The sequence below is a fragment of the Aptenodytes patagonicus genome, chromosome 7, assembly GCF_965638725.1.
Source record: "Aptenodytes patagonicus chromosome 7, bAptPat1.pri.cur, whole genome shotgun sequence".
Lineage (NCBI taxonomy): Eukaryota > Metazoa > Chordata > Aves > Sphenisciformes > Spheniscidae > Aptenodytes > Aptenodytes patagonicus.
The window spans coordinates 68,743,187-68,887,365 of NC_134955.1; the positions used below are offsets into that span (position 1 = coordinate 68,743,187).

General features: G+C 45.1%; 1 protein-coding gene across 2 annotated transcripts; it reads right to left on the reverse strand.

Annotated features, from left to right (window-relative positions):
• Positions 1-45,051: 45,051 nt before the first annotated feature.
• On the reverse strand, positions 45,052-120,829 carry PELI2 (pellino E3 ubiquitin protein ligase family member 2). 2 transcript variants are annotated; one of them, XM_076345694.1, is made up of 6 exons: positions 120,698-120,829; positions 93,578-93,707; positions 57,151-57,252; positions 50,196-50,393; positions 49,335-49,523; positions 45,052-46,347 (listed from the first exon to the last, which is right to left on the reverse strand). In XM_076345694.1, the coding sequence occupies exons 1-6, from the start codon at positions 120,748-120,750 to the stop codon at positions 45,781-45,783; spliced, it is 1,239 nt and encodes a 412-aa protein (XP_076201809.1). In that variant the 5' UTR covers positions 120,751-120,829; the 3' UTR covers positions 45,052-45,780. The 2 variants fall into 2 exon arrangements, with proteins under 2 accessions (XP_076201809.1, XP_076201808.1); XM_076345693.1 differs by having other exon boundaries at positions 120,674-120,829.
• Positions 120,830-144,179: the final 23,350 nt, after the last annotated feature.

A 144,179-nucleotide genomic window follows, 5' to 3' on the forward strand; every position in this document is an offset into this window, starting at 1 on the left:
TATTCCAAGACTGATTTTAAGGCAGATAAAGATGAGGGCTAAAGCATTTCAAATCCAATCCAACAAAGTCCTTAAGCGCATGCTTTAAGGCAAGCAGAGGACTAATGCTATCAACTTGAAGGGGTTGTTTATCTGGTTATATTTATGAGGGCGCTTCAGTGCTTTGCTTGATCACTGTGTCAGGTGTGAGCAGCGAAACACCTTGCTCGCCCGCCTGTAATGATTTCGGCACACACGACCACGCTGGTGTGAACTGCTCACAACCTTCACAGGGAGACGCACCCAAAGGAAGGTACGGCTGTGACAGAGTTAATTATAAGGACAGCAAAGCCTGAATAGATGGCTGGGGGAGGTGGTGAGGTCTCATAGGAGGTCTTTATGAGCCAGTTAGACAAACATCTGTCTGGTTTAGAGATCGTTGATCCCCACCTGAGGGCCAGGCATGGATTAGGTGGCCTTTAGAGATCCCTGCTAGCCTTGGTTTTGGTTTCTGTGCAAGGGGAAGGGTTGGATTCCCAGGAGGTGGTCATGCCCTGCTTCTATGCTGCGCTGACCATGGATAGACATGAGAATGGGTACGGATATGAGCATGAGCATGGGCATGGGCATGGATATAGGCGTGGGCATGGATATAAGCATGGGATGGACAAGGGCATGGGCATGGGCATGGGGATGGGGATGAACATGGACACGAGCAATGAAGTTAGGTCTGAATCACCATAAGGGCCCTCTGGGACCCAGCTGATAGCAGGTGCCTGGTGGCAGTGGGAGCCCGTGCTGGGACTGGGAACGTCCCAGCCCACGCAGTGAAGAAGTGACAATTATTCACCAGAGCAGTTCCCTTCCTCAGGGCTTCCCAAGGACCTCATCTCCAGTGAGTTCAGCCAACGCAGCACGTCCCTTCTCCTCTTGCAGCCCTGCACCTGGACTCCAGATGAACCGAGGCTGAGCCCCTCTCCCAGGACCAGGGTGACAATCCCAGAAGAGGATGAGCCTTAGAGGATCCCTCTGTGCTTAGGAGATGGTGTCGGACAGTGCCTACTTCTTCTGCAACTCTTCATTTGTCCTTTACAAGGTTCTGTGATTTAAGAGCGTGTGTTAAATCTTCTGCAACAATCAATTCAAATATACAAGTTTGGCTATTCAAATTACTTTTCCAAAAGTACTTTAAAATGCATTAAGTTATTAATTGCCTGCTGGCACTTTAATCAAATGGGAAAATTGACATAGCCAGAGGCATGTATTTTTCTGGAAAGGAAATTTATTTAAGAAGAAACAGCGGCTCTTACTGCTTAATTTAAACTGAGAAAACTGTGGAAAATCAACTGCTATGGAAAATTAATAAAACATTTCCAGCTGCAAACAGTGACTAATTGTACAAGATGAAGACTGCCTGGAATTAATAACTTGCAATCTTCTGTGTGAAGAACCCCCTACCAGTTCAATTTACTGGGAGATTAAATTACTTCTAAGTTTGCCATATTAAAACAGAACATGAATAAAATGTTAGTGAAAGCACATCTATTATTTACTGTCTGTGATATGGATATAATTATTTCCAAACAACCACAATGTGACGTGACTGGCAATATTTAAATTATTTGCTAGCGAATGTAGTTATACCACCTCGGTTCCTATAAAAGCAGCCCAAATGGGTTTCTACAGATGGCGTATTCCTGCTACGGGGAATTTTCTCCCCACCCTCTGCCCTGTGGTGCCCAGCATCCCTGTTTTTACCGCTTTTTTAGGACTACCACCACCACCACCGTGCTTCCCCCACTGCCCCATGTCACATGAATTCCAAGCCTCCTTTGCTTTGCTCGATTTTTATATTTTTTCCCCCTTCTTAAAGTAAGTTGACGGCACTGAATACCTGGTGCAAACAAGAGCTTCGGTGGTGGTAGAGCATAACCAGGCAAATGTTTTTCCTGCGTGCAAGGGCTCCTTGCTGAACCCGGTGCAGAAAGCTCACCTGCGGAGCCGGCAAACTCATGCTTATCTTTTTCAAAGTGTGCCAAGTTCGCGGGGCGCATAAGCCCGTTTCAAGGGAGCAGAAAATAAGAAGGCGAAAAAGAAACAAATCAAGGTGAGAGGGTATCTGCTAAAACCCAAACAAAACCCAGTGGGATTTCGAAGCAACCCGAGAAGGAAGCAGGAGGTGGGAGAGCCGCAGAGGATGGAGGAGTTGCCAGCCCTTGGGGACACCCGCTGGCATGCCGTGCTGTGGCCCCGGTGTGTCGATGGGTGCTGAGAGAAAGCAAAGAAAGAGGTTGTGCAATGTGTTTTAGGTGGAGGAGATTTTTGAAGCACCAAGCGAGCTGAGAAGGAGGAGAGACCACCTGGAACACGTTTGGGGCTGATGCCCACTGCCCTGCCATGAGATGCAAAACACTTCCAGGACCTTAGCATAAAATTGAGACCCCTAAAAAGACCCCAAAATATACAGCGTTGCAGAGAGAGGGCACGGGAGGATTTTAATGGGCTGTACATTGTCAGTCCTTGCCCGTCTGCTTGGAGAAGACAGGGAGAAGGACTGTGTGGCAGCATCCCTGCTTTAGAGAGGGGAAACTGAGGCACAGAGCGACCTGGAACAGCCCATCTCTGAACGTCAGGCTGGGTCATTGTGTTGGGCATCTTGCAGTCACAGCCCTGGCAGAGAGACCCACTCCATGTCCCTCTCTATCCAGCCGGCCACTGAAGGATGCCCAAGCTGACACCCCTAGGTGCGCGTCAAAGTGCTCTCAGGAAGCGATAAAAAGGGATGAGAGCGACGGAGCTGGACGAACCGCAGCAGGAATCACTCAACAACTCATTCAAATAGAAATAAATTATTTACTACTAAATAGGACCGTCTTTAAAGCTTTGCACAGACAATTTCTTTACTGAAAGAGTGGTTAAACATTGGAACAGGCTGCCCAGGGAAGTGGTGGAGTCCCCATCCCTGGAGGTATTTAAAAGACGTGTAGATGAGGCGCTGAGGGACATGGTTTAGTGGGCATGGTGGTGTTGGGTCAACGGTTGGACTCGATGATCTTAGAGGTCTTTTCCAACCTCAATGATTCTATGATTCTATGATTCTATGATTATTAACTACAAGTGCAATAAGCCAAAGCTGCCCAGGCAGCGGTGTCGAAGAAGGACAGGACCAGACACGCCGTGCTGCCCCAAAGCCCACCTCACCTCGTGGCCCCTCTCCAGCGCTGGCAGTCGCTGCTGCCTGGGTCAGAAGAAGTTAAGCATGGAACGGTACCTTCACATCTTTTCCTCACCTCCACTGGTCTGCCACACAACTGCTTCCAGCCAGGGGTGGTCCTATGGACCTGCATGGGTTCCTGCGGTGAAGAGGTCCACAGCTTCATCATGTGTCCTGTGAGGAAAGGCTTCCTTTGGCTACTTGGAAATGATGCTCTAACCTGTCTGAGGACCCTGCTAGTCTTGGCTTTATGAGACAAAATGAAACACTGTACCCTCCTCTGCCATCCCCACTGCTCGAGGCTCTGCAGACCTCTGCCACCTCCTTCTTCTACTGACGGTTTTCCGATGGGGTTCTTGCTGGGACGGGATCTCGACAGGAACCATTTACGCTTGTGTTTAAAGGGATTTGGACATGCTCTGTGAAAATGACTGTACTGCAAAAAAGGGAAAGATGCTCTGTGGTAACTGTGGGCATCCTTATTTGCCGTTTATTAGTCCTAATCGGTCCTCTAACATCCTTCCCAGCTAGAGGTGAGATGGTCCCTCCCGCTCTCTGCCCAGGAAGGTCTCATCAGGAGGATGCTGAGCCCAAGCAGAAGGCCCTGCAGAGGCAAGTCAGCTCGCTCCCAGCTCCTCAGCTTGACACTTGGTGAAAAGCAGCTCATGCTCAGAGACAGCCTTATGCGATGTGCTTCCAAGGCCTGTCTACAATAATGAGCCTAATTATGGGTATCGGGCACTGAAAGATAAGAAGTCCTTCTTCTCTGCCCACAAATAAGTGAGTTGTAGCTCAGATCTGTAGGTTAATAGAGAGAACGTGCACGGATGGAGATGGAGTTTCCCAAAGACGCTTTCACATTTCAATAATCGAGTGCGTCACATTTAATTGCCGTAGACCTGTCACTGTGCAAACCTGGGGACCTCTCCTCTTGATGTCAGCTTAGACCCGATTGCCTAATTGCATTACCTGGGTAATTAGATAGAAATATAGTAGCCCTGTGCTGCACGATGGCGAGGATCCATCTCCTAACAGAATTAGCCTGGCTTTAATGTGGAAAACTTATACACACACACACACACACACACACGGGCACACAGAGACATAAAACTTAAACCAGCGGTAATCACACAGATTAGACCCAGGGACTTGTTCCCTTAAATAAATAGTTAAAAATTATACAAGTTTGGTTCCAAAGAGCCGCCTTTGTGCTGTAGTTTGGATCCCAGCAACTAGAGGTATCAGAGACCATGGGAGCCACCACGCTCCCACCATGCAGCACCTTTGCAGGATCGCCCAGGAGCTCAGTCCAGGCCAGCCTGAGATGCTCCAGACCTGGATGCACCAGCCACAAAGGTGCATTTTAGGCTTTCTGGAAGCACGGTGCTGGGAGAAGTTTGGGGTGTTATGGGCTTCCTCAGCGAGTCACACGGGTGTTTGGTGCCAGAGTCACAGCAGGTCCTCTGTGCAGGACCTGGAGAAGATGGAGGGAGCGGTGTTGTAGGCAGCAGGGCTCACTGCCACCACGCCTTGTTGCCACCATGCCCTGCTGCCACCATGCCTACTGCCACTGTGCCTTTTTCTCAGCCAGGGAGGAGAATTAGCTTTGCTCTGGAGTGGGTTCAAGAACAAGAAGAAACCAATAATCCCCCCACGGCAGGGTGCGAGTCTCATAAAAGCAAGCGGCTGTAACGCTCACCTGGAGACCTGGCAAGATTTGTTTGCCTGAAGGTCCCCTTTCCTCCCTGTAGGCGCAGAATTGGGGACGTGCCAGCCCACAGCTGCGTTTCCACTGGCCGGGGACGATCTGCACCAGCGTTGGCCATGGTGTGACCGGTGAGGAGCAGGAGGAAAAAGGCATCTCCGTGCGGACGGTGGCTGGTATTTAAGGCAGGGTTGGCCCCTTTTTGCAGCCCTCACACCGCCGTTCAGCCCTGGCTGAGACAATCTGGTCTTTCTTTGCTATGAAGGGCCCATTCCACATCCCATCTCATCTCTGCCTCCACTTGTCCCACCCGTTCCTACCACCCTCAACCATCACGTTTCCCTCTGACGTGCCACCAACCCTCCCTTTCCCCCCGCCTTTTGTTGCTTCCCCCCCCCCTTTCTTTTTTCTTCTTTTTTTCCCCTTAAAGAGTGAACAAAACAAAACAAGAAAAAGCAGTGCCAAGCCGATCCTCTTAACCCAACATTCTTAGCCCGGGGAGGGCTCCAGCAGCACCGAAGCGGGCGGCGAAAACCCCCACGCGTTTTGTCCTGTTTCTTCATAGTAACTCGAGCAAATTGAAAGCCGCGGAGGGGTGTGCCCCCAGGCACTTGGTAAATCCACTTCTTTTGTCATAACAAGAACAAATCCCACCTTTGAAGTTTTTCCTTCTTGTTACAAGGGGAATGTCTTTTGTTTAATCCATTTTAGCCTTTAATGCCTGACCTGGATCAATCCTGTTGGGTAGATTACACACTACTCACGCCGACTTTAAACTACCCTACAGGGATTTTTGTGCCCCCCCCCCACCCCCTCTCCCTGCCACATTGGTGTGAGAATCTCAGCAATAATCGGCATTACGACTTTAGACCATCACTCACTTTGAAGGAGGAGACTGTCCTTTAACAAAGGGGAAGGAGGAGGAGGAAACCCTCAAATATCAAACAGATTTAATCAGCTTTGAGGTCTTTCAATCTCATATTCATACTGGATCTTTATTAGTTATGAAAATCAGTGCAGAACTTGGCTGGGCTCTGTGTCTCCATGTCCTCCTCCTCCGTTTCATGCTCCATTTGGGACTGAACTTGCTCGCCCTCGCAGCTTTCCCAGTGCCAATCGGGGGGAAAGCCTGGGAAATATTAGTCCAGGACTGCTGCAAACAAATTGTCAGGGTGTCCGGCACCCACACCACTGCACTGTCCTCCTCCATCCCATTGCTCATGCAAGTGGAAGACACTGAAAACTGCTACCAGGAGGACCCAGGTGCCCTCCTTGATGACCCAGACATGCGCGATGCCACACGGAGGATAAATCTATACATGAACTCATAACGTCCATCTCATTAAACCTTACATTAGGACTTGCTGTAAAAAGAGGTGACCTCAGCTCTTGCCAGCCCCTTATTTTGCAAAAGAACCTGTAGCATGGGCTTCCTTTGCTCTCTAATAACTACTTATAGCAGATATGTCCTGTCCTGAAGCCTTCTCCTGCCTGCAGCATCTCTCTTCTTGATAGCATTGAAGCATCGGCTGTGCTGTAGGTCTCGTTGGCAGATTAATGCTGGCTTCCTTGCTCTTTCTTGTGGTTTAAGGCTAATCACCAGCTTTGTTCTTGAAGGGATACAAAGCAACAGGGCTCAGGCACATGCAAGGCTGCAGGGAACCTCCAGAGGTGATGGCAAGCATCACTTCCCAGTCCTCCCCAGCTCTGGCACCAGGATGGAGCTAATAACACTCCCATCAGCCTTGCTTTGCTCCTGGTGGCCACAAAGTTGGTGCTGGGGAAGGTCTAAATGACCCAGTCCCTCCCCAGGAGCTCCCTGTCCTGGAAAGCTCCAAGATGGAGGCTCCACATGGTCCCTTCATCATGTCATTGCTCTTCCAACTCAAACCAGTTTAGCCTCAAGTGCAGTGGCTGCTGCTTTGACCTTTCACCAAGGAACAGGAGGGCCAACTCCTGCCCCAAGAGGCTCAGAGCCCATCTCCCCTTACCAGCCATGGCCCAGGATCACTTCTGTTCCTCCCCTCTGGGCTCTTTCCAAGTTGCCTGCAATGTTTTGAAGCCCCAGTCTGGACATGGTGCTGCCCCTCATGCCTGGTAGGAGCACACAAGGCAGGACAGCTCCCTACCAGGGCTCACATGTGACTCTACAATAAATCCCCAAATTAAGTTTTTCTTTAGTGCCACATTGGCCTTAGGCTGCGATTTTCTCTGCTTTCACAACCCGGCCCCCAATGCCGCTGCTTCCCCATCCCTTCTCCATTTTACACTTGTGTGTCTAATTTTTCCCTCCTAAGTGTACGCAGAAGCCCAGGGCCGTGAGGACTTGTATCTGCTCATTTCTGACCTCGGTTCATCAGGGTCATTTTGGATTCCTGTACAAAAGCTCTGATCTCCCCCCACCTCCAAGCTCCACAGCAGGCATGCATACCAGCTCGGTGGCTCAGCCGACCAAGCACGAGAAGGCAAATGGAAGAGATTAAATGATCCGAATATGCCGTGGACGTCTTGTATTGCAGCCCTTAAAAACCCCCAAACCTCTTGAACTGACGATCCTTCCCCATGGGTGGATGCCCTATTGCCCCAGGGCATGGCTGAGACGAGGCCAAGACAGAATTTGGGACTTCCCCATGACTGGGGATAAAAGGGAGACTTGTCTACCTCCTGGGATCCCAGCTAAGTAATGAGTTGTAACCAGTCTCTGTGTCACTAAGCAGACCCTTTTTAGGAGCTGGCAAGACTGCGAACATGAGGACATCGAGGATGTGGGACTCCCATCACAGACCAATGAATGCCAAGACAAGATTTGGGTGACTCAGGGACATCTTCCACTCTCACTCCTCCAGCAGCTCACGACCAGCAACCAGCCAAGGTCACCCCAAGCACCCATCCCCCAAGAGGTGGGAACCATCTGCTCATGCCACCGCCGGTGGCCTCATTTGGGGACTTGCCAACAGGAGCCACAAAACGCCCACCAGGACCCTGCTGCATCACCCTAGGGGAAAAAGCAAAGAGTAGCACCATTTTACAGCAAAAATACCCCCCCCCGGGTTAGAGTGGCCATGGGTTAGAGCGGCCATGGGTTAGAGCACAAGGCTTTCCATCCACAGTCCTGACAGCATCAGCCTGGGGGATAAAGTGGTTTTTCCTTGGCTTTTGTAGGGCCAGCCCCAGCGATGGAAGTGGCAGAACATTTCAGCATGTGGAGCCAACGGCCGGCTCGGGAAGGGGCCGGTTAGCCCCCAGACATCCCTCAGGACAGTCGAGTAAGGAATCATCTTCTTTCACTTTTTATGAGATTGATAGGCTTTGAAATTAGTAACCCTCCATTAGCTCTCCAAATAGCTCTGAATCATTAGGGTCAGTACGTCTGCATTCCTCAAAATGGGCTTTTACCTGAATTAGCATCTCAAAGAGGCAGGACTCCCTTCCCCGGTTTTAATTCCGGCATCTCGCTGCACATCAGGATGGTTTTGGTGGCCAATCCAAGCCCTGCATCCCAAATACATTCAGGGGAACCTGCTGGCTTGTTTAAAATGTTCTTTTTCCTTCCCATTCTTTACTAAACGGCTATTATATTAATGTTTAAAATCCATTTAAGTTCATCATGGGTGGCTTTGTGAAAAGACACCGGCTCCATGATTGTAATTAGATGATTTATTGCCCTCTCGTGGTGATACATGCTAACTAGAGAAGCTGTGATTTAAATTGGATGATCCTTCCAAGAGTGTTTGAGTGAGAAATAAAGGGAGAATTATTAATACTATTAGCAGTGGCGTATACGTGCAAGGGATACACTGTGCTGGGAGAGGGATTAGCCAAAACTTGCTGTTTTGCAGCTGAGCTCTGCTTTCACGGGTGTCCGGCCTGACATGGGACCAACATCTCTTGTCAGCTGGAGCTGTGAGCGGGGCAAGGTGCTGGCACAGCGACGGGCATGGCATAAAAACCAACACGTTAGCCAAAATCACTGGGTTTAGAGTGGGAAACCGTGGGGAAACCGCCACCCTGGGATTTACTGCTCCAGCCCAGCCAAGTGTCCTGGCTCTGCGCCTCGAATGGGGCCATCTCTGCCCTCCCTCCTTTTCGGAGGCTGCTGACCACAGGAAGAAGTGCAGGGGGGTAATTTTTTTTTTTAATTTAAATTTTGGTTCCTCTCTTCTCCCCACTGATTAAAATACATTAAGCACTACCTGGGTTACAAACCTTCTTCCTTTCGAGCATGCAAACCCTCCTCGTCCCTCCTCTTGGGAAAGCTAGATGACTTCCAAAGTTAACCCACTGTAAGATAATTTCTTATCAGTGTAAAAGTGAATCCACATTGACATTTTTTTCTCTGATTTAATTAAAAAAACAGGCAGGCCTGAACTGCAATAATTTGGTACAAAACCCAAGTATAGACCTAGCCTGGAGCTGTTATTCAAATGCCTGGGCTAATACAGTGTAAAACCATGAGCACATCCTCTTACGATGGGGCTTAAATCTTTTAAGAGTGGCTTATATCAATCTAGTTTAAGTCAATTCCTCACCGAGTTAAGCTAAATTGAAAGAAGCACTCAGACCCCAAACACAGAGCCGGTATTACCTAATCTCTTCGCACATAGCAATGCCTTCGGCCAAGCACCTGCCAGCACGGTGGGAGAGGACAGGGTACCAGGGAGCCTTGGCCAGACCCCATCGAGCACCAGGGCAGAAAGTTTCCCGATTTGATTCCTACTGCTCTTTGCAAACACAGCTGCCCCCTCTCAAAGGTCCCCTTTGCTGGAGACCACGGCGTGACCGTGTCCCTGCAGAGGACAGGGGTCTCCAGTTGACCGTGCCTTTGCAATGAGCCTTCATCCCCAAATCATAAGCATCTGCTCGTCAAACTTTGGAGAAAATCTCTAATGCTGGGCTGATCCAAAGCAGAAGGCAAGGCTAAAAACCAGCAGGAAATGGTTTCCTTGCAGGAGGTAACTGCTGCAAAAGAAGTGCCAGAGACAGTGGACGGATGCCCTGTGCCCACCAAACGTGTGCGCGCAGATGGGGACTTTCCAGTGGTAAAGGAAAAATAAAGGAATAAAGCTTTTCTCCTACCTGACACAAAGCCTGGAGGCCACACACTGGTTCCATGCCCAATTGCATGAGCTTCGCCATCAAACTGGGGATCGCACTGGCTGGCAGGAGGCCCAGGAGCTCCCGTCAGGAGCATCGTGACCTGCACAGAGGTATTCTTTGTGTTAACTAAATAAAATCCAGCCCTGATTTTTGGCGTAGTCATTATGAAGCTCCTTGGTTGGGTCCTGTGAGCACATGGGCCGTCAGCCTTGGATGCACCGGCACCCTTCATCTCTGCCCTCCTCACCCCCCAGGATCCCCACCCCGGCGCTGAGCAGCACCTTTCCAAAAGACAGAGGCAACCCCAAATGTTGTGACCTCCAAACACTGCCTTTACTTGTGTTCAGCCATGTAGACCTCCTGCCCTCTGCATCCCTTACCAACAACGGGAAGGAAACATAAAGTCACCACTGGTGAAATCATCAAAATCCCTAGGAAGATCCTCAGGAGATTAAATAGACACCACTTTGAGGGTCTCGCCATTCCTCCTGTTCCCGGAACTGGAGTTACTCTTTGGGCAGGACAAAAGCCAGTTTTTAATCCATGTCACGTGCACTCACACGCATTTGGGCGAGCAGTAATGGTGAATATAAAGCCATACGGAAAAAAAAATAACCCTCTGCAGAGTGATGCAGAGTAAGAAACCTGCTGCTGAGGACTTTGAAGACTATTAAATAAATAAAAAGTCATTACAGACAGCAGCACCACTTAAATACAGAGACTCATGAACCCACGAGATCTGACTTGAAGAAACTCCCCCGTCCTTCCGCAGACCTCCCGGCCGGCCCGTCATCCCGGCTACCCAAGAAACCAGCTCCTTTACCTCCGTGGCAGAGAAAGGCCGAGGGGGAGCAGTTTCGGAAGGACCGGAGTCCTGGCCGCGGTGAGCTGGAGGGTGGTTTTCCTGCAAGTTTTGGGGTGTCCTCAGCTAAAAGGACCAACCTGTAACTAAAAAGCATCCCGGGCTACCCTGCAGCCCTGCTCGGATGCTCCCGCTACTCGCAGTTATCCCTAAGGTTCTTCGGGCTGACGCTTGGGGAAGGAGCATCATTTACCTGCAGAAAAAAAATACCCCGTAAAGAAAGAGGGTGATTCTTTTTCTCTCTTACCTCCCAAAAGATCTCTTGTGAGGGGTTTTTTTTCCCGGGTGATGCTGTCTCTCCCGGGCGGCGGGGTCTGGCCGCATCCCGAGCCTCCCTGCGCCGTCCGGGCTTGGGCATTAGATGGCGGCAGCGCTCAGGGATGGAGGGGCCCGGGCAAACCGCAGCGCAGCCCCCGCCGCCCCTTCCCCTGCGCCAGCCGAGGACCCGAGGACCGGCTTTAGGTCGTTTCTGCAGACCGGAGGGTTTTGCTCGTATTGTGCGTTACAGGGCGGCGGCGAATATCGGACACCGGCAGCGAATATGAAGGTATTTTGGCAAGAAGCTTTAGGTTGTCAGCGTTACCCCGGCTGCATCGCTGACCGTGGCCTCCAGAGCATCTCTGGGATTGATCCCAAAAGCAGCTCTACCCCCGTCCCAGGCTGAGGCTGGAAGAGAAGGGGCTACCCAGGAGCACCGGATGGTGCTGAGCATGCGGGTGGTGGGGGCAGAGAGCTGGGCACGGCTCCCGCCGGTAGCGGCTCCACCGATCCGTGAAGAGATGCAAGGTCATCTCTTTGCTCCACCCAGGGAAGTCATCTGCTGGGGAAAAACACAGGGAAAATGTTGCTTTTTATAGTACGGATTAGGGCCAACATTCAATTTAGGGTGGTGGGGTGCAATGTGGGAACATTGGGATATCCCGCTGCAAGCCCGACTTTTGGAAGCAATTTGCAGGAGGAAAAGTGATGCTCCACCTCCAGACATGATTTTGGGCTAACCGGTCTGGATCTCACAGCGTTCTAGTGTCACCGGAACCGACACCCCACAAGTACCCTCATCCCCAGAGACGCGATGGCAGCAAAACGGGTAATTCCCTTAAACCAACTGCCCAAAGAGGGATGCTCTGCAAAGTCTCAGGCGTGAGTTAAGAAATCCCCACAGCTTTTTGGCTTCATGGATGGTGTTCAGGAGACGCTGGGGCTCCTTTTCCCCAGGGCCGGGTGCGCAGTGCAGCCTGCGGCAGAGGGGAGGTGGCCGCCAGCCCGGGGCGGCACCGGGGTGATGTGCAGCCGCTGCTCCGTCCGAAGCACCGGAGCATGGCCCGGCTGTAAACTGCAATGCAGTCCTCTACCAACGAGCGCCTTCAGCCCCAGGCCCGACCCCGCTGGACAGGAGCCGGAGAGCAGCCCTTTAATGGTTATTTTCATAAACCACGATGTTTTCAGCCCCAGCTCTCTGATTTTGTTCCCATCAGGAACAGACCATTACTTTGTAAAAATATTGGAGAAGGGAAAAAGGCTTCTTTGCCGTTGCTGCAGCAAATTCATGGACGCACGAGGGGACTTGTAAGGCACAGTATTTATTTTTTTATCTGACATATCCACTCGCTCAGTCTCACATTGTCTTATCTACCATCCCGATAAGAGCCCCAGGGAAAAACCCAGCAGAGAAACTGGCAACCAAGAGCTATTTTATCAGGTCTGCGTGACAAACACAGGGACAGAGAGCAGCGTGTCCTTTGGCCCCTCGGAGTTAGGGGTGCCTGGAAACCAAAGGGCTGTTTTACAAAACGGGTCAGAAAGATGACATGGCTTTGGGTTTGGGTTTGTTTTTTTTTTCCTGGTACCACTTCTGCAAACGCCCGGCGCACCCACACCCACACCCTGCGGGGAACGGCAGGTTCAAGCCCTGGTAACCGGAGGGTGCTTGACCATGGAGTGAGTCTAGAAAGTCTTTGCTTCAGCTCAAAAAGGGGTTTTTTTGGGTGGGTTTTTTTTTTTTTTTTTGGCTGAACCCTCAGCCGGTTTTGCTCCAGAGCCCAAGGAAAGATGCTGATCCCCAACTGCCTGCCCTATTACCGGCATGGCAGCACGTGGAGCGACCCAGATGCCCCCTGCAAGCAGCATCCCCGCAAATCTTTTCTCTGCAAATGCAAAGCCCTCATAGCAAAAAAACCCCACAACAGACTGGAGATACTTCAGAGAAAACCACAAGCGAGCTGACCACGGTCTCCAAACCTGGGCAACAGCCTTTTCCCGGGCCAGGTCGGGGTCTGGCACCATGTGCCCCCCACCCAAATATTCCTGCCGCAGCCACGCTGCGCTTTGCAAAGTGAAAAACCAGCAAGCTGCAGATAAGCAAGTTAACCAGATCAATATTATCCAAATTTATATTAAAAAAAAAAAAAGAAAAAAAAAAGAAAAAGATTGCCTGTAACCTTCGGCTGTAACCTTTCTCCGTCTCGCTGATGAGATTCAGCAGCCTGCCTGCCAAGAAGGAGTCGCAGGACTTGCCAAGCGCTATCGAGCAGCATGCCCTCATGACTCAGGGGGATTTGGGGCCTTATCACATGAGCACTGCAGTGATTTCCACCATCGGGGGGAAGCAGGAGGTCACATTCACAAATGTCGTGAAAAAATCCTTAATTACTCCCCCAAGGGCTGTTTCGGAGCTACTGTAGGGCCAAAAGCGAGATTGAAAAGGTTCATTAAGGAAGCTGGCAGACAGATGTGCCTGAATCACGGAGTCACAATATGGTCCCTGACCTTAAACCAGGGAGTTGGGAACCTGACCACCACGTAATGAAAGCGGAGGACGGAAGAGCTTTAAACCAGCCCTTCTCATCAAGCGTTGCGAGGGAGGCAGATGGAGCGGGGAAGATGCTATGGAGGGATTTTTCTGGCTGGCGATTTTGCTCTGTGCAACACGTAGCAACGCCAAGAGAGGGCAGCCCAAGCCGCCACATCACCGCCTGGCCTTTCCCAAATCTGTACACCAAGCTATTAGGATGCTGTGAGCAAGCGGGGGGGGGGGGGAAGAAAAAGAAAAAGAGAAAGAAAAAGAGAAAGAAAAAGAGAAAGAAAAAGAGAAAGAAAAAGAAAAAGAAAAAGAAAAAGAAAAAGAGAAAGAGAAAGAGAAAGAGAAAGAGAAAGAGAAAGAGAAAGAGAAAGAGAAAGAGAAAAAGAAAAAGAAAAAGAAAAAGAAAAAGAAAAAGAAAAAGAAAAAGAAAAAGAAAAAGAAGTGGGGGGTGGGAAGGCATTTCTAACCCAAATCCCAGATGCAAAAACGCTGGGAGAGAAAATACAGGGGGAAGCCAGGAGGAGCCCCCAACTTTGGAGGGACAGAGAGGCTGAAGCCATGAGGTTGGAAACTGCTTGTGGGCAAGAAAATTTAAAAAGACGTGAGGTTAATCCGTACCCCACTAATAAGGGACAATGAGGGGGGGGGACATGCGCTGAAGCGAGGTGCCCCGCTGCAACAGCTGCGTTTCACCCCACGCGAGGGAAGATGAGCCGAGGGCCCATGGGGTCGAGGCACTTGAGTGCTTTGTTTTCAAAATGTTTTAGGAAAAAAAGAAGCTGGGCAAGTTTCCTACCAAGGGCATAAATCAGGTTCCTGTGCCCACGGGAGCAGGTCTCGGCTACCTCGCCCCTCGGAGCGGGGAGCGGTGATTTTTCATGCGGGTTGCTGGGGTTTCGGTCTCCCCCGAGCCCATAAAAGCCTTTTCCTTGCAGAAAGAGGCAGCTTTGCACATTTCCAGAGTCTTTAATAAATAGTGACAATAAAACCGGCGGAGATAGGGGTAATGGACTGTGTCAGTGTGCAAACATGTCTTGGGGGCATTTCCAAGCAAGTGGCTTTAGCTCAGCGGCCCTAATTGCGGGGGAGAAGCAGGTGGGGTGCATCGCACTCCCCAGGCCATTCAAAATGTGTATTGTCCCCAGCCCCAACCAAACACTGAGCTCCTTTCTTCCATTTCAATGCAGATTCGGGCAGTCTTAAAAAGCCGGGCATGTGTGGCTCAGGGCAAGAGAATAGCACCTCCCAAGCTATTGCTCCCAGAGGGTTTGGGGAAGGGTTTTAACCCTGTTTGTGGCACTGGATGTTTTCCTTTCTGAAAGAGAACAAAACCACGAGATCACTTTTTTCCTCTCGCGGTGCCCAGCTGAAGCTGGGCTACATCCGAGCGCGCGTTCGGAGTTGGCGTTGGTGAAAATCAAGGCCCTGCCCCCGCAGTCTCTGAATTTTACACGGACAAAGTAAATTAATCAGGAAGAAAAAGAATTACCCAGCAAACTCCCTCGACGTGTTGTACCAATTTAAAGCAATGTTAATGTTGATTTATTGATTTGGAAAGGTACTTACATTCATAAAAGCAGCAAGGGCTTGTCTATAGTGCCAATAATGTAACACAGACCTGCTGCCTCTGATCCTGCAAGGCCCTTATCAGCGTGTAAAATGCATCACGCGAGAAGGATGCAAAGGGGAAAAAAAACAAACCAGGAAACTATTTTTCCTGAAAAAAAAAAAAAAAAGGAGGCTAAGTCACGTCTCCAGTAAAGGCCAAGATACCGTGTAACGAGCCAACTGTCCTGCAAAGAGCCAAGGAGTTAACTAGGCTGGAAATCAAAGCAGTGATCGGATGGAGCGGCGAGATCACTGGCGCATCTGAGGCTGAGGGATCAGTTACTTGAACACCACCGTAAATCCCTCAAATGGCCCCAAAAGCAAAAGACGGTTCCCCCAGGGATTCAGCCGAGCGGCTGGAAACAGGCGGTGTTTCCCAGGCGTTCCCGGCAGGAAAGGTGGGAGCAAGGAGCAATTTATAGGGGCATCTCGGTATCGTACGAGGGATGACGCTTTAGGGCTGGCTGAATAAAAGCACAGAGGATCTGTGAATAAACTTGGAACGACCTTCCCCAAATCCGGGAGTTTTCTGTGTGTATTTAACGGCAGAATTTGGTTTCTGAAAAGCCCCGAAGGCGTTAGGTCAGAGTTGCTCAGCAAAACGACACTTTTCAGTAAGAAGGGCTTTTTGGATCCAGGTTTATACTCTGGGCGGCTTGGCAAAGCGCGATGCCAAGTGAGAAGAGGTTTCGGGCAGAAAAAGGCTGAGAGATGCTGGCTGCCAAGAGCCTGGCAGTGGCCGTGGACAGACATCCCTGGGGACACCACGGGACAGGGCTGGCCGTAGGTTTTTTTTCCCAGGTCACCACAGCTCCCTCTGCTTGGTGGCTTGTCCAGAAGAGATTCATCAGTGGGGCAGAGGCAGAAGCAAAATCCCCTTACACGGCAAAGGCAAACCAATAACCTGCTCCAGGCTTGCTGTTAGGAGAGGTGTGGGAATAAAGACATTTTTCAGAATAGAAGGCAGAAAATAAATAATTTCTCATGGATCCGGCACAGCCCAGGTCAAATAGAACTTGCTTGACCAAGAAAATCCATATAAGCTCCCCACAGTTTGATCAAACTCCTTACCAGCTTTTCAAAGTAAGGGGGAAATTGAGCTGCTTGCACAAATTCTGCCCCTGGGATTATTCCAGGCTGGACCAACCCGGAGAGGATAGAAAAGCAAGAAAACCAGTCAATTTTCTCAGCCTGGACATCCCCCCTCTGCATCCCGTGGAGCTCCTGGATGGAGCGCCCGTGTGCCCCCGTGCCCAAATACATCCCTGGAGGATGGGGTACCCTATCTACGGTGGAAAAGAGGGAGGCTGCGCTCTCAGCAGACGAACGATCTGCAAATTGTACAAGCCACAGAGGTTGTTTCAGTTCCTAAATGATTAAAGCATCTCATCTCTGGAGCGATGAGGATGAATATGGTTTGAAAAACGGGATACTTGGGGAGGGGAGAGGGCTCCTCCAGCATTTCTCTGGGGGCTGGGCCGTAGGAGCCCTCCAAAAGAGCCCCAGATAAGTAAGACATCATTAATAAATCAATGACAAAGAAATGAAAATGGAAGTAGATGATTCAGTGAGCTGATCGGGTCACAGATGAAAAATAGCACATCTACTGCTGCTTTCAGTGCGTTAACAAATAGGGCCACTGGCTCAGACACGCTAATGCTTGGAATAATGAAGCTTCAAGACCGATTAGAGCATAAATCACTTTTTTAAAACGCGGCCGGTCCCTCCCCGACCATCGGGAGACATATTTGCTGTATCCCATGCGTTCCCGGCAGCTGCCGGCTGGTGCAGCGGGCAACGCCGCTGCCCCGTTCTGCTCCCGGTTTCTATAGGGTTGACTCCCACCAGCTGAACGCACCGAGCCACGGCTAATCCGTACATTAAATCCACGCCAGTGGATGCCTGCGACCTCCACACTGACCTGCTCGCTGGCTGGATGGGACCCAAGTGCCTTCCCCTCTTCCTTTCCCACTTGCATCGATCTGGGGTTTTATTTGGATCAAAGAGGGCAGCGACCACAGGCTGCAAAATAATCTGCTCCGTGTTATCGGCTTGTGTTTTGGGACGGGAGATGAAGCGACTTTTCCCTGGTTACATAAAAAAGCAGAGAGCTGGGAGCAGCCCCAGCGTTAACCCACAGGGTTTCCCTGGGGAGCTCGGGTTTGGGTGCGGGGACACGAGGGCGAAAGCGTTGCAGGTGGACCCGCGCCACGTATTGCACATCGTGAGCTGACACTGAACAGCCACAGCTCACGAACTCCTGCATTTTTCATCCTTCTCCCTATTCATATTTTCCCGTCTCCTCGCTATCGATCGTGGTGACACAGCCCGGCACGGCACCCCAAAGGCTCCCGCTCATCCATCAGCTCCGTGCCAGCCGCCCTACCGAAAACCAGCCTCCGAGGGCGTTTTGGGGACACAAACCCAGAGACGCCAGCACCGTCCGGACACCCACACCACGACCCACGGATGCGGCCAGGGGGTCTCCCCTCCCGGCTGCTCCCCAATTTCTCCCTGAGCATCCCCACCTCCTCTGTCTCCTTCCCCGGACACCGCGGTCACTCGCACGTAAACGAGGAGATCTATAAACTAATCAAGCTACTTTCCCTCCGGGCTTAATAGAGAGACAGATCGTTATTGGTGTTTCTATTTTAAAATACATGAGAAGTGACTGGATATTATAGCAACCGGGTCATCTGTGTCCCCGGCTTCACTGAGTCGTGACCCCCGTTACCAATGACCGGGGTGTGTAAAGAGAGGCACAGCCTGTACATGGAAATTCGGCATCCAAAATATCGATGGGAAGAGGCAGTTCTTCAGCCCCCGAGGACAACTGGCCTGGACAACTGCTCAGGCTGTAAAAATAAAAAGGGGGGGGGGGAAGAGAAAAAGAGAAGCCCCAGGCTCCTGGCATGGGGACTACGGCATGGACCACCAAGCTGCATCGCCCTCCATCCCGTCCGGGGACACGCTGGGGCTGACCCTGGGGCTCATCCTGACACCCAGCTCCTCCGCTCAGCCCCGGAGCAACGTTCCCCAAAATCATTATTATTCCGCAGCACCTGCCTGTAAAAACCAGAGCAATCAGAGCTTGCTCTTCCAGCCTCGTTAAATCCCATTTAAACGAGGGCAGCGCTCTGCTCGGGGGTCGGGGGGAGCCGCACTCCGCAGCCGCGCGCGGGATTATTGTACAACAAGATTACAGAGCCATTACGATTTTGTACGCCGCCGCTATCCAATTACTTAAGTACCAATGCCTCTCCCGCATGCCGAGCGAGCCAGCCCGCTCGCTCCCGCGCTCAGTTGCTACCCCTGCTCCTACCAGCAAATACGATTCTCCAGGCTGATTGCTGCGTGTTGAAAGCACACTGGAATTATCAATTTGCAGGGAAGGCAGGAAGGGCCAATATCGCTGCCGCATGTCGGCGGCGATGGGAGGACGCTGGGCTGGGGGTTTGCAAGGGGATGGTTTAAGATGAGGCGGCAGCGAAGAGCTGCTGGGGAATATCAGGGAGTTTCTGATCCTGAATGAAGAGGTCTGCTCTCCCTGCGGGATGCTCTATTCATTCCGGCGGCAGCTGCCTCCGTTTGTATTCATACTAAAAGGCAAAGGACCAGCCAGCTACATTCATTCATTAGGAAAAGCGTCGCGAAGGAGCCTGCTCGGGCTGCGATTACCTGTTTGCAAGCGATATTAATCACTGAAGCAAAAACTAATTATGTGGTTCACTAGTTTTCCCTTTCCCTTCGACAGCTCTGCCGTGAAACCCCGGACCTGACAGGCGGGGAGACGCGCTCCGCCATCGCGATGGCACAAAATGCCTCCTCCTTCCAAAAAGGAAAGGTCCAAGTGATTTAAGACGAGCCTGGAAGAGCTGCGGGAGCATCACGGGGTTTGTACATCAAACCCAAACCTCAGCTGTGATCGACCGGGAGGTTTGCACCCGGAGCCGAACGGGGTTTGCACATCACAAGCCTCCCAGGTGAAGCCCCGCGTCGGTGTGAGACATCGGGGCTGTGCAAAGGGGGTTGGGGGGGGGAAGCCCCGGCTGACCCCTGCGCCCCTTCCCCACCGCTGGCTCCCCTTAGGGGGAACCCCTGAAACATCCTCCATGCATCCTCTGCACAAATCCAAGGGGATGCAGCTCGCATGTACCCCAAGGCAACAGCCCTGGCAGCCCCGCGGCAGCCGGGCGCACGCTTACATTTTTGGAGGAGAAAAAGTAAGATTCGTATCTTTTTTAAAGGTCATTACAGACACCCATCCCAGGGCGACGTGACCGCGCTTCTGAATTTTTTTAAAGGCGCGCTTTCATGTTGGGAAGTGTTTAAAAATGCAAATTTTGACCTAAAAAGAGCACCTTGGGTGTGCTTTCGAAAAATGTCCATTCTTCGAGTCCAAAAGGCCCCTCTGCTTGCCCGGTGTGGCAGGGCAGGGTGCTTACAGCGGAGCTGGGGGCTGCTAAAGCGGGGCCCCAGCGAAGCAAGGGAAAGGGAAAAAAGGGAAAGGGAAAAAAAGGGGAGGGAAAAAAAGGGAAAGGGGATAAAGGGAAAGGGAATAAAGGGAAAGGGAATAAAGGGAAAGGGAAGGGTAAAAAGGAAAAGGAAAAAGGGAAAGGGAAAAAAGGAAAAGGGAAAAAGGAAAAGGAAAACAGGAAAAGGGAAAGGGAAAGGGGTAAAAAGGAAAAGGAGAAAAGGAAAACGGGAAAAGGTAAAGGAGAAAAGGAAAAGGAAAAGGTCCAAACATTTTGCAATCCTGGAAACAAGGCAAGGATGGGAACAGTAACAGGGACCTCCGGGGCCAAGCAGGAGCAGCGCACCTCAAGTCACCTCCGAGCACTCGCCGAGGAGCAAACCAAGAGCGCCGCTGATTAAGTGGGTTAATTCCCACCCCTAAATGATTATTTTATCGCAGCAGCGCTCCTCGGCGAGGCACCGGCCCTGCCTCCACCGCCTGCTCCCCAACCCGCCTGTGCCAGCGACAGCCTTCCCCCGAAGAGCTCCCAATCTAGGTCAGAGCCGCCTTTTAAACTTCTTTCAATATTAAACAAAACTAAGGCGCTGCGAATGACACATCTTGGGGGGAGGGGGAGGTTCTGCTCTCGTCCATCAGCTTTGTGGGAAAGGCAGCCTCGAAAAAACACAGATGAAAGGCTCTAGTGCTACCGGGGTCTCAAATCTGGCAGAGCCCGCAGCGGTAACAATCTGCCCTGCTAATATTTGAAGGCACTCGCAAGATACGTTGCTCAACCTCGTGCCGTATGACGGTGGGTTTGTGTCAATGCTGCAAAAACCCAAGAGTTTGCCTTCTGCTTGAGCTCCGTGGGTTGAACGAGGGGTCTGTGCTTTCCCCGGCGAGGGAGGATGCAGTCTCATCTCCCCGTGTGAAGCTTTACGCTGCTGCTTTCCCATTAACACAAGCGCGATGGGTCCAGCGCTGCCAAACCTCCAGGCATCGCAGGCAGGATGAACCCCCCTGTCTCCAGGGAGCACACGGGATTTTGGGAGCGTTGGCCACGGGGAAGAGCAGCGGTGCCCTGTATCCACAAGCAATTGCTCTGAAATTGCCGTGGAGGGGCTGCTGGCGAGCGCGGTCGGGGTCTCCGAGGTTGGGGTTTGTGAAGGAGACGGCGCTTGGTTCGGCTGCCGCCCGGCTTCACCGCTCCGTGCCCACTCTCTTCCATTCCAGCTGCGAAAGCGCCTGTCGAAAGGGGTTTCAGACCCGATAAATCCAACCTCAATTCAGTGCCTGTTACACTCTGCAGGGAGAAGGACGCCCCTGTCCAGAAAAACGCACTCGCTGATTTTCATCCTTTTGATTTATAGAGCTCCTAGTTTAAGAGATGTTCCTCTCCTCTCCAAACGAAGCAGATGCTGACAGCTCCATCCATCACGCGGGCTGTCAGAGGCCCAGTGCTTTAAATAAGCTATTAAAGTGAGATCTAGCTGGTTAACAGTCATAACAGACCAGAAATCAGAGAGTTTACTTACTTCAGTGCCCGGTGAAATGAATTTCCTTTTAATGACCGGGGACCGGAGGGAGAGATCGCTCCCATCTGGGAGATGCAAAGATATTTGTGACCCCGGAGGTGGCCGGAGCATCGGCTATAAGCATCTGCCTGTGCTTGCTCTGGAGGGTGAATCTGTCTTCGTTACTGATGGCAAAGCCTAATTAACGGTCTCAAACACCCACGGAGCTTGGCCGGGTGAAGGAGGCGGCAGCACTCTCCCTGGCAGCCCTTGGGGACCCCTCCGTGACCCGCCGGGGATGCGCCGGGGTGACAAACAGGTATAAATTGAAACGAGACGTGTACGACTTAACAGCTTTAAATAACTTTTGTTATCTATTAACATTACCTATTCTGCTTTTTGTTTCCCTAAAGTAGGTGTTCGTTACTTATAAAATGAGTGTTGCAACAGATTTTAAAGATGAAAGTTTTCTTGTATAATTAACCCTTGAACTTGTTTTGGTAAGCTTTAAAATTACAGTGTTAAAATAATCAGTGCTGTTATCCAAAGTTTATTGCATATGTATTTACTTCTTACATGCAATGTAAAGAAAGAAACATGATCTAAGTGTGATTATCTAAGGAAAAGTCCTACAGAAGATTGAAATTGAATGTAGTAACTGTAATTATCTAAAAGGATGTCTATTGCTGTATGATAAAACTGTCAAAATAATGATGGGGGCTTCTACAAGTCATGCAGAAGATCAGTAAAGCTAATGCTACGTCATAGCTTGAGAATTCAGAAACTGTATTTTGACCTTAATTCACGATGGAGCCATTCAAAACGTATTTAATAAATGGGTTATAGTACTTCTTCTTAATTAAAAATTGAAACTATTCCTGGGCTGGGAATAGTCGGACCGGGACCATGGTGGGGACAGGTCCCACAGTGCTCTGCCCAGCAAAGCCCATCGCATCCCAAAAGCAACCAACGTTGGCGGCAACGTAGCACGTTCCTCAGAGTTTTGTTTTTCTCCCAACTCCCTGCAGGAAAATCCCAGCACTTTGTCTTTTTTAGTGAGCCCGGCGTCCTTGTCATCTTTTCCCTTTCGATTTCCACCAGCCCATTTCATCCCTTCCCGCCCCACCATCTGTCTTGTCCACCTTCGCTCCTTAATCCAATCTCCCTGCTCATATCACCTTGCCTCCGCGCCGCGGCTGATTTATTTCGGAGCAGCCGCTTTCTGTGCCGGGTGCGTCGGGACACCTGGAAATTGGCTCGGATTTAATTTCCAGACCCAGGAGGGGAGCCAGGCGGGAGATGTCCGGCAGGAATAGCTCCACGGGCCCCACCGAGACACACTACGAGGGGGAAATCCCATGCTGTCCCCATGCTTTTGCCCCTGAATAATTAACAGCCACCGATGCCTTGGGGGAAAACCTGCTCTAAACCTCCCGCTTGGCTTTAAGCCGGCCACCAAAACAAACTGCTTTGCCTTTACAGCATTTTTTACCCCAGGCTGGCCGGTAAGCATTGGTTCCCAGCCATTAAAACATTGCTTTTCAGCAGCAGAGACAGCTCGCTGGCTGCTCAGTGAATATTTAATTCCTCCAGAGCAGCAAAGCCCCATCTGAGCTCGTCCCGTTGGCCACAGCTACGTTGGTGTGTTGGGGCAGGGATGCCATCACCCCACAGCTAAATGCACGAGTAGTGCCGAGTCCCCAGCCCAAACCCCCCCGAGGCTTGGTTTCATGGGCACAGACCCACAAAAGCTCTTGTCTTTACATCCACAGGTGAAGATTATGCTCGGCAGCCTCTGTTCCCAGCCCAGCAGAAGGTGGAGGGCATGGCGCTGTGGGATGCTGCCTCCTCCTTCGACTAAGCATGGGTTAAAGCCCTCGCGTCCCCTCCCCGGGGACCCGCTGTGCTGCCGCAGGGATGGGGGAGCGCGCCGGGCTGTGGAGGCGATGCTAATACAAATTTATTAAGCTCAGAAGAGGCTATTTTTGGCAACCAGCGAGGGCTGCGTTATCTCCCAGTTGCTCGCTTGCATTGCCATCAGGGCACAGCCACCCTCCTGCCACTCCCCACGCTCGCGGGGACAAGGCCACGGTGACCACGGGTGGGGGCTGGTGGCTGAGCCCCCCTTTGGGGGGGATTTCTGCCTTCAGATGAACTTATGAAGCATCACCGCAATGAGCAGAGACCCTGGAGAAGGACAGGCCAAGGGACCACTTCTGCACACCGACCCCATGGGACAAAGTACGGCCGTGCCGCAGCCAGGGACCACCTCTCGCCCTCAGAGCAGCCTCCACCTCCATGAAACCAACTGCACCCAAAGGCATCTGGGGTTTATGCCATCGATTGCACCAAAAGCAGAGCCTGCCCGGAGCCGCTCGCCTCCAAGAGCCGTCTCTCCGTGGAGCAGCAGCCGCTTCATCATCAATTGGTGTTAAATACATAAATCATTCCTTGGGATTCTCCCTCTCGCGCAGGCAGGAGCGGTCCAGGCTGCTGCAATGCCACCTGCTTGGGCAAAGCTAAACACCATGATCCCTGCGAAAGGGAGCGGCGAAACCGAGCGCCGGGAAGAATTTGCCAGGAAATTGCCAGGTCCGCAGCGGTAAATTCACCGTCCCTTTGCCCCACGTTGGGAAACGTTTGTTAATGTGTGAATTGGCTCCCCCTCGGCATTAATTACATCGTTATCTATTGCGCGCTTCCTCGGCGGCTGGTTTTGCAGCGAGCGAGGGAAGTCGCGTCCTTGCCAAAATTAAACGAGACCCGGGGCCCTCGCCCGCCCTGAAATGAGTTTGTAAACAGGGATTTTGCTGGCATTTGCTCTCATCCCGGTAATGCTTCTGGGCAAAGAGTCGAGCCCAGACCTGCTGTCTCACGCCAGCGTCCCAGTCCCTTCAATACCCAAAAAAGCGGTTTTCCTCCCTCCGCTCCCACCGCCGCTTCTTCCCCTCTCGTACGTGACCGATGCCATCCTGCAGACGCATGCAGCCAGATCAGGGAGCTTGTCAGGGTTAAAACCAGCCTGCAAAGAAAAGAGAAGAAGGTTGCTTTAATTCGGATCGCTTCCCGGATCAGGTTTACGGTGCGGCCCGGGGAAGGTTTGCACCGGCACGAGGAGGCTGGTGCTGGGCAGCGGCGCAGGGCATGGACAGCTCTGCTAGGCTTAGTTCAAAGCAATCGCAAAAATACAGCTTGATTTAACCTAGCGCTAAAGCTCGCCCAAGACTAGGGAAGAAATAAGACGCGTGGATAATCCAAACCTACCAATGTGCCTCATTATAACTATGGAAATCTGGCGACGGGCGAGCAGGAGTATCGCGGGCGCCTGGGCCACATCCTGCCCTTTTCCATCTCCGTGAGACCTTCTGCCGGGGGGAGATGCGGAGTGAGCTGTTCTCAGGGGCTCCTTCTTGCTCTGCTGTTTGCTCCATCAAAAAAAAAAGAAAAAGAAAATAATAATAATAAAAAATAATCAAGGTCACGGCATGAGGGCAAACGGCTCCTTTTGGACAAGGAGACAGGGCGAAAGCGTGGGGTCATACGTGGCGAGGGGGAGCACGCCCGGCACCGAGGGAAGCTCAGCCAGACAGTGATGAATGGGCAGGACGATGAAAAGATACAGCCATATTTATTACCGCTGGTCATTTCTGACAGCAGAATGTTAATAAGAATACTAATAGTCAATATTTCTTCGGGAGAGGCTTCATCCATTTTTAGCAGCTGGCTGGAGCACAGTAGATGAGTTTCTTATGGACTGTTTCTTGCGGCTGCCGACATGATGTGATGAAATCTGAGCTCCTCGAGCTACGGTACAGTGCAGTGGCACAACTTTATTGGGCTTTCAGAAATCCAATTTTACTGTGTCCAATATTGTGAGTTGATTAAACCTGATTTGAATCGACAAACGTCTGGGAGGGTGGGTGGTAGCTTACTGTGAAAGAAGGGAGAGAGTTTAATAAACAGGCTTGGGAGATAAAAATCTACTTATATTCCAATAAAACTCCCGTGTCAGAAAGCTGATGGTAGCGTGAAGGGTAAGAGAGAGAGAGAGAGAAAAAATAAGATGTCTCCAAGCCAATGAAGTCTTGAAGGTACCGAGAGTACAAGAGATTAAAGTGGAAAAGCAGACACGAAGGCGTATCTGGGCGCAGGACTCATGGGCAGAGTTGGGGACGAGGCGCAGAGCAGGGGGTGCTGCAGGAAAGTCCCCACCAGCACTAACCAAAGCAGCATGCCAGCATTTCAGCGTGGTCGGGGAAGGCTCGGTCCTGGGAGGGAAGAGCCTCTGCTGAGCCCAGGGCAAGCTCAGCCTTTCCTTCCACCTGCAAAAATTCAGCTGGGCTCGAAAATGGGCTGCTTTTTTGGTTTAAGGTAACGGACCATGGCACTCAGGGTGTGGAAGAGCCTGGGAGGGCAAAAGGGAAATGCAAGCGCCCTCCGCTCCTGTCCTGCACCTTCATCCAGCCTTGTTCAGGGTCGGGATGCAGCTCTCGGGGTGCTGGGCGTCAAATCCCACCCCCAAAACCCAGCTCATCTCTCGCCTCCTTCCCGGTGCAGCTGTCTGGCATCAGAAAATCGTTCATCGCCCCCGGACACGCACTCCCCGGTCCCCAGGAGAGGACGGGGTGCCCAGCCATCCCTCACGGCAATCCCCACACCCCCGCATAAGCCCTAAAAGCCTTCGGTCCTGCAGGTTAAACCGCCTGAGCTGGGAAGATCCCCAGCCGGCTCCTGCCTTACATTTGTACTCCCCTTCTGATAAACCCAGAAATCCTTCACCGCTCGGAGCCTCGCCTGCATATTAACCGGCAGCAGTCGGTGTGCTGTAAATTCCCCACCTCCCTCTCCGGTAGAGCCATTGGGCGCTGTCAGAGCCGTATATAAAACCTTCCCCCATGATTTAGATGAGGGGGGGGAGAGATTAAACACAAATGGAGCGCTCTGCAATAGAATCTCTTTCAACAGCTGCCCGAAAACTGCGGGGTCCAGGCAAGCCCCTGCTCTGCACACCTCGAAAACCACTGTGAGGATGGGATATCGGGAATGTGCCGTAGAGAATCACCGTGCGGGGCTGAAACCACAAAATGCCATGCGAGGAGGCAGCGGATCAGAGCCCAGCTCAGAGCCGGCATCGATCAGGTTTTACTGCCCTGCAAAAATATATTGTCCTGTCCTCTGCAACCGCAGGAGTCATTATTCAGCCTGCATCCATGCCGATGGCTCTCTCCCAGGCAGCTAAAGATCACAGCCAGGGCTGCTCGAGACTGTCACTGTGACTTTTTTTGCAAGGAGAATGCTGTCAAAACCTACGGGCTTTTTGCAAAAGGTTTAAAAGAATTTTGCAGCCAGGGAGTGAAGATACAAGCTGTTATTCTCGGTCATCCTAGAGAGACGATGGGCAGAGACTGAGTTAGTGTCCGAGATGATGCTCATGGCTGTTTGAACAAAAGCAGAGTGCAAACTTCAACCAGTGTCTCCCATTGGGCCAGGAAACATTTGGCTTTCCCCAAATTTCTCTGCCTCGACATCTGGTTTGAACAAAGAGGAGGCATTTGGCTGGCTCCCCCCCCCCCGATCTCCAGGATTCGGGCATCCTACACAAGTCCCCCCAGTGCGTTTGCTAAGGAAGCATTTCGTGGGTGCGTGGGGGTGTGTGGGCATCTGGCAGACGGGTGCATCTGCCCCCACCCAGCACATCCCAGCCCGGCTGCTTGCGATCCCACCTCTGCCCAAATTTTAATTAAATGGAACTTCAAGTACTTTGCGTCAACCACAAAAATCCTGGTTATGTTGGAGTTTGGTCGCTTTTGAAAAAGATTGCAGCTTTAGCACAAGCAGATAGGGCAAAGCTCAGTATTTGCTGTAAAACTTGCTTTCTGAGCAGCAGCCAGCCCTTGCCATGCAGCTCCCCGCCGTCGCTGGCTCCCCTCCAGCCCGGCGGCTGCGTCTGGGCAGCTACCGAGGAACCCAGGGTAGCATCGTGCTGCACCTTCTCGTTTGATAAATGTTACATTATCACACGCCCTCTGCATAAGACACCCAAACGCCCATCTGGACAGTGGGTGACACCCATCACCTTTCCTTTACCCACCTCCGGCCGATGAACTCGCACGTCGGGCGAGGACAGGGATGCCGAGGCACAGGGACAGCTTTGCTCAGCATCTCTGGTCCCTCTGTTGTCTGAGGTTTGGGGGTGGTTTTTTTGCCCTTGAGAGCTGAAGCAAAATAGCAACGTTATTCTGGGAGCTGGGGGTCATTTATGCAGCCGTGACCGAGTTTGGAGAGATACGATCAGCGGAGGCACTTTTCATCGCCCCCTCCCCACCTTTCCCCTTGGCTGGATGGGAGCCGGGCCACACACCCAAACGGGTGGTCCAACCCCTGGTGAAAGAGGTTACGGACGCGGGCTCCATCCCAACCTCACGTTTGTTTTATTGCCCTCGTGGCTATCATAACCTAAACATGCAAAAGGATCAGCCTGTCCCTCCTTTTCCATCCTCCCCCACCCATTTCCCTCAACATCATATTTTCCCTCCATCGCTTCCGGCTCTCTCCTCTTCTCCCATGAAACCAGGACCATTTCCAAAGCCATCAGCCTGGGAGGTCAACCCCGATGGGCTTCGACGTGCATGGTATCGATGCGTATCTCATCGCAACACGCGCATCCCCTGCGAGTGCAAATCTACCCGCGTCCGGGCTTCAGGGCACTCACGCCAACGCGAAGCAGGAGCAGTTATTGCCAGGGCCTAAAAACCGCAGCCCTGGCAGGGTTACCTGTACATGCGCAAACCTTCCCCGTCCCGTTGGCGCTGTGGGTCTCCAAGTTACAGGAATAGGGATAACGCGGATGCACCGCACAAAAATCCCACTTGGGCTTACGCTTTGCTAAAGCATCTCTGAATACGCGCAGGCAGCAGCAGGCAGGGCCCGCAGGCAGCTCTGGGCCGTCCCAAGCCGCTGGCCGAGGGAAATCGCTCCCCAAAAACCAGCGCAGGTGTTTAACAGCCCCAGATCCGTGTGTGGTTTTTAAGCACTTTCAAACTAAAACCGTTTTATGCCAGGATGACTCAGAGCAACGACCCGCCTCCAGGGGAAGCGGTCGGCAAAAGACACTTTCAACCCAGCTTTTCAAAGTAACCAGGCTTTCCTCGGTGGCTCGTAGCTGAGGGGTGGAAATCTCAAAACTGGACCCTCCCATTTTCTACAAGATGAGGGTTGAGCAAAACCTTTAATTTCTCAGGGATAAAGTTACACATTGGTATCATTTTGCTGCTTTTAAGTGTCACATTTTGGAGGGTCCATACTCAAATCCCTGGCAGGGAAGGGAAAATTAAATGAATCCCCCAAAATTTTGACCACAGATGCGCCAGGGCCCAGGTTTTTCACCTCATCTGACGACCAGCCCCCATCCAAACACATCAGGTTCTCCCGGAAAAAAGCTGCATCTTTCCAGGCACTGGCGAGGCAGTGGCCCCCGGTCCTTCGCAGCAACCCCAAATCCCCGCAGCAAGCAGAGATTTTGCTCTGCCGGGGAGAATAAAGAGGGAAATGACACAATTAACAACTCTTCTGGTGAGAAGGAGCTGTTTTCCTGCTTATTTAAGGAACCGAAAAGCATCCCTGACTCCAGCATGGGATCGTGCCATACCAGACACTGCTCATCTGTGGCCAAAATCCCTGCCCTGATAAGCAGCATCTCCTTGCCCCCCAGCATCCCCTCTCCCCCCTCACATCCCCCCCTTTGCCGAGTCCCACCCACCCAGGAAGTCACTCGGTTCATTTTTTGTTTATTCCCTTATTTTATTTTCCTGTCCCCAAATCCCTCAGCATTTTTAAGCCAAATCAAAGCCCTGTTTAGGGGTTGGTTTTTTTTTAATTACTCATAATTAAGTGATTCTTGGCAGGGAAGACCATGGAAACAGCGTTATCCCACAGAGAGGAATTCAGCCAGGAATTTCCTTTTAGCCTCCTAGCCCTAAATACATCTGGAAAAAGGCATAATCACTTTATTTATTACAGCAAGTATTTCCTTGCAAATACAGCCCTCTCGCAGCACCCCGGGACCTTTATCGCAACAGCCTCCAGCAAGACCTTGAGCTGCACCTTCGTTTCATTATTTGTTGAGCTCCATTTTTCCTCCTGCCAAAGTCACCGGGAAAAACCCTCTGGATTTTTTTTTTTTGGGGGGGTGTGGGGGGGGGGGTGTCTATTTTTCAGTGCGTTGACTGGTGCTGGACAGGGAGAGCATCGCCTGCGCCCACGCAGGGCTATATACTGCAGGAGCTGAACGTCTGCTGAAAGCTCAGGGGTTTTGGCCACCGTCTCCGTGGCGCTGATGCTCTCCTGTGAGTTACAGCGCAGCGGTGACAAAGCCCTCGCAGCCCTCGCTGTAAAAGCAAAGTGGCTTTGGCGAGGGGAGGAAAGCAGTACGTCTCTGATGAAAATCTCTAGGTGCATCTCTTCTTCTGCCCGGGCTGACGGGGACCTGCAGGGCTGGAGCTGGGGATGCTCGGATGCTGCTTCCGAGCTTTGCTTTTGAGCGACGGCGCGGCTCCGGCCGAGCAATGCCCTTCTGATGGTCTTGCAGCATCTCGCATGCCGTGGTGCAGGGTCTGGGGCTGCCTCGGAGCCCGGTTTCTCTCTAGGTGGGTGCAATGACATTTGGTAACGGCGTTACGGCAGGGCGTGTTGGAGGGCACCCACTAGCACGGGCTCTCAAGGGTGCGCAGCAGGTACACGTAAGGGCTGGTCCCCCCCCCCCCGTGACTCGACAGCGCTGTGTGTCCCTGTAGCTCACCGAGCTGCTCAAAGATGCCCCAGTATGAGCTTTGCAAACCCCCCGAGAGGCGAGAAGCACAAAATCACTGGGCATCACTCGTGCACAAGCCAACGAGTCCCCATGGACTCAAACAGCCACAAGCCCTCCCGCACCTTTACAGCCACCCGTGGCCCCAACATTCGGTCTCTGCACACACTACGTGTTCATACACTCAAGTTAGAGGTTCAGCCTTAATAAAGAATAATTTTAAAAGCTCACCAGCGATGCCTTTAGCTGTGTTCCTACCAGCAGCTTAATCCTGGTGGAGTTTACATGACAAACATCATACACACGGATGATACCCACAACTGCATCCCACGCCGGCCCCAGGACGCGTGCTGGACCCAAAAACTGGAGATATACAGGGAACCAGGGAAATCCAGCCTGTTCATCAGCAATCTCCTCCAGCCCTTCCTTTGTTGTTAAGACCTGCCTACAGTCTTGGGTCTCCAAAGCACCAAACCCTTCGAAAGCAGCAGCATCCTTCCCCCATGCTCCAAAGGGGAAATAAACCCCAAGATTGCTCTTTTCTCACATCTCACAGCATTTTAGGAAGACCACATGGGTCTCCCGGGGCAGGTAAAGATGCAGCCGAGGCTAAAATAGCCCCAACGTCCCCTTTCCAAGCTCAGGACTATTACCCAGAAATGCTCAAAGGACCAATGGAGCGGGTTTAATAGGGTGGGCTGCTTCCCAAAACCCCAGCGCATCTCGGGGAAACATCACCCTCCTGCTTAAACCCACAAAACTAAAGAAATGGTGTTCACGTAACTCCAACATGCCCCGCCGGGCCAGGTTGCTTTGAGCTCATCCCACTCTCAGCTTTGCACTTGAGTTTAGCTCCACTTTTCCAAATAAGCTCAAGGAAAAGCCTGTATGCAGGACTGTCAGCTCTAAATATTCATAAGTCACGAGACTGGCTTCAAAGTCAGCAGATTTTTTAGAAACTCCCTCATACATTGCTATTATTCAAAATTGTCTTAATTTGTTGGTTTGGTTGGGTTTTTTAATGTTCTATATTTGGCTTTCTTTTGATGTATCTTCTCTTCGGGTTTGTGTTTCTCCCTGCAACCATATGGGCTTTAAAAACAAAAAAGAAGGAAAGATAGCTGCAATTCTGATACATTCACACAGCTCCAGATGTTAATCCTTAAAACAAAGCAGATGGGGGAGGGGGGAAGTAAATCAGGATGAAGCCACAATAGCTGGTGGGAAGCTCCAGGAATCTGTCTCCGCACCCGAAATCCCATCTGGTACCCGGGGCGCCTCGAAGGTCCCCCTTCTATGCTCAAGAGCAGTGGCAGGGACAGAGATGGGGTATGTGTCAGGTACCTTATTGCTCTGCTGGATTTGCATTTGGGTTTGCTATAAAAGCAGCAGATGGCCATAAACCTGCAGGTAAAATCCTAGAAAAAAAAAGCACTTTTAGGCAATAGCGATGTCTGTTGAATGAGTCAGCGCTGCTCCCACGAGCCGGATGGGGAGACAGGGTGAATCCCCATTTCCCATGGCCACATCCTGCGCCCAGGCCTGGGCAGAAGGAAAATAAACTCTCTGGTTCCTGCTCCTGCTGAGGAAATCGGAGGAAAACCCCATGCAGCGACCCAGTGGGCATCCTCGGAGAGTGTCCCAGTGCTCCCCTGCAGCACCCAGCCCTGCCCATAAGCTTCTCCATCCCCAACCAGCGCTTTGCAGCGCTCCCCAAATCTGAGCGACAATGGAGATGATCCCAGCCACCGTGCCGGGTGTCTGCTTCACCCTGCCATTGCAAAGCAAAATGCTTTGCATAATCCCATTAAATAAAATTGATGTGTGGCTCGGCACGGGGCCAGTGGGAGCACCCAGCTAATCACCGGGGAATAAAAGCTACCAGGACTTTGATCGCTGCTGTAGTATTCTCCAAGGAGCAGCTCTACCTTGTAAATCCTGGAGTACATAGTTCGATGTTGTTGCTAGGGAAAAAACAACAAAAAACCACAACACAGAAAAGAGAAAAATAGGGAAGTAAAAAGCAAACGCCTGGGTGCAGAATGCTTGTGCGATAACAGACTGGGTGAAGGGCATTTCTTAGTGGTGCCAGTGGAAGCAGCAGTCAGTCATCCCTGCACACCACGGCTCCGCTCCTGTAAAGACCAGAGGCGAGAAACCTCCCGGAGCCAAGCGGCAGCCAACACAGTGCAGCTAATAATATCTAACTAATTGTGGATAGCAAGGAAATTCTAGAAAAATAGAAAGATGGTTTAGCTTGGATCCAGGATCAAATAATGCAAGGGGGGTAACCACCAGATGTCTGTCCCAGGTGGAGAACCGCATGCATTTGTGCAGGATTGAACTCAAAGAATAAAGAAATGCAAACCCAACTGGTTCCACTGGGTGGTTGTGTAGGCAATGAGCGTCAAACACACGTGCTCTCATTCTTAGTGAGGTAATGCTCAGGTTTACTAACAGCCCAGCATGCTGTAGGGAGCGCAGAGAGACTTCCAGGAGACTCTTGACTTCAAACACCCTGACATTTGGAAGCAGGACTGCAAAATATCAATAAGCACAGGCTAAGTTACTTACAGCATGGTCAATACCGGACTCTGGCTTGGGGGAGTTCCCCGGGTGTCCTGGTTTCGGCTGGGATAGAGTTAATTTCCTTCCTAGTAGCTGGTACAGTGCTGTGTTTTGGATTTAGGGTGAGAATAATGTTGATAACACACCGATGTTTTAGTTGTTGCTGAGCAGTGCTTACACTAGTCAAGGACTTTTCAGCTTCCCATGCCCTGCCAGCGAGAAGCTGGGAGGGGGCACAGCCGGGACAGCTGACCCGGACTGGCCAAAGGGCTATTCCATACCATGGGACATCATGCTCGGTATATAAACTGGGGGGAGTTGGCCAGGGGGCGGTGACCGCTGCTTCGGGGACTGGCTGGGCATCGGTCGGTGGGTGGTGAGCGATTGCATTGTGCGTCACTTGCTTTGTATATTCTTTTATCACTATTATTATTTTCCCTTCCTTCTCTGTCCTATTAAATTTGTGGGTTGAGATAAAGACCGTTTTACTTTCCCCCCTCCCCGATTCTCTCCCCCATCCCACTGCGGGTGGGAGGAGTGAGCGAAGGGCCATGGGGTGTTGAGCTGCCTGCCGGGTTACACCACAACACCGGGGCACAGCGGGGATTGGCGCTGAGCCACCACCTGGGGACCTTGCTATTAATGAGCTGGAAATCCACCTGAACATCGCTGCTGATTGCACACAGAGTGTCAATTAACAAGGAAGGCAGGATAGTTATTGGAGCAAACGGGCTTGTTTGGCAGGCTGAGCACAGCCCCGGGAACGGGGCTGATGGCAAGGGGGAGCTTTCAGGTGGGGGGAGACTGCCAGCCCCACGGGGTGGGGGTCTGCAGCCAGGGGAGCCCCAGTCCCACCTGGTTCAGCTCAGCAAAACCAGTAACTCCCATTACTTACCAGCTGCCCGGAGCCTCGCGGGTACGAACAGGGCAGTTGCAAGGGTGGGATATGATCTTACATCTCTGTATCCTACTGAGGAGCTCAGCGGGAAAGTGCATGCACAGATCTAGTAGAGAAACTTGAAAAAGCACAGAAAAGCACAAAAATGGTTTTAAAGCCAAAGAAAATACCATGTAGAAAGGCTCATAAGGATCTCATCCCGCTTAAGCTTACAGGAAAGAAGATTGACAGTGGCTTGACCGTGTCCATGCACCTGAACAAGAAGAAAAACAGGCTTGTAGCCTGTTTCGAAAGAGGATGGTTGAAAAGGAAGGCCAGACTCGACAAAATAAGGAGGTACACATCATTCATGGAGAGGGTGAATAATGGCAGGACAGCCTCCAAAGGAAGTTCAGGGATATTCCTCTCCCAAAGGCTCAAAAATGAAGAGGAGACATGATCTTGGGAGAGATGCGTTGGTTGGACGCAAGCTCAAACCAGGCTGGCATCCAGCAGCCTAGGCTGGGGTTTTGATCCTTCCCATCTCGGACCTGTGGATCAAAGGTCTGAGCCCTCCCGGGCTGAGCTCCCAAGCGGTACCCTGAGAAGGGAGGTTTGGGGAGCACCATTGCAGCAGGAGCGGGCACCATCATAGGTGGCACAGGCTTTCAGCAGCCATCTCCTCATCCATCTGCTTTTGGACACACAAGCAAGGCGTTGCCTAAGTGTGTTCTGCCCCACAAGCTTCTAGAGCCACCAAAACCCCAGCAAAAACCTGACGATGGTGGCTCATCCCGCCTGGGTTCCCATCCACCCTCATTACCTCCACCCGCAGCATCCTGCTGTGCCCAGCCACCGGTGCTGGGACAGTTACTGCCCTTTAATTTCCATACGGCCCTTCAACACAGCCCGCAGGTTGTTTTTTTGGGAAAGCAGTAGAACACACCAGAAGCTTACAGAGCAATTGCTTGAGGGTGATGGTGCTTTGGGTTTTTACCCTGGAGGGGCTCAGGACAGCTCGCAAGGAAAGCAGGAGGCAACTCAACGTTGGTGCATAATCCTACAGCGTCAACAGGAACAAAAACACTGCTGAAACTGCTGATTCTATTAAAACCCCCCACACTTAAACCTCAGCCTTTGAGACACACGAGCCACCCCCGTTACGCTCACGGTACAGCTTCACCCGCAGGTGAAGATGTGAGAGTTCAACCTTCATCACATCCCTCTTGAAAGAAGAGTTTATACAAGCCCCGGGGCTAGAAGCTATTAGTTAGTGCTGCTTGATGCTCTGCAGATCAGGGTCCTGAAGGAAACCTGTGCATCCCGAAGGAAACCTGTGCATCAGGCAGGGCTGCCGGAGCAAACCCTGGGCTACGGCATCCATCAGCTACTCTGGTTTCCCATTGCGAATTTATTCTTTGCTTCAAAACCAAGATACTTGGTTTTTTTCAGAGAAATCCATCAGTGTGAGCGTGTCTTCAGTTCAGAAGGGCAGGACCAAGCTGCTCTTGCTCCTTGCTTGTAGAGCACAGGAGATCCAGACACAGACAGGGCTGCCATACGCGTAGTGACATTAATGGTGCTTTATCCTCCCAGGCTAAACACAGCCATGCTTCGGAGAACTCCTGCCAAACGCCACCAGATCTGTTTCCAAAAACTTCCCTTCAAAAAAAAAAGCCAGATCCAGAGCAGCGTAGCGCAGTAGTTTCACCAGCCTCTGCAGAAGGGCATTGATCTACATTTGCTGAGATGAGAGGCCAGGGCCCCGTTTCCTAGCAGGCTCTGCGTTTATTAATTGCAGACCTCGAATACAAAATATGCCAAGTCCTTCAAATCTGCAAACAACGTCTGGGTTCTCTTCCCAGCATTGTGAATCATCTGAAAAGACTTCAGGCTTTCGAGGAAATTTCTGGTGTATTTGAGGGCACATGTGATGTTTCCAGTAACCAGAACCACTGTGGAGTCATTGCCTCGAACCTCTGAATCTTTCTGGAAATGTCATCTTAAAGATGTTTTCAGTATTTTAATCGATTTGGTTGTTCAAGATAAAGTTTAAAATGCTGAGAGTTTCTACAGAACAAACCATTCCCAACACTTCTGTTTGGAAACATTGGTGGAGGAGTGATGATGCTCATTTGCAGTCTACTCAGACCAAAACTGGTTGAAGTTTTCTGAGTGGGGAAAACTTGATCCAAATCAGATGTTTTTCTATTTAACGCAATCTACAGCAGTGGAGCATTGCATTTGTGGGCAAAGACCAACAGAAAATTACCTTCCCTGGAAACTGGATGAGACAACGCTTAGGATGAAGACAAGCAAATTGCTCCTTTGCCTTAAATACAACACCCTTCCACTGAGGCTATAGGTACTGTCTCTTGACTGTAGGGCTATGAGTTATTTAAATTTGAATATAAATCTCCTCTTCCTCCGCCTGCAAACTCCATCCAAGTGAAAAAAAGAGGTTTGGATATATTTGTGGGCTTCCATGTGCTGGAAGTGCCGTGCAGATAGCTGCTTGGCGTGCGCTTCCTGACCTGATGGCTTGCAGCGAGTCTGCCCTACCCAGGACACAGCAGGCTTACTGCTGCCGAGCTGAACCACGTGTGGACAGACCAAACCTGAAGTTTCTCAGATTCCCTGCACGTTCCTTGTCCGTCCTGACACATCCAAGTCCTTTCTGCATTCACTGCACACATGCATGTTCCCTGCCTGGGGAACCTCACCTTGGGTAGGAGAGCAGGAGCCCACCTTTGCTGCTTGCTGTCCACGCGGCTCGGGAGCCTGCAGATCACCGCAGCGATGGCAAGGCAGAACATCTGGCCCACACGTGTGTTGGGGAGGAAAGATTTCTGCTTGTACGTCAGGGAACGCCTGTAAAACTCGCTGTTCTCTCCGCTGTAGGCTCCTGGCTGTCTAGACATGTTCGGTTACATGCACTCAAATCCCCGGCCGCTCCTGATCTGGCTTGAAGTGACCCTCCTGGCTCTCCTCCCAAGGAGGGGCCGACTCTCCCCGCCAGCAAGACTCTCCCCAGCCAAGGGAAAGGCAGAAGGATCTTGATATGAAGGGCCCGGCCAGCAGACTGCAGTGGTTTATCCTGATGGGAAGGGAGGGAGAAAACAAATCTTACTGAAGGGACAGCACTCCTGGAAGCCCATGGAGGGTGAAGGAAGAAGAGACACATGAAGGAAGACACAGGTTTCTGCGGGGGACGTTCCCATTGAAAAAAAGGGGAAACATTTATTTTCTGCTTGCAGGGAGGGGGGGATAAAACCCTAGTCAAAAGCCAGATTTCTTTCCCAAACCCCTCAAATCGTTGTTTCAATCCTCCAAGCAGGGCTGGGTAGCCCTATAGTTCCTATTCTTCAGATAGGAAAGGGGAAATGAGAGATGTCCAACCCAAGGGTGCAGCAGGGGGAAGCCAGAAGTCAGACCTGCCCTCCCTGTCGACTTGTTGCCTTCCCCTGGGCTCCTTTAATTTTTTGGCTTTAGGTGCCCATACAGCCCCCACAGCATAGCATGGCTATGGCAGCACTCTACATGCCTTTCTGCGTGGACCGGAAGATTTCAGCGGCCGTCAAGGTTTCCAAACAAGCCAAGAAAATACATGTGTACATGGGAGAGGAAAAGCAAAGCAGTTTGCCCAGGACTACGAAGCAGGACAGAGGTGAGCCCAGGGCTGGGGAACACACCAGCCTCCTGGTACACACACAGGCAGGGTTTGCTGAGTCACATCTAAGGCGAGAAGAGACTCCACTTTGTGCAGACACCGCTTGGACAAAGCTCAGCCCAGTCCTCGTCTGGGCCCTCTCATCAGGAGAATTACTCTGGCCCCGTTCTCCCTTCCTCCACCCCCTCCCTGGCTCCCCGCTTCTATTTATTCAGAGAGAAATAAAGAGGGGAGGGGATGCGCCACAGACCTGAGATTAGCCAGATGTTACTCATTGCTCTCCCCAGCCTGCTGGGCTGGATTTGTGGTCTTAGCTCAACAGGCAATTTGGCCCAAATCCCACATCACCCTTGAGGCCGAGGCCAAGCCCCGGCTCCTCTTGTTGCTAACACACCTGGCTGCACAGCTGCTCCGCAGAGCCACAGCTGGATTTTGGCAGCCTGGGAGCTGCCTGTGGCACACCTCCCTCGCCTTCACAAGGGGATGCATGGGAGGAGGACCACAGAGAAACCACCCGCGATGAAACCCCCCCAGCATCGGCAGCAGCATCCCTTTCCTGGTCTGTGGGCTCAGCCTTGCCCCGCGGCCAGCGCGGCTCCATCCACACTCCGCAATTTAACCCCAGACTGACGAGGGGAGTCCGGGTCGCTGCTCTGGAAAGGGCAGCAACGGTCCCTAACACCTCACCGTAGAGCAAGGGAGTCTGAGGTTAGTTTTAGACTTAAGCACAGCCTTCTTCCCTCTGCCGCTGTTGGCAGAGGACAATTTCTACCAGAAGTAGCAAAGTCCCGCTCGGTTCAAAGGCCAGGGCCCCTGCCTCTGCAGTCTGCTTTAGCTAGAGTTTTAAGAATACAGCATTTAAGGCAAATACTCCACAAAAATATATTTCTTCACATACATAATTATATACATGCACGTATATAATTTTAAGCACTGATGTAATTGGGGTTCTACTGAATTCCTTTCTGCTTGTATTTCCTCATCTTGAGCCCATCTTCAGACGTGAGTTTTCAGCGAGTTAAAAGAAATATCGGGCTCAGACTCCTATGTCAAACTTCTGTCTGCCTCAGTTTTACATGAAAGAGCTTTCTTAAGTTCCTCCTAAAAATATGCATCCGTACAGCAATACCTGGAAAGCGAAAGAAAAGCAGTAATCACACGTGCTCTGGAAACCTCTAGCAAAGATCATTTCCCAGCAGCACAAGCTGCAGTAACTAAGAAGTGAAGTTTTACAGCCAGGTAACACAGAGGAGGAATACACGCTCTCTTCGGCAGGGAGTGAAAAAAGACCACAGCATCTTTAATCAGCTAGTTGGAAGAATGAGGAGAAAAGCAGCAAGGGAATGGGATCATCAGGATGACGTTTGGTCCTGTTGTCTTGCATAAAATGAACCTAGAGCAGACTGAAAGCTGGAGGTTTAAATTAAAGAAAACCAAACTTGTGGAGTTGCCTGACAGAACTAACACAAAATCCACAAAATTTGCATGAAAAGCCCACAAAAGGTTACCGCCGAGGAGTACTATAGGGTTGCTTTAGGATCTGAGCGGTGACACTTCCCTTCCCACGCCTTCAGGGGACACCACCAACCACCTCAGCTCTGAACACTCCCCGCTCCTCCCTCTCAAGCCCTTGTTCCTGCCTTGATGCTCATCTCCTCCTCTAAGGATTAGCAGATACCTCTCCCCCACCAACGTCCCCAGCAGAACTACTTCTCTTGGGTTGCCTCTGACTGTTTTAAACAAAATAGAATCATAGAATCATTAAGGTTGGAAGAGACCTCTAAGATCATCGAGTCCAACCGTCGACCCAACACCCCCATGCCCACTAAACCATGTCCCTAAGCGCCGCATCTACACGTCTTTTAAATACCTCCAGGGATGGGGACTCCACCACTTCCCTGGGCAGCCTTTTCCAATGTTTAACCACTCTTCCAGTAAAGAAATTTTTCCTCACGTCTAATCTAAACCTCCCCTGGCGCAACTTGAGGCCGTTTCCTCTCGTCCTATCGCTTGTTACTTGGGAGAAGAGAAAAAAATAGGATCATCCCTCTCTCGGTCAGGTACGAACGGCTGTTCTTCACCCGGGCGCTGCTTTCCTTCAAGCACAGAATCCCCATTCAGAAACCCACCGTGTCAGAGACCGGTCTGAGCACATTGACACAGTGCCTGTCCAGCGCCACTCTGAGCACATTCAAGATGTCCCGAAATGAAGCCGGTCCCTATAGAGACAACGATGGTCCCAGAGGAAAGAGGGTTTACTCTTCTATTGGTAGGTGGGCACAGTTACACACAAATAATCCAAAGCTTCTCCCGTTACGCCTGGGAGCATCTTCCCTGGAAAGTATTTAACTCTCTTCAATTACAAGGAAGCCCGATAGCCAGCTGGCAGACGACCACATCCAGAGAAAGCTGCAGATATCCTTATTTCCCTTTCCTATGCTCACGCCAACATTTTTTTTCTACTTACCAAAAAAGGCTGACAATTCATTTTCGCTCATTTTAAAAAATGAAGCTTATGTACTCACAGGGACTGCATACAAAAAGGGACGAATACACAGATGCAAACAAAACACTGAATTACCATTATGGAAATTAATTTTAAGAGTCACAAAGCATATTATTCCTGGAAATTGCTTTTATTTAGCAATTATGTTAACAGCACAAGAAGGCAGTTGGCATTGAAAACAAACAGTTCAATTTAAAAATCAGGGAAGTGATTTAACTGAAATTTCAGGGCACTCACACCTGAATGCACTCCACTACCTTGAATACTTAAGAATCCTCAAAGGCTTAGGTCTTTGTTGAGGAGTAGAAGAAAGGGGATCAAAGAGTAAGAGAAACTGTTTATTTTTGAAGTTATTTATATGTTTTTGCAAATCAAAGTTAAACCCTGACAACCAACCAGCAGGGAAAAAAACCTGAAGGAGTCAGTGACAATACAGAGATATTTTAATTTTTTTAAGTTATTTTTTCCTGTAAAATGGCTTGTACTTCCACAGGTACAACAAAAATTATTTCAGTCCATTTCACGTGGTGTATAAAAGACCAATTTTACAAATATACCCAGAAGTTTTAAACAGCTGCTAACACTGTTTAAAAGGTAAACGTCACTTCGCCATTGTACGGGGCTCGCTGTGTGAATGCGACTTTTCCTACGGTTGCGCCACAAGGAGCAGCCTTCCAGGGGCTCTCCAGCACGTATTCCATCCAAGAGGAAAGCGACACCCACCCCTAAGCACCATGACACAAACAGAAGGGACTTCCAGGTGACTCGAAGGCCGGCTTGCCCGCCAGGAAAGTATAAATCATAGAATCATTGAGGTTGGAAAAGACCTCTAAGATCATCGAGTCCAACCGTCGACCCAACACCACCATGCCCACTAAACCATGTCCCTAAGTGCCTCATCTACTCGTCTTTTAAATACCTCCAGGGATGGAGACTCCACCACTGCCCTGGGCAGCCTGTTCCAATGTTTAACCACTCTTTCTGTAAAGAAATTTTTCCTCACATCCAATCTAAACGTCCCCTGGCGCAACTTGAGGCCATTTCCTCTTGTCCTATACGCCCCATTAAAAGGGAATCTTGACAGCCACCAGTTTCACCCGCAGTTTGGTTGTCCAAGCAACTCGTATTTTTGTTCCGCTGCCAATAAATGAAAACTCTGATCAACACGGGAAGTAAAGCTCTATCTTTACTACCTGCCGAGGCTGACTCTACTGCCCTTTCAAGACCGAAGCGTCTGCTGCAGTCAACGGGACACGGTTTGCACAGGGCCTGCAGAACTACTGCGGCTTCATCCTAGGAACTACCCCCTCTCCACCCCCCCAAAAAACCAGCCTTGCCTTCTGAGTTTTTCCTTTTAATTCACAACACCAAATGTGAAACTCATGAAGAGTGCTCATAAAAATCAGAATAATGAGAAAATCTGCAAAAGGCATTTGCAACTCCAATTTATATTTTCCTTGAAAAGATAAGCAAGCCTGAAGGTATCTTTTTAATTCTCTTCCTTGTTTCTTTCCAAGCTATGTTTACTTGCAACTACATGGATAAATAGAAAATGAGAGGAGCCAAGAACTCACAAGAGGCTGAAAACTCAGCCAACGAGGAAGAGGAGGAACCCTTGGCCAGAATACTGCAGAATAGCTGGGCTGCCCGCACCTATTGGGCTCAGGCGCCTAACAGACTTCTGTTCCCACCTGTTCCGATCAACAGCTCTACCTGTCGATTCCACTTCCCATCCAATGCGGCATGTTAACAACAGTCTCAGGGAAAAGAAGGCTTAACCGCCCGTGACAGAGCGTTCCTTTATGAAGAACGGACAAGCACAGCTCGTTTCAAAAGCGTATCTGCAGCTCAACTTTAAGCAAAAGCAGGAGTCAAGCCAGGTCAGTTTTCCTACCACACTAAAAAATGCATTTAAATGCCTCTATCGGTTCTCGTGATGTCCAGATCACTACCAACAGTTCTCTGACCCCAGAAAAGCGTCAAGACTATGAGCTGGATGAACAGAAACATTGACGGTCTTGGAAAAGCTTCCTTCCACTTCCAGAAGAATGAAAAAATGGTGAGCAAAGGGATCAGCTACTGCAACAGCACCGAAGAGAAAGTTACCACAGTTGAAACCAACAGTTTCTTTTGGGTGGGGTGTGGAGTTAAAAAATAAGTACGTTCTAGTCAGAGACTATTGCAGTTTCTCACTATGATACACTCAGTACCTCTGCTCCCCAGTCAGGCTCTGAAGCACAACCCTCAAATTCCAGGAACTGCCATTAAAACACCGAAAGTGTTTTGTTGGAAAGATCACAGCCTTTCCATTTCATCCTGGAGCTTCCTAACGAACTGAGGGAATCCTTTATAGAGCATGAACCAGGTCTGACAGCGGGAACAGCTACAATTACGTTTCTGATCAGTTCCTGACATGCCTTTGCTTCAAGGTGGGTCTGTCCCTACTGGAACCAGCCCGACAACGGCTTTCGTCTCTTCTGAGCCCCATTCCCACCCTCACAAACAAAAAAAAAATCCTTAATTACTCTGCCGGTACAGTACTATTACTGTACCCTGAGGCACAAAGTGACCACACTTGAAAAAAAATTGTGATTAAAATGCAGTATCACGCTAACTCTTTTGTACAACTTGGACCACGATTCAGAATAAGAGCAACGCTTACCACTCAGTCATCTATTTAGATGTCAGCACTCTATCAAGCAGCTGCCAGGAAAAAGGAAAGTGTTAACAGCTCCAGCGCGCATGGATATGACAAACTTTAAGATCAGACTAGAAAAATACTTTTAGCTCTAAGTTATGCAGTCAAAGCTGGTTTTGAAGCATTCAAATAGAATCAACAGTAACAGGTGAAAAAAATCCTTACAGAAAACATTGCCAGCATTTGAAATGGTACGCAAGAAATATCATAACACTGAAATCACAAAATAAACTTTCAAAACAAAGTTTGGGGGTGGTTCTTAAGTTTACTCACTCCGAACAGAACCCGTCCTATTTATCCAGAAACAACTTTCTCCTGCTGAGTTACCAGACCAGTGAAGGTGTGTGTTTACTGAGACGAGGGAAGGAGAAAAGGGCTAAGCAGGCAAATGGTCCATTATTTGATCAGAGCAGCATGTGTGGCAGTAGTGCTTGAGAAAACTAATGCTATGAACTCTTCTGCCTTCCCAGTAAATCCAGCTCTGCGGGACTCACCCTAGATTTGAATACTGGTTAATGGCAAAGTACCTGGATTCATGCAAAGGAACCGCGGAAGTTTGTTTCCCAGGTAAGAGGAGAGTTTTCCTTCCTGCAGTATTTCTTGTGTTACACAGAATTGCTGACAGTGAAAGAATTGCTGACAGTGAAAGAAACAAAAATCTCGCTCAAAACAGTCTTTTCAAACCGACGCTTCCCTGGGATACAAACCATTGGCCAGTCTTCCACCTTCATGCAAGCCAAACAGACCACAACCAGATGGTGCGCTAGTGTTTCCAGTGAGGATTCCTCTAACACTGTACATTCACTTTGCACAGGGTATAGCTATGCGAAGCCCTGAAGCAGCAATTAGACTGCAACAGCGAAGGAAGAAAGCAAAGCAGCTCGATAATGGAGATGCCTGGGAACCTGCGCGTTTACAATCCGTTTCTGCTCAGAGGGAGACTACGCATGCAAGTCCTGATCAGCTCAGCAATACAGTTGCCACCCCAGACCGGTGAGGCTGTTGTACACAGAGCTCGAGACCTCTGGCCACCAGCCTTAACACACGGCTCATGGCCTCAATTCAACCAGGAGCGGTTCCTGAAAGCGTGTTTTCATGAAAGCGTGTTTTCATAGCATCTCCTGTGAGAAACAGAGCCCAGTAAGAACGAGGTGGAGGTGAGACTGCCTCTCACAGATGAGGTATATGCTAAATAGAAATAATGCTGCAGTATGCATATGGGACCTGAGGAACTTGTACTGAATATAAACAAGGAAGAGGCACCTTCACGTTTATGACAGAAACCACAACAAGGAATTGAAGGCCAAAGGCGTTTCTTCCCAATCTGGTTGGGCTGTCACTCTTGATGAAGATTAGCCACAAGGTTGTCTTGTGGGAGTAAGGACTTGGAATATGGAATCACAAGAGGATCTCATTGAAAAGGCACTAGGAAGAAGCATACAGTTTTAGGTTAACAAGATTCATCCTATTTCCAATCACCGAGTGGGACAAAAACTGTACAATTTGGGATTTTTAGAGAAAATGCTGCAGAATTTTTTTTTTTAACAGCAAAAGCATAAAAAGAAAAGTAAAGCTATTTTCAAATTATTAAAATGCTGAACATTTATACAGCAAAATTATATTAAAAACAGCAGCAGACAAAGTACGCCCCACCACCATTGGCAAGGGACATGTAAAATGTTTATAAGGTTAACTATAAAACAATTTTACAACCAAAAAATGAACAGGCCAATTCAAGTATACATATACAGAATATATTAAAATCATAAATTATATATTTATACAAAGGGCACAAATATAGCGAAAAGCTATAGTTGATTAAACAGAACTGAGCTTGAATGATCAATTTCATCTAGAGATGTTGTAATTTTCTCCCAAATTATTTTTTTTTAAACCTGGATAGATTGATACCTCAGATACCAAGAGTACAGAAAGCAAAAGGAAAAAAAAACCCACAAGTCAAAGAGTTATCATTCTGCATGAAATGAAACTAACAGCGGGCGGGGTACATCTCATATGAAATTCTGATTTAATTATTTCCATAGTAAACATTTATCAGCTCTCTTAAAAAGTCAGGAATTTCAAGTGATCCACTTCAGATGTACCACCCTGGTGCATATATTTGATTACATTTGAATGTTGTTTGATTTGCAAACATTTGGAAAAAAAATGGATACAAACACATCTCAATCTGCAAAAAAAGTGACAGATGGCAGCAAGTTGAAAACTGAACAAAAATACTCAGCTGAACTAGAAATGATGCTCTCCTTACAGCACTTTGGCTAGTAAGTGAGCTTAAAAAAATAATTTATTTTTAATTGCTTTTTTATTTCAAAACATAACAGCGTATAACCACAATCCATTGAAGCACTTGAGAATCTAAAGAGTCCCATCCGTGGGCTTATATTTAAAAACAAACTAAGTGCTTTCCTGAACTCAGGTCTATGTAAATAAGTTCTGTATAAGTTGTACCTAAACCTTCTGTCTTGCTGCAGCACTACCCCTTCATTAACGCAGTTCGTAAAGGCTCGCTACATCTCAATCAACCCAATGGTCCTGGGCATGCAAGGAGCTGTTAGGGCAAGCTAAGTTAAGCAGAAATAAAAAGGCCAGACTACACATATACGGAACACTGGCTTAAAAACAGAACTAAGTATGTAAAAAAGTAAAGCAGTTTCACCAGATGCAGGTTAAATGGGGGGGGGGGGGAGAAAGAAAAAAAATCAGCCATATACCATACGTAATGAACAGTGGATATCTATTACACTGAAAGGAAATCGATGCAAACAGGATTTCCTCAGTTTCAAGTAATCCTTGATGCCTTTTTGGCCAGCTGTGTTATACCATAATAGATATTTTCATAGCTTTTATACTCTACAATTTAGGCAGCTAATTTTTCTCTTACATATCCAATTATCTCTAGTGAACAGTCACCTATGGTTGTCCACACATTCTGTATTAGCTCCTTGAGAAACTATTCAAGTTAAATTATATTGCAAATTAAAGACAGTTACATTCTGTATGTTCCTTCTAGATTTGAAAAATAGGTTTTCAAGGCTTGTCAAAGTTTAGAAGAAAAAACCTTCCCATTAAAAAAATCTTAGCTTAAAAAAATCATTAAGACACCTTTTTCTGATCCAGGGTACTAATAAAAAGATTACAAATATACTACAATTTGACCAAGAAGACTTCATGAATATGCTGCTTTTGAGCATGCAACACCACTGATATCTGCCAAGTTCCAGGTATCAATGTATCCCAATTCCACCACAGTCCCTCACAATTGCCTTGTCAGTTCCCCATCCCCACCCTACCACCCTATTAATAACATTATAAAAAAAGGTAAAATCTAGAGTTAGTGGCAAAATCTTCACAGTAAATTGTTAAAGAAAATGTTATTGTGGTCATTGCAAAGTGATATCAGTCAATTGGACCCTGAAAAATCAGCTTGATGCAGTTGTGTTCCCCAGACAGTTGTGTTGCACAAAAAGGGCAGGCAGCATGAAATGCATGAGTACCATGAGGCAGTGGGATTTGAGACCAGTATTTTGCAGATTTCTCAGAGCACACATGTCCACAAGGGGTGAAAGCATGAGTTGGAGGACCAGCATCCACATAAAAGCCTGCTTCACAACCAAGCCAGAGAGGCACATAGGGGCCAATGGTTCTGCACATAGGACATTCCCGCTCATTGGCTTCTGTGTCACTGCGATGTCCCCAGTTGTGATAGCCATGAACATGACCACAGCTGAGGTATGCCCAAGGCTGCTTCTCTTCTACCACATCTTTACGGTTGATGCTGGGAAATGCTAAAGTGTTTAACCCAACAGGACACTGTGGTCTGGCAGCATTTATCTCCTGTCGCAGAGCTTCAATGTGTTTCTGAGTCGGAGTGTGAAACAGTCCATCTGCCGTTCTCCACAGAAGGGTGGCTCCACACAGGTCAATGAGAGAGCCATCTTGTAAGACGTTGGTCTCATTTTCTACCTAGTGGTAGAACACAAGGATAAGTAGTTAAGCCTGAGAGCTTCTACAGACAACTTAGTTCTGTAAACGTGTCGTCTTTCTCACCAAGTCACTACCCTCCCTAGCATGCTACCTAATTTTGTCTTATTGTTTCCTTGTGGCCCCCCATTTGTCTGAATCCACCTCTCGTCTCTTATCCTATATTTAAGATTATAATGAGCACTGGTCTCTTATTCTGTACTTGTACAAGAGGTCCTAAATTTGCAACTGTTACACGCTATGGCAATACTAATTATTATACACAGTCTTCCTGCCTGTAATTCTTTGGGAAAGGTATTACGTTAGTGATCACTAACCTCTTCACAAATACCCCCTACCTCTGAGCATGCTACTTTTTCTCTCTAATATTGATTCTCTATATGCCTTTGTCATGTTTAAGGTAAGTCACAATAGACTGAAGAGGAAACTTGCCATTCCCTAAGGGCTGTATTAGCAGATTGCTCCCCTGGAATTCTTTGCCCACGTAGACTGGCAGAGGCTGCTCATGCAGCAAAAGATCCTTTTTGGACTAAAAACTGCTACCCAGGACAGACCAGCTGTCCTGCCATTCAGATACCATTTTTTTTTTGGCTTGTGGCAAGTGTAAAGCATTTTGCAGAAGCATGAACTCCCACAGCGTACCTCATCAACAATGAAACTCTTCCACAGATACCTTAGGGATAAGTGACAAACGCAAAACTAGCTACATGCACAGGTACTTGCAGAGATCATTACAGCAGAGTGAATTACCAGTTGAATTTCTCAAGTGACAAGTTCTGCAACTGAAGCCACAGAGGCTCAGCTTCTGAACAATTAACCACCCCGACTAGTTAGGCCCTTTATTTAATGAGGTATTCCATGCAAATACAGCCCCAATGTGCATTGCCTAAAGGTTTCTCTCATCTGACTAAAAGCAGGTACTTAAAACATTTTCAAGGGATTATGCCAAACACACGTTGTACTTTGCTGAAATATTTATTTTAATGTCACAAACATATAAGCCACTTGTGCTATTGCTACCAGTTCAGAAATGACAAATATATATTAAAAAAGTTCTTTATGAAATTAAAGAGGAAAACAGACCTACTGCCTGGCTTTATACATAGAAAGTAGGTAGAAAATACCACTAAGGCAAAACAAATACCCAAATACTAACAAATGCATTAAGTAGGTCGCCTTAAATGCATTAAGTAATCATGTCTGCCTAAGAATACTATGAATGACAACCAATTTGGCATTTACATTTTAATCCAGTTTAAATTCACAGATTAACTGTGGATCATCCTTGCACAAAACACCTAGATGGTACAATACAGACTACAGATAAGAGGTCACCAGTGTAAAGTACTTCCAGCAGAAAAATTTGGCGGTTCAAGTAGAGATGAGAGAAGCCTTGATTTGATGCACTTTTCAGATAATTCCTTCACAAAGAGCAAAGCAAAAAGCTTTCTCATATGCAATGTGTTCAATTCATTATACAGAGTGCATTTGGTCTTACGAACCCAATCAACGAGTACTGATCACATCAATACCAGTGTGCCATGTAATTTTATTTAAACGAGAATTCAAGTCATTTTGGATGCAGGGAAGGGAATTTATTTGTTTTAGTATGCCTTTCTTTAGCAGCACTAAAAAGGTGTTTTGCTAGCCACATACAAAGGGCGCAATTGCAACATCATCTGTCCCAGTCCCCAAGGCGATGTTTGCCTGCCACCATTAAAGTGACAAAGCAGTTTATGTACTGCAGGCTGTCTACTGAAAGCAGAACAAAATATTCAAACTCCATTCTCCTAGCTCCTTTAAGCAGTCAGTATTCTGCAGAGTCAATGGCAAAACTGGAAAGCCAGTTCAGTGCGAGTATGTGGGATACCTCTGTAACACCATCAAGCTAATGGGAACTCAAGGTAGCAGCAGCAAAGCAACTTTGGTATGAAGAGAAGGATATCCCCCCCCCCGCCACGCACCCTTTCTCAGTCTTTAAACTCTAGCAGCTGGGTGATAAAAGTTACAAAAGAGACGGGGCATCTTCAGTTACAGTGAAGGTGGCCCTTGAACATCCTCTCACTTCCTGAATCCTAACAGAGAGCAGGAGGAGCGAACCATGAAGGCTCTTCCATGTCCGCAGGCAGCACAGCATTCTAACCTACCCAGAGACAAAGACGACTTCTAGAAAAGCTCATCTGCCCGAGTGGGAACATGGCTCTCTGTGTACTTTGCTGGGCTACTTCTATGTGGTGGTGTTTGACTTTTTTTGCTTTTTTTCTTTGAGGGCTAGGGGGGGAAGAAGGAAGAGTGCTGATAGCATTCTCCCTTCTAGGCTCCACAAACCTTGGGAAGGGGAAAGAAGAGAGAGCTATGGGAATTCCCTTCCATCTTCTATGGAGAAGCGGACACATTCTTTCATGGAAACCTCTCCTGGTTATGTATGCCACAGGTCTCTGCGGCAGCAGAAATCTCTCACTTTTGGTAAAGGCAAAGCCCATCCTGCTTCACAGGAGAAAACAGGAATATACGTAGCAGGGCTTCTCTTACCCTCCTAGTGGCAGGTAAATCAAACAGAAGCTGCGTTATCCAAACTTGTTTTGCATGCAAGTGGACGCTTCCTTTTAAGATAGTACTGCAAAAGGCAGCTCCCCATGCAGTAACTTCCAGATGTCCCCACATCCCAGAACAACATTTCAGAGATGGAGATTCAAGAGCAAAGTTTATTTAGCTTTTACACTCTATGCTATTTCAGTTGGAAAAGTGACATTAGCAGAAAACTTGAAGAGTGTTCTCCTGTATAAGCAGAAGCAGAACAGCAGTACAGAATCTACTGTAACACACACCTACTTAGACGATTTCAGTGCCCACTACCCAGGAACAACGCTATTACTCTGCAGTCGCCCTATGACTGCCTCCACTCAATGCCAGGAAAACAAGTATCCCTTGTTTTTTTTTTTTTTAATTACCAGTTACTTTCAACTTACGAGTTTCCCCCTTTGTTGAGCAGATCTGGTTTCCCGGAGAGTGTACACGTCACCACAGACTGAGATTTCCCGCCAAACTCCAGGTTTAGACTCCTCAGTGAACCCTCCTTTTGGATGCATGACCAGCACCCCATTAGTTGTCAATCCATCCATGTGACCATCAGGATTTTTCCACTTTGCTGCTTTTTCCTGCATGTGACAACCACCCCAGGAAAGAAAGAGTTTGTCTAAAAGTTTATGGACTAAAGTTTTACTAGCACTGTCTAAAACATTTCCTCACCAGCCGGCAGTGCTTAGACATAGATTTACAAAAAAAAGCATTTTTAAGAACACCTGGTGCCAAAGCAGTAACATCTTTTGATTATGCATCTTCAATTACTATTCTATCTTAAATATTATTATTTTTAACTTGTGCCTCTGACTGCAGGTCAGGTAAGAGTTAAGGCCTCAAAGGTCAGTAGCATACTCCTAACTACGGTAATGGAATACCACTGCAATGGGCACATCCTTTTCCATAACACAGCTGATGCGCTCCTTGGTCTTCAGCACTCAGAACTGCCACAGCGGCTTATTCACAATGACTATTAAGAATATATCAAACAAACCTAAAGAAAATCCACTAACCGTTACTAAAGTAGAGCTTCATTGTTAAAGACAATTATGACCATGAGTCCATGCTGGTAATAAGTCTGGCACATAAAACTGCAGTTTCTACTTAACGCTGCAGCTGGTACACTGCTGTAATGAAAGTCTAACGACAGTATAAGTTATCAACTAGTACAAGGGAATTCGGGGGCTTGAAAATAATAGAGAATAAAAAACGGAGTTTGCTCGTACATAACAATTATTAGTAGTACTTACACCAAGAAATATATTTTTAGAAGAGTCAAATCCAGCTGCAAAAATCCTTGCTGTGTACGGTGGGCTCCTGTCACAAACAATCCTGCATGCGAAACGGGATATGGTGCTTTGCGTAATCTGGGTTTCATCATTATTTTGACTTCCAGAAATAGTATCTGTTACTACGAAGTCTATGGGGCTTTCTGTTGACCTCCCAACCTGCAAAAAAATTAAAGATAATGGTATAATTAGGAAGAGCCATGAAAATATCAAGCATCGAGGACACAATTCTGCCAAGTCAATGTTGGTGACATCAGTAAGCTACTGTCTACTGAATTTTTGGATGGCAAGATCCAACCAGAGACTAATCTATATCTTCACATTTGTCCTAGGCACAAATACATCACTGACATGGCAGGACAAACTTTCACTTACTACAACTGATGTACATGCTTGCCCAACACAGCTGCAATGAATTGTTTGCTAGAGTATTGTCAACAGCATGAAAGTATTATCACCTTGGTATTTCATAATCCAACCACAGCAAATTACTTAACCACTATATTCTGTTAATTAAGAAAACGCTAGCTTGAAATGACAAGTTTTATTCACATTTCTAGTTCCAAGTTAATTTTCCATGAAAATAAAGGATTTTTTTTTAGACCCAGAACTTGGTTATTTTGATACATCATAACAAAAAGCTACCCACCTTCATGTTTTCAGAACTTGTAGTTCCAGAATAGAAGAGTTTTCAGGTAAAACCCAAAATATGATTAAATTTATTCCTAATTATGTGTGTGCATGACTAAAGAAATTAAAAAAAAAAACTTTCTTCAGCAAAAATAAAACACAGCTGATCAGTAGAATATTTTTCTATCTTGACATCTATAAGTTTTAATTCTAAAACTGGAAAAAGCTGGGCATCTGGAACAGAAAACTTCATTACAAGATGGACAGAGGGATCTGACCGCCAATCAAACATACAGTGAGACTTTATCAATACTTCTCCAGGCAAATTAGTGTTACAGCAACTTTGAGCATAACTGGGAAAGTGGAGCTGAGGAACAAGGAGTGGAACAGAGCATTAGTTTTAGACACCTTGTGATCAAACAAGAAAATTAAGAATATTCTTCACATGAAGCTACCTTCAGTATCAGGAATCTACATTTATATAAAATAACCTCCTCACTAAACATCATCTCGCTGTTCCCCAAGAAGTTACATTCTGCTTAGCTTCTTGCTCTTCAAAGCCAGCTATGTGAAGACACGTACGGTTCCATCATTAACAAACATCTCTGCAAACTAAATTAGCTGTAAAGAAACATTATTCAAGAGTCAAGGAAAGTGATATTAAGATTTAACCCTCATCACAACTGAACTGATAGCAACAGTACAGGGATCTCTCCCGTACTTCTCTTCTGCTTTCAGTTCTACTTTGCAGCGTTAAACTCAAACATACGTCGGAAGAAATGTCTTAAGTGACACTTTCTCCCTATCTCGGGTCTCAACCTGAGTATAAAATGTGATGAGCTTACTGCAGAAGCGCCAAGGAAATACTAAAAAAGGCCTAATCAAAAGTATGTGCTTCAATTTTTCACTGAAAGTAAAGTGACTGCTAGCATACCCAAGACAGTTTAGAAACTGTTTAATATGGGACATTTCTGATTTATATAACTGGACATGTTGAAGCTAAAACTTAGAGCTATATTCTTCTTCCATTCACAGTATTATTTCTAACAGGCTTCTATTTCCCATCCAATGCAATTCCGGCTAAGACTCAGTACCAACCAGCAGCAGGAAGCTTATTCATAACTTTTGACTATTCTCTATCTGTATGTGAAGTCTCTTAAAGGATAATCAATAATGAACATGAAATAAATTTGTTCATAACAAGGTTTTGTCTGTTGCAGTCTCTCAAACAGATCACTCTCTCAAAGCTTTTAGATGCAATTAGAGAAAAAACCTGCCTTAAAGGATGACAAAACAGACAAGTGCTTGCTCTCAGTCTTCCTCACATCATACCAGTCAGTCAACATATCCAAACATATTTGGATTTCATAAGCATTAAAATCTATATACAAAGCTTTTGTGTTTTTAAAATCTCTGAAATGACATGTAATATTTTAAGCAAAGTAATTACTTTATTTACAGATCTCATTTGTGTCACAAGTATGTCTATGCAACGTCAAATATTTTAAGTATTTGGTTTTCTTTTGTTTTCTTTCTTTTTCCTCTTGAAAAAGCCTTCTAGAGGACCAGTCCCATGTATTATGCTACATTTCAACACTAGAAATTATTTTAAGTGCCCTTCAAAACACAGCAATTTCCCCATGCTCCGTATCAATTCAAAATCTTGTGTTTGAGATCATCAGAAAAGAAAGCCCCTCGGGAACAAATGAAGAACTTGATGCTACCAACATTTACCCACCAAAAATTTTAACTTACCTGATGTTGCAGTCAGACTACAGTCACTACAGACCTAGTTCCATTATTCAAAGCTACTCTTTACAGACTTTATTACTCATTTTTCTTCCATTTTCCTCTATACCACAGAAGACTTTATTCTTTTTAGTAATTTTAGGCTATATTTTGGGACTCTTCTTGCTAACTGTGTCATATTCTATATGATTTCACTAAGTTACTTCCAATAACAAACCATAAATCTTCCAACTGATGCACAAGACAGCTTCTGTTGTCTACACTACAGGTTATTGTTAAAAGCTGTGTAAAAGTCAGGCAGTCAATCAATTTGCTAACGTCTGTCATCAGTCAAAGAAGTGCTATTAAAAATGCTCACTCCTGAGGACGCAAAACCAGACAACCTGCCAGCAGATAATTTAACAGCTGCAGATTCTTGGACTTCAACAGAATTTCACTTTGATGATAGGAAGAATTGGGCCACGCCTCTTCTGAAGGCCTGTTCTTCAGGAAAAAAAAAATCAATTCTTCATATTGAACGTACCTGGTTCTTATATAAACCTGTAGTTACTGGCTACACATTTTGGTTCCTTCAGTGGTATGAACAGGTATAATCAACCCATTCTCATCCAATCAGACCATGAAGGAACAGGTTCTACTCCAACTGATGCGTCATCAACAGAATGGTTACTAAACTCTGAAGAAAATCTTCATTTTTAGCAGCATATAGACGCTGCAGAATACAGACTTTGGGAGATACCAGATGGAACACGTTAGTACATTCTTTTTATTACATGAAGAAATCTGATCTGTACGTCACTAAGACAAAGCTGTATAGTAGCATTTGTACACAAATTTCACTACAGAATTACATTAAGGAAAAAAATGAAAATGCACACACAACACAGCAGAACAACAAGTACGGGGTGGGGGAGAGAGAAAAGAGTTTATTCCCAAAACCAAGTACAGGACATAAGAACAGAATCTCATGAGATGTTCAGGACAACCTTCCAAAAGCAGCTAACACCTGCAAGTTTCAAATCGCTGCAGCAGGAGGTTGTGAAGCCATTTTGTTAAAGTGATCCAGCAGGAGATCTGTGGAGATCTGCGGTCACCTCTCAGGTGACTGAGCAGGATACAAGTAAGCAAGGATGACAAGAGCACCCATTTCTGCATTGTTTCCAGCTTTCAAGAAACAAGAACATTCCCGGTTAGCACTTTAAGTAGTATTTTCAAACACTCTTTAAGAGTGTGCTTACTTGTAAATAACTCTTCATGTTATCTTCAGAAAAGAGCTAGTAGAAGAACGGGGTAGGACTACTACATGAAACTTCATCATGCATCCATTGAATATGCATACAACCTGCATGGTTAACAAATCATATGTGTCTGCATGGTGGGGGGGGACAGGTAGAGTATGTGCATGGTGACTTAAACCCCTTATTAACTGCTAAGTTATAGTCATAAAAATATGGTCATTTTCATTTTATCATGGGAAGTGTCAAGAAAATTGGTATTTAGACAGCCTGAACACTGCTCTTCAATGCCTTCTGAATTTCTTTACTGCCTCTTGTATAGTCTCCCCACATTTTCCATATGTGCCTCACTTCTGATAAGCATCTACTCGTGCTTCTGCTTGGTTATAAGCTTGGAAAGCATAAAACAAGAAGCTATTCTGGGTTTGCAATCTTCAAAATTTTCTAGTTTGTTTCTGGAAAAACTGCAGAATACAAGTCACCAACACAACATTTCTCACATTTTTCTTCAAAGAGAAGGACTGACAACAGACTCTCAAAGTGGAAGAAGGAAAAAGGTGGCAGCAGACTCTCAAAGTGGAAGAAGGAAAAAGGTGGCAGCTTTTTTGCAAACTGTGAATCTCCCCGATTTCCACAGGAAATCAGCTCGAACCCAATGGATTCAGTCCTCACAGGTTATAAATGGTACCCTGACCAAGAAAACAAAGACCTCTACCACCCCTTTTCCCTATTTCAGGTCCCACTAAGGTGTTATTAACAACCGCCGTTCGAAGCTTCTCGCATTCCTTACTATGGCTACCTTAGTGAAGTCATGCAGTGCTACTATCCCATTTTACAGAGGGGAAGATTAAGATTTAAAAAAAAAGCTAAGTGATTTGCCCAAGCTAATACATGTTATCAGCAGCCAAGGAGGATCCTCAAGCCTCAAGATAATCCTGTGGTCCAGGCATTATCCTTCCCTTTTCAGCTTCTACATCCTTGCCAGTGTTTTACAGAAGCCAGGAAAATACATTTGAAAAGAAAACAGCAAACTCCAAGGACTGTCTATTCAAGCAATGCTTGATCAACAGTAAGGTTTTACTCTGTGGATCAATAAAGACAATGTGGAATTTGCCATCACGTACCACAGGACAGCATGAAACAGCACTCAAGTAACTCTTCTCCGACTGAGTGGAAACATGAACCAGGACACAGTGCTTGAGGTAAAGTTGAGATCAAGTCACAGCATGACAGCCTACACATCTCAAGACAGAAGAAACAGACTGCACTGAAAAGAGGAATTTTAACAATACGGAAGCCATTTGAGAGGGCACCAGAAGGACTGAGACACTCTACCAACAAAAGATTCAGCTCAAAAAGTTTTATTAAGATGGGATAGTTTGACCTGTTACAAGCCTGACCTGTTACAAGCCAGACCTGTCACGTAACTACAAATGTATGGCAGATAATTGCCTGAACCATAGGCAGCCTCCCACAGGTGAATTAGAACATGGGCCAAAATTAGGGCTTTTGTGACATTTCACCAGGCACCTGAGAGCTGCTGGAAGGAGAAAGCATGATCTGTGCTTGTAAAGTGGCAGTAAGAGATGCGCACTCCAGTGCCAGCCATGGAAGTGCAGCAGGTCTCTGGGTCAGGCAGCGCAGTCCAAGCTGTCTCAGTGTACCACCCTGTGCAAATTCCTCCTCTACTGAGCATCAATGGATTCTGAAGGGGAGCAGGGGAAGATACGTTGTTAGCTGGGCTATGCTATGCTTAACAGCCCATTCCTCACTGAGCCAAACCCTTGCTTCAGATCCAAAGCATCCTTAATCAGCTCCCTTAACCTACTGCCTTAGACAAGGGTCACTTGAACTGCGCTCTGTGGAGCACTGCTTTGCCTATGCTGTACCTCCTCACCTCAGGCTGCTAGATTTCATTAGAGTGACAGCTAAGCACCTCAGCCTACCTAATTCTTTATCAATATGCCCCCCAAGTAGAAGCTGTAACTACCACTAGGATATTATGCAATCAAGAAAAGCGCTGTCTATACAACACGACCAGAAAAGCAGCTGCTCTGCAACTCCTCTTTATTCATTTTTTAGTGTACACAAGCGGAAAAATTCCAGCTTTCAAAAATGGTTTTTCAAAATTTACATAAAGAAAAAGTTTCACTGGAGCTACTCAAAGCACAAAAGCATCTTGCAGAGATAAACAAGTATCACACAGTAACCCAGAAGGATGGGTTACATTTTCCTTTTACTAGTTAACATAGAAAAACCTCTTTCAGGTCACTCTGGCTGCGTGATCCTTTTCTAACTACCTGTTCATGCAGCACCACATGAACAAGACTGGTTTTTATCAATCCCTATTTGGACCTAATCATTCCAAAGTCACACTAGGAAAAGTTTTATATAGAGCAAAACACAGAAGCCACATGAAGCAAAAACACGTTCATCTTGACAGAGCCATTTCCTCTTCTGTCAACAACACTCAGCTGCTGACCCTTCCAAATACAAAAGACTGAATGAGGAGGGACAACAATTCATGATAACATGTTCTAATTACAGAGGTCACTGACAAGACAGACCCGATTAGTTCAGATCAGAAAAGGTTGTGCGTGTTTGTTTTCCTCTGAGCTTGAGGTTTAAGTTTGTACAGAATTTCTGCTCTCTTATTATATATAAAAATAAGCATTGCACAAGAAAATAACTTAGGTTACCAGAATGTTAGATGATGCAGAAACACAAAAATGTATACATGGGAGAGTGAAAACATGTTGGATAGAAAGTAGCTTAGAGAAACTCAGCAGTCCCCTACGCCATTTGATATATTTGCACACCCTTCAGGAACAGTTTTCTTTATCATTCTATCACCAGTTTGTCTCCTTTAGTGCACAGCCCCCACATTCCCCTCCCTACTTTTGCTTTTACCTTCCTCCTTCCCCATCCCATGTCCTACTCCTATCCACTTCCTTTTTATTCCAGCTGCTTGATTAACTGGAGAGTGGGGGGTGTATTTTTGTCTTGTGCGTATTCATGAATCCAAACAGAGCACACATTTCTTTCTATTTGTACAGTTGCTACGCTGTCCTTGCAGAAAAAGCAGAGCACAGTGAAAGCGGTAAGGCGGTAAGGATATTAACAGATGCTGGCGCTGGTTTGAGAAGAGCAGACAATGCAAAATTTCAAATGCTCCTATATTAATGCAACTGGGTTCAACCATCAAGATTCCACAGACCACAGAATACCCAGAAGAATATAATGCAGAACCGTAGTTCCATATGTTGCTTTTAAAAAACAATGCATAAATTGCATAGTCTTACCTGAAACATGTCTGTATCTTTATCGTGAGTATACTCCACTACAACAGTCTGGTTTCTGGACAATGTGTAAGAGATACTGTGCTGACCTTTACAGCTGATCGCCTGTTGAATAAAGAAAATATGTCTATTATACACAGCTTCCACATAAATATTATAATCAAATTCGTTTCACTATATAAACACCTTTACTATGATCAGGAAAAGCAGTGTGTCATAACATTTTATTACAAGGCTGGGTAAACACATACAATAGGATTTTTTTGTTTTGTTTTTAAAAGAAACCCCCAAGCTGTACTTGTTTGTTTCTAGTTTGGAAGTACCCAATACCTACCATTTTCATAGTTTAAGACTCCAAACATATGGTTTTCTCTCTGAAATTATACGAAGTTCCGTACCCTCATAGGAACTTGTACCCCAGCAAAGACCTGGGGTTTAGGGTTCTTTGGTTTATTTGTTTTTTTAAAGCAAATAAGCAATACAATTGATTACCAGTTAAAAGTGCTAGGATTTCAGAGGTAGGGATATCATTACAGCAGATTTCTAGTCATATCAAATAGAGCCTAGCAGTTTTATATCAATTATGATGAAGAGCAAGCACTTTCAACCTGTTTTTCCTCATTAAAGGGTACTTCTTACTACCTGCCAAAGGAAACTGATTCTTTGTAGATATGCATATAGCATCAAGGACTAAAGCATCTCAGTATTTAAACCAAGACTAGAAGAGGACAACTCCTGTTATTCTGCTGTATCTGACTAGGACTGAATTCTTTACTAGTTAAGACTTTCCAGGTTTACATCTCTAGGTTGTCTTTTTCAAGAAGGTTTTACTAGCCCAGCAACTACTTCACAGAACAGGAGACATCACCCCAACGCAGGAGTAGTCCCAACTTGGAAAGAAACAGTGAGAAACAGTTTTCCTTGACAAACACAGGGCGTAGTTGCCGTAGCAGAGAGCTGTAAGAAGGGGCAGGGCCCAGTGATCCTTTCAAAACCTGAGACTCAACATACACATTTTTTGTGGTTCCGATGATCATTTCCTCAAGCTTAAAGACTAACGCTCACTTCAAATGACTAAGCAGTATCAAAGTGTAAATGCACCAGTAAAAGCTTCGGGACAGAAGGAAACAAGCTGAGAAACTAAATCTACTGGCTAACAGGGAAATATATGTAAATATAAGGTCCATGTAACTGCACACAATTATGAAAGGTAATGACTGTTACTGCTCAGAAAACACTTTGCAGACACTTAAGTCCTGAATGAATAGGTTAAAGCTTTCTCCAGTTTTCTACTAAGGGGGGGGGGGGGGTGTAATTCTCCAGAATAGGTTCCCTCACTAACTCCATTCCTTCACCTACAAAATTCACAGATAGGGATGATTAAACTAAGCAACTAAATATATTCTACTCATCTGTCTGTCATCTCTCAAAAAAAGTCTAAGTGATCCCAAAGCTACAGATCAATTATTAAACAAATCATTAAACGTCTTACTGAATGTTGGAGGTACTAAAGACACCTACGTGCATACTGAAAGCCTACTAAGGGTTAGCAAAAGTATCTGACACAGAATTGTTGAAAAAACATAACGGAGGAATTCTTTGTTTGTAAACGGTGTGCATTTACAGCAACAGATTAGAGACTACTTTTACAACATGCCTCTTGCTGAAAGCTCTTAGCAGCTCCAACACCTGCTAAAGATTTTAGGCTTAGGAGATAATACTTAGAGGCAAAGGATCAGGCAAGATGACCTTTCCCAGTCCCTTCTAGTACTTTTTTTCTGCAATGAAGCTTTTAACAAGACTTCAAGCCACAAAGTCTAGTTTCCTTGACTTTGTTCCAACAGTTGTTAACAACAGCTGAAAAGCGAGGTAAACGTATTTGGTAATCAGCGGGACGCAGATTCTGAATTTCCCAGCTTAAATTTACAGTGTTTTGTAATAACCATTACGCTGGCACACAGTATGTTGCAAGAACAAACAGCATCTCAAGATGCAATTCAAATGAAGTCACTAACACTTTGTGACCCGTTAGGACACTGAACTGTAGGTCTGAAGTGTGTATCAAGAGCTTTTCCTCTATGCACGTTTGACAACTAACAAGGGGATCTCGAGTCCTGAGCAGGTCTCAGGTGTTCCTAGAATATAAATGAAATAAAGTGATGAACAGGAGACCCTTACACCTTGCATTTTAAGCATATGGCAATAATCAATTTATATTCGTATCATCTGATATCATCATTGCAGACATCAGAAAGTAATAGCTTTCACACACAAAATTTTCATTCATTTCCACAAAACTGTATTGCAGCTGCCGATACAATGGAGGACAGGCCCATCGGCAACTGTTTAACATGATGGTCCCGGCTTCAGCTCCAGCCAGTCTGTGCAGCACTGACACCAGCAACTGGGTAAAATTCCCAGGCACGGATGTGTGCCCTAAGCTTATGCTCTTGTCAGACAAGATACCGGATCAAACGGAAACTTTGGTGAGACCCAAAACTGAAAGTTTTAAGGTCTGATGGAGAAGCCAAGGAGGGCAAAATGCAAGAACTTCCAGACTTACTTAGTAAGATCATGTCCTATGCCTACAGAACTTAGGGCTTAGATAGGTTAATAATTCCCATTAGGTTGACCAGAGCCAGTATCTCCTCTGAAATATTCGGGTAGGACATAATCTTTTTCTTTTCTGTATGTGTTCCTTTCCCCTCCCAACTTTTCTTCATCTTATTTCTCCTCCTCTTTGTTTTCCGCTATTTAAACCCAGTTATTTTCAGTGTGAAATGCTGCATTTCATTTCCTGGAATTGTGTAATCGTTTTTCAAAAAAAAGCTAAGAACATTATGAGAAATGTTTCAACTTGTGTGCTTTCACAGTCTGCTCAGCACCAACAGTCGCTCCAATTCAAAGACATTTTACAGGCATTTTAATTGCCGGTCTCAAAGCAATTGGCCACTTCCAAGTAAAAAAAAGTAACAGTATTTCAGGAGCTACACAAAACAGAACTATGAACAAATCACAATGACTATGACAAGTGAAAGGTAAGTATCTTAATAAAACTGTATTGCAAGTGGAATGCAGCCACAGGCAAAATCATGAAGGATTTTGACAGCTTGAGGAGCTACAGAGCCACACTACTGCAAGTCCCCAAAAACTCGAGATTGATTGTCCCAACCCCCTTAAAATTGGTTTGTAGCAACCAAAATAGTGAGGTTGCCTTTTTACTGCTTTTAGCATTCAAATTTCCAGACTTTTTCTGCCAGTAGGATTTCCCCCAAAAAAATCCTTGATGCTGTCGCACAATTGCACTGCTGTGGTAACCGAAGTTGTGGGAAAAGCCCTGACCCTCACAAACATATGACAGCATCACAAGTTCTAGCAGATGACTTCAGAGTTTCAGGCTGGACACCACCACGTCCACCTTCCAGGCACGAACTAAAACACGAAAGAACAAAAACCGGGCACTAAACCTTACCTCTATCTCTTCACCTCCACCCCAAGGCTGCCAAGATCCACCAGAGCAACAGTGCCTATTTTCAAAGCTTGTACTCAGAGTCCACCAAACTTTTGAGCGTGTGGGCCAACATCAGCTTAATTTGAGAGCAGTTTTCTCATATCTTTTAGGTTCTTAAAAGTTTAATGAAAATCAGCAATTGAGCACAGGAAAAACACCTCTAAATTAGGTCCCAACAGAAACAAATGCTGGAAAAACCTCGCTAACATATATAGCCTGAGCCTGCCGAACAAATCAGAAACATGTGGCTCCAGACTGGTCATAGCATATGCCACCTCTTGTCCAGTAGGAATGCTGGTGGGGAGATACAGGCTAGATTAATCCAGCCACCTACACAACACTTTGTTTTATACGGTTAACTGTCTCAAGCTGCTGAATTCAAGTAATTCCCTTTGGAGGAAACAGATAGCAAAGTGGAGACTAACTGACGAAAACCCTGTGGAGGAATAGAGGGAACAAATGACAGCAGCAAGAGATTTTTCCAGAACAATTCCACTGCTAGTGACTCTGTGTCCACACTGGGGCTAAGGGATTTTAAAAAGTCCAAATGCCAAATGAAAGCAACAAGGGAAACCTGAGGGGCGATATTCTGCTTGGCATGAAGGGACAGATCTCCCCAGCATCTTTCCAAGGCACAGCTCGTGTTTGCACAGTAATTGATCCATCTCCATAAGGCTTTCAAGTTGGGGGACAGTGTGCAGGAGCTCCAAGCCTCTCTATATGTTGGGCCAGTTTACTGTAAGAGGAAGGCTCCTCTCCTCCCCATCACTCAAAGTAAACGCCACAGCTACCTCCCTCTGCGTGGCACTCCCACTGCCTTGAGATTTGCATTCCAGTGATTTAGGGTCATCAATATTATGCCGTATGCTAGAGACTGAGAAGAGCTGCACCAGAGAAGCCCCACTGTCTCACCCCCATGCTAACATGGCCTAAGCAATTTTTTTTTTTTTTAAAAGCTCCTCAAGTTTTCAGTTGTGTCCTTCCCACTGGCTGGGATTACACTTGGCCTTGGTTCTTCCCCTGCCTCCTTACACACGCTTTTAATTCTTGCTCTTTTCTCTCTGTTTTGAGAGCAAAACCTTGTTCCAGCACTCTGCACTCACAATCAAAGCAGCAACTAAAGGCTACGGCTTACAAATCTGTCAGGTCTCGGAGGAACTAAGATCAAATAGAGACTGATTTCCCAGCAGGAACGCTGCAACTCAGCCAGCCCCTGGAACGTCCCAGCCCACCTGAACTCTTTGCTCTCCACTCGTTCCCCTGGAAAGGTAGTTCTACCACCATTTCAGTAAGCGAGAAAGAATTCCTTCACCCCACATATAAAAACACCTTGCAGGGAAGTGGAATAAGAATACACAAAAGGTTTCATTTAAAAACCAGTATTTCTTAGTATTCTGCTTTTTTAGCAAAGATACAGAAAAAGGAGGGAACACAAAACTAAAAAAAAAAAGTCTTCAGCAGATTGGACGTAGGCTCAACCGACCAGCAGCGATGCACACCATCATATTTGCAAACATACAGCATTACCCAGGAGCACGCACTGCACTGACACCACTCCACTGAGAGTGCCACCTCTCTCCTAACCACCGATAGCATAGGTGGCTACTGTCCTAGAAACCAGCAGAAAGGTCAAGTACATCTGAAAAACTTTAACTGTTTCCCGTTGCGCGATGACAGATTATCGCGCACAGAACACATCTCCAGAAATGCCTTTATCGACTGACAAGCCACAAGGAGACAAAATGGCAGCAGACCACCCCCTTCTGCAAGAGCATACAAAAAGCCTGTAAAATAATCTGACCTAAGATGGAACTCTTTCACGAGGTCAACACTGGTATAGTTAGATTTCTCCAAGTGCAGCAAGAAAACCCACATTTTCCTTGCACTCCTTTTTTTATGGGCTATTATTTGAGAGCTCTGAAAGCTCTTGTTTTGCACATAGTGATGAACTAGTATATATTCTTAAAATTTGTTTTCTGTAATAAGCATGCCACTGTTTTGACCAACAACAGACATAAGGGTATAGCAAACATCCTGGCTTAGGGAGCAAACCTGAAGAAAGGCTTGCAAAGTACACTTTTTCCTTCCCCCCCAAATTGTACTAATTGTTTTAGTAAAAGATTCTATATTTATCTACTACACAGACTTTACATCTACCCTCAGCCAGATGTTCCCTATCTAGGAGCATCTTCTGGTGTGCCACAGCTCTGTCCTGCACACTGACACTGATAAAGTTGCTTATTTCCCTTAGTCATCTTCAGCCCAAGAGTTCAAGAACAGGTCAGGAGCTCACAGCATGACTACATTAACTTAACACTATTAGGTCAAACCTTCCATCTAAGAGTGTGTCAATGAACTAGAGAAGCAGATCCTAAAATTCTCACAGCATTCAGGCTGCTGCTTACAGGCTTGCAGGGAGCAGGTCTAATCCACTTCTAGAAATGAAGATTTTGCTGCTTTCTTCTGGCCTGCAATGTTTCCAAGAAAAAAAAAAAAAACACCACACAAAACAAAAAACCTCAAACAAACAAAAAAACCACTCTGCATTTCGAAATTTAAACTTCACAGTTCACTTGTGCCTAGCTAGCTCCCCAAAGATCATGAGAGGGACTTAACCATTAGCATGGTTACCAACTCTTCTGCACTATAGCAGAAGTGATGGCTAAAATTCATTAAGAGGCAGATGTCTCACAGAAAGGGCTGCTCCATTAGAATAGGAGTTTTAGTTTAGTTAATTAGGTTGGATTAGGACAATAAAATGATTTATGGGAACACTTTAGTTTTCTTTGTTGGTAGTCAAGCTGACCGACACCACACTGACGTGTTTAAAATTAATGACAGCAGTGCCTTCATGAGTTAAATGCTTTCTTACTTGGCTGCCGGCCTTCAATCTCTTTTTATAAAAAGAGAACACAAGCAACACTCAGGGACGTCAGACAAAAGATCTCGCAACTTAAGAGAAAAAGGAAGCTCTAGCTAGCAAGGAAGGAATCCTTTCAAAGTAAAGAACACATCACATTTCCACTGGGTTTTTGGACAGACTGACTGCCAGAGCCAGCAGACATTAGGTTACCATAAGAAAACACAACAAAAGATCATTATCATGACACACTGACATTTTGCCCGCCATCAGAAGAGTGCGTCCACTTAGGAAGTTTCCCAGCAGATTATAACAAATGTCAATTCATATAACATTAACTAAAGACTGTTTGCAATTTTACTCTGTCTCAACTTAAACCCAACAGTAATTGGCCAGAATTACTGCTTCTGTAACACTAGCTTTCAATAACACTGAAAATTTACACCGACCTCTGGCTACCGATACAGCTATTATATACAATTTTCCTCTAGCCTTTTGCAAAGAAAATAAGACATTATCATGGAAGCCTTACAGGCTTCATGTGCCTACAGGAGGGGCTGAAATGACTGTACCAGCCACAGTCACAGGCCCAGCTGTTGAACAAGTCTGCATCTGCTTCCTGCACAGCTCCGCACAAGCCCATCCTTCAATGTTCTTCCTTCCTTTCCTTACAAACAAGTGTCTACATTAGAACTGCAACAACATCTATGCACACATTTTTTGAATACCAATGCTAAGACCTTGTCTGTCTCTACTATTTCAGCTGTCAATATTCTCTTGACAACTGAGTGTTAGGAAATAGTCAAAAAAGACTAAGAGTCAGCAAATGCAGGTAAAGTAAAAGAATATACCACCATAAAGAAATTAAAATTCGTACACAGCACTTAGATGAGCATTTCTGACAAAAAAATTTTAATACATATACTGATATTGCAACTACCTGTTATAGGCAAATTATTTTTTTCTTCAGTACATGGTAAACTGAATAGAGCAATGCTTGCCTTCTGAAAAAATACCATTTAACTGTAAAAACATTACAAATTTCTTATTGGTTTCAGATAGTTTCATTCATTTGTTAAATGATGCAAGCACTAACAAACAAACTGGGGGAAAGTTAAAAACACACATGTAACAAGTAATTAGACAACAAATACTTGACATTTAAAGAAACAGTTTAAAACTATGTATGTGTGGCACTGTCTGCAATCCCAGTCATAAGCGAGTTGATGCATGTAACCTGCAGGCCACCTCTCGTCAATCCACTGACTGCAAGTCACCCCCCCCCCCCCCAAACTCACGGTACACAGGCTCAGTGCCTATGCAGAAACTATTTCAGCAAATGCTCCAGCTTTTATGGCTTTCAAAGCATTCACAGGTTTGTTCTTATGTACCCTTTCATGCTGAGCTTGGAGATTTGAGGGGGAGGAGGCAGAAGGGACAACACGTTTGTCTTTTGCATACATCAAAGCCATCTGCTACAAGTGCACATGTGAGGTTGTGTGCTGCTACTCAAGCAATTTACCATTTATCAACTCAATAGGCAGATGTTAAATGATTTTCTCCATTTGCTGAATTTGTGTTGGTGTGCAATTTTAGACAGCCAGCCAATACAGTGCACACCGCCCTCTCTCCAGAAGAGGCATCAAAATATGCCGTTCCCATAATTCTCTATTTTGGGTACTGCAACAAGTAAGGAGGCAGCAGTCTAAAAGTATTTCTAGATAAGCTACTGTAAAGCTAGGTGGGGTTGACAGACTGCATGCTGTTATTCCAGGGAATAATGTAGAGTAGGCTACTCCTCAGACAAAAGCGAGTATCCAAAATGCATCTTCAAAATGCACAGTGGGTGTTGACTAAATTGCACAGATTAAAGTTAGGTGGCCAAAACCATCGTTGTTGCAGCCACTTACTAGACCCAAGTTCTACCTCATACCTAGGACTCCTGACCAGCTCTGGTAAAGCAACCCAAGTTGTTCCACTTAATAATTCAACGTATTAAAAGCAGCTCAAAATAGGTGCCAGTTTATACTAACAGGCACAGCGATATGATACAGTAGCTCAGGAATTGTTTTGTAAATCACAAACATTTGGTGGTTGTGAATCAACACTTTACCTACCTAACCTGTCAATCATTTTCCTCCCAATCTCACCTTTTAGTTTTCCTAACTCTTAAAAACCTTTATTTTCCCCTTCCGTTGTCTTCCATGCGTGTTCAGTAACATTATACTGCAAGAGATCTTTCATCCATCTTTGAAATCAAGTCCATAGTTTCCCTCCTTTAGTCAGCTTGCTAAATTTCCTCCCCCAAGCAGACTAGAGCTAGAGACAGCTCAGAGGCAAAACACAAAGCTGCAGCGGTGTCGGATACATCAACTACCTACAGCATAAATCATTTATCCCAAACTCCAGAACACTCCTTTGGGCAAATTACTGCCTGCACATTGCTGCTACACTGTCTGCTGCAACTGCTCTGGAGTTGCGTGCTGTAGTCCTGTGTTGAGGATACATTTCACCTGCTTTGGAAAACCAGGAGACATATGTTTATCACTGTCCTGTACTAAGTTTCATCTATTTGATACATGACCTCAGCTGATTTTCAAACAATTGTTTCAGACTGTCACTACATGCATATTCCTCTAAATTTTGCAGTTCATGTATTGGTAGCCAACAATAATTTATTCGTACTTTACAAAAAAAGAGAAAAAGAAGTCGTACTACAACTTCTCATTTACTCCACCCACCAGGTATTCTCTTTCCATTATCTCAGCTGATCACTACGGAGTATATAGAGATCCGCCCACTGTATTACAGGTTAGATTTCCATGTACCTGTTGATACAGATTACAGCCGAACGATTAAGATACTTTTTGGAAGACACATCTGTTCCTGTTTCAGCCTCAACCCACCACGCAGTCATATCACTATCTAGAAGAAAAATGCATATGGGCATGAATTTGCAAAGTGTTTTTGCAGAGTATTTTATAGCCATTTGTGAAAAGGAAGCAAAACAGCCCTGAAAGTAGGACCAAGAAGTTGAACATATTCCTGCCAGGATACTGCTTTGGAACAAGACCTCTTACAATAAATACACTGAGCAGTTGAGGTCCTCTATCTGCAACAACCAGGGAAGAAAGGAAGAGATAAGCAGCTGAGCTCTGCTGAGAGCTACTGATCCTGGTCATGCTGCTAGGACTTTGCTAGTACACAGCTTACTACCTTCGTATAATGGAGCTGGTTCTCCTCATCTCCACAGTAAAGAAGCTTAAGAAACCTTCTTGTTTAAAGGCAAGAGAAGCTGAAGAGACTACCAGTCTACTAAGAAGAGACAGTTCAGTTACAGCCACTTTAGGGAGAAAAAGACTAAATGGTTAACTGGAAAAAAGCCTACTATACCGAGAGCTGTGTTGAATATGATGTTCACTGTACTAAGATCACATACTGGAGACCAGTAAGACCTTCCCTGATGCGTGACCTTCTGAAAACAAAACTTCTGACCCCAAAACTCCTGGCATTAGTTCACTAAGGGTATGATTTCTTCTGGAAGACTACAAGCCTATAAATTTAAACATGAAGACATAAACATGATTTTGCCACTGCAGCTGGAGCACATCCCCCAAAACTCTTGATATACCCACAAAAATATCAGTAATTAGAGAAGGATGCAACAGTGTTTGTAGCTGAACATTCTGGTGCCAACAACAGTCTACAATTCATTTATATACATCAGGAACAAAAGCAGCAGATGCCTGGCTACACTTATGTATTTGGATATGCCAAGCACACAAAATAGCCACAAATTAGAATCCTTAACTAAAAACCAGACAAAAAATACAGTCATAAAGTCCCCTCAAGGGCTTCTATCAATACGTAGACTGAAAGATTTGTACACTCGGCGCATCAGGAGTGAATGCTTCTGTGAATCAAAGCACCCATGAGCACCAATCTAAGCCTGCCTGCCAAAGGAGAGCACATGATAACAAGATGAGAAGCTGCATATCATTCTGTAGCTTCCAGAAACCATAAATTCAATCTGACACAAATCAATTTTACATTAAGACAGCCAAAGACTCTCCAGACAGTTACCTTAACAGACCAGTTAAGCAGCTGCACAAAAATCTCTCAAGAGGAAAAAAAAAAGATCTGAACTTCTTCTTGCCAAAAAGCCATTTAGCGCTTATAGAAAGCAGTTACAGTTTATAAAGACCAACAAGGGACAGAAGTTGCTTTCCAGACTTCACACTATAGCTAGAGTATTGTCCTGATAGAAAGCAGTCTTTGATAGAACAAACCCAAAAGCAATCAGATTCTTTCCTATTGGTCTGAGATTCCTACAGAAATTGCAACAAGTCATCGCAACAAACTGGACTTCATAGCATTTTCCTTTATGGAGACTACCAAAAAAAAAATCCCTGCAGAACAGTTCAACTGGTACTTGAACCAAGTTGGACAAACATTACTGACAGTAGCTCTCAGGAAAAGCATGTTAAGCTCACCTTTCAAACCAAGCATCCTTACTGCAAGACATTTTGGGGGCAGAAGGCAGAGAAGGGTACATTTGTAGGATCCGTCTCCTATATGGATGAAGGTGATAGGTCTGACCAGCAGGCTCTCCATACGCTAATGCTCAAGTAGAAGAAATAGCATGCAAGTTAATAGCACGCATCTTGCATGTGGGAAACGATCACTTTTGGGTTTTTTTTTTTAAAGTCCTGTGAGTCTACAGTAAACAAAAGTATTTCTAATCTTTCCAGTTATTTATACATCTCACCAAGCATCTTCCTGTGTAAAGTTCAGAACTTACTCACATTCCTTATACACAACTTACTATACTTAAAAATACTCACTCTTCGTTTGAGCTCTGTTTAACTGAGCTACTTTAGTGATTTAAGTCAACAAGATAACACACTAAACAGCAGACAAAATGCAACCCTGATTTATGCTGCTGCACAGGAGTTGAAGTAACAAGTGGGAAGCAAGGAGCTTTCTTCACTGTAAGTGCAGTTGCCAAGCTCATTTCAAAACATAACTGACTGTAAGCCCCTCCAGTGCTCTCTCTGAATCTGTACAGAACTGAAAACAAGTCTGGCCCTGATTCTCAGACTTTTTTTTTTTAAATTATCCAGGGAAAAACAGACCATCTCTTCACACAGGAGATAGCACGGCTCTGGAAGTATGCAGTAAGTAGTACTGCCTCTCCATCTTCCAAACTGAGAAGGACAGCGAGAAAGCAACAAGTACGTATCCCATTCTCAGTCACCCACCTGAACTATAACAAAGTGTTAGCAACCAAATTCAGGATTCATTTATCAGAATGTTTTGTCCCTGGCTGTCACTCCAAAAATTTTACAGTCCAAGCTAACAACTAAGTTCACAAAATACATTCAGTACTAGTACAGGGAGGTTCAACTGAAAGCCACGTGTTTAACTTCAGCATCTTTGTCTATTTACTAACTTCAGTGTGGAATACCGGATTGGGGAAAATTTCAGTATCAACCATATGCTACAGAGTAAAGCAAGTACAAAAGAACTGTCTGAGAACACTTAAACCAAAATATGGGTCATGTCTGTCACTAAATAGCTTTGATATCAGAGTGGAGCCAAAGAGAACTTTTATAGGTCAGTCCAACACAGTCACTGCTGCGAATATGCCACATCCTCAGCTCCCACCCCCCAGAGCAGAGTGCTCTACATACCTGATCATTTAGTTAAGTTTCAAAACCCAGGGTATTAAAGGGTTTCAAAAAAACCCAGGGCAATTAACACCCAGGAAAATTCAAGCCTGTAGACAGACATTTGACAGAGTAGCCGCATCTGTTTCATTTCTATCAGATAAAGACCACCACAGCCTATTAACTATTCTGAGTTGGCAGCAAAATCCCTCCCTCTATAGCTTTGGAACAGAATAAATTTAGCTTACTCTAGATTGTATTGAAGGATATTCTGCAGCACAATTCCCAGTGTTCAGAGAAAGTAATTAGAGGATTAGTCGCCTCTATTGGTCTCAGTTCCTGTTATTTTCATTGTGTTCTCAAATCCAAATCTTCCATCATTTTTCAGTAAGATTGATTCCGACAGGGGGAAGGAAGGAAAATTTATGTCCCTAAAATTTAAATATATCATTCCAGCTTAAAAATCCAAGCCACAAAGATTTGTTTTAAAATTTATAATACTGGAATTTGGTTTTAGCAGGCTGCGCCAGATGCACTCATATCCAGAAGTTACCACTTATCTCTTCTGCAGTTTATTAAAATTTAAAGCAAGCTTTACAGGCAACTTGCTTTATATTCGTATGCAATGTTAAATAAGAGAACAGCTCATCAAAAGCTATGTACTTCATACAACATGATTTTACCACTGTTTCCCTCCCTCCCCCAAACACACATACAGGCTCCCTCAGAAATAAGCAAGGCAGAACTCCGTCCTGTATTAACCCATTTTTTCTGTATGTACCTTTAGTAATAAGGCCCAAGTTATCTGAACATATGGTCAAAAAGACTTTTTTTTTTTAAAGGTACAGCACAAGACTAGAGTTGCAGTAGCAAAGTTATGGGATACGTCACTATTTCTATGAAAAAATACAGACTAGTTCCCAGTGGGGTATGGGATTTGGGGTTTTATAGTGAATGAAACAAACACTGAGAAACAATATTAAACAACGACACAATGCACTTAGCAGGCTCACAGCGTAAACAAGGCATGGTTTTAATTAGGGCTATAGAATATCAAGTGCTTCTGAGGTTAAGCAGCCTACATTTATGTGGAGAATATAGAAGGTTTATGAAATTACATACAGCAAAAAGCATTTCATGTGCCTTTTTTCCCCCCAGCATGCCTGGGTACAAGTTCCTTACATAAAAATTAATCATGTTTCCCAGTATTAACTGATTTAAATCACGTTTTTAATTTGATGTCTTAAACAACTTGATGTCTTAAATCAGTTGTTTAAACCAGGTTTTAACAAGTTGGAAAAATCTTCCTTGCGTTGAACTCTTCTCCTGGTAGAGCTTTGAATCTCAGTCTTGTGACAGTTAAGAGTATTTAGCACTCAGTACTATTAGGCTGCCCGTAATAAAGATGAGAAATGAGTTCAAGATTATTGCTTACGTTTAAGAATTCATAAATTTACATATCTGTTTCTGAGTTTTAATAGCAATATTTGACATGTTTCAGAGTCAAACCACCTCACCCTCCACAATTTTACAAGTTTACCGAGAAGTAGGTAAAAAACCAAAACCACTCCCCCCCGCCAATATTTCATTTCTTAACCTCTTTTACACGCGCGGCACAACACACGCACAGTGTGAGGAGCCTGCAAGACTCCCCTGTATGACACCACACTGCGTTCAAATTACAGCTCTGTGAACTTCCAGAAGACTTTGCCCCAAGTTTAATGCTTTTGACTGCTGGCGAGAGATTCATTCTTTTCCCTTGCAGGCAGCACGCGAGCTAGAGATAGCCAGCTAAAGAGCATTGGTACAGACACCTACACATTTTGCATACAGCTGAAGAGATTACTGCTTACTCACTCACTCTTCGCAGCCCATGACCACCACTGTTGCCAATGGAACAGCTCATGTAGAAGTTCCTGAACCTGTTTGGATCCGTGAGCTCAGCTATCTGATGCCCACCATTTAATGCATTTTTGACAAACTAAGCAGTTTGAAGGACAACCTCTTTCATCCACACAACTGGGTCTGAAGCTTAGTCTGTTGACTATTCACATTACACATGTTTTTAAGCTTATTTGGCACGTGAAATGAATACATACTAACTGCTGTGTATTACAGACCAACATTCATAAAAGTTTCTCAGCTTTGATGACTCCAGCATAAAAATTAGGCTGCAGATTAAGAACAAAAGATTCCTTTCTGCAAGCCCTCTGCCAAAAAGCCCCATTACCGCTTTCCAGGGAGCTACTGCATAAAAGCATTCCCAGAATCGTCTAAATCATTTGCACCGTCCCTTTCATCTGCACCCACCTTCACCTCCAGACTTACCTGCCCTTTATGTTCTCTTGACCAAATATCTAATGACAGTTGTTGCATGATTCGGAAAATATATCACATTTTTTATATATGTAGTATATAATAAAAAATATTGAAATCACATGGCTTTGGGTCAAATGTTATTCAAATTCCAGTACGCTTCTGGAGTATCTAGATGGTATCCAAAGGAATCATAGAATCATTAACATTGGAAGAGACCTCTAAGATCAGAGTCCAACCATCGACCCAACACCACCATGCCCACTAAACCATGTCCCTCAGCGCCTCATCTACACGTCTTTTAAATACCTCCAGGGATGGGGACTCAACCACTTCCCTGGGCAGCCTGTTCCAATGTTTCACCACTCTTCCAGTAAAGAAGTTTTTCCTTACATCCAATCTAAACCTCCCCGGCACAACTTGAGGCCATTTCCTCTCGTCCTACCGCTTGTTACTTGGGAGAAGAGACCGACCCCCACCTCGCTACAACCTCCTTGCAGGGAGTTGTAGAGAGCGATGAGGTCTCCCCTCAGCCTCCTTTTCTCCAGGCTAAACAACCCCAGTTCCCTCAGCCGCTCCTCAATAAGACTTGTTCTCCAGACCCTTCACCAGCCTCGTTGCCCTTCTCTGGACACGCTCCAGCACCTCAACGTCCTTCTTGTAGTGAGGGGCCCAAAACTGAACACAGTGTTCGAGGTGCGGCCTCACCAGTGCCGAGTACAGGGGCACGATCACTTCCCTAAGTGTGGGAATCCTAAACCTCAGGACACTGAATGTACAAATGGCAAGCAAAGTCAACTGCGTATGAGTGAATTGGGAAGCAGCTATAGTGACTCCTTGGAGCAAACGCTATCTACAAATAAATGATCAGATTATCTAATGCAGGCAGCAGTAGAAAAAATCATGAATGGCTTTTTTTTTTTAATAAACAGCAGTGACCATGAAGATCAAACTGCAAAAACTGATCAGCCATCACTCTGCTGAGCTAAAAAAGTAATTTAAGAATAGCAAATGTGGGAATCTGCCCTGAAACCAATTGATTCTTTCACAAGGTATGAACTGTAAAGCTACAAAAACCAGCAGGAAGCCTAATTAATGACAACAAATGAAAATGGCAATCCAGATCAAATGCCAGATAAAAAAATAACGTATTTTTAGAGCAATAAATGGAAATCCAAAGAAAAAGATAATCTCTTCAAAGTTAATATACTGAAGAAAGTATTCAAATTCACATTTAAGGTAACTGAAAAAAGCTTATCAGTTTTCATAACAACCACCGGACAAGCTAGTACAGATTCACTGATCCTTAAAAACAAGACCTAAACAACATAGTACTGTTGGAGAAATGCAGACCACACAGAGTGCAATGCCAACACAAAAATTCTTTTTATGTACAGATTGTACACAAACAGTGAGCTTTACTTAAAGAATTACTTTTAGAAAACTGTAGCGGAACCCCTATTCAATTCTTCTATAAACACGTTAAGGAAGGGTTTGAGTCTGTCTCAATAACTGAATGCACTTCCCACCTGCAACATGACTTTGAACAACTTACTGTCTCAGCACGTCTTGTCCTATCAAAACATTAATTTTTGCATTGACTTTCCCATGCTTTATTAAATCTCCGGCATAACAGCATTCATTCATTAACAGAAAGCCTAGTAAGTGAGGTAATATGTAGAAAACACTTCACAACTAAAAGGTTTTTTTTCAGCTACATTAACCTATCCTGCTATATCAACCTCTATTATTATTATAGCTATTATGTAAGTAATTTAGAACACCTTTTAATAAAGTATCTCATTTTGTCCTTTTCATTTCTGTACCTGGTAACTGATGTAAGATTATTTTCACTCAAGAGATTCACCCTCTGACTGTTAAGTTAGGTCAGCGAGTATGGATAACAGATTTAAAGTGATGGTGGAAGCTATAAACCAAAATTTATGGTTGATTATAAACCACCACTTTATACTACATACAGTATCATTCCAAATTTACAATTCTGCAGATTAAATACAAACTTCAGTTTGAGAATTTTATATTGGATTTTGTTATTGAGCCTCTATAAGAGTAGCAAATAATCTCTTAAATCTATGTACTCTGTTAAAGGTGGACGGCATCTGCTTTGTCTAACGAAGCACCAGAAACAAAGCGCCCCGACAGCTGAGAGGGTTTCTCCACATCCATGAAGGCATGGGCTTTTACCTCCTTTCCTGCAATACGATGCCTCTGCAGACAGAGCTGAAGCTACAAGTCACATATGGGCAATAAAGCTGGTATCTTCCTTTGATCTTCCAAGACTAATGCTTCCCAGGTTTTCTATCCACATTGCATACACAGATACTACCTCCCTCTCTATAAGCACAATCATTTTCTACACCTAAAAAAAAAGTCTCAATTTTGGCATTTAGTCACAAACAGCCCTAATTTGTTTTTACAACATCTGTTACCCTCCACATCTAGTTTCATGCATTGCAAACAGTGGCTACCATAACATACAAGAATATTTTCCATCATTCTCAAGACACCATAGTTACTGCAACATAACTTACCTCACCCCCCACCCCAAACTTAGAGAAAACAGTGAACACCTGCTTCAGAATAACCAAATACCTTTGTGCACTTAATATTGATTTCTCCAGAAGAGCACTTCAAGTAATCCAGAGTTTAAAAATCTTAATCATCATTTCTTTATCAGCTCCAATTTTCCCCATGCCAGATATCTTCCAATTTCATCCAGTTGCCCCCGTATTGGTTTAAGTACACCGTGTTTGGCTAAGATCTTTCAATCTGTGCCATGCTAATTTGACTTCATCAAGATATTAGTCATCATCTTTCTTACTAGCTTGCTCCAATAGTTAACTATTCTCCTAAAAAGCTTCCCATTGGAGTTGGTTTGGCTTCAGCTTCTAGCTCTCATTATTGATTCTCCTGCTAGAACAGAATGCCTTTTAGTATCCTGTATTTTCATGGCCGCAGGATGCACACTAACGGAGCTCAATAGTCTTTGAGAAGCAAAACAGACTGTTCTTCAAGGAGCTTCAGCTTTCACGCAGTGGCAAGTTAAAATTGCTAGGCAGTTACTGCAGTTCAGAAGCAAATTTGTGAGCCACTTTCTGTCATAGAAATGGCAGTTTCTTGAGTAGCTGTGGTAACTTGTAGAACAGCTAGTTTAAGCTGCCAGCTTTTTGATTTGATGCTATACAAGTCAGAGCCTCTGTATTTTCTCCTTCAAATCAATTTTGCAACTCCTGTTTGCGTCCTCTCCAGTTTTTCAAAATCCTTCTGAAAACTTGACAGCAGAACTGCACACAGTATTTCATTAAGCAGCCTCATCAACATAGACTGTACAATGCCACCATTCCCTTACTCCTACTACTGCCCTTTTCATCCAAGCCAAGAATTCTATTGCTCCTTTTTACTGATTGTAGAAAACTCTGGCTCCAAGACACAGTCCCTGTTGCAATAGCTATAGACCCTACAGAAACCCTCCAAATATTTAGCTTTGTTAGTATTTTGGTTATAGTTGGATTACAAATAACATGCCTTTTTTAAAAACCCATATCACCAAGCCATCTAGACAACTCTATGCAGTCTTTATTTTATTTACCCTTCTGACAGTTGAACTGCTACAAATTTTGTCAAATGAAGTTTGTGGGGTTTGTTTTTTTTTTTTGGGGGGGGGTGTTGTTGCTTTTTTAAAATTTTCTTTCATATGATGCATTTAATGCAGCAAATTCCTTACCTCTATGGAATCCCATTAGCATTCAGCCCAGGAATTTAAGTTTCCCAAATAATTCCTTGGGATTTAAATGAATTAATAGCCAGCTGATAATGGTTAAGATAATACCACATAGGGCTCCTTCCCATTTCTCTCTTCTTGATTTTTCATACTAGAATATCATTAACTAAAAAAATCTTGAAGAATAAGGAAGCTACAATACACAAGTTATCGTCAAGCAACTGTTGTACCATCCTTGTACACAATTCTCACTTCACAGCATCACACAATACTGCGGGACACTAGCAGTTATTTTATCCCCCTCAGTTAAAAACAAGCAAGCTTCCTCACGTTCACCATAGTAACAGCACAGTCAGACTGTTATCACCAGGCAGCTGAACCACTATAACATGTTTAGGATTATATGCCACAGGGTATCTATCGATACAGTTAATCAGACAAGCTTGCATGACGAGGTCCTGTATAAATCAGTAGATTGACAAAAGCATGTTATCCACATAACTGTGCTCACTAGCACTGTATTCCCATCCTGTACATGGAGTTACAAGACATTCAACTCAGGTCCCTAATCATCCAGTTTACCTTTTCACGCTCTTAGCGGACCATTAAAACTCTTCAGGAATTCCCCCACTGCTCTAATACCAGCAATCAATTACCAAGCCAGTGTGCACGCTCACTCTCTCTCTTTGGCCACTTAGGATTCTTGGAAACACACCCATTTAAAAGTGTTTTTTCTAGTACTTACTCAATAGACCAGGACTCACTTTATAACCCTCCAGTGAATAGACACATACTGTTCTGCTTTTCTCCCCAAATACAGGCAACAAATAATGTATGAACTGGGATGAAAAGGCACTAAAGATGTGCTGTGCAAGCTTTATCGTGCCCACCTACCTTTGGGAAGGAAACAGCCAGGCTCTCTCATGTTCCTAACAAACTTAAAGAATGCCTCATGACTTTAACTCTAGGAAAGATACTGTAAGGGGCCCAATCTAACTGAAATGGATGAGGAACTAGATCATGGCATTCATGCTACGCTCCTGACCCCTTCCTCAACAAACAGGAGGGCAAGTAGCTTAGAATACCACATTCCCCCTTTCTACTTCTCCATACGCTTTCTGAAAGCGTCCTTTATTATATCAGCATTTCATTTACGCAAATCATCAGCAAGTTACAGAAATGCCAAAGAAAGTTTCTTCTCAAGTGATGACTTACAGAAATTCCTTGCATTTTTATGTAGGCAAGCAAGGAATTTCCTTAGACTAAAACCTGCCGAACGAGAAGTTTCTCACATACGCTGCTTACACACTTACCATAGACAGTTCTCCCGGGTGCTCTAAATTGTCTTCAACCCAGATAACAATCCCACTTGCAAAAAAATTAGGGTCATCCTTCATATAGTCCTGTCTTCCATTGAAATGGAACAAAATAATGCACAACACTAGAATATTTAATTCTCACTGGTCATGGTATGTTTTTTCCCCTCCTCCTTGCCGACGGGGCCTGAGAAAGCCAGGATTTGCATGGTGCCAAATCTATATATTGACATATTCTCTTTTAAGAAAAATATTTTGTGGTATAACCTCTATTTCTAAAAATAAATATTGAACAATAGTTAACATTCATTTTCCAGGCATAGACAGAATACTGTGAATTGCAGATAGCAACTTAAGCACATTCTTTTCAAAAGATTATAGACATTCCCTTAACAAGGAGCTACAAAATGTATAAACTATTCATTTCCCCTGACTTGCACTCAACACTTAAATGCTGGCAAAGATATCACCGTACATACTATGGAAAAATAATTATGCCCCACTAATACATAAGCAAAAAAGAGCATTTAATTGTAAATAAAAAAATTCTAATATGAATTATATGGAGTTTAATCATTTAAAAGGTCTTGAAATATCAGCTGTCCAACTGACACACATTCTTACACAGTAGAAAGTATAAGCATCAGAGTTTTTTTGTCCATAACCCAACGCATCTTTATTACAGTCTTGTGCTTAGGCTCAAACGTTGATTTGATAGCTAAAATTGTCAAATGAAAGAAGGTTTAAGTGTTATGAAAAGACAAAGCACTACCTGAAGAGGATGACGGTACTACGATGCATGACTAACAGCCTGGAAGGTCTTAAGTATTAAATACTTGCCCTCAGGGTTGATTATCAAACCTAAAACTTCAGGAAAGCCTGCTTAAATACACACTATCCCATCATGAAATTGTTGTCATAGCATAAGGTTTTAAGAGTTAAATTTTTAAGTGCCTGTCAAATTGTATTAAGCAATATTAGAAATACACCAATTTAAAGCCATTTCAGAGATGCAGTTGTCCTTGTCTTTAGCCGATAGCAGTGAATGAGCTGATGCAGCAAAACAGTCGATACTTTTGCTACATTGCCATCAAACAAGTACGTTTAAATACTAGAAGGTCTGTCAGAACTCACACAGATTCTCCTGTTGCTACAAGAACCGCAAAACAGGGTGGGTAAGTGTTCCATCTGCAGCTATGAAATACTACACACAAAAGTATTTGTTGTGTCTGCTGAATCCTGAACTTCACCCTGCTGGGAAACAGAAGCAGCTAAAGCGGAGCCACTTTAATGAAGCCCCACGGGAGTACAAAGATAGAGATAATTGCAGCTTTGTATCACTACACATCAACCTAACTTCTGTTAGGAAGTTCAAACGCAATTTCACAAATTAATGCAAGTTTTGTTTAGTTTTTTTTAGTTAAAACAAACAAAAAACCACACAGCACTTATGGAAAAGGCATTCATAAAAGAACAATGCGCTTAAGTTGTAAGAACAAAAGAGACATTCCTCATGGAGGAAAAAAGCCGAGTTGTTACTATGAAGCTTCTCCAGTGCAAACGCTACAGGAAAAACGGGCTGAAATTCTGTCCAGGCCTGGAAAGACTCATTTTATTTGTGACGCTAGGAGATCACAAATCACTGTTCTGCCGCTAGACACGCAGCTAGATGACTGACACTTTCTGCTCAGACTAGCTTCCAAACAAAATAATAGTTTTCAGGAAACGATAGCTATGAAAGAACAGCATGTATCCTACATTTTTCCCTTCAGTAGCAAAAGGCCTCAGTACCAAGGAAAATACAAAAACAGCAGCAGAGTTTGAAGTCAACTGTAACATGTAATTTTTAATGCTTGCCTCTGTGCATCTCACTTAGCAAAGCGTATAAAGTACTGATTTTCAGTATGAAATAGTAAAATGAAGAGATTATCTAGTGTAACTAATATTCTAATTATAGAAGCGTGTTTATTACTCCAAGATTCCCCTTCACAGAAACATGAACAAACAGTAATGCAATAAAATCCTACAATTTCCCGCTTTACAGAGTTAAGACCTATTTATTCATTAAGACTCAAAACTAGGATTCAATGAAGACTTTAGAATTTAAGCCAGAACCAGCAGTGTTCTGAACTACTTTCATGAACACAGGCATTGAAAACAAATGATTGAGAACAATTTGTAGTTCTATATTTTAGATCAAAATACCTTTTCCAGATCTAATGTTGTATGTGAATATTCTGTCAACACATCCCCTCCCTTTTTGTTGCTACACTGCCACAAGTTGTGTTCAGAGACAAGGAAAGACACTTGCTATGGCAAAAACAAGTTTCTCGTTTTGTCATCTCAAGAGGAAAAAATAAAAATCAAATGCGACCAACACGGAGCGATGGATCAACACGGTGGAAGTGTTAGTGGTATGAATGAAAACTGGGACATATCAAGTCTCACAATTCCTGAGCATACTAGACTATTTTTACTTTATGTATTCCAGTAGGAACAAGGCTCTACAACAGTACTGAGTGCTAAGCACAGTGCATATATGTTTTATATATTAAATGCAAAATGAGAAGGAAAATTATCTTTGAAAAAACCCTGTGAGTATAGTTTTAACATTTTTTCTTTCCAAAAAGAAAATGTTCAGCAATGTTTTTGTAAAAAGCTCAGCAAAGGCATCTCACTGATACCTATCACAGGCCAACTAGAAAAAGAAAAACCAAAACAAAAAGCCAACCTCAAGACTCCTGGTGTCCCTTACTTCCCAGTGACAAGAGAGCACTGAGTAGAGGAGCAGAACAAGATGGGTAATCGGCAGGGGATGGGAGAGGGGAGGTGTGTTGGGAAGGAGAATAATTGCTGAAGGGCTTTAGCCCATCCTTTCAAACCAATTCATTAAATGAAAGGCCCACTTCTTTAAGCTATGCATTATATCCATTTTCATAAGATACACAGGAGATTATGCATAAGGGAAAAAAGACAAACAGCAAGCTTCTTTATCAGCTTACTTCTGTGTTATATGTCATCTTCTCATGAAGAGTTATTAGAATACATTCTTCCAAAACTATGTCACAGCTTGATCCTGTATATCAATTATTTAAGAGTTTAACGCAACCTCCTCAGCCCCAATTTTTAATGCTTTAAAATCTTGGCAAAGTTAGGAACTAATTCCCAACCTAACAACTTGGCAGCAATTCACCCAAACTACCAAATCAGCGAGCAAGTCTCCATTCTGTTTACACATACAACCAACCAAACTGCATACTTGACGAGAAGACAACCCGCCCCAGAAAGGTATCAATCTTAGTTTCTGCCAAAAGCACGTTAATATAACCACAGGCCCTATTTTAAAGGCAAGGTGTTTTCCTCCCCCAATGTGAAGCAAAACATACACTCAGTGTAACAAACTATTAATATAGAACTACTAGAGCAAGGCACAATCATAAATTAGATTAATACAGCACTGACAATGCCAAGACATTTAGTACATTTTTGGCCTTTCTGCTCCACATGCAATTGTTTGCTGTTGACAAAGTTATGTTAGTGAATTCCATCAAAGGTGAATCTTATTCCACTCCAAGTCTTCCACTAGTCTGCATGAAAGAGCATTCAAACATCATACTGGCTCTAGTTAGCAGGCACTAAATAAGCAGATTTAAATGTATCCAAGATGCTTCATGAAAAAGGGTTGCAACTGTAAATTGCATGCCCCCCCCAATAGGTTGTAAGTTTTAACACTAGTCATCTGTTTTAGTAACAAGAGGAGCATGGTATCTAGACGAATGCATAAACAAAAAAAAAACCAAAAATAAAGTGCGTAAGCAGGAAACCATCCTGTCAAATTAATGTGAAGACTTTGGCCAGTCACTGAAATGAGACTGAGTCCTTAATATTTGAATTAGGAGGTTTTCCGTTTTAAAGAAAACCTACTTTTTATCTTCATTGTCCTTCAAATACATATTGATACACAACAGGAAAAGAGTTATACAAATGATACAGAAGAGACATTATGTACCTTTAACAAGTGCTCTCTCCTTCCTGTTAATCAAGCCTGAGAAACATGAGACTGAGAATCCCAGAACACTAAACAGGCTGATTAGACAGAATCGAGGTATCTGTGATTTATGAACTTTTACTAGTACTAATAACTCAATTCACAAGTTGGCAAATGAAAGGCAAGAAAGTACTGTCTTCAAGACAGAGCATTCAGGGCTAATAAAGCCAGCCCTAAATAGGAGTAGGGCTATGCACAATTAACAAACAATTCTGGGTATGACATTTCCTTCAAGACGACTTCCTTGACTTCAGAACAAGTAGTATCTGAATCTTGGCAGGAGTACAGAAAAAAAAATGACTCTGCAGATACTCCTTGAGTGTTTGGCAGAAAAATTACTGAAGGACAACAGGTTACACGAGGCTCCAAAATGTCAAATATCTACTGTATCCAAACTTGCTAGAATTCCTTCCAGAGTCACCTTCAGCTGGGGTTAAATCAGCAATTAAGTTACCTAAACTGGTATGACCTACTGTACGCATCAGATGTCTAAGCCGCTACTGAGTCAATGGAGCCTTGACCAAATCAGTTTGCTCTAAAACAGGCACGTGCTGCTCAGCTGAGCTGCCTTTCTAGACTCCGCTGTCTTATGGACTAAACCTGCACAGACAAGGCTTCAGCGTCTTCACACATACACAGCAAGTGTGTCAACACAGGCGTCAGTCTCAGACTCAAGCCCTGCCTTAATGGCCCTCACACTCCTTTCGATGACCTCCACAAGTAAGAGCTGCTGAAACAGCTAGGCTGCCGAAGTGATGGACTATCTCCACTGTATCTACCTTTGAGCACTGTTGTGGTGTTTTGGTTTTATCCAGTGCAAAGTGGCTTATTCAGAGCGATTCTAGGCAGGGCTGTTACACTTACAGCTGGGAGCAAGATTATTTGAGTACCAGAGATCATCGAATTCACATTAATGCTCTGCCATCAACACTGCAGCTAAGCATTACGTGGCAAACAATAGAACTGAAAGGATTACTGCTTCGTGAAAGCTGTAACATTTGCTAGTCGAGGCAGAACTATCATTTCTCAGCATTTGCATAGCCCGCAATCCTACCTGAGGCAGAGGTACTGTTCATTACATTCCAAAATCTTCTCCTTTTCAGAGATTTGTTTGAAGCAATCTAACCCTTCGACTTAGGAGGGTGCCTCTACGCTCCTGTTTCAAAGTGGTTTAGTGCTTTTAAGGCTAAATGTGGTTACCTTCACTGCTGCCAAGTAAAACAAATTACTACATCAGTCTGACAAAAAAAACCTCAGCACATTCATACTGCCACGCTATATGATGGTGTTCCCTCTTGTCATCTGTATTTGGTATGCATATATGTATTTTTATTTATCATTATGGCTAAAGTTTAATCAGAGTATTTTCTACACAGAATTCCTGAGGATTTACTCACATGGTCACAGAGAAAAATCAGGGCCCTACTTTTTCATCTTAGCAAGTACATCTTCACCTGGAAAAAGATTGCAGGAAGGGAAATCCCTCCTTAAGGTGATGGAATCAAGTGACGCAATGCCACTGCTTCACCACCACCATCACACAAATGTCGACTTCCCAAAGCATTAGACAGTGTTCCACATCAAGAGTTTACAAAGTGAGGAAAACGGCAATTAAAGCAGTAGCAGACAGGACAGCAGGAAGTATGCAGATACTGGTATAGAGGGACATAATCCTAGAGCACTAAGGATTACAACTAAACTTGGATGTTACAGAGGTCTGCAGGGGAGGTACAGGCTAATCCGTCAGGATTTGGGGATGTTCCTCACATCTGCTCATCACAAAAATGCCTTCTGAACTTGAAGGTCTGGAATTAAACCCCACAGCAAACAGGAAGAAAAGCGTTCTGCCAAAGGGTTTTAATTGTAAAGAAGTAGTTGTTGTCCAACATCCAATATTGGAACAAAGTACAAGGTATAGAACATACACTCCTGTTTGGACTTATTGAATGAACTCTGTACCCAAATTTTACTGTAACGAGTTTTATATCCACTGATCTGAAGCTACACATTCTTTCTCTTAAAAAATTCCAATATTCTTTAAATAACGATTGGAATGCTTTCTTTTTTCCCAATCCCTAAAATATTTCCATGGCAAAAACCATAAAACCAGTTTAGAAAAATATCTGTAAAACATATGTTGCATCATCTAAATATCTACACTACATAGGTATTTGACAAAAACACTTCTGGAAAAGTTTTGAATTAGAGTAATGAATGGGGCTACCTTAACTCAACAGCGTAACCTTTTTCACAATCCACTTGAGACCTTGGGTATACTCACACATCCAAAGGAACTTAACATATGCAACTTCTTTCCTTTTCTACTATTTCCAGGAAAAAAAGTTCCTTAGGAAGAGTCCTGTTTTTCATATGCCTCACATAATGATACAGTAATACTCTCAACTCCAGCAGTATCTGTTACTATAGTGCAAAGATACTAAGATACAACATTAAATAACCAAGATATTTTTAACCAAGGAAACTAGTTAGACCTTCCCAGTAACAGTCAAGATCATAAGAGTGATATTTTACAATATTTAACATGGGCTGTCTCTTGCACAAAATTGCAGACATTTTGTTTTGACTTACAGTTTATTTATTACACTCAAGCAGCAATAGAGTCAATTTTTGTGACAAAACACCAAACAGTAAGATTTGAGAAAGCTTCGAGGGGGAGGGATGAGTTAGGAAGAACACTTTATGAGCTATTAGAAGTTTCACAATCCAGCTTTCCAAGGCCAGCTTTTCATTTGGAACAAAATAAGAGCAGCTGCCCATGCTGAAGCGAGGTCAGCTTTGTTCCTGCCTGCCTCCCACCTGGACCACCAAGGCACTGCCTTATTGCTGACCTTTAGCAGTGGAAGATTCTTTGGTGGGCTGAAGCAGAGAGAAAATGGTGTGGAAAACCAAACACTAGCATAAGAAAACAGGGAGGAGGAAAAATTTCTGCGTGTCTTACACAGTAGTCTATTGTCTGAAGTTTATAATAGTAAATGTCATTATACGAAGGCTAGCAGTCAAAAGTAATCCACAAAGCCCCCCCAAAGTTCCTTTCAGTTCTCCTTCCAGTTTTTGTGGGTTTGCAGTCACTAGCCTGTTCAATATTTCCTCCAAACCTGCTTTGTAGAAAATTCAAAACTAGTAAGGTTTGGATATATAAAGTACAGTTGCCACCAAATGTGCAAACTAGAGAAATCAGCCTATAATAGTTGAAGGTTTTTTTGACCGTTCATGCACTTTTTTTGCATTCATGCAGTACAGATAAAAAGTTTTGCTTTAATAACACTCACCAAGCACTCTAAAACCTCAAGCACAAAAAAACCCGCACCTCTCCCTCACCTTCTCTCAATCACACCATCTCCTTAATTACCTCTTCTGGAATTCTGGACTCAGGAGGAGACTGCACATTAAACAGATGCATAGTCAAAATACTGTTAAGGAAAGAGCTTCAAAGCGAGGTCTCTTGGTTATCTGTGTGATCAGCTTACGTCCACCCATACAGTGAGGGACTCCAAGCAGAATTACCTGAAGACCCAGTTGTGCGAAAAAGTCTCCCAGAGTCCACGCTTAAGCCAAGGACTGCAGGACAGCTTTTTCCAAGTACAGCATCTAGATATTTCGGCAGTAGTGTTGTGTTTTTCTGGTGACATGTAACTAAGGCCAATCTCGGGAGCTGAACCATTCTTTAGGAACGGTTCAGTCACATCAACGCAAGAGAGACCACAACGGGTCTTAACACAGCTAGGAGAAGATCGCCAAACCTTTGGCCATTTGTGGTTGAGATGGGGAGTTGCTGGTCCTATGAATTTAGTTGTGTCAATATGAGAAGACAGCACAACTCATTCAAGAATGCACACACCTTATAAAGACAGAGAGGAAAAAGGTGAAATAATCTCATTCAGCTGAAATTAAGCTTCAGCAACAGCAGCTGCTTAGGAAGAGCACTGTCTGGGGAAGGGAACAGAAGCTCTAATCCTCAGAGGCTGTAACCCCTACCCAAAGAACAGATTCTAGAGAATTCCCCAAAGAGCTGGAGAACAAGCAAGCTGCTACAGGTTCAGAAATACCCTGATCATCAGGGATGTAAATGTGTACGCTCTGGTTCCACAAAGTCCTGATTCCCAGAAGAAGTCTGATCCTACAAAAGAAAGTATCTCTTCAGTTAAACTTAACTGAGATTTGAGATTAACTAGCAATAAAAACCAGAAGTTTGCCTTGCTGCAGAGCAAGCATAAAATGTGGTTTATATCACCAGGAAAGTTCCAGGTTCTTTTCAGATTCCCCTGCACAAGAACAACATCCCTCACTGAAGGTGAACAGTACTGTTTTAGACACAAGACCTATCCAAGCTGCAAACTGGGAGCGCGTTGTCATTTAAGCCTCCAATCAGTTAAGAAGTCTGGGAGGAGAAACAGAATTGTGCAGCTACAGGTAACTACACAACAGGCCCTGGAACCAGCAGTTTGTTTGGGCACATGGGAGCCATGAAAGAAAACTAAATAAATAAAAATCAAACCTATGTTTGCTTCCCCTTTCCTTACTCTGGGTTAGGGCAAAAGAGAGAAAAGTATGTCTCAGTACCTCAAACCTAGAAAACAGGAATGGTTTCCCAGGGAAATCTCTGGAACCACAAAAGTGGTAGTTGTCAACATCCAAGGCTGAGAGCGCAACACTTCTGGATGATCCCAGTCCAAGACAGATCACTGTTAAGACACTGGTCTCGTTCTCACGAGCAACCAGCCAAATGCCAGGCCAGCAGTCACTGGAGTGAGAGTGCCAGGGGGAATATGCAAATCCAACTTCAGTGTACCAAATCCACAGTTTTCCAGCTTGACAGGGACCAATACCCCTCCTCGCTTGCCGGTATCAAAAAGCAGAGGAGAAGGCATTCATCATTCCCTGACTGTGGTGAACTCAGTGTAGGGGAGATCTCTCTGAACTCACACTGATATGGAGGTGGAAGAAAACCAAGTACTGTACAACCAAGCAAGTTGGCAGTGATGGGCCTTTAATGAGCTTCCTCGAGTCAAAGCGATAGGCATCTGCTGTTACTGAAATTAGAAGGCCAAAGTATATATTACCACATGCATTATCTCACACCAGGCATCTGTAGAGTCCAGAACTTCCTGAAGTACTGGCAGAATCACTATGGACAAGAGACATATGCAGAATTTAAAGACAAGTCTGGACACAACACACGCAGTCTCGCATGGAGGTCATGTAAGTACAAGCTCTGATGTAGACCCAATGGCTAGACGAGCTTGTTTTCATGGAAGGACAGCTCATGAGATGATCAAAAAAAAGATAATGATCTCACAGAAGCAAACCCATAGTGCTAAAGAATTCTGAATTGCTCTTACGACTGCCAAACACAGATAACAGAACATTTCTGCACACAGTGCTAAAGAGCTTGGCCCATTCAGCAAATGAAGCATCACCATAAGATCTTTTGAAGGGATGTATCCCCAGCAACGTGCTTATCCTGATAAAGTACTCCCTGTTTTCTCTTAAAATCTTTGTGAGGTCTTTGGTGTTGAGTAGGAGCAAAACAGCAGAATCCCAAAACAAAGTAGTCCTGCATCTAAAAGAAAGCATAAACACATCTCAGACAAGAGACCTACAAACAGTGGAAAGAGGAATCTTGTAGTCTCACAAGTCGGTCACCCCCCTAGTACTTGACTTAGTGAACAGAAAAAATGACTCATTTTACAGATGCAGCCATAAAAGACTCCCCAAAAGAGAAATATTTAGATTTTGTTCTTTCCATCAACAGAAAATCTCAAAGCACTCTGGAAACTAAGTATTTTCTAATTTGTAAAACAGGAATAGCAGCTGTTTGTTTCTTTGAAAAGTTACTGATGGCCTATGAAGCTTGAATTGCTTTCTGTGTTTTCAAAATAATTGCCCTCTCAACAAAGCCTTAGAGCCATAGGAGTCTCATCTACTCTTTGATGCAGTTCCAGGAAAGTTGTTCCATACTGCTGTGACTGAGTATATGCTACCTGATGTTTTCCAAAACACAACCTTCCATCCATTTAAGACAATTTTATTTGGACATTACAGTTTGAGATAACAGGAAAGGCACATACATCATTAGTTGCATGTTCCTCTTGTCACCACACTTTCTTTCGAGCATGAGACAACCTATATACATACCATTAGCAACAAATACTCCAAGAACCTTCAATTTCATTGAAAGAGGGTAATGCAAGAATAAGATGCACACTGTCTTACACCTCTTCATAGTGCCAGAACATCTGTCTTCAGTTCTGTGGTACAAGTCTCAGCCAAGGACAGGCTCTGTGTCACATGGGCTATTAAACCTACATTCTATACAGCCTAGAATCCAACTGTCTCTCTCTACAGGGGCTTTGCAGTTCAAAGCTAACATGAAAGTCACACTTCAGACTTGCGTAAAGTTCCCCCAGGACAGAGGTGGTAAAGCATGTTTCCAAAACAGTAGCTAGGAACTCCTGTATTATAGATGCTAACAGTCCCAGGCTCTTCTAACAGTTGTATACAAGCCCCTGTAGTCATCAGGCTGTTCATAATTGTGCTGCAGCACAGCCCACCCAAACACCTGGAACACAACAGCAGATTGTCATCACTTTTTAATATTCTGGGGAGGTTCTCACTTAGTAATGCCAACTTGCAATGATGTGTTATCCCCGACAGCAAGTTCAAAAGGCAGTACCACCACGCAGGCAGAAACATTACGCTCAGTCCATGCAGCTTCATTTGATCTGAAAACAGTTTCGGGTTTTCTCCTAACTTTTAGGAAGCTCAGACCAGCCCACCTCTCAGGAGACATGCGCTTCTAAGACCAGATCCATTCCAGGCAATTAAGAGTCCTAATAGCATAAATGTGTAACAGGACAGAGCTTCACCACTACAGTAGGTAGTCCAAAAATTTCTGCTCTAAATCCTGAGGAATGGTGGGGAAGCATGCAGAAACCAGTCAAATTGGAGCAAGTTAGTTTTAAACAAGCCGTGCTACATGAAGCTAAAGTATTGAAATTGTTGTCTTTCAGTGAAACGAGTGGCTGTGCTGCCTGCAGTACAAATCCTACTTGTCACTCTTCCAGTGGCACAAACAATTGAGGACGTTCCCTGATGGGCAGCAAAGGTTTGCAGCGCCTGACCTTACACCACAGCATTTGAAACTCAGCTGAGATACAGTCTCCACTTTATCTAGCTCTCCATTTCCACAAGACTAAACTCCCCCAGGTTATTTCTGACAGGGTAAAAGAAGTTGCAAACTGATAGATATTGCACAGTGGTGGGCTACACAGCTTAACTCCCTGCGGGAAGTGAAGTAGAAGCGTATGGGGAAAATGCAATGCTCCTGAGTTTAACACTAGTCCTTGGTGATCACTGCACCTTCCTCTGCTTTCAAAGGGCACCCAAATTCAAGTAGAATCTGCTCTAAACATTGATTTATAGCAGATGTAGTTTAGACAGAGTTTACAAGGAAAGCATTTTTTGATCTTTTGTCTACCCTCTGAAGGGAGAGCGTGAAGACAAAAAACAATGTTAAGTCATTAAAAAAACCAAACTGTTGTAGTCCTCAGCAATTTTTAATTCCCCTTCCTTCACTAAACATCTGTTTTTTCTTAGAAAACACTGTAAAGTGATTTTTCCAAAACCTTTGACATGCATTCTGCTCAATAGGTCCCAAAAGCTCAGGAAGGAGACCCTCAAAGTAACAGTTGTCATTTATTAAGCCCTACTAATGAAATTGGCCTAACTATTTTCTTCTGTCTAACGATCCCCTACTATTTGCAAGGGCAAGGGGATAGTGTCTTAGCACGTTAAGATGATGCTCATTTTAATAGAAGAAAAGGACACTCTACACCAAGGAAACTATTATTCAAGTAGACTCAGTCTGATGAGCCAAGAAAAAGCTGCCTCTGCACAACTCGGGACTCAAGATACCTATGTGATTAAGTTACTTCAGAACAAATTAGTGCTCCGTGAACTGATTACACCATAAATAAGCCCAGTAGGAAACAGAGAAGCCACTGACAGTTACAGTAGCCTCCTGACAGCAGCTGAGCTCTACAGCTCTCATCCAGAATGAACACCAAAAAGCTGTCAGTGCCAAAAGGATTTCTGGTCTTTTTACTCAAAATTCGCAAAGTATGTCAAAGCAGATGCAATATCTACAGTAGATAACTAATGACAAGAATCCTACACTTTCATTTTCTGTCGTCACTCAAAGCACAAATTGCAGCTCTCTCCCCAACCTAATAATTATTCGTATGGCTGCATTTTGTTCTTTCCAGTAGCAGCATGAAACTTGATTTGAGCTGCAGGAACCCAGCCAGTGACTATACAAGCTGCTGTTGTGATAGCACAAAGCAGAAGCCAACTCGGCAGGTAACTGGACTTGAAGTCGGAATGATCTTCCCCAGCCAGCTTGAAATAGTAATTTCATAGGGGAGAAAATAGGTTGTCTTTAACTACCACAGGTTATCAAAGGAAAACTTTGACCCCAAGAAAGACAGGCATAATAAATACCAAGACATACCATCATAAAAAGGTATTAAAGGTGGAGTTTTTTGTACTCTGCAGCAATTCAAAGAACATTTGCAATCTTCTATCAAGTCAGTATTAAGAATGCAAGCACTTAGGTATCAAAGCACAACATTCACTTGTTAGAAAGGAGTACTTCTAGTGCTTGCTAGTTATATTCTCTTGCCCACTGACTCAATACTTTGGCAGGTCTCAAATACCATACATGCTGTTATAATAGAATTCATTCATGCTTCCAGAGTAATCCCAGGGAATCCTGGAGGGCTAATGGCAACAATTCATGCTTCCTAATACCATACTTCAAGTAACTCAAATGCACGTGAAGCTCCTTCTTCATTTTTCTAACCTTCACACACATGAAGTAATTCAAAAGCATTAGAAACCAATAAAGAAATCTAAATGCATACATACCCAGAGTCATGGGGGATTACATGACTTGAGTGTTCAGTATCACCAGTAACCTGATTGTTAATGCCAGCATCCCCCTCATATGGAACTAGGGGAGTTCTCTCCCACGGTTCCACAAAAAGAACTCCAACAAGGAGTTAGTGATGGCTATGAAGAAGGGGAAACAGAAATGAAGATCTACCTGTGTTTGCACAAGGGGAAGCGTTAACCTAACAGCCCACTGAACCAACAGATTGGATGCGTACAGGAAGATGAACATCTTTGCTTGGCAGAAATTGGGATCATACCGTTTTATTGAGATGGGCATATTATTCACCTACTTAAGATCTGTAAGAAAGATATACTGTCCTCAAATATTATTCTACAGAGATATGAAGCTGGTTTTGTTTTCAGTTACAGACACCTCTTTCCCTGTCAGACATGTATACCCCAGACCAAAAAAAAACACACCCCACAAGCCCCCAAAATACAAGGAAACCCTTAAAAAAAAACCCTCCCATATCCCCCCAAAAAACCCTAGTAAACTCCAGTTTAGCATCCCATCATTCCCAGGTGATTATTCTGAAAACTTACATCCCCCTCTCACTTAAGTTCAGCACTCAGTGGAGAATTTCTGTACAAGTACACCTTGCAACCATCTCAGACACCAGCAGACCTAGACTTGAGTTCCACAGCATTAACTACGGTGCGTGAAAGCAACAGTTAAGACAACTCAACCAAATAAACATTACAACTAACTTTTTATTTTGTTAAATAGCTCTAATTAGCTTTAAAATAAAAACCAGCAATCCTAGCTATGTCATGATGAGCTAGTAGCAAAACTTACACCTAAGAGTTTGGTAGTCAGCGGAAGGTTTTCACAGATCATATGATCATGACTGATGACAGTCTTCATCATGAGACCCAAGTCAATGCAAGGAACGGCCTCACCTGTGACTCGATTTTGAAACAAACTCTAGTTTAGCAAAGGGATTGTGAAAATCTTGAGTAAGGTTCATCCACAGTTAATGAAGTCTTACGCTCCCCCCTACCCCCAAGACATATGCTGTCTCTCGTTTGTGTGTACAAGAGTTTTAAGCTTCCTTTCTTATAATAATACCGATTTTGACAATGCTGGAAAAAGTCTGTCTCAGACAAACAGTCTGAGTTTTGTAAAATAGGGGACGCTAGAAAATTCCCTGAATGGTGCCTAAGCATAGAGTTAATAAAATAGGTTTTAAAGTCAAGTGCGTAATGTTGAAGAGGTGCATGCATATTTTATCAATACTACGAAAAAACTGGAGACTTACTACCCCATGCAGTGCTTTCCCCCAAAAAATATACCCATATACCCTCAGAAGGCCAAACAATTCTAAGTTTTCTTCGGCACCTTCAGAAGGCAGAGTGGCAAAAAACAAGCACTCCACTGGAAAAAACAAAAGGCACTGATTCATATGCAATTAGCTCAGCTAAATTTACTACTGAAACCATTGCTACTCCAGCTGTCCTTGACACCTGCATAGCAGGGACAATGGGACATGACAAGCATCCTCTTACCATCTATTGCAGTTTTCAGGCTGACACACTAACTTAAAATTGGTGACAGTTACAGTTCTTGAGCTGCTGCATTAAAGGAATTAGCACAAAGCCAGCTATGCCACCTTATTCAAGCATCCATGCCACAGCAGTGACAGAACAAATGCAGACAGCCAGTGCTTTACCCACCTCTGCTAAATCCACAACCCTAAAAGCATCAGTACTCTGAAAATAACGTTTGTTTCTATTCAAAGATTCAGTTTACACAGTGACAGACAAGCAAACCAAAAGCGAACTGGTATCTGAAAAGTTAGAAGGAAGGATGTAAAGGGAGGAAACTTGTTAATATCCTGTGCAGCACAAGTTCCCACTGTTTTATCTTCCTTAAACAAGGGTTAGACTGAAAGACTGAGAGCAGAACAAAACTTTTGAGGTCAAGTTGCACATTATTTTCTAAGAACAAAGCAGCTCATTCTTTTCTCTATTAGTCTAGGTTTCTGAAATCCTTTACAAAAGTTGCATGCAGAAGCCCAAAACACATTTAGGCTCTGGTGTTTAAGATGTTAGAAAAGCCTACGAAAGCATCTTAAAATGTAAACATCCTTTCTGTGCATCTGAAAGAGCACTAACTGAAATCCACTGCACCACTGCTCTGGCACACATCCACCAGCCTTGCCCCAGACAACAGTATAAATACACAAAAGCTCTTTTATAAGGGTTCAGAGAAAGTGCAAAAGAATACATTCAATGTGACATATCTACCTGAATCCAAATCCTCAAAGGAGGGGCTTTAATGTCTCAGACCCTATGCTGTCTTTATAAGGGCACTAATTTGTACAGCACACATATTTTATCTGCACTACAATAACAACGCAGATGAACATTAACCAGATACCTTGTGGTGTCTGCCAGGTGTTTAAATATTTTGCAACTCAAATGCTGAAATACTATCTGCAGTCCAAATGCTTAAGACTATCCAGTGAGAACATGTGCATATTTCCATCAGCTATGTAAAACATTTTTTTCATCTGTTACATTTTAAGCAACCAGAGTTACCAACATACAAACATATACTACAGGCATTCTATTTTGAAGGTTGATTTCATTAAGAAGATTTAACTCACAAATGCTTTCATTTTGGGAATAGGAACACTGAAAGATATTTACAGAAACGTTTAATCCAAAAGACTACATATTTATCTGCACTAGGCAGGCCCTATATGATCTTTAAAAAAAAAGAAGCTCTGATATTGTATATTTTGATAAGTTTAGGTGTACACTGTGTATGGTATGTATTATAAAAGAAAACATAATCCTATACTATGTATTAAACAATATTCTTCTCTTGGTCTAAGGACAACACACTTACAGAATCACAGAATGGTTTGGGTTGGAAGGGACCTCTCAAGTCCCTTCTAGTCCAACCCCCTGGCACTGAGCAGGGACATCTTCAACTAGATCAGGTTGCTCAGAGCCCCGTCCAACCTGACCTGGAATGTTTCCAGGGATGGGGCATCCACCACCTCTCTGGGCAACCTGTGCCAGTGCTTCACCACCCTCAGCATAAAAAATTTCTTCCTTATATCTAGTTTGTATCTATCCTTTTTTAGTTTAAAACCATTACCCCTTGTGCTATTGCTACAGGCCCTGCTAACAAGTCTGTCCCCACCTTTCTTATAAGCCCCTTTAAGTACTGATAGGCTGCTATAAGGTCTCCCCAGAGCCTTTTCTTCAAGGCTGAAGAACCCCAACTCTCTCAGTTCTGAGAATGATCTATGTTGTCTCCCTCCCCGATATGTATTTTGGTAAAGGTGATATACACCTCTTACAAACCATCCACTTTTGTGAGTGTCACCACAGAACTCCCCTTCCAGTTTGGCCAGAACTCTAGTCACTTTTTGCTTCTAGGAAAAAGGGTTTGAGAGAAGAGATAGGATGACTTTTTGCAGCTTGAAGTATGTTCCACCACCAGAACTTTAACCCGGACAGTTCTATACGTTAATATATTACTATTTTCATATTACTGCTTTTCCTCCTTCACCTACACTAGACTTCAGGTAAAAACATACACAATATCATTATTAGCAACAAAAATGAAAGGCCCAGAGGGATCACTAAGTTTTTTATACCATGCCAGTTATCTTCCTGAAGACGAAAGAGACATACCAATCTTACACTCCAGTGAGAAAGAAATTAAAATACTTCTTGTATTTGCATCACACAACTACTCTATGGCTCAGATAAAATCATCAGCATTGACAAACTCAGCTGTCTGAACAGGGGCAGAAAGGTCAGATTATCTCATACCTGAGGTTAAAGACTATTTTAAACAGGTAAATGGATTAAAGATATATACCCCTAGAAAGAAAATCCACTGCAGACTTTTCATTAAAACAAATATATCTGACTACCACAGAATGAACTGGCAGCAAGGTAAATCAGCAGTAATACAAGAGTTGTTATCCACCCAGGATCATCAGAAAAACAGGATTTGCCCCACCATCACGTACCTTCGATGCTTGGGGAGTAGAAATCACGTGAACAGTGCTAGGCTTAACTCCATTTGCCTTAGGTCGCTTATAAAGGGCAAATCTGCTTTTCCTGCGTCCTCTGTCACCATTCGGGAGGGATCCATTATACCTAAAAATAAAACAAAAAAAAGTTTGGCATAAAAGACCACCAATTTGGAATACAGAAAAGGAGAGCAGCAATTTGGTCACAATATCCTGATGTCATCAAATGCATGGTCAAAACCAAAGAAAGTAACACAACCATGGTAAATTTTGTTTCCCAAGTTATGAGCATTCAAACATTCTTTCCCTACCAGTGGTTGAAATTTTATTCATCATTATTTCATTTGTAGTTGATGACTGTATTACTGATCTGTTCAGCCACAGAAATACTTCCTCACCTCTAGAATTAAAGGAATTTGGGAGAACAAATCCTAAGTCTTCTCTGTAATTTCAGCACATGGGGATTTTTAAAAGTGTGTTTACCCTACCATCCCCTTCCCCACATCTCATGCAGGATCGGAGAAGACAAGAGGAAGAACAGGGGTGATTTGGAAAAGTAATTCAGGGGCAAGTCAAACTAAGTGAAAGGGAATTTTACTCTACTCACATAGGGGTTTTTAGTTGTTTTTTCCTTTTTTTTAACTCTAATCCTAAAGGCTTCATCTATTATTAAGGCAAGAAGATGCAAGTGTTTTTAATTTATGTGAATGTATCTGAAGACTTGCTAATGACTTCCTTTATCAGGTGAAACACAGTAGCCTTCGACAGTTCTTTCATCTCTCTCTGAGGACAGAGACCCAAGGGATTAATTATTCAGAGAAGTCTTAAGCCTCAAGGGGACATAGCTCCTTCCCCAAGGAAGGAATCAACTGGAAATTTCTTTGCAATGCATAAGCATTGAATTCACCACCACCCCACCCCGAAGATTTAGGACAAGCAGATGCTTCTCATCACAGCACTGTCACCTGTAACATTCTTAATAACTCTCTGCTGGTCTATGAAGATCTCTCAGGGCTTTACTTTACTGCATAGAAGCCTCTTCCATTCCCGATCCTCAGAGATTTCAGACTTTTGCCTGAAGAACTACAGATGTTATTCCACTTACAAATCTCATTTGTCTTACTGGTGAGGTCTATTCCATACTGATCACATACATCCCTCTCCTACAGTCTTTAAGACCAAAAGCTAACATCACAGTTGGGAAAAGAATCTGAAAAGGAGAAGAAAGAGGAAGACTTAAAAGGTGACTAACTCCCTGCAGAGCACAAGAGGTTAAAAAACAAAGTTAGGAGAACTCATTATCTGTTTAGAGATACACTTAGAAGTAGTTCAGCTCTTCATCCACCACACTATCTGCAGATTAAAATCATTTGTTTGTAGCCCTGCAGAAGGCTAATAGTCACTCACTGCTCAGGCTCTAAGAGCAGTTCTATGACAATCGCTGACTAGGAAAAGCAGTGCAGTAACCCAGAATCTTTTTTTTCTTATTACATTCTGTATGTGTAACTAACTAGTTTGTGTAACAAGCAAATGCACTTGGAGAGCCTTGTATCCTTTTGCAAACAAATGAGAAATGGGTAGTGGATGAAAGCAAGCGGTCTCATTGTTAAGGCTCCGGAGCACCGTCCTGCAGAAGGCTTGCTGCTTACTTCAGGCAAGGATCACCTGGTGTCACACAGGCAAATAGTTTAAAACTTCACATGCACAGTGTCTAAATACCAGTGATCTGAATTGCAGGACTGCTGAATGTTTGTGAGCACAAACAAGAACAGATTTAAGATTGAAATAATCTCAAATTTAAGTACTCTAGAACATAAAAACAGACTTTTTTTTAATACACATGATGCTACAGACAACTAGTAAGTTAAGAGCTTTTCAGCTGGGCTACAGTTGAACTTGTTCTCTCATTCCCATTTTCATAGGGAAGACTACTGTCTCTTTCTGAAATATTAAAAGAGATTCCCCAACACAGCAGAAAAACAACAGGAGTAAATCACTATTATTTCATGCCAGGCCTACTCGTATCTTGGAAACTTGTTATTAACCCTACACTAGAAGAGTAGCACCCAGTTAACACAGCGGATCCTCAGTCACAAGAGACCAATTCCTAGAAAGATATATCAATACACTCCACAGGCAAGTTAAATACCAGCCCTCAAAATAGGAATGATTTGATTCTCCAGCTTGAATCTTCCTAGATACATACACATGCTTTCTTTCAAAGACACTATATTACCATGAATATGCCAGCAAGTTTTAACTTGCCTGAAGACAACATTCCTTCTACAAGTATTTTTATCTGAAAACCTGAGAAAGCAGTAACTCCTTCAGAAATAATATATAACTAGTATCATCACTAGCTTTATATTCTGTAATTAAAATTTTTCGTATTTGTGTAACTGCTAAGCAGTACTGAATTTAAGTAGTCCCACTGAAAGTTAAAACCAGGCTAGTGGGGTTATTTTGTTTGTTTTTTTCTCATGTTCACAAAACAACTGTAACTGGGAAAGGCTACTTGATTTCATTTCAGGTCTCTGTGGGATTTAATTACCTTTTTAAAAAAAGAGAAATAAAGAAGCTACTCAAGGTTAAAAAGCCTTTTGGAAACTTTAAATAGGAAGGAAATAAAAGCAAAGTGAAAGTTTAATTCATTCATCCTGATTAGCACCGACAAGTTTTCATGAAGGTTTTCTTTGTGCCAATTTCTAAATTCCGTTTGCACAAAAGGGCGGGAGGAATTGAGTGGTAGTTTTACTATTTGTTACGCTTTAATTATAGACCTGCAAGTTTTATTTTGACCTGACACTGGTAAAAAGAGCTGGGAGAATTACAAGGCATACGTATGTGTTTTACAGGAGAAAAATGAGTGTCAGAGAACTTGCCTCCTTCCTCTCCACTGCCAGCAGACACCTTCATTTTTTTCTAGGCCAGGACTCTCAACTTGTTCACCACAAACCAGCCCTCCCCGTGGCACTTGGGCCAGACCTTTCCTTGCCTCTACCTAAAAACGATCTACATACCAAATGGACCGATATTAATGCCATGGGATCTTCTCAGCTGCAACAGGACCTGCACCCACCCACCTACCCAGCATCTCTGTCCTGGTAAGCGTGCAACTACGATTGCTCTTGAGGCAGCAGACCCGCGTTCACTTCTTGGCAAGGCCCTGCCTTTCTAAACTGAGCTGTCCCGCAGGACGCAGTGGGTTTCAGCATTCAGGAGGAGGAATACAGGCATGTCCACCCGCACCTTGCCGAGTCAGCTTTTCTAAGCACAGGCACAAGGAGCTATAGCAAGAGAAGCAGCCCTCTCCTATTCATTTTTTTCAACCATTCAGCTGAGCCTGGGTGAGCAACAACTACCTCCTCCCGGGCAGCAGCAAGATGGAACTGCAAGGAAGAGGAGGGACAAGGACTAAGGCCACAAATTCCCCGTGACTAAACACTTGGAGACTCAGAGCTTCCCCATAGCCAACAGGAGCTTCTTAAAGAGAACAGAAGCTCCTTGTTGAATCCTCTCGCAACCCCTCTCCACAAGCATCAGCCCATTTCCCTTCTCCCTGCACCCTTCCAATAGCTCCAGAAGCCTGATGCAGCCAAGGGACCAGCACATTAGCATGCCAACTTTTTGCTTCGCAAGATGGCCAGCACTACCAAAAGACAACCTGCAGCTGGAACTCTCCTCCACCCCACCAAAAAGCCTAGAACAAATGTTGTTTCCAACTGATAAAACAAACTAGGAAAAATCAAATTTCACAAAGACAGGACCACCATTTCTGAGATCACCCTGCTCACATGCAGATCTACAGGGCACTTCTGAAGTTCTCCAGCTGTTCCAAAAACATCAGACCAATACATGTGGTAAGAGCAGCCCCATACTTTTTCCAAATGCTTCTCAGTAACAGCAATACTGGGACAGCCAGCATTATGAAACCTCATGAGATAATTATCTCTGTTGATAGCACTATTCCTTGCAAATAAGGGAGTGGTGCTGGCATAGGTTATGGGCATCACAATTATCAAAGCCAGTTTCCTAAATATTTACATCAAACAGCTGAGGACTTTGGTATATAATGAACTGCAAACTCCAATTAAAGTTTTTCCCATGGTTGGGATACGTAATGGAAGCCTCTCCTCTGCGTGGATTCATGGCTGTCTGGAGAGCAAGACCACACACGCTCTCTCCCACAGTCCGAGCACTGTGGCAAGTTCTTTTTTTCTACAAGTCTTGTAAGAACCTACTTGACTACTTCAGAGATCATCAACAAGTTTTGAATCATTTGTGGGACAGCTTGTTACACAAGCTTTTTCATATTGTTTTGTTTAAAAGGAATCAGGCTTAGCCAGTGGCAAAGAGTAAACAAGACCTCAGTTTATAAGAGCTCTAAAAATCTTGACCTGCACCTCGACAAGTCAGACTTCAACTCAGGGAAGTTATCCCCAACATTAAGGGGAATATCTACTAGCTACCAGACACAGAAGCTGCTGCATGTAGCTGATTCTTTTTTTTTTTTTAACAATGCTATGAAAAGACAAACTAACATAAATACTTCTCCATACCTATGCAACTTACCATCCTGAAAGACTACAAACTGAACAAGTCATAATTTTCACAGGTAATATTTCCTCTGGAAAAAAAAGGAGTAATTTCGCTTTGCTTTCCTCACCTAACAGTTCTGTTGTACACCTCGTCATTTTTAGATGCAAACCATCCCATTTCAGAGACTTAGCTTTGAACAGATGACACACTACAGTTCAGTTGTTACCATAGCTCTAACGGGTGAGAGAAAGCACATCTTTGCTGCGCTGAACAATAAAGCTGCAGAAGTATTAGCAATAGCTTTCACTGTGAAGTCAGACTTGAGTGAATTTTTCCTTTTAAATACATTCTGATTCCATGTTTGGTATCATACAGTAGTACATACTCAGCACGTATCAAAAACTCAGTTTGTGCTTACACCATATTTTTACCATCACTGAACCAGTGTGGGCTAACACTGCTGCCAAAAGCAGCAGTCCCACCTTTCATTTGCTATTTTGTTCCTGCTACTTCTCTCCCTGGTTCACATGAAGGGGAAACAAAACCAGATTTATGCCTTAAATTTAGTTTTAAACCACATCAATTCCTCGCTCTCCAGTTCACTGCAAAGCCACAGAAGCACTTATATCAGCAGCCAGGGAAAAATGGCACAGAGGGCAGGAGAGATTCCTTTGGAAGTATTGCAAGTCTATAGTTATCATGACATCTACAACATTAGAAGTCTAAAGATACATTATTCACCTTCACAATATCCAGCCCCAGAGATTTTCACGACTGTATGCTGAAGTCCTGACTAACTGGAAAGCCCTCTTCTGCTGAAGCATCCAACATTTACTCCCTTGAACACAGATTAAAAAAAGGAAAAAAGCCACATGCTAGTTTATATCAAACTGCAAACAGAAAGCTACAACATATGCAACGCTGACAACAAAATAAGTGAACTTGTGTCTCCTTTTATGTAATATCACTGCCAATATTTCATACTCTTTACACACACACCCCCCTTGTATCATACTGAACAATTCATTTTGTATCTAGGAGAACTGATGTACTATTTCAGCAAAATAAGTGGAATGGTTTGGGATTTTCTTTTTTTTTTTAAAGACAATATTTATTCCAGATATATTTTTCTGTATCAGACCTTCACAAAACAAGCAGTTGCTGTCTGCCAATTATCTGAGAATTTCAGTGAAATAGGACAGCGAAGTTATTCTCAAACGTAGTCTCATTGGGAAGTGTTGCCAAGTAGGAAAAGCAAAGATAAGCAGTACCTCTGTACCAACAGGACAGCATTGGTTTATTTTCTCCTTTGAACTCTATTCTCTGGTACTGTGTATCAGTATTCAAGATATTAACTCAGTCTGAATTTAAGCCTAAGCTCGTCTCCAGCTGATTATTACATGTATCAATTCCTGTCTCAGAAGCAGCCTCCACCACCAGAGGTATTGTTAATCATCAGCCTGTTCCTGTGGTGAAGTTTTGGCAGTGAACGCAAGACTGCTTCTTCAACAGTGTAGTGCTTCATAGATGACTACAACAGATTACAACATAAACATTTAATGTTGAAGATTCTTGGAGGCTGGAAGGAGGATACTGTTGTCCTTGCCATCATCATACCCCAGCACTCAAAAACTCATTCTTCAGAGGTAGCTCAACAAGCCTAGACTGACCAGAAGGTTCCCTTCTGTCTTCCAAAGATGGACTTTCCCCATTGCATCGCATGTACCTTTGGCAAAGTGTACAGTTGCTTCCTGAGCACAGAATGACAGAAAACAGAGCTAGATGGAACTTCAAGGAGTCACCTAGTCCATCCCCAACTCGAAGGCTTGATCCAGTCCATCCACGACACTTCCGTTTCAGTTAGTCTGGAAAATCCAGGCCTCCCCACCTTGTTTCAACATCTTTAGAGTTAAAACTCTCCCCATGCATGCAGCAAGGGAGATTCAGGTCAAAGCAAGTCTCCTACACTTCCTGCCAAATCCACCAAAGAACCTAAACAACCTGTTCTCTTTTCCATTTCACAGCAGGCTCAGGTGCTAGAAGATTTGATTCCCATCTGATTTTTCTTTCTTTCTGAAGGAAAACATTTTAAGAAGTTACAGCAGCAAGCTAAAGTAGCCTTAAGTAGAGTTTTTGTTATTATAATAACTACAGCAATGAGTAACCCATGGGCAAGCAAAGGGCTTCCATCCTTTGAGTAACAAGAGCCACTGATCCAAGACCTTTGGTTTATGCAACCTTAGAGGAAGTTCTGAATGAAAGACAGTCCCACCTCAGACTCTGCTGGCTAAGACATCTCTATAGGCATAAGTGCTTCCTAATCACTACCAGTAGTACAGCTTAATAAAGCAGTCTTCCTGCAGAGCAAGAAAATCCAAACCAGCAAGTTCCAAAGTCCCAAATCTCATCTCTTTCCCCAATTAAGAGCAATGTTTTTGCATCTGTGAACTTGACTATCCCTGAGAAAGGTATGTTGGAGTAGTTAATTGTGGCTATAATCAGCTTTTTTTTGTTTGAGACAAGTGTTTGGTCTTACAACTTGCCTCTGTGAAGCCATTTTACTCTCACAAAACACTTTAGGAAGTATTCCCTTCTCCAGTACTTTTGGAATACTTGTTGGCATAGTGATCAATCCTGTGTGTTCATCACAAGCCTTCTCCTCCCCAGCACCAAGTTTTAGTACTCCCTGCCTAGTTTACTGCTACCTGTACAGTCCTAGAGCCTTCAGAGAGGTAGCAGTGGTTCAGTGAAATGCAGTTTGACCTGATAACCCCTGTAGTTATTAGGCAGATTTTTCAGAAAAGGCTGATTTGCATTGCTGGCTAGTGATTAGGGGTTATTTTTAATTTTATTTTTTTTAGCTACCCTTCAAAATTTGCTCCTAATTGCTCCTGCTACCATTAGGAACCTAGCAGTCAGCTTGACCAGAAGCTGTATACTATGCTTATGGTGCTTTTATATTCAAATACAGCCAGCCTCTTTCTGATCAGAATCAGAACTGTGGATTAGCTGAACACATGGCTAAAAGGTTTCGCATGCCATGAAAAAAATACAAAAAACCTTTCAGAGGCACCTACAACAGATCAGATAAGCTAGAACCTACTTCCCTCCCTCATGAGGTATACAAATTAAGTAGAACCTTATCTCCTGAAAACACTGCAAGAAATCACATGTGAAGTAGCTGGGGTTCTCCAGGGTGACCTTACTTCTCCCTTGGTGTTCTGGAACAGAACTGGTTGCTCTTCTGGTTCACGGAGAAAAAGCCTATTTCTGGCTGCTATGGCCTCTTCTCATCGCCCTTCCCCCCAGGTGATGAAAGGATCTGGTACACTACAGTTCAGATTAATTCATAGGCTGCTTTTCCAACTACTCCACTCCACACACTCCCTCCACTGTCAGCAGGACTACCCCGCTGTTATAACAACTGGAACATAATATTAAAAAAAAAAAAAAAGAAGTTTGTTTTAGGGAGAATATTTTTAGAAAATACAGCTGACTAATCCTCATGCATGTTGAGCTTATATATTTTCTTGAATTGCCTATATTACATACCTGATCTATATTAACTTCACCCTACGCAAAAAGTTAAAGGATACTATTGGCTTGCAAATACCAAATCAACTGTGTAAGAATTGCTTTTAATCAGCTTTATTTGCACTACACATCCAGTTTCCTTCAAGATTCCCAAACCTCTCTGCTATTTTGATACTCTCCCCCTCACTGATGTGGGGGGAAAAAATTATAGAGCAAGAAAATACAGAATCAAAGTAGTAAAAGCAACCAGTCTCAAAGTGAGGGGCACAGGAGTCGGGGCTTTATTACTCTAACTCCTTATAACATAAGACAACTGAGATCCAGTCAGGAGCATAGTTTTGACACTCATGTAAACTAGCTGGTATTTCTTCTGGGGTGGGAAGAACTTTCTATAGAAACTTCTTATAACTCTCTTTGACCATATTTTTCTTAACAAGTGCTTTGTTACTTGCCCCAGATTATTTTTCTGGAAAGTAATTTGTTACTTCTGTTTTTGTGAAATCAAAGACAGCAGACCCTTGCCACCACTTTTGAAAGATGTAAGTTTCTGCAGAAGTTTCAAGTGGCATTGTAACCTTAGTTTAATTAAAGAAATTCAAGATCTTCAAATGCATGTGTTAATGACAATGTGGAAATAGCTATTTCAAGAGGCAGTAATGGAGGATATTTGCTGCATAGGCTTCTGCAAGACAACTATATAAGCAGCACGAGAGTTTGATTAAAAGCTAATACTCTGGAAGAGCCTAAAAAGGAGCATACTGATGCAGACTACTAGAGCACCAGGATAAGCTTCAATTAAAGCAGTCAAATAACCTGACAGTTCCAAACAACTTAATAGCTGAAAACCTACATAGGCAGCCCAGTTAAGCACTACAGCCAGAGAAAGGAATGATTACAGTCTCACCTACAACATAGATTTCTTAGAAGCCATCCATAACCATGATACTAGTAGGGAAAAAGAACAGCTACCTTTAACAGGAAAAAAATCCCAAAGCCTCACATTTAAGATACCAATTCCAATATAAGTAACATGCCAGAAGAGCATTAGAATGCAAGGCGTTTTCCTTTTAGAAAGCAAAGGGTAAAGGGATCTGTTCTTTCACATAATGACTTCCTCAACAATCCTTATTGCCAACATTTTACTGCTCCCCCCAGCACTCATTTAACAAGGAGACAATTTTATTCAGTGCTTTAAGCCCATCTCCAAAGCTGTCAAGTAAAACCATTCACCACTGCATAAAACCAACAATGCTAGCGCACAGCAAAATACAGGGTATAAACTAATCAAGTTCATTCCAAAGCATGGTTTTTATTGTAGCTAAAAGAGCATAAAAGGTGGGCAAAGCACCATCTTTAGAGAATCTTCTTTCCAACCCTAAATCTCTCATACTATAAAGGAAATGCTATTCATCTGAGAACTATCTATAATCTAGCCAAATGCCACTGAAATTGTTTGATACGGCATTTTGTTAAACTAAATACAGATAGATAGTGAGATCCAGCTTTTACTGCATTCAAAAAAAGGCAGATAAACACAAAATCTCTTTCAAAGGAAAGTACTATGCACAGCTGAGTTTTGATGCAAAAAGAGAAAGAAGTGAAGGAGGAAGACTGTTTATCCAAAACATTAGAGGCTTAGGATCCACACACTTTTGTTTGGAAACAATTTACAATCGTCTCTTAAATGCTAGATTAAAAAAAGGCTGAAGGTTTAAAAATTAAGACAAATGAGACTTCATATAATGCAAGGGGACAAGAGACCTCAAAACACACTTGCCCTGACGTACCAAACACACTCCCAGCCTAGCTATTTGTGCTTCATACATGCTTGAAGGTGCAAAAGCAAGCTGTTCAAATTTTAGTCTGAGGAACGAATAGTAATAACACCGTGTTACATCTGAAACTGCACTACATTAAACATTATGGAGAAACTACATTTGATTCAAAGGACCATTTGAGATATTAAAAAAAATAATATGCACAATTCAGACAATTCATTTCCTAAGCAATCAAATGCTTTCCCTAAAACACTATCAAGGACTATTTGACAGTTCACATTTTCTTAAGCAGAAGTGATAGCTTTCTTATAACTTCAGTTATCCTCCAAATACAAGCAGTTCTAATATAATTTTTGTGATTCCACAGACAAGAAGTTCCAGGATGTCTGTTACTTACAGCTTTTCCAAACACTCAAGCATGACGAGTCTTCTTAAGTTCATACCAGTATCGTTTAGCACAGAGGAAGAGAGAGAATTTGCATCCATTTTGCGAATATAGGTGATCTCACAGGAGGTGTACTGAATAGAAAAGTGAAGCACTCAACTAGTGTATCCTGACCTGCAACATCTGTGTCAAATCCTATTAAGTTTTACATCCCTTTTAGTTTCCCAGGGAAAAGACAGCCTTACAAATGCATAGCTCCATGTTCAATCTGTTTAACAGAACCCCAAATGTTTGCCTCGCAAACGGAAAATAAAGAATTGGGTTTCCTTTTTTGTAGCACTTGCAAGCATTACTGCCCCTCTGAACACAGCAGTTTCCTTAATATCACTGGTGCTGCATTATCATTGACTGCTACAGCGGCACAAGCAGTTGAAGGCAAGATAATCTACCACACAGCCTGCTCCAAGCAGATTTAGAGCAGGTAAGTAAAGAGAAAAAACCAAAGAGCTACCTTTCTGCCTTCTAGCAGCCAGCAAGATCTAGAGGTTGAAAGTTTCCAGATGGAGCTTATTCTAGAGGGCTGCTGCACTACCACCTGGTTGGACCTAGAGGTACCAACCTAGCTGAGAATCATTCTGTGGTTACATTTAGCATGTAGTATTCAGTGGGAGTTATTGTCAGAGGCTCCTGCTTTTAATTCTTATTCTCCAAACAATGTAAGAAAAGAAAAGAATGGGCATTCTACAAGGCAGATGTAGAAATAAAACCAGCGAGACAAAGAACATGCAGAAGGCTGGAAGAACAATGGCGCAGCACTAGAAGTCTGGAGAGCACCATGAAGCAATGCATCACCACACCCAGAACAGCGAGCAAGGAAGCTAAGCAGTACCTATCCTTTGGTAACAAGTGGTTTATGTGCCCTAAAAACCATACAGGATAAATTACTCTTTGTACCCAGTTTTAAAGAACTACCTGAAACCCACCAGATCAGTGTGTGTACCATAAGTACACAAGCATCGTAGCACAGCTGAAGCTGTGGGGTTTTCTTAAGAAGTCTTAAATAAACCAGAAATTAACAATGCAGCAATGGAGAGAACTAGACTTCGATATATCTTCTTCAGACTTAAAACACCCTGACAACTTACTAATTCACAGCAACCTGGGGTGTTTGCTTTTATCATAATCTATAACAAAGTTAATCAGTCACTTCTAGCCAGGAAAAGATTTTGCAAGGCTGTTAAATGTTTACTGCAGAGCAGCAAAACTAATTAGGATCTATACAGCTTTATGACAGCAAAGTGTTTCAGTTTTATACTTTTTCTTCCCTTAAGAGGACTTCCCAAACTGTTACCTCAAATAAACACTGAACCTTTACAGGTCTCAGAACACCATCACAAATATTTAAGTATTATGAGGTATCTGCATGCACTTACTGAGAATGAAATCAAAGTCACAGAAGTGATGTATTCCTCAAGTTTTTCATTTCTAGATGCTCAGAGATTCTGATCTCTAGAAGAATCTCACTATACAGCTTCTTGCAGCAACTGCTTGAACAAGAGATTTTGCACTACTGTTGTCTTCAGATGGGAAGGTATGCCGTTCTCAGTGACGCAGCAAGACACGTTTTATGCAAGTTAACTACGCAAGATTGTGTTTATATACAGATGCAACCACTGAAACCCTAGAGCCACGCTGAAGGCTCTATAGAGGTCAAGTTTCTTGGAGGACGAAATTTTCACTTAGTTTATTTGCAGTGCTAATCCAGCCTGCCTACTTCTAGGTACAAACTCTGCGAACTGAAGTTTCATAAAATTTGCATTTATACATTCCAACAGATATTAAGTAATGTGCACAAGTGGCACAATGGTTTGTAGAACAGAAAACAAGTTTAAAACCACATATAGTTCTCCCTCAAATTTTTTCCTTTGGAAATCCAGCTCTTCTTAGCCAAAACCCACAAAGACAGTCAGCATACTATTACTATTTTTGTTCACCAGCTTTCAAAACAAGCCACCCCATATGCTTCTCTTTATTTATCTAGATTTCTTTGATTTTAAAGGCAAGGAAGCCCTATGGGGAAAACCGGACCAAGAAAACAGAGGATCTGTTTAAAGCAGTGTTTCCCAAAGTACAGGCTATAATTCCAAACAGCATTACAGGACTTAGAAGTAGCATTTGCAAGCCAAATGGCAATTCAGCTGTAGAAAATAAAGCTCATGAGCCCAAGACTGAAATTGGAAGTGGACTCCCCAGCAAAGCATGTCTGAAAAGAGCTAGTTCAGAGACACAGAAATCAAGTAATCAATTACAGCCGGCTGGCTCAAGAGACCCCCTTTTGCCCTCAAGTTTTTATACCTGACAGCACTCTCCATAAGGGCACCTTGGCCACGCTACACTGTTTTCAACTGAATAGGGGAGTAGTACGATGCTAAGAATTCTGCATCCCACTCCCCTGCCAGTGCATGAGGATGCACAAGTACACACATAATCCATCTCCTTTTTATGTGGGTTTTGCAGATACCCCAATTCTTACCTCTTCTCCCTCGCCCAGCTAAAGATACTGCATATGCATTTTAGAAAATAAAGGGCACATTCCCTTGCTACTCTGTCAATACTTTGGCATTATACCCATAAGAGTATCTGTGAAGGTCTCCCGCAAGTGTTTTACTTTCTTGCTACAGCCCTATCAGAAGCAGAGGAAAGAGCTACAGCATTTGCTTCTATTATGTAGAAATATCTCAGGAGAGAGATGCTATCGCTCTACCACCTTGGAGGGTAACAGAAGATAAGAATGACGTACAAAAACACTCACACCCCATCAGTCTGTTTCAATATCTTTGTAAAACTCTGAAGTAAATCTTCTGGAGCTGCCCATTGTAACAGAACAAGCTTGAAGTGCACTAGAAAGGCATTCACGACCGGACAAATCCCAAACAAACGTCTCCTGTCAGAGTTTTGGCCAACAACAAAAATCCTCAACTAGGCTATTCTGCAACCACTTGGAAAGGGAGACTTTGCACATCCAGAAAATTTAATGTTCGTGTTGAGTAATACAGAATACTAGTCTTAGTTCTGAACTGAGCTCATACATGAGAGGCAAAAGTATGAGGCTGCTAAACTACATGGGACATTATTTGCAATTCCCAAACCAAAGTTTCAGGTTGTGTTCAAAATGCCTCAAAAAGCTGGTTTTCCAAGAAAAGCAGACACTCGGAGTTATTCTTCAGGGACATCTTTTTCCACTGAAAAAGCAGAGATGAACTGATCCAAAGCAAAAGTACATAACACCACAAGACCTATGTTCTATACTGAGTGCTTTATGATGCACACTTAAGGCTTTTCTAGTACCCCAAAAACAACCAGAAATTTTTTCATCCCAAGGCACTGTGCTGACTTGTACATACAACACGGTGAACATTTACTATACTGAAGTTTTCTTCACAAACACCTGTAACAGACCTTACGGTGTGGCCCAGGCTGCCACTAGGGATTACAACACTCTTCTACATCCAAACCTCTTCACCACAGTTAGTTGCAGTGCCAGAACGTTCATGTCCACTCCCATTCACTCAAAGTTGACATCCCACCATTGCTGCAGGCAGTGGAGGTTAAGCAATCGTAGTGACAAAGAGAACAATCAAAAAACAAGAAGTTTCGTAAGCCAGAGAACTGTACATGGGTACATGTCTTGCAGTTGGATTCCTTGTTTGTCTACTAAGGTGACAGCTCCAACTGGAGCTTTTCCTCAGAGGTGAGAATCATAGGCACAGATTCCCTGATGTCTAATGAAGCAGGGGTGTGGGGGGCTCATTCATCTCACAGACTCTCCTCAATAGAGCTCAAACCGCACTGGGAGGCTTTGGAACAAAATCAGTTCAATGACATACTTCATTTCCAGTTACAGACTACAACCTCACCTGTCACTACATCTTTCTGTAAATCACGGAGTATTCATCAGAGGCAGATGGAAAATGACTGGAATAGGGAGCAAACAGTGCCAGCAGAGTTGAGGATGTGGTGCCCTCCCACAAGACGACTGCCTAAGGCAGCCGGGAGCAGTAACTACCTCAGACATCTGACTTCACTCCAGCTGTTTGGGTCATCACCCCAAAACTGACTACCTTGTTCTGCCCCTACCCAACGTCTGCCCTTTACAGTCTCAAAGAGGCATCAGATCCTTAAACAGTTTATCCCACACCACTTAAATACAAGCAGTTCTGGAGGCTACGAGCAGTTACCATGATCAATTTGAAACAGGCACTTGTTCAGAACTTCTCTAGATTTTAAACTAGGCTTAATTTATGCCAAGACAAACTGCTCATCTGGACTTTTTTTCTTCTAAAGCAAAGAAAGATAAAACAGACAATAAGAAGCTAAAAGATCCTGTCAAATACTGCATGCTATACCACATTTTTTTAATTTTGACAACAGCTGTCACACTCTGCATAGGTCTGTACATCAAATAAAACTCCTCTTTCTCCAAAAACAGGCAACAGCGTATGTAAAACCTAGGAGTGGAAGAAGGAAGAAAATGAAAAGTTTAGATTATCCCTAACCAGACCGCTCTTTAGACTTAGTCATGAATGTAGGTGGGAAGTTACTTTCATTTAAGTAAACAAAAGACTGCTTACAATCACTTACATAGGCTTCACTTAGTTCATGCACAAGTAAGAAGGGGGGGAGGGTGGAAGAGGTCACTTTGCACATCTGCTTTTAAGGAACAAGTCATTGTTTTTACAAATGAATACACTTATTTTCTGGACATTAAAGAGCATCATACATGCTCATCTACCAATATTTCTTTTAGTATAACTCAACTAAGTGTTTTGCTCCCTTGACCTATGCATGACAAACTGATCTTTAACGCATTTCTCTAACTCCACATAGCATAAAGCATCACATTTTACCATCTGACATATTCATAACAAATTTCATCAGTTCATAAAACTGAGACAGCTGTTTTTTCTCAACTGCCATCTCTGCCCAAAACTTACAAGTCAGCCCCGTACTCTTTCTGGCTTGGGTCTGAATAGAGTCTGCAACTGGAATCTAGCCAACTCCAAATCCAGTTCCTTCCTTCCTGCACTGGCTACGAAATGCCCAGAGGAGAAAGAGCAAATCACTTTTGCCACAGAAAGATCTGCTCACCCTTTAACAAAGTATTATTTTACGATTGTTCTCTCTGTGCTGAGAGATTTCCACTAGGTAAAGCCTTAACATAAACCAGTCTCCTCCAAGGAGTTTAAGGTGCAAACTAGCAATATATGATCAGAGGCCAATTCCTGAATTGAATTTAAAGTCACATTGCACATAATAAACGAGGAGAGTATGCTGAGCTTGACTTAGACCCTGCTAATCACTTAAACCCTAGCTTTGCTTACAAAGGTAACTGTACTTTATATTTTGTTGTCTTCCTGCATCCTTACATGGAAGGGCATTCGCTATATTACACCAGCCTCTGCATGCTGGAAACTCAAAACTTGCAATAAAACTAGATATATAGCACTCAAGTATTGCAGCTGGAAGCGTGATTGTGCAACCAAAGAGATAAGGCAGGGCTGAGCCAGCAATGTAACAGCAGTATTTTGTGCTCAAACATTGAAAGTAAGGCACAAAAGTCTAAAGTTAAGGCTCTTTTGCTCTGACAGCAGCAGACTGTGAAAATACTGCAAAAAATGGCTTATTTATCTCTCAAAGGCAAAAGGAGGAACGTATTTAGAGCTTTTGGAAAAGCTCTGTCAAAGTCTTTAAAAGGGTGCAGGGGCTCACTACCAAAAAGGGTTATTTAAGAAATACTTTTGGAATTGTGGAAAAAAATTGCAGTGTACATCCCTGTTGTGGTGTAACCCGGCAGGCAGCTCAACATCACACAGCCGGTTCCTCACTCCCTCTGCCCCCAGTGGGATGGGAGAGAGAATAGAGGGGGAAAAAAAAAGTAAAATTCATGGGTTGAGATAAAGACAGTTTAATAGGACAGAGAAGGAAGGGGAAATAATAATAATGATAAAAGAATATACAAAGCAAGTGATGCACAATGCAATCACTCACCACCCACCGACCGATGCCCAGCCAGTTCCTGAAGCAGCGGTCACCGCCCCCCGGCCAACTCCCCCTCAGTTTATATACCAAGCATGACATCCCATGGTATGGAATAGCCCTTTGGCCAGTTTGGGTCAGCTGTCCCGGCTGTGCCCCCTCCCAGCTTCTCGCTGGCAGGGCATGGGAAGCTGAAAAGTCCTTGACTTAGTGTAAGCACTGCTCAGCAACAACTAAAACATCGGTGTGTTATCAACATTATTCTCACCCTAAATCCAAAACACAGCACTGTACCAGCTACTAGGAAGAAAATTAACTCTATCCCAGCCGAAACCAGGACAACCCATAAAAACAAAGGAGTAGCTTGCAATCTCTACCCTGGCAGCTTCAGCAAGATGTCTTACCTAAGAAAAGAATCTCACCGTTGTCAGTAAGACTACAGCATTGCAGCTTCCATAGACACTGCCCATGGAAGCACATTTCTGTAGCCTCTAGGAATGCCAGTACCATCCCAAGAGCAGCTGGCTTGCCAGAGGTGTTTAAAGGCATCTCTCTGTTTTAGACTTTTCATCAGTCCAGTGAAGACCAGCTAAAGACAAAAGGGGAGCAAAAAACCATGCAAGACTCATCCATTTGGCTATTGCCAAATTTCCTTCTCCAGATTTAGCTCTGATGGAAGAAGTTACTCAGCTGTTCACGTCAGCCAAAGGTTGCCGCCTCATAGATCTGCCCTAAGACCAACTTGTTCCATTTGCCTCATTTGCTGGTAGTTTTTTGGCAAAAACCACTGAGGTACTCACAGCCCATTTAATGAAATCTTCTGGCAGAATCAGATTAGGGAACACTCTTATGAAGAAGTCCTCTGTCTCCACAGCTGTTCTACCAACCGGAGAGGGTACAGACCTGCAGCAAGCCACTGTAACCTCTCCCATCACACACATGGTTCTGGAGTAGGACTTCTGCCCACAGCCTATGACAAAAGGCCACACGCTAAACTCATGAATTCAAATCTCACTCCTTGATGTACCAGAAAAACTATTCCAGCAAATTTTAAGATCCAGAAAATAATTCAAAGTAGGTCTTACACATCTGTTAGCAGAAAGGTTAGGACAACCACAAGATAATGAATCCTACCTAGTCTGAAAGATTCCTCCCTCTCCAATGCCAAAACGATTTTTGAACCCAAGCATTGAGTTTCACAGCTACTTGCTCTCAAAGGTTACGCATGGACAGGAGGAAAGCAAGTTGGAAGTACGGCAACATTTTGGTTTATTAGTCAATGTTCCATAAAAAACACAGTCATCTGTGAGATACAGAACCCTGTCACAGGATGTGCAGTGAAGCAGGAACCGTACAGCTCTTAGTATCTTTCAACAGCTCGATCTTTCCTATGAAAGAAGGACATACACACACTACTCCTGTTTCAAAGGCTACAACTCCACCATTACTAAATCAGACATCATCAATCAAAATAAAGTCATGCTGTTGCACATGAAGAAATACAGCTGTGCTTATATCAAAGTTTCAGCCCATTAACTTCTGTGTCTAGACTAAACAGTTCTTTCACTCTTCCTAAAGGCACGTGCTAGAGAGTTTGCACATTTGGTCTCCAGTTTATTTGTAATACACAAGAGGAGATTTAAGCTGTTGTACGCTTCAATTTGTTTAGTTTACTTTCATACAGTGACTAATCGTCTTCACAGTCAGTACCACTTTGTCTTCATCCATGACATTCACGTGCCTTAAGAGGATACACCTCATAAGCTTGAACCCTACCTGTTTGTTTAGGCATTACTAAAGCCATCCAGTTTGAAGAATAAAATTGTTTCATGACAGTTTATGAACTTACTGGATTCTAAAATAAAGACAGCATACATATTTGTGGGTGAAGAGTAATTTGAAAGCCTACTAAACGCATCACTACAGTTGAATATGAAGATTGTCTTCCAAAAGTGTTTATCAGAGAGAGACTATGCCAACACTTCTCCTTTGTCCTCAATTCCTTGAATGTAAAGAGGAAAAAGGAGAATTTTGCAACAACGGGGATCAGTTGACATTACAATACTCAAGGAGAAGACCATAATGCTTCTTGGCCTTCTCCTTTTTAACTTACTATGTGCCAGCTATCTCCAACTTTTCTTGCCTGTCCCCATTCCTTTGGGGAGGCAGCGTAGTAAACTGACATTTTAAGTTAATATTTGTCTCGCTGTGCAACTGGCTGCTTTTGTCTGTTTAATACAGTTAATTGCTACTCAGTAATGTAGCTATATCATAGTTAATATAAGCAATAAATATGACAGATGAACATTAGGTCTCTATTGCCAAACACTTCATAAGGGCACATGTGGCCTTTGTACCATTCCCTAGCATACACAGGGAGCCTTCTGCTACATTAGATTAGGAACAGTCCCACATCTAGTTCATCCTCCTTGAAGCATGCCAGTTTTATCTACAGTGAGGTCAGGATACACAGTCCTAAGTCCAATATTAAAGATGATATTGTTAAATGGGGGGGGGAGGAACAACCCACCTAAAGTAAATCACTTCCAGAAGCCCAAAAGAGGACTTGCTTACTTTCCCTCCCTACAGGAGAAACAAATTGCTATTGATAGAAGCATGCCTAATAGGTCCTTCAGCTATCGGCACCTTCATATCATGCCTAATCAAATTGAGCTCATCTCAAAACCACTTTGCTTTTAATACAAACTCTTCAGCGTTGTAGATGTCTCTATCCATTTTCACAACTGCTGTTTATAATAGCTTTCATCCAGATGACATTTCTGTTGTGAAACAGAGGGAAGCTTTTAGCTGAATTATTCTTTCTTCACCATGAGCTAATAACTGCCGCTACTATGAAGCTGCACACTTCTGACTGACCTCACAGGACTTCATATTGTAGCCTTGGAAGAACTGAACAAAACTCAGCACAAAAAAGCTGATACTTGCTATTTTTAGGAACAGAAGTTACACTAATCAGAACAAGTAAGAGCTACATCTAGACAATGCAAGTCCAGTGTCACCTTGTTCACATATCACTCATAACCCAATCATATTAAAACACCGTGTCCTCCTGCCACACGGCCCCTCAGTAACAAGTTTTCAAAGACTGAATGCTTATATTACAACTGTTGAAGGTTCGCTGTGTGAAGATTTCCTACCAGGACTGTCTTCTTGTATCTTAAGCTCTATTAACTCTAGCCAACAAGTGCTGTTTGTGGGAAGGGCAGTAGAAAGATGTTTATTTTTATAGAGTCAGTCAAACCCAAAGACAGGTTACTCTCACTGCTGAACTCCCAGCACCACGATGCCTACTCGGACTCTAAGAAAACCCCACGAAGAGCTTACTGCCTGCCACCCTTCCCCTCCCCCAGTCTTTGTTCGGTTTTAAATCGCATAGCCAGAAGTGCACCCATTATATAGTCATCAACAGTACACAGAGATCCAGTGAGAGAGTACTTGCACAGGAGGTCATATTACAAGGCTAAATGTATGAGTCGTCACAGAAGGGGCACATCTGGTCATCCAGAGAGGATGCACAATGGTGTACCGCAAGCTGAAGAGCTGGGACAGCACTGCTCCAGCTATTCCCCTGCCCTCAAAGCACACTAATCTGCTGCTTTGGAAGCCCCTACTGCTCTTGACTGTACTATTTGCTTAATATGAAGACCGAGACCTATTCTAGGCCACCGAGTAATAGGATTAAAACGGTCTAATCCCAGATGTTACTTACAGTTTGCCAGAGAAGTTACTTTGGGGGACCAATTTGTATGTGAATGACGCTATGATCTCAAGACCCAGTACTAACGTGCATAAAGCTACACCAGTAGACATCTAAAAAATATGAGGCAAAAGTAAGGGAGGCATAAAATTCTGAACTGCGTCTTGTCAAGAGGGAAACAAGTCACCTAAAAGAAAAGCAGGACCCCTTCAACACAGTATTAGCATATGCAGGTGATAAAAGTGAAAAATGCAAGGACACCATTTAGTGATGTATTTATAAAACAAACAAAATGAGAAGCTTTGCCTTGCAAGCCTTTCTGGAAGTGGGCATGCTCTCTATGCCAGCATCCCCGTTCCTGTCCCTCAAGGCTTAAGCTTGTGACAAGTCACATGCGAGCTTTTCAGTGGTGACCTTGGGCCACAGTGAGAACAAACATAAGGATATTTGTTGATAAAAGGAAAAGCGTCCTCGACACAAATGAGATTTAGGCTATCGAACAGTACAAACAGAACAGGATTTGACAGCACAAAGTACACCTGGAAACCAACTAGAGTTTCTGCTTCAAGCTGGAAGCTCGGACTGAATCCTCCTCTACTTCGCTTGCCTTGCTGACCACAGGACAAACAAGCCACAGGTATGACAGTGCAGAATAACCAAACACAACCCTAGATGACATCACGAAAAGCACTTCTACTAAGCATGAGGTAAGACTGCAACTGTACAACATGCTAGAGGAATCTCCTTTGGAAGGTTTCATACCCATACTCATCACAGATACTCAAGACAAATTCAGAACCAAAACATGTGCAGACAATACCAAGAGGAAAAACGACACAAGACAATGGCTGGTTCGGCCTACCTAAACAGCTGTTGCCTACAGACATGTCTATAGTATTTTGCAAACGGTTGTACAACTTCTCTGCTGGCGCTCTGAACTAATAAACCTTACCTTCAGCAAGGCATGTTGGCTCAGGCTCAGTGCCATACTACGCTCACACAGCTTCTCATTAGCTTAGAGTACAGGAAAAGAAGGTTTCATCTTCTCAAAGTGTCAAGTTGATACGTGCTATCACTACTGAGGAATAAGGACTAAGCAAGTTAGAGAGCAGCATTAACTCCATAATAAAAGAGTATAAAACGGCCATAATTTAGTTTGAACTGGATAATAAAAAGTTCCTGACTTCTTAGGAAAAACCTGTTCTCAAGCAACCTCATAATCAGTTGAAAAACAACCTGCTATTAAGATGGAGTGTGAAATAGCTTAAGCAAGATGCTGCTTTCAGCAACAAAAAACAAATCTTAGTAGCCTAGAAAGCAATTTCTAGTTTTATACGCATATTTTTTAAGTAGAGTCAAGTGGACTTTCACAGTATCTATTCATTTATAAATTTCAGCTGAAAGTGGAAAACCACGCATCCCTGATTCTGCCAAGATAGGGAAGGAGCAGCTCTTTGGTTCTACAAGGGAAGTGCATCAGTGAAAGGCAACAGTGTCTTACATTTCTCAGCCTTGTTTACTCAGAGTAAACAGTCTGCGTCCCATATTTTAAGAAAAAAAAAATTAAGTCTTCCACTTCTACATATGTGACCTACTGCCTCTACGTGCCAAAGGGATTACAGTTTAACTTCCAGAATGCACTCAGTTTCCTTTTTATAATAAGCACTAAACATGCAGATGTTTGGTGCTCTGATTTGCTTCAACAAATAGAGATTTTAGCTTTAGAGTTTGAAGTTTCTGCTCTCTGATTTTACGTCAGTATCAAGATGCTGTGAATAAAGACTACAGCTGGATACAAATCTGCACTTTGAGAAAGTCAAAAGTACTCCAAGAAATAGGATAGTCACGGAGAACCAACTTGGGTACGTTTTCTTTCTTAGCTTAAATGAAGCAAAACCTTTGCTCTATCCAGCCACACGCAAGCTTTCACTGAAAAAAAATCTATGAACCTTTCCTCAAATATAACCCTTTCTACTATTTTTTTCTACATTGTAGTTAATGTTCTATTCAGACACAATACTTCTGGTGGTTGATTAATCTACTTGCAAGCTCTGAACTGGCACTGATCACATATTCCCAACATGCAGCATATAAGATCCATCATAAACTAAGCACAAGACATAAAGGTCTCCAAGAAGTCACTGTCAATATCAAAAAAATAAATCAGTTTCTCCAGAACAGCAGCCTTCCAGCTATGACTGTTGAAGCAAATGATTCTCAGAGAGAATCATGACCTTCAACGTATTTAACGGGTGGCTACCATTATTCGCTATCGACGCTCCTTTAAATGAAGCCTAAAGTACATTTTTAAATAAGGCTCAAAAGCAGAACCCGAGTCATCTGAGCAGTTTCACCAATATATCTACACCATATAATGCAGAAAATTACAGAATCATTAAACAAAGCTTCATCTTGATATCAAACAGCAAATCCGTGTAAGTACAACATAAGTCCCCAGTTTAATGCCATCGCCTGGATGACCCTCCCCTCCCTCTGCCTTCAGTCCATAAACAGAAGCAAACAGCTATCAAGGACAAGCAGAGACACCATATTGCCTCTGCACTTGTCAACACTGCTGGAAAACTGCATCAGCTTCTTCCTGAACTGCACAGCAAGAGACTAACAAAAGAGTTCTGTGAAAAGCCAAACAGGTAAGTTAAAAACTGGAAATGTGCTTAAAAGTAGGAAATACTTCAGGAACTTTATTTAGCTCATGAAGGGGGCAGTGATTAAGGAGCAACTTTGATCCGTCAGAGAAAGCCTGTATGAGAAACAAGAGTCTAAAATGGCGGTACCTTCAGATTAACACAAAAAGACACGTTTCAAATCTAAATTTGCCCCAAGTATAAGTGGTCCATCAATCACAACAACTTCCCAAGTTACTGTAGAATTTATCACTGTAAACATAGATGAGAATTTTACTCTATTTTTTCAAAAGGTTAAATTTAAGCTGGACTACAGCCTGTTTATTCGAGGATGTCCAATGGTCCACATTAAACAAAGCTCGCGTAGCAGTTCACAGTGGCTCCTTTGGGCACTGCAGCCTGTAAGTTAACAGATTAATTTATTTTAATTGTTGACTATGGAAAATTTATGCATAAAAACGCTGACTGATTTCAAAGTGACCCCTGTAACAACACTGAGCGACAGCCCTTAGTTTTGTCTAGTTATACAAAAAAATTGATTAGATTTGCAAAACCCATTAAGTCTATAAGACAGAGTCTTCCTCAGCTGAAGATGCACCAGGCTGCACCTCCTTGCTCATTTAAAGTAGCTAATGGAAGTCTTTGGTTAGTAAGAAATATTACACTTGCATGCACACACCTATTAGAAACCCCATCCAAAACTCCTTAGAATTGGTTGCAATACACCACACTGAAAGCATCTAGTGTCAGGTACAAAACCCTTTCATCGCTAGATAACTCAGCCACTGACTAAAACCTATGCTTCTTTGGTATTCCTCCTTCAACTTACATCATTTTAATCAAGTGACTTTTCCGAGAAGTTAAAGCTGCCCATCGACATCATGCAGTCCCAAAGGAAGAGAGATTTAACGGCACCAGGCCACTGACACCTGCCTTCAGCAAAAGCTACCTCACACAGCCAGGGACCAGCACACAAAACAAAGCCATGCTGGCCCGAATGCCATTATGCCAGAATAAATTCTTCAGAGTGGAGTTCAAAGCTGGAGGAAAAAGGGGTACTGGGAAGAAGGGGACAGGACATACACCCCAAGACACTAACCAGATACCAGACAAGTCAAATGAAAGCTACTGACAAACAACGTACTAATACCCTGACACTCTATTCAGGTACTTGCTACTGTATTCAGTATCTCCTTCAAAACTCCCTCCAGCCCCATGTTCCAAGAATATTTATAACGAGCCATTTCTTTGACAGGACTTCAAACAAAGCTTCCTCCCCTCCAAAAAAAAAAAATTAGAATGAGTATTTCTGCTTCACCAAGAAATCTATAGCCTTTTGTGAACAGATGATGCTACAAGCAGATGTACACAAGCAGATTCCACAAGCAGCTTCACAATCAAGCAGATGATCTCTTCTTCACCAGCCATCTTGACCTGTCTGGCTTGATTTACATAAACTGTTTTTATTCACTACAACATTGATTATGTAAAGCTCCACAAAACCTTAACCAAACACGTGCTGCCACATCACTGACAGAAAACGCGTAACGGACTACTGGGAGAAGGTTATTAGAAACATATTTGCTGCAATGACTGACTTCAAATGCCTTGGCTTTACCCTCTGATCACATTAATGCACAGACAAGCAATCACAACTACTGCGAGACAATACAGGAACATGTTCTGGTGGGAGAACTACCTACTGCCAAAAGAACGCCTTCCTCTTGATTTAAAGGTCAAGCGTACAACAACCCCACTTTAATACTGCTAAGACAGAGTAAGAGCAAAATATAAAGGGAAAGTTTTGTCATCTTAAAAACAGGACTCTCAGCAGTTTGCCAGGTATGCCGATTCCTTTGTTCGTCATCCTTTTCACCGCCTAAAAGTCTCACAGCTCAAGACAGAAGTTATTCATCAACATCACAATTAATGTTGGTTTGTTTTTTTTTTTTTTTAAACCACACGGTGTCTCAAAACAACTTTTTTTTTTTTTTAAATCTAGCTGTGAGGTCACTCTTATCAATTTTAATCAGGCAGTTGTAACAAGAGCTGCAATGCTACGCTTCTGCCAGTTCACAGCTCTCAATTTCACTATGGGGAGGAGAGCAGATTTACATTGTCTTATTTAAATGGAACTCCAGATTACAAGATTTTAATACAAAACAGGTATTAAGAATTTTTTTTTTTTTTTAAAGAATACTGAACAGATGCTTAAGCTGCTCCAAGAGTTCCTAGTCACAAATGTTGAGTCACCAAAGGGAGAGAGATGTTTGTATTATTTACGGCACTACATCCAACATTTAAGACATACATCTCTGATAGGAAATGCAGTAATCAACTCCTAAAGTGTCAAATGGATCTTAAAACCCCAATCTTCAGTCCAAAAATGGAAAACACAGTTACTGAAGTCATGGCATTTCCTGGACTGCTTCCATCACGTCTACTTATTTCTACATCACATCCACCAAGCACATTGTGTCAGTAAGCTGTGACAGCCAGTGCCCTATTGTTTCAGTGTAGCCTATGGACACATACTGACCAGAGAGATTCAGCTGCCCGTTTGCAGACTTCTTGTTCCTAATTGTACTACAAGGGCAAGAGGATTTGTTTGCTTTTTTAGTACATGTAACACCCAGAAGATATAACCTCAGCAGTTTTAGAGAACAGCTGATACTCAAATAAAAACTCAGCTCAGTCATACGAAGTTTATTTAAATTTTATTGGCATGTTTCAACACACAGCAGTGAAGATCAAGACCTCTGGCAGAACCGATAAGCTGAGATCAATGCATTTCCCTATTAAAGGAAAAGCACACCAGACTTTGCTAGGTTAAGACCAGAGCCAAAACATTTCATACTTCTGTACTTTCAACTGCTGCTAAAAATAGTAAAGCAAGAGAAAGGAAAATGCTTCCAGCTGTGCACAAAAAGCCTCTGCAGCACAACATCAATTTATGCACTCTAATTTAATTAAAGATTCAACACTATACTATGACTTTATTGTTAGAGACGGTGTTGCACAGCTGAGGCTACCCTCCATTTCCACAACTGAAACAGTAAGAACGTTTCTTTATTAAATTTAGTTTGATATGGATATTTCTCCCAAATCAAGTTACTCGACTTGAATTCGAGTCTTTCAAGTGCCAGCTACGCCACGTTCATGGTAATAGCTGTTATTTTATTCCATGGTAACTCTATCTCGACCTAGTCTCATGATAAGAAACATTTAGCATCCCTTAAGGAAAAAAGGGTACACCACTGGACACACAAGTACCCAGTCTTGACAGCTCTTTTTATCTGCCCCCAGAAGATTCAAACAGTTATTCTGCAGAGGTGAACACAGTTCTTTATGAAATGACCTGACCAAAACAAAACAGAACAATCCCTAACAAACCAGAGTAAGGTTTTCTACGACCTTGCAGCAAATATGTAACAGATTCTGGGGGAGGCTGAGTAACGCAGCAAGGCTGTAACTGTTCTGCTTCACGGCTGGCTTGAAACCTTTCTAGTGTATTTATCACTAAAAATTATTCCATTAGCCATATGTTTCTACATATTAAACTAACAAAATTAAGCATCTCTTATAAGGTTCACAAGGGCTCTCAGCAAGCACGGCTTAGACGCTTCTCCCTCATCTGCTTCTACGGTGTTCAGGAGAAAGGCTTCAAGCGTTAACAGCAGGGCAAGAACATAATACCAAGCGGATTACTTTCAGATCCGTATCAAGCTGAGAAAATAAACATTTCCACTACGAATCTGAATATAAGCGCTTCATCCTCCTCCTCCTCCCCCCCCCCCCCCCGCCGCCTCTCCTCCTAATTCCAAAGTCATCTCCCCTGCAATCTGCACGGAGGACGCCGTCTCTCGGAGCCAGGGGAGAAACCGCCAGGGAGAGCTCAGCGAGCGGCCGCGGCGAAGGAGCGCGCCTCGCTAGCACCTGCGAGAGGACGGGGGGCCGGGGGGGGGGTCCCCCCGCGGCCTCTCCCGCCAACTCCCCGCCCCGCGCGAAGTTTCTCTCCCGCCCGCCGCGCCGACCCCGCAGGCCCCGCGGTCGCGGTGCCCGACAGACAGCCCGCCGCCGGCCCGCCCGCCCTCCCTCCCCTCCTCCCCCTCCCGAACCGCCGGAGCCGCGGCGGGAGCAGGGCCGAGCCGCGCTCTCCCCGCGGGGAAAGCCGCTGGCGGCGGGGACAGGCGGCCGCCCCCACGCAGCGGGGCGAGGCGCGAGCGGGACCCCAACGGCCGCCCCGCGCGCCGGGGCGGGGGAAAGGCGGGAAGCGGCGCGCGCCCCCCCCCGCCTTCGCCCCCGCCGGGGGTCTCGCGCCTCCGAGCGTTACCTCAGCGCGGAGACGCGGCCGGCGCCGAGGGGAGGGGGCGCCCCCCCGCCGCTCCCCCCGCCCCGGGACGGGCCCCCGCCGCCGCCGCCGCCGCGCTCCCCCCGGCGCCCCTCCACAGCGCTCACCCCAGCACCACCAGCTCCCCGTACTTGACGGGCTCCTTGTTAGGCGCGCAGTGCTCCTCCTGGCTGGGGGAAAACATGGGGCCGCCGCGAAGTCACCCGCCGCTACAGTCCCATCCGCCGCGGGGGCGAGTCCCGAGCGGGCTCCGCGCTGCGCCCCGCACTGAGCCGGCGGCCGCCCGACAACGGCCACTACACCCGGGGGGGCGGGGAGGAGCGCCGAGGGGGCCGTACCAACTCGCCGCGGCAGGGGGCGGGAGGAGCAAAGCGGCGGCGCGCCCCCCCCCCCCGCCCACGCGTGGCTCCGCCCCCCCCTCTCCCATTCACCGCCTGCGGAGGGGGCGCGCCCGCCGGGGGCGGGGCTCGGCGCCGCTGCGCTCCGCCCCCTTCTTCGCACCCTCACCCCCCCCTTCACCGCCCGCAAGTGGTACGGCCTCGCCGTGTTATGTAAACATAGAGTAAAGGGGACGGGGCCGCTCTTAAAGGGGCCGCGCTCCGGCGGGCGCAGCGGGGGGGGGGGGCAGGGGGCGGGGCCGGACGGCACGCGCCCGGGGGGTGGGGCTCTGGATCACCGAGGGGTCCTGACCTCTGCCTGCCCGCGGAGGGGGGGGGTGTTGTTCTAGGTCACCTGACCGGTGGGGGCGCGTCCTGGGTTCCAGATCCCCTGGGAGACTGGGTCACTGTGTGGGGTTCTAGATCACCTCCTGCCCCTGGGGGGTGTCTAGATCCCGAGGGGGGAGCCTTTAGCCCCACACCTGCCTGGAGGCCTTGTTCTAGATCACCTGAAGGTCTGGGTCACCTCCTGTCTGGGCCGGGGGTTCTAGATCACCTTAGGGTTCTGGATCATCTCCAGGTGCTTCAGGCCACCTCCCACCCGGGAGGGTGTTTCTGGGCTGTCTGCAGCTGTGTGGGGGGGGCTCTAGATCACCTCCCCGTGGCTCTAGATCGCTGTGGTGCTCTGGATTCCCTCCGGGGAGCTCCTGGGTCACCTCCCGCCCCAGAGGGAGGGGGCTCCAGACCACCACCCGTCTCCTCCACCTTCCCCGCAGTCTCCAGCACGGCAATCTCGAGCGACGAGGCCACCGTCAGCTTCTGCCCTTGTGGCCGAGGAATGACTGCCTTCCCGCCTCTCATCCCTAGATGAGGAAGGAGCCCTAGAACCCACCTTCCAGCCTCTTCTCTCCGCTGTCTTCTTCGGAGGCTGCAAAAATGCCGCCCCGCCTTTGTTCTTCGGGAAGAGCTTTACAAAGCCGGCGCTTTTCGATGCTCCGACTCACATCCAGGCACAACCGCCATCCCCAGCGTCACAGGTCTGCTCCAAAGCTGGGCCGGGGGCTGCTTTATTCCTTCAAAAAACTTACTTTCCAAAAAAAAAAAAAAGGAAGAAATCTGGAATGAAGGCAGGTGACCGCGGTATTCCCGAGCCCACGGCACACACACCCCCCCCAAAAGCCCACCCCCCGCGGCGCTCAAGTGCAAACACGTTTTCACTCCATTTCTGACAAATTTGGGTGAGATAAGTCGTTATGTCGAAAAATTGGTGGGCAGACAGGCGTCCGGGGGCACGTGCCCAGAACACCAAGGCCTTGTGCAACGCAAAACCAAGCTAAAAAGGCAGCGGGGCGCAAAAAAAACCCCAAACCCCAAACTTTCAACAGCGACTTCCAAGGACTTTACCCCCCAGCCCGCCGCTGCCTCGGCATCTCCCCCAACACTCCCTCCGCGCGGAGCTTAATTCCCTTTCTCCTCGGTACCCGACGCAAGCACAAAACCAACAAAGATTAGCTCGACATCGATCCGCGTCGAGGATGGAAATTCTCATTAGCCGCTGTTTGAGGTCTCCAACCCGGGAGCCCGTTAGCGAAGACAAAAGTAATTGCAGCGGCCGCCACGCTGCTCCTGGCCTTCGCCGAAAGCATCCCCCGGGCCGGCACGGTCAGACTCGGGATCGAGTCCTGCTCCTCCCGCCGAAAGCTTTCCCTCTGCCTGAAATTGTATTTAGCTATTAATTTTCCCGGTAATGTTATTTTTCTGTCGTTTCTGGTGAAGAGGTGAAATGGAAAAACCCAGCCAATCTCGCAGGGCTGCAAAATGGTGATCTTCCCGGGGGCTGTGTGAAGAAGACAAGATTTTATTAAAGACAGAGAGCCGAATTATTACAGATTTATCTTCTTTATTGCCCTAACAAAATAGAAAAGAAAGCCAGGCTGTAAGTCACTGTCAAAGAAAACAAATACGGCCCCGAAAACAGTGTGAAAAACAAACCTCCTGGCTGCATCCTCTGCAACTTCTCCCATTTCTCCCCGCGAAAGCAAGACCTTCGCGGCAGCTTGGCTTTCGCAGGGCATAAACAGACTTCAATACTCTTCCAAAAAACGCTCCCCATCAGCTCGGCTCAGCTGGGCTTCCCGCAAGTCAAACCTCCCATTACCGTGGCTGGATTTACAGCATCTGCTGCTGCTCCCCCAGCCCTGCGCGGGGACGGAGGGAGGAGGAAGGACCTTCAGGATCCGATTTTGCCCTTTTTCCCACTTTCTCGTTTTCTAACGCTACGCTTTTGGGCGAATGGGCAAAAATTGCGGAGGGCCTTGCGCGGCGGGGCTCCTAAGTGCAAGGCTCTGCACCCTTTCGCCAAGCCCGCACAGTTTTTTGCCAGCACGCAAACCAGCGCGTCTGCTGTATTTAAATACAGAAATGCAGAAATTATTGACTACAGAAAATGCACCGGTTCGCATTGCTGAAAAGAAATACGAACTACAGAAGACGCACCGGTTTGCATTGCCGAAAAATAAATGCGCGGGCCTGGGAAAAAAGCACCCAGCGGGGTCGATGGGGGGGATATTTGCACCTCATGCATTCGCAGGAGGCGGATGAGCTGCACCGGGTTGAGGAGGCACCCCCCCGCTGCGTGCCTTTGGTGGGAGACGGTGAGGTAACCCCTGCCACTTGGGTTCATGCATTGGTTTTTTTTCCTTGGCGACGTGCTTCATCTGTACGTCTGCAGCCTCTTCATTCTGCGTCTCCCCGCGGGGTATTTTAGGCTGGCAAGCGAAGAGGGAGCCGCAGCCCCAGCCCCACGAGGTGTTTTAAGGGCTGCTGGGGCTTTCTTCCCAAATTGTAGGTTTTCTCATTGCAATTTCCAAGGATCTATCGCTCCCAGCACTGGAAACCTGCTTTTAATTTTTTAATTTTTTAATTCATTTTTAATTTTTGACTAATGGAGCGGCGCGGGGAGCAGCTTTGCTGTACATTGCACGGCTCCCCGTCCCGCACAGATCGCAGCCCCAAATCCCAGCACCGCTATTCCCTCCAGCTCCAAAAATTCCTTTTGCAACCGGTGCAAGCAACGCTCGGCTGGCGTTTTTCCCCGAATCCATTGAAATAATTGAGAAATGTACCCGCAGCTGCATTCCGTCATTTTTCAACTCAAAATGCCTTGCGGTCTCGGATTCGGGGTGGCTCAGCATGGCTTTTCAGGGCGGTGAAGGGAGGTTTGGTCGTTTTCCCCCTGGAAGCGGGAATCGCAGATGATAACTTGTCGGAGCTCCTTCCCGGCGGCATCGGCACTGCGAGAGGGAGTTTGCTCCCCAGGTTGAGCGCGAGCAGCTGCTTGGCTGGAAGGAGGGATATCCAGGCAAGCCAGAAGAGCGTTAAAATCAACGTTCGAAAAAATCCCAAACATGAAGAAATAGTACATGCCCATTTATTTTTAAAATGTAATAAAAAGTTATTTTAAATGCAGGAAGATTAATAAGGCTCTAATTCAGCAAAGTACTTACAGATGTGCTGGACTCTAAGTAAGTACTTCAGCGCTTTTATGAATCAGGGCTTAGGGAACCGGGCTTGAACTATAGAGAAAATATTGAAAGATGTAAATAGCCCTCGCATCATACCTGCGGCTTACACTGCACACGAAGCTCACGGTACGTGGGATCAGCGCGTAAATAGGGATAAAGGTTGCCATTCCCAGCCCCTTATTATTGCCGTTAATAGCAAGGTTTCCAGGAGCGGGATCAGGTTTATGCTCAGCCGTCGGTGTGGATGGTCGGGGCTGGGAAAGTTGATCTCTGGGGTCGCAGCAGCCTGGCTTTGCTGCTCCGGGGCGGGGAATAAACCCCAGGAAAGGAGAAAAACCATCTCAGCTCCAAGGTATCGCCTTGTACAGCAAACCTCTCAGGCTGGAAAGTCCCCAGCTCGCAGGTGACTGAGGCTCTCGAGCAGCCACCAAGTGGAAGCAGCAGAAGAAAGAGCTGTAGATGTTCTAAAATTAGGTTTGATAAATATACTACAGGAAAAATATGATGTGATTGCTCATAACGATGCAGTACTGAGCTTAGCATGTTTTGGGGACCCCTTCAGCCCTGTGTTTCAGGGGTTCAGTGCCTAACATAGCTTGGGCTAACAGAGATTTGCTTTTTTTTACATTTGGGAAGCTATCTATGTGCTTCAGACCTGCTATTGTCTTAATTTTCCACCATGCCATGTAACGGTCTTGATTCACAGTAACACCTAAAATTTAGAAAGGGGAATTACATTAAAAAATAAATGGAAGAGCTAAAAGGATAAAATAGTTTCAAGTATCATGGCAGCAGCTTAAAGATATGTTACAGACTCCAGCTTAACGTGTAACACTCCTTAATAAAGACCCTAAAGGATTTTTTAAAAGCAGATAAGTAGCAGAGTGAAGAAGGCTGTTAGGAGCAAAAAAGAGAGCCATCAAAAAGCTACGTCTAAATGAGGAAAATAGAATACAGCATAAACGCTGGCAAATATAAAACCACAATAAGGCAAGTGAAAAAGATTTTGCAGGACAATTTGCCAGAGGCATAAAAACGCACGTGAAAACATAGCGGAGACAGAAAGTCTACCAGGGACCCGCTGGGGCCAGCGAGCAGTGGAAGTGTGAATGAAGTCTTGGGTGAAACAAACCCCTGGTGGGTCGGCTAAAGGAGCCCCCCACGTGCCTGCAGCAGGAGCAGGGGCTGGAAACTCCCGCCGCAAAACCCTCTTTACCTGGAACGGGTCTGATGAGCTGCTTAGATATAAGTGTCACCAGCAGAGATTTTGGAATAAACAGGTAAATTGAGGGAGGAGCAAATTGCCAGGGTGTGGTGTCACTGGCCCAAGACTTGTAAAGAGATTCCAGTATATTTATATGAATAATTAACAGTGTTTGTCCCCAGTGGATGGGAAATGGCAAACTTGACGCTGGTTTCTGAAGAGGCAAGTTTCAGAGCTGTGGCCCAATCGATCTGACCTGCGCTAGGCAAATTAACAGAAAATACAATAAAGTATAGGTAAATATGGATACATAGGGATGCATCTGGCAGATCTGGGAAAGGGCAACGGGGGGCTTTTGCAGAAAGAAGTCAAAGTCTATAGCGCATTCGCATCCTTCGAAGCACTCAATGAATACCGTGGAGGCGACTGAACGTGTATCACGTACCTGGGTTTCACGGGTGCTTTACCAAGCAATACAAGTAGCACGAGATAAAGAAAGGGCTTCATGGATTAACAGCTGACTACAAGAGAAACCAAAGCCTAGAAATAGGTTCCCATTTTCACAGTGGGGAGAGGCTATTGCCGGGATTTTGTGGTATTGTGGGGCCCTGGCCAGGCAGCTGACTTCTAATGGGAAAGTTTGCTAGGAAGCCAAAAATTTTAAGCTGACTGCAAAGAGTTATAGAAGGACCCGGCAAGAAAATGTCCAAGCAAAGTACATAAGAAAAGATGACCTTAGCCATATCTGTCTAATGACTGGCTCTAATTGAGCTATTATCATTCAAGAAAGACATCCTGAGGTTTTACAGTCACTATAGGTCCTTCTCTTGAAAGATCGGCTCAGAGATCAACCTAAGTCTAAAAGACAAATCAAATGTGCTAAGAAGCATCTGTACGTCTTTTCCAGTGACATGGGTTATTCTGGGTGGATGGTCCGTATCCCTTTTCCTATGGGGCAGAGCCAGCGCTCTGCCCTGTGCCCCATAGCTCACCCATCTTCCCCAGAGCACCGGCACTGTGCACTCCCTTTGCAGCTTCTTTACTGAAGGCCTTGTGACAGCTGAGGGGGAATAAACACATTTTGTACATGTCTGCCAAAATCAGAAGCACTGGCGACCCAAATCTCAGCGTGACCTTTCCTGCCCTCTCCCCGGGAGGATCCAGGTCTGTCCGCAGCTCCAAACCCTGCTGAGGACCTGCAGCCCAGAGCCGAGTCCCCTCTGAAATCACCGCGTCCCTCTTTGCAGGATGGTCTCCCCCACCCCAGTTGCTCATCTGGGAATGGACTTTCTCCAAGATGTTGCCCCTTTTTTCTTTTAAATTTCATCTCCATTTGAAAGTTAACACTAACGCAGTGGTGGGAGGTAGAGGATGGGGACCATTTCCCTATAATTTACTTACACCTAATTTAGGGGAAATTCTGCTACTCTAACCTTCATCTCAGCAGACTAAGCTGGTGAGACTGGTTCCCCGGGCTTGGACCACGTTATCCTACTACGGGAACCAACCCTGGCCATGATGCTCCCCATCCCCCAGGAGAGCAGCTTCGAGAGCAGATGGCTGGGTCCCCACCCACAAAGAGATATTCAGCCATCCCATAAATCAGCCAGCCTTCCCCCATCGAACATAATGAAAACACCCAAATCATTGCAGAATATAAGGTAGGAGAGGAGCTCTGCTTTTCAAGTGCTGAAGCTCTGGCAAAGCTCGGGTGCGCGGTCTCAGCCTGGCTCTGCTTTACCCTACACCAGCCTGTGTATGAAAGACTCCTGTTGCGAGGGCTTGTCAGCTAATTGCACTGATCTCCGCGTGTGCTGAAAGCCTCATCTAGCTGCTGGTGTCACACGACCCTTTTTTATTAACCAAGGCATCTGCTTTTCAGCGGATGCTCGAGGAGAGCCGGGACGACGGGAGCCCCACTATGTCAGCACCGTGAACCTCAGACCCAAAACTTTCCCAATTTGCTGGTGCCGAAGTATTTCACCCACCAGCAAAGCGTGAACACCCACTTAAAATTAAACATCGTTTTCACATATTTCCGCTACAGAGAATGAAATGCATTTTAGAAATTATTGCATACTAGAAAGGAGAGACGGTCCCCTGGCTCCCATTCAGCCAGCAGATAATCAGCGGGTTACAGCATTCTCCTCCACATCTCCAGCGCGATCCAGCCCGTGCTGTTCCCAAGCAGGATTCAGCTCCGCGGCCAAAAGCACTGAGCCGGTGGGGGCCCGTCACCTCACCTCCCCAAACTCCTCAGCACTGCCTGTTCAGTCTTTGCAGCACTGATAACATACACATGATTTTAGAAGAGAAGAGAAACGCTCTTTTGCTAAGGACTATAGGATCTGCGGTTAATAACTACTTGGGAGTTCAGACTTCACCGGCAGTAAGGCCTAACAATTAATCAGTTTGCTCCTCTGTATCTTGTTAGAGTAAAGAGAGCCGGGTCATATCTGAATATGTTAAAAGCAGCGTTTGGCCTTCAAAGTATATACATCAGGAAAGCCTTATAACTACCTCCTAGCATTTGACATTTTTTTCATTACTATAATTTACTAAGTGCATTGCCAGGTGCTCCTGGCAGGCTTCCAGGCTGCCTTCAGCCAGGTGACGGATAAACTCAGAAAAAAAAAGGCCGTCGCTGCCCCCGAAACCTTGAAATCTGAGCGGGGGGGGGGGGGGGGGGGGAGAAAAAAAAAAAGAACCAAACACCCCACCAAAAAACCCGACCAGCAGCTGGGCACAGATGTCAGGAAGAGGTGGCAAAAGGAACGACGTCCTGCGACATCCTGGTAAATCAACCTGCAACTGCAGCTCCCGAAACCCCGAGCGCTGTCTTCCTCCCGATCGCGGGAGCTTTCGCTATATAGATGGGTATTGATGGTCACTCCTACACCTGCTCGGTATGGGTAATTAGTAAGTCGTTAGCTTTGTAAGCTGAAAGGCTCGCTATTGTCAGGATCGGCCGAGACGCTGGTCGAGTTGTCATTATCATGGGCTCTTTAGCAGATGGATGGCTGAAATTTTATTTGACAGCAATAAGGTAATGGCTGAGAAATGCAATTCTGGTAGCCCCCTGATTGCTACTGGCTTTTGCTGGAATCGTTAGGAGATGAAGATGCCTCGTACCTCATCAGATAATGTCTTTCCCCAACAAAGGAGCCGAGCTGGTAGAGGTTGAGAGCTCCTCACCTTTCGGACAGGGAAAAGGCACTGTTATGCGTTGCTGAGATTTACTAGTTACGTTAAATTAGGGAAGATTTTGTATGGAAACACTAGAAGAAGCTATGAAAAGATTGTGAGACTTTTTTTTGTACAAAAAGAGCACATATATACCTGCTGTTGCCATTAAGAGACAGAAGATGAATGAAAAAAGTCTTTGAGCTGGAAGAAAATCAACATGAATTCATTGCTAAGTGTTAACGATCATATATATAGCATACATCCAACTACAGCCACAGAAAATACGTTATTGAAGGAATAGAAAGAGCAGGAAACCACTTGCTAATAAAAATCGCCATCTGCCTTCTGGAACGCAGGACTCCTCAGTTCAGATGTTTTACTCAAATCAAAGCATCCAGGAAAGCAAAAGCAACCTTATAAATCCACGTCTGGATCGTAAGGAACCGTAGAGCTGGTGGCGAAATCTCATTGGCTTAATAGGTGAAGGATAGGGTCTTACGACTCCGGTTCTCCAAAGGGTGAAAGCAATGCAAGGTGGCCCTCTGGCCGCATTTACAGCCCCCTGCCAAGCTGATTATACGACGAACATCCCAAACCCGCCCTGAGAAAAAGAGACACGCACCATTTTCTTCTCCGCGGGCTGTTAAACCCACTGATTTCCAGGCACGTGATGAAGCCGACGGTAGGAACACGCTGACATCTTTATGAGGAAGAACAGGCTGTGACAGCCCTGTGTGAGAGTGGGGAGTTATTCTGTGTTTTCTTAGCCTGATTTTTGGGAACAGATGGGAACGGAGCCATGTGAAGCCTCCTCCTTCAAGAACTGGCCCAACTTGCAACTCATTAGCGAGGCCCTACACAGCTAAATCCTCTGCTTGTCCCATCTGCAGCAGCCAAAACCTCGGTGACCTGCAAGTCCACCACCTGGGACCCCCAACCCCGCCATCACTGCTTATAAATCTTTACGTCTGAGACACACTGCTGATCAATAATTTCAGGGTGCAAAGGGAGCATATGGAGGCTATAGCAAGCAAAACAAAGGCAGAAGCCACGCGCCATTTCCATGATCAGAAACAGAAAGAGTTTCTAATTATGCAAAGGTCATTGACCGAGCGTGGTCCTACATTTAAATACTTTAGTGTGTGTTTGCCTGGATCCTCTCAGAAATGTTTGTGGCCGTGTGGGTAAATTCTCCTCTGTGGTTTTGGTAAGATAAGGGAACACAGAAAAAGTGCAGATGTCTCTGTTTCATGCCACGTGAGATCTTTAAAGCAGACTCAAGCATCCTGGGGGCTTTGGGCTTCTTTTTTTTTTCCCCTGTAGTTATTTATTCATGCTTTGATTCCTGGTTACTCCATGCAGTTTCCAGCATGAAGTCGAGTCGAGATAAACACTTCTGCCTCCCAAAATTCGCATCGGCTTTGTGCAGCACTGATGGACGCACCGACAGGAGCTCGGTGCTGTGGGGTGTCACCTCTACCCTGGCCACCCCATCACCTCCTCTGTGCCCACAGGGCATGGCTGGCACGGTCAGGGCGAAGGAGACAAAGTTTGACATTTTTTTCCCCCTCCTCCTCTTTGCAAATGTGTAACAGTGAGAAGGGACATTGTCCTCAGCTCCATGGGAAGCACAAAGCAATGGCTGTGCCGACCTCCTTATAAAAATTCAAGGCTGCCCTCATTTTTCCTGGAGGTTTTGGTGGTTTGCACACACGTGTCTTTGTTGTCCTCCCCCAGCCCCAGCACTGGCCCGTCCAAAAGCCTCCAGCGCCAGCCCAGCCCCGCTGCCCACACAGAAACCAGCAAATTCTGACATACCCAGTCAAAACTTTGACAATTAGGGACAAATTTTGAAAATTCCTTCTTGGAGAAAAACCCTGCTTTTCTTTCCAGCGATGCTGTCAGTTCACAACTTCAGTAGCGCTGGCAACTCAGCTTTCCCCAAAATCAAGCTCTTGAAGCTTCTCTGGCTGGTTCCTCATCGCTGCAAGCGCAGGGAAGGGTGGGATGCTGGGCTTCCCAAAAAACTGCTTTACATGTGTAATTTGGAGATTTTCATTTAAATATATTCTCTGTGACCGCTGAGGTCCCTGGCTGGAGTCTGTGATTTTTAAAAAGGATTAATGCTGCGGGAGCCTTCATCCAGATGCCCCCCAAAGAGGTTTTGACCTGGTTGTGTGCTGAGTACTTTGCCCTCCTAAACCTACTGCTTCAAATCCCTTTTGCTTTTCTATTTCCAACCCTATTCTTTCTTTTTTTTTTTTTTTCCCTTTCAGGAATTTAAATGCTGAGCTCGCTACAGGTATAAATAAATTTTTAAAGAGCCCTCGATTTAAAAACCTGACAGCTTATATTATATTTTCGGGGGGAGGATGGGTGCCCCCGGCCACGCAGGGTAATCCATGCTCGGCGGCTGGGAGGCGTATGAAGGGTCCTCGCCTCTCCCCATCGCCCGGTGGCGTTTTTGGATTGATGCAGGGTCGCTCTACTCTGCTCATCCCTGAAAATTTGGGATTTAAGCGATATTTGGGAGTGAGGAGTTACAACGTTGGTAAATACGGGGTACGTGCTGCGTTTCTTCCCTTAGCCACAAGCAGGATTAAGGCCAAAGAGCTCCTTCCTGCCAAAAACAGGGAGAATAATCCTGTCATAAGCTATTAATGTGGAGCTGTATTGGCACTTGGCAGCAAACCACCAAACCCACAAAGTTGTGTTTAATTTGCTGTTAGAGGACAGACCGAGTCTTCTTCACTCAATTATACTGATACGATATTTCAGCACCGAGCCCTGGAAAAATGCCACCGCTCAGCTCGCCACGGCCCCACAACTCCATCCTGGGGTTGCCGACATTGCCCCATCCCCTGCTACTCGAAAGGAAATTTTCAAGAGCTCCTGTTTGCCGAGAAGGCCCATGTGCAATAAATCAAGGGGTTTGCCGTGCACGCCGGTGCTGCCGTGGGAAGCAGAAGGTGCTTCATACTCCACCTCCACCCCACCAGCCCCGAGAGTGAGTCCAAGCCCTGGCCCCCATCTCATTTTGACCCCATGTGCATGGCAGAGTAGCAAGAACAAGCAGAAATAACCCCGTGTTCCCCCAGAAAAAGGCCAGGGTAGATTTTTGACTTTCCACAGGGTTTCTTCACCCTCCTCCCATCCCAGCCCGAAGGTCCCCGTGTGATTCAGGCTCCCCACCAGTGCTGGGCTTTGCCTGGTACCTTCCTGCCTTTCCCAGCTCCCTGCCAGATACAAAGCCTTCCCTCGTCATCCAGGATGTCGTTTTCTATTTTTACTCAAATCCCTTTAACTTCTTGACATTTTTAAGGCAGAAGCCTGGAGGAAATAGATTATCCCGCCGGTGGTACTGCGCGGCTTCAGTCCTTGGTTAAGAAGATAAAACTTCTTCTTTTCAGGGTTCATCACATTCCTGAACTGGCCGCAACTCCTAACTCACAAAATAGGGAATACAATGCCCGTAAGCTTTTGTTCCGTAAAACTTTATGATTAGTCATCATATCCTTCATGTAGATGGGGAACAACAAGAAAGGAATGTCTCTTGTCTTAATACATACAGCCTGGGAGACAGCCATAGCCTTTTGTCTCAGTTCGTTGAATATCTCTTGGCTTGCTCAAGTCCCATTAGAGTTAGGAAGCTGGTTAGCTGCCCCGATAGACAGCCTCCGTTGCGTGGTGACATTACAAACAGGACACATGGATGCACTGAGATCTTTTGCAAACTGCAATGGCTGAAGCAGGGATCGCTGCTGGTATTAATTCTGTCCTACGCTCACTGTGTAGAATATGAGCTTGATGTTTTCTTCTTTTTGTTCTGCAACTGCAGGGCCTAATCCTGCTTTTTTTTTTTTTTTTGCCTATTTCGAACAAAATTGCTGTTTGGTCCCACTTTTCCTTTGTTTCCAGCACATGGAGATGTGCAGAACAACCACCGCCTTAGGAGTATTTCAAGGCAGCAAGAGAAGAAACTCTAGAGCGGCTCCAGGGAGAACGCTCCCACGTTCCTGAGATTCCTCTTCCAACGCGCCACAGGCAGACTCACAGTTTTATTTGCAAAACCTGGGAAAGCTTCCAAATCCCAGCCTGTAAAGCCTTCCACTAAAAAAAAAAAAACCCACAGGAAAATCACATTTTCCCCTGCCGTGGAGCAAGAGACCCTTGCAAGCAGCGAAGCCCCTGCAGATGTGCCCCCGTGAAGCACAGCATGCTGCGAGCTTTCACCGCCGATGCGCCGCTTCCCAGCAAGCGTGCGGGGCCCAAGATTTCAATTTGCGAGCACAGCTCTGGGTTGCGTCTCCAAGGATAACCTGCTCTTCATCTGCAGGAAAATTCAAGATGGGAATAAACAGCGCCTGCCGGGAGCAGGGTCCCTTGGCTGAGCTCTTGCACCGATTTTTCTCGTGTCTTGGTGCCTCCAGCACAAAGCGGCGGCTGGACCCCTTGCACCCGGATGACAGACTCTTGTACTCGCCCCCATTTTCCCAGCAAGTGGGAAAAAAAAGAGAAACAAGGAGTGTTTCTGCTTGGTGAGGGCAGGACACATGTAACCCCTCACATCTGCAGCCAAGCCACCGTGGGCAAGCACGTCCCTGCAAGGTTTGACCCCTTGATGCGAACACTTGGAGTGACGTAGGCAGCGGCCGAGGAACTCCTGCTAGTGGCACGATTTTGCGACGTGGGCTCAGGGTTTTGTAGCAGAGATTTGACTTTTGCTCCTTCGTGTTTTATTATTCTGCTGGAGCTCAGAAAAACCATCGACCTTGAAAACGCAGTTACTCTTCTCTCCAAGTGCTCCACTTTGTCTTGGTCAACAGAAGAGAAATAAAAACCTGAACCAATGGATATTACATTGTTTTAACCTAATTTGGCACATCCTGAGCACTCATTCTGCTGGGCAGGGAGAGGGGTGAACTCCACCTTTCCAGATCTGATCTACTCCAACTTGCTGTAGCCTTTCCTGGAGCCACACACCTCAGACCCAGGGGTGACAACCCCTGACCAAAGTAAGGCAGATGGGTGGCACCGATGGACAACCCGTCTTTCAAAGACAGGACGGTCACAGAGGAGCTGGGCCAGGGCCAGAATCTCCTGGGTCTGTCTGTTGGGCTGCGCAGCCTCACCACATATAAGCAATTAGCATTCGTGCAGAGAGGTCTGGCAGACCCTGTTTTGCAAATGCTGAAGTGTTGACACTTCACACCAAGGTGCACCTTGTGTTATTGGCAAAGAAGAAAATACTCTGTTAAATTTGCAGGGTTTCCCCATCAGATCTTCCCATTGCTCTAACTCAGAAGCCGCCCAGCGCTGATGTCCGTGCTCATATCTGCAACGGAGCACATTCATTTAGTTGTCAGCAAGGTTACAGTCAGCTTGCAGATAATAGAAGTCAGCAGTGGAGAGGGTGGACAGGCCTGGCTGAGGTGAGCTGGGTGAGGCTGGACTTGGTGGGTCCTGGGAAAGGCCAGTGTCCGGACCTGGCTCTGGCAGCACCAACACCTGGCACAACTCAGGTCCAAATGCTGATATTGTTAGAGGACCCTATGAGCAGCCCCGATCCACAGCACAGCCAGGAAGCAAGATGAAAAAAATATATTTTCCTGCCCTGTGTCTCTTCCCCAGCCCTCTCCACACCCAAACCTTTGTTGTGTCTGGAGCTGGTACCCAGGCACCGTCCCGCTAAGAACCTAAACGCTCCCATCACCTCTCGGTTATCATCTTTGCTGTTTGGATGCAGACTATGTAGAAAGGGTGAAGGCAAGTGCTTAAAGGTACCCCAGCCACCGATGTGCCCGTCTCCCATGGCAAAACCTCGGTGTCTTTGAAAGCCTCCCCTCCTGGGTTCATATATTGCTTTTGCTTTGAATTTGAGCTGCCTGACAAATAGCACGCTGGGTCCCCCCCACCTTCGGAGCAAAATCTTTGCCATTGCGCTTGCACGTTGCAGCCAAGCCCTACTGAAGGTGTTATCAGGAAAGGGAATTATTTTACTACTGGAGAATGTACTTGTGCCTCACAGCTATTTGGCTGCACAAATATGTGGAGTGTTGCCGATAACTCACCAAGGCAAGTCTGGAAAACGGATTCTGCAACAAGATAATTCTGCTTGTAGGCTCTTATTTTATGTATTTTTGTTTCCTTCCTCCTTCTCCACCCCCCCATCTTTTCCATTTACATCTAAATGGGAGTTTTGTTTTTTCTGAGTCAATATTTAGTCACTTGTTCCTCATTCAAGCCTCCTAGCTCAGTTTCTCAGAGCAGAGGCATTCCCAGGGGAGCCAGTCCTGAGCGAGATGCCGAATCCGGTGCCACGCAGCTCCTGCAGGTATTCACGGTCCACACTTGGAATTACTTTTACATATGGATTTGTAATCGAGTGAGCCGAACCTTCTTGTTACAAGCATGCAGAAACAAAAGCCACATCCTATATATCGATATCCTTGATATTTGATATAACAAAAATCCAGGATTGGGTCCACCTTTAGCGGTGATTTGCATCGATGTCACCAGCAGACTGGAAGCTCACATAATTTTAGATAAAGAGACACTTCCCAAAGACCTTTCTTAAACAAGGATGTATTTCTAGCTAATTGTTTTAGATCCTCTCTCTTGCAGAGAACTGCATTAGCTCTAGGAACAGACAAGGAAACCTGTCCATTAACGGATTGATTTCCACTGAGGTATCGGCCGCTCTTTGTCCAGCTATTGTCAGACCAGCCGATGGTGCTCAGTTGATTTACAAGGCTCCAGCACTCATGGCCATTGCTTTTTCTTGCTTTTTGCATTGAAGCTACAAGTATATATATGTTTGCTTCTGGGCTTGTCTCTATGCAAAAGTATTACGGTCTTATCTGCAAGCTGAGCTACACCAGCTGGAACACAAAAATGCCGCTATTTCAATACCAGACCCTGTTACATCTAAACTAGATTTAATTTATGTTTGTAAATAAGCAGATACATTAATCAGAAAAAAAAGATCTTTTTAGGCTTACATAAAACGTCTGCACAGACCTGCGCTGAAATAAATACAGGTTGGGTTACAACCGATAAACACGGTAGTTTTTCTAACCAGAGACCCATTCGTAGTTTTTCAGTTCCACCACGTGGAGAAGCCCGTAAGGTGAGACATCAGACCAATTTCGCCAGACCTAACGCACACAGCTGCATGGACTCCGTGGGTTTGTTTTGTTTGCTCCAAGCCTGTTCTGCCTTTGCGCAAGTCAGCTGGGAATGGGACTTGGCTGTATGGCAGGAACCGACTTCCCGGGGAGAAGCAATGGCTGAAAACCCAGGGCTGCAGAGTTGGGTGCAGCTCCTGGGTGAAGAGAAGGTTTCCGCCACGATCTTATTGCCTTGCCTGCATTGCTCGGCAGAAATGTCCTCACCTTGTGAATTGCCAGGAAAATAGAAACACTGGAGGGGTTATGCAGAAAAATAGATTCATCTTTGGTGTGAGAACACCAAAAGTTGTCCAGGCCACAGGTGGTCCCAAATTATCAGCCCACACAACCACCAGGGTGGAGGTGGGTTTCACTGTGACCAGAAAAAAGCAGGGGAGAGCTTGTGGGAAGAAAGGAAGGGAAAGTGCTGCCAGACACACTCAAGGAGCCGTTGGGTGCAGGCTACGTGCGATGGTGGCCAAGGAGCTCAGGAGGATCTGTGAGGTGTTAGAATCAGAGAATGGTTTGGGTTGGGAGGGACCTTTAAAGATCATCTAGTTCCAACCCCCTGCCATGGGCAGGCACATCTTTCACTAGATCAGGTTGCTCAAAGCAACCTGACCTTCAACATTTCCAATGATGGGGCATCCACAACTTCTCTGGGCAACCTGTTCCAGTATCTCACCACCCTTGTAAAACATTTCTTCCTTATATCTAATCTAAATCTAACCTCTTTTAGTTTAAAACCATTACCCCTAGTCCTATCAGTACAGACCTTGGTAAAAAGTTTCTCTCCGTCTTTTTATAAGCCCCCTTTATGTATAGAAAGTCCTCAATAAGGTCTCCCCAAAGCCTTCTCTTCTCCAGGCTGAACAACCCCAACTCTCTCAGCCTTTCTTCACAGGAGAGGTGTTCCATCCCCCTGATCACTTTTGTGACCCTCTTCTGGACCCGCTCCAACAGGTCCGTGTCTTTCTTATGTCGAGGGCTCCAGAGCTGGACGCAGTACTGCAGGTGGGGTCTCACCAGAGCAGAGCAGAGGGGCAGAATCCCCTCCCTCGACCTGCCGGCCACGCTGCTTTGGATGCAGCCCAGGAGACGATTGGCCTTCTGGGCTGTGAGCGCACATTGCTGGCTCATGTCCAGCTTTTCATCCACCAGCATCCCCAAGTCCTTCTCGGCAGGGCTGCTCTCCATCCCTTCATCCCCCAGCCTGGATTGATACTGGGGGTTGCCCCGACCCAGGGGCAGGACCTTGCACTTGGCCTTGTTGAACTTCATAAAATTTGCATGGGCCCACTCCTCAAGCCTGTCAAGGTCCCTCTGAATGCATCCCTTCCCTCAAGTGTATCAACTGCACCACTCAGCTTAGTGTCATCCGCAAACTTGCTGAGGGTGCACTCGATCCCACTGTCTGTGTCATTAATAAAGGTATTAAACAGCACCGATCCCAAACAGTCCCTTGAGGGACACCACCAAATGATCTCCATTTGGACACTGAGCCATTGACCGCGACACTTTGGACGCGGTCATCCAGCCAATTCCTTCTCCTAGGGAACAGACGAATTTGTGTCGGCAGATGACTGTTGGAGACAAGGTGTGAGCAAAGAGGAGGGACCCGTGTCCTGAGGCATCTTGCTTAAACAGCTGGTGGAAAGAGGATTTTCCAGACGTGCTCTGCACTGGCATGCCAGCTCCTTCCCCGCTTCCCTCTGTGGGGAAGGGGCACAGAGGCACAGACACCCACTCCCTGCCACCCTTCCCTCTGTGGGCCCCCGCTCTGATGGGTAATGCCAGCGGAGCAATGCCTTCTTCTCCCTCTTTTCAGCATGGCCACCTTTCCTTGGGACATCAGCATTTTTCAAAGTGAAATACAAGAAAAAAAGCACCCCTACACCCTCTTCCCATGGGGAGATTAATAGCAGACCAGAGTGAGATGCGCCCATTTCCTTCAGCTGAGCTCTCCCAAGCATACACACACAGCTTTCTAGACACACATATTTAATTCTGACCAAAAGTAACTTGAATCCAAGCGCTGCGATTTAAAAACATTAGGTTGGCACTTGGCTCCAAACCCCTTCTGCCTCCTCAGCCATTGACCACAGCAGGATGATTTCCCAGCCGGGCTCGGTGTAATTCTTCTGCCTGCTGTCTTGAAATCACGCAGAGATTGAATTATATAACAATACTGTTTAAGCACCAGCAAAATGCACAATTTGATTAATCTCAGCAATGCGCCAGCTCTGAGATCTAAGAAGACAGCCACGTGCATTTTAACAAAGTTAAAGCCCAAAGCTTTTAATTTCATCCTAATGGATCGCAAAGGTCATTCTCCATTTGATAAATGACGACAGCACTGCTGCGGTTGTCTTCTGGCTGACAGTGCTGGGTTCCTCTGAAGTTCGTGTTAATGAGATTCCTCCTACCACAGAAACAAAATCCTCCGGTGAGGCACCAGCACTGGATTTATCGTGAAGATACCTGTTCTGCATGCACACAACAGGATAAATGCAACTTCCTATCTCGCGGGCGAGGTGCCCACAGCACCTACATCCTGATGGAATGACGTCCGTGACATAAATCCCAAGCAGTGGGAACTGACTCTGCAACTAGACGTATTTCTTCTCCCCATGACTCAGTTGAGCAACATTTTTCAGAAGGAACAGGTATCAGCGAAGAATTTAAGGGTAGATTCTATATTTCCCCCTTGGGAAAAATGCCTAAAATAAAGCTATCGGCCCGAATCCTGGAGGGATGATATTATTTTGCTTGCAAAACCACTCAGCAACATCCAGAAGCCACAGAGTTCCCAAGCTGGACCGTAAATTAGTAGAGATGTGTGCTTGTGCTTAATGTTGCTCTTGTGTCTCGCACAGTGAGAAGTGGATGAATTAAAGCTGTAGGGGATGTAGGACCTCTCTTCCAAGAGTGAGGTAGGAGCCATGGGGGAAGAATGAGACCAGACAGCATCAGAGAGAGTGAGATCCTTCTGCAGAGGAGAAGGACGCGGTAGGAACCTCAGGGAGCAGGCACAGGTGCTGTAAAATCCCCAGAAGAGCAAGCACTGTGTGACAACCCTCCTCCTTCTCCTCCTCCTCCTCCTCCTCCTTCTCCTCCTCCTGCTCAAGGAGCCCAGCAGACCATCAGGGAGGCAGTGGGAGGAAAAGCCCAAGAGACAACATCTCTGGAGAAGAAATCCTAGCTGGAGCATCAGCTGCCAAACGGGGCATGGCTAACTTGATCCCTTGTCCCAACTCTTTACCCCGACACCATGGGTTTTGAGGGCTGTTCCAGCAAGGAGACAGACTTTCCCGAAGACATGCTGCGTCTTCACAAGCATGCACAGACCCCTGATTTCTTGGGCACTCAAACGTGCACATACGTAACCCCTTCTTTGAGATGGAGACATCTACCTGTAGTTTGGCTCTGGAGACCCCTATTTTTTCCAGCTGCCTCCTTCTGCAAAGGCAGGACAGTCCTTAGCACTGATGAGTGACTTGAAGTGATTGGGAATGCTTCAAACACAGGGGTTTGTCCTTAAATTACACAGCCCATTAACAAACCCAAATTAAAATGACACTATTAGCAGGATATCTGAGGGAGAAGGTGGCTTCAATTTTCATACAAATGACACATGAATGAATACCAGAGATTTAATATACAGATAATAGTCCTTCAAATCCAGTCTTACCAACTGCAATTGTTCAAGTATAGAGCAAGCCCCCCAAAATCTTGAGACTGACACTGAAAAAATCAGCAGATTACAGAAAGCACTCCCTTTTTTTTTTTCATTTGACATTGGGGTTTTGAGTTTTCATATTTTGAAACTGCTCGGTACCCACGAAAAATGAACTTTACATTTAAATAACCCATGCAGGGCTGTTTTGCAGGTAGTGGAGGAACTGAGGTAAGAAGCTCTGGGCAACCTGTTGCCCAGGTACCCAAAAGGCTTTTTATATTTTAACGTATCAGACAGCACCTGCATTATTCTCCCTAACCCGGTCAGCTCGTGGGCAGCGAGAGGTGCCGAGGAGTCACCCAGCCACTGGCCAAGCAACACGGTTCATGTGCGCCCATCATCTTTGGGGACAGTCCCTTGTGGCATAGGACCTATAACACATGAGAGAGGCGCAACATGACCAGCATGTGCGAGTCACCTAGGAGCAGGATTGGTTTTAAAATGGCTCATCTGTGGTTATCGTCTTATCCTGCTCTCTTTGCATCTGCTTTTTCACCATCTGCATCACCACCAGCGTCTTTCTAGGCCCTTTGGGCAGAGAGAGGACCACAACGAAGGCCTTGCACTGCCTTGAATGATCACACACTTCTGCAAAATCCCATGACTTCAAAGCCCAAAGGATCCCTGGTCTATATGATGGCCAACACAGGGCTGAGCGTTACCCCAGGGGATCAAACAAACCCCTTGGTCCCAAAATCAAAGGACAGCAACTGTGCTCAGAGCTGACACATGATAAGCCCTGCTGACCACCAAGCCCTTCCCATGCCGGGCAGCAGACGTGCACACACAACAGCTCCTTTCATCCCGACCTCCAAAAGCCATCTCCTTTTGGGCAGCCACACAGCCCTCTCTGTCCGCATGACTTCGCCGCCTGCCTTTGCCTCCGGACAGGCAAAGAAATCACCACAGTAAAGTTTAAAGAGCTGCCAGCACCCAAAATTCCTACTTACTAGAAATAGTCATAATCCTATAATGATGATATAGTACATTATAATTTGTAAGGGGGGGGGGAATCTTCTTGACATAAATTGCTTACCTCTCTAATTCACCAACCTGAGTGCAATTACGGCACATCAGTTACTTGGTATAGATACTTCATGTGTGAGTAAAAAAGGGAGAGGGCTTGGTATGAGCTTCCCTACCCTTGCCTGCAGTGCAGGACCCGCTCAGGGAAATCTCAGCACCCACCAGACTCAGCCCATCGTGCTTGGGGTCGTTATTTGCACCCCAGAAACACAAAATGTCCCACTCATGGGCCAGGACTTACCTCTCCAAATAAAAGGAGCCAGAAAGCAACCTGTGATGCAAAGACTCCACAGCCTAAGCAAACTGAGGGACCAGTTTTGAGTCACAAATGTGCATTTTGGTGCACGCTCTCTGACCAAACTGCTGCTGCCGCCGCCGGGATGGTCCAGGGACAGGCTGCAGCCAGATGTCCCCTTCCAGGCACAGCCTCGGCACCGCAAGGATCAGCTCGGCAAAGGCTCGCTCCAGGTGCTGCAACGCTGCGGCAAGGGCTCTCGGAGCTGCTGGAGCTTCTAAGCATTAAAACACAAATAAGATTTACTGGAAGTTGCTGCTCAGCAAGGCTGAGTTATGGGACTCCCTCCCCACCGAATGCAGATGCTGCTATAGGAACTCAATGCATTTCTTGGGGGGTCTCCTTCGAACCCCCAGCAGACACCTCCACATTTCCTACACTGGCATTTTGTCTCCATCCTGGGCTCTGCTAATAAAACACAAGGCTACATTTAGATATGAAGCTGTGACAGTCCCCGGGACTCGTTAAAGGTTATCACGGCTGAATTACTCATCCTGGAGGGGAAGGCGGAGGGAAGCAGCTGACTCACATCACGGCAACACGGAGAGGGGCCGGCGAGACTGGAGCCCTGATTTTACCCCGGCACGGGGCTGCTGTATGAGCATGGGCCATGATTTTCCTCCATAACTGCTCTTTTTCCTGCCTGTTCTCCCCAAACGAAGCTCTGACAAGCACGAGAGAGGCTTAATTTCCCATATGCATGTGTGTGCGTGTACCTGCATGGGGATACGCCTGCTTTTCCACCTGAATATATAACATCTCTGGCAGCCTCCACATGCCTCGCCTAGCCTAGGGGTCTAAGCCTCTTTCCAAAACTTTCCCCACGCGCTGCACATCCCATCCTTATCCCAGCTCGTTTCCTGCTCTTTACCAAGGGAAAAGCCAGCTGACAGGCTTGTGCATAAATTACCCCAAAGCCATGAAGGCTTTTCTCACACCTAGAAAACCCCGGTCACCCTAAAGGACATGCCAGAGCTTTCTCCGTGCCGCGGGCAGGCTCAGCGCCGCTCCCGACGTGGTCCAGGGGAGCCTTGGCTCTGCTGCACGACGGGGAAGGCAGGCTGCAGGCAGGCATGTTGCAAAAAGGTCATTTCTTGGCGTGGCACAGAGTCAGATCTGTGTTTTCTGCCTTGTGACAGCGTTAGCCAGAACATCCAGATGTCCAAGGTATCTCTGGATGAACGGACCCATAAAGTTGACCGATTCTTTCTTGGTTTAGGGCATGGCCAGGGTGTAAAAGCAGGCTCCTGGGAGCTGCTTTTACCCAGGCCTGACCTTTTGACCTTGATTACTTTATAGCAGCCATTTAAAAACATCCACCGTGTTCATGCAAACACCACGGGTAGCACCTCCTGGGAATGGCGTGGCTGATGGAGAGCTGGGAGAGGGCTGCAGAAAAGATGCTTCTTGCTTTCCCCATGAGACACAGCAAACTCCTCTCCCAGCAGAGCAGCCGTTCCTTTTTTTCCCAGCCGTCTGTGTTATTTTTGTGTCACGTTGCTAGTTAAAAATACCCCTTGCCAGCAAGAACGGAGTTATTTGGGGCATCCTTGTTTATCTTTGTTTGGAAAGAGAGCACGCCGCCGTCAGCTGCCTCCTTCCTCCTAAAAATCGTCTTCTGCAAAAAACATTGATCCTGTGCCTGGTCCATGGCCCTGGAGAGATGCTTGTGGCCATGATGGACTTTCAGCCAGGCCCAATGTCACCAATGAAAGGGAAGAAGGACACAAGTGCCCATCAGATGTAGGGTATGGGGGCGATCTCCCCAGTCTCTTCCCAGGACATCAGTTTGTGGCTTTTGAAGGGGTTCCTGCAAGCACATCCCTGGCTGCAGGAAAAACAAGAAGGTCTGGACATGAAGGCGAGCACGCTGGCAGGTTTTTGCTTGCTGAGCATCTCCACGGCACCAGATGCCCCGAAGACCCCAGGAGCCGGCTGCAGCGGGAAGCCAGTAATGACCATAAATAATTTGTGGGTGAAGCTGGAGCCGGCCATGGAGCCAGTGCAGCCCCAGACCCCCCCTGCCCTCACAGCCGCCACTTCAGAGGGAGAAACAAGATGGGAAGGGTCCTCCCGACCCCTCGCCGTGGCCATGCGGGGAAGGGGGTGCCCAGGAAACCCAAAGTCCCTTCAGGATCCTGAACAAAAGTAATTTGAAAGGTTTTTTCATTAGCAACCACGACTGATTGCTAATTGCGGCCAGAGAGCATCCCCCAAACACCGCTCGCTCAAACTCGTTAGGTCGGGCAAAATTTTCTCTCCCGTTCCTTGGCAATCCTTGGTTGTTTTTATTTACTACAGGGCATTTTAAGACCTGAAAGCATTCCTGGGGAAACTGTAGCACCCTGTGTTCAGCAGTGCCGTGCCTTCATCAATGAATCAGGCCTTTCTTTTCGCCCTCCGACGTATTGCTTTTTTTTCTAGGCTAAAGTAATCAAGGAGTAAAAAGTCTGGAATCTAACCACAGGGAGCGCGAAAATATTTAAACAAGCTGGTTTAAATCAGGGCTTTGACTTGCTTTTGTAGTGGCCTCTTTGGTCAAGGCTTGAATGTGCTGTTGCATTTTGGAGAGGAAAGCAGAGGATGGGTTTGCTCCACCCGCTCCCGGAGCGAGTGCGGAGGCAGAGGCACGGCCTGCAGTCTCCAATATTCCAGAGAGGGAAAGGAATTTCTTTAATCCTCCTTTTTTTAATTGTTTGGGGTTTTTTTACTAACCTGCACAGGCGTGATTTCAATCCAGCCTACGGTCAGCCAGGCTCCCACTGCTCATTCCCCTCCATCCCGCGGCTGCTGCTGCACGTGGGACGGTGCGGAGGAAACCCTGGAGCACCAGAGGTGACACTGACCCTCCCAATGGCTCCTATTTCTTAATTTCTTTTTCTGTTTTGCCTCCAGGCACCTGGAGGAGCCGCGTGCCTCCGTTTCCCACCCGTCCTCCTTCTCAGCATGCCCAGGAAACACGGCGAACCCAAGTCCTGCACCCAACGAGGGCTGGAGCAGCCCGGTCTCCCCGCTTTCCAAGGTAAATAATGACTTTAATTAGGAACTATGTCTAATTAACCATGCAGAGCTGATGACTCAGCTGACTGTCAA

What these genes read in the sequence shown, in the direction of transcription:
- PELI2 (XM_076345693.1), bottom strand. Translation starts at nt 120,750, where the DNA reads ATGTTTTCCCCCAGCCAGGAGGAGCACTGCGCGCCTAACAAGGAGCCC. An exon ending in AAGATACAGACATGTTTCAG is followed by an intron (nt 50,394 to 57,150) that starts GTAAGACTATGC and finishes ATTTTTTTGCAG; the next exon opens with GTTGGGAGGTCAACAGAAAG. An exon ending in CTCAACAAAGGGGGAAACTC is followed by an intron (nt 46,348 to 49,334) that starts GTAAGTTGAAAG and finishes TTCTACCACTAG; the next exon opens with GTAGAAAATGAGACCAACGT.